At 41.0% G+C, this 121,896-nt stretch overlaps 2 protein-coding genes across 4 annotated transcripts; one reads left to right on the top strand and one right to left on the bottom strand.

Moving 5' to 3' along the window:
- Positions 1 to 451: 451 nt before the first annotated feature.
- On the bottom strand, positions 452 to 19,487 carry CCNK (cyclin K). 3 transcript variants are annotated; one of them, XM_063118025.1, is made up of 12 exons: positions 19,357 to 19,487; positions 18,262 to 18,525; positions 16,491 to 16,572; positions 13,916 to 14,047; positions 13,529 to 13,597; positions 12,050 to 12,155; positions 10,572 to 10,629; positions 8,241 to 8,410; positions 7,793 to 8,058; positions 6,267 to 6,300; positions 3,913 to 3,984; positions 452 to 1,786 (listed from the first exon to the last, which is right to left on the bottom strand). In XM_063118025.1, the coding sequence occupies exons 2-12, from the start codon at positions 18,456 to 18,458 to the stop codon at positions 1,161 to 1,163; spliced, it is 1,812 nt and encodes a 603-aa protein (XP_062974095.1). In that variant the 5' UTR covers positions 18,459 to 18,525; positions 19,357 to 19,487; the 3' UTR covers positions 452 to 1,160. The 3 variants fall into 3 exon arrangements, with proteins under 3 accessions (XP_062974095.1, XP_062974096.1, XP_062974097.1); XM_063118026.1 differs by lacking the exon at positions 13,529 to 13,597; XM_063118027.1 differs by lacking the exons at positions 16,491 to 16,572; positions 18,262 to 18,525; positions 19,357 to 19,487 and having other exon boundaries at positions 6,267 to 6,303; positions 13,529 to 13,640; positions 13,916 to 14,005.
- A 483-nt stretch (positions 19,488 to 19,970) lies between these two features.
- Positions 19,971 to 80,591, top strand: SETD3 (SET domain containing 3, actin N3(tau)-histidine methyltransferase). The gene is made up of 13 exons (XM_063118023.1): positions 19,971 to 20,118; positions 28,856 to 28,965; positions 29,393 to 29,485; positions 31,203 to 31,351; positions 33,806 to 33,878; positions 34,811 to 35,067; positions 57,542 to 57,600; positions 58,331 to 58,445; positions 74,933 to 75,007; positions 76,367 to 76,533; positions 77,320 to 77,405; positions 78,025 to 78,185; positions 79,250 to 80,591. The coding sequence occupies exons 2-13, from the start codon at positions 28,863 to 28,865 to the stop codon at positions 79,688 to 79,690; spliced, it is 1,779 nt and encodes a 592-aa protein (XP_062974093.1). The 5' UTR covers positions 19,971 to 20,118; positions 28,856 to 28,862; the 3' UTR covers positions 79,691 to 80,591.
- Positions 80,592 to 121,896: the final 41,305 nt, after the last annotated feature.

Genomic DNA, 121,896 nt, shown 5'->3' with positions numbered 1-121,896 from the left:
GTCTCTCTTAAAGGAAGTCTGTTTAACAATCCTGGCATACTTTTGACTACAATTTTAAACGACCTCCAAGTTTCCTGAAAATTTTGACACTCAATTATTCCTTTCAACTTTCCTGTACTAAATTTCTTTCTGAGAAGTTTCCCTATAAAATTAAATTGATGGTCCTGAATTTTCCACTAACAAAAGTGCCAAATCTGGAAACCTGAGGTTATGTTTCTAAGCAATGCAAAAACGTTACATCTTTCCTTATAAAGCTTCACAAATCCTTCATACTTGGTATCCCATCCATGCCAGGAAGTGGGTTCTGTTGCTATGTTCACCTGTTCCCAGTTCCTCAAAATCAGCCAGATTTTGAATAAACAAATGCTTGGGTTGTACATGATCCTGATTAGATTTACTGGGTGGCAGGAGGGCTCTACCGAGACATTTTAAAAACGATTTCTACTCTCTATAGATTTCAGAACCAGGTTTATTTGGGTACATGTCAACAAAGTCAGCCTTTAAAAAAAATCAAGTTGTAAATCACCATATGCCATTACATTCAGACTTTCACACTTAGAAAACATAGATGATTATCTACAGGAATTTGCACATAAGTGTAAACATACATTACCGGTCAAGATCCAAGTACATTCCAAAACAAAAATGGCAGAAAGGCAAACACCAACGGATGTTCATCAGCTATGGACTGCAGATGTTGTATATGTATGTATAAATATATTAAATAAAATTGGCTCTGTTACTTCAAACTAAGTGTTGCTGGAATGTTATATAATGAAAACCAGAAAAGCCTTTTTCTCTCTCAGATGGAATGATAACCTTAATCCTGATACTTAAAAAGTAGGCACTGATTTCTAGAAGCAAATTTTCTTAGCAATATAACTAAGCCAATATGGCCTTTAAAACATTTGTACTAGTGCAAAGTAATCCAGTGCTAGAATTAACTTAGAACTTGGATTTTAACTAGCTTTGCAATATTGAAACTAAAGCCTGTATTGCTCTCTGCTGACTAAACTGTAAGCAGACCAGTAAAGATTTTAAGTCACTGCCTTCTAGATTTTCATACATCAGTCTCTACATTATACAAACTATTCCACTAGTTACCGCTCAACTCCTGTTAAACAATTCCCCAAAGTTACAAAGTATTCTGTGTACAACTGCTATCTCATCCAAGTAGCACGTCCAAGTCCTGCAACAGGTGGCATGCCAGGTGGTGGTATTGGAGGTGGTACTGGTGGCTGTCCACCAGGGGGCACTGTGGGAGGGGGGTAGCTTGCAGGTGGCATTCCCAGTCCTGGAGGGGGGTGAGGGGGGACAGCATGGGAGGGAGGTAACCGTGGAGGTGGGAAATTAGGGTTGTAGGTAGGTGGTGGTGGGTATCCTGGGGTAGGGGGAGGAATAGTCGGTGGGGGAAAGGAAGTGGGCGGTGGCGGAGGAACAGGTGGAGGAGGATTAGGAGGATACACATGAGGGTGATATGGCAAGTGAGCAGGAGGTCCATAGCTGGGCGGTAGAGCTCCATAGGTTGGTGCTTCTGTCTTCATCATTGATTGAAGGCTCTGATATCCTTCTCCTGACATGTAGGAATTGGTAGTGGACATGCCGGTTATGTAACTAGATGGTGGGGGTGGAGGTGGGGGACGGTGAGGCATAGGTGGCGGCTGATGTACAGGAGCCGGATGAGATGGAGGCGCAATCTGGACTTTTGCCATGTCTACGGAATCAACTGGAGTAGTAGCCTGATCACCTCCCATAGAAACTGCAGTTGTCAGAGGAGGCTTATGCTCTGAAAAGCAGAACCACAACACACACAAAAAACACGTTAGTCAACTGCATATGCCAATGAGAGAGAGTGATGAACAACACTGAATATACTTTCTCAGGTTCTATTCCCTGAGAAGAAGTGGACCTTTGAAAAGGAACTGCTGACCGTTTTAACAAGCAACAAAGAATAAGCCAGAGAATGGTAACCCGGAGGGATCTGAAGATAAAACCAAGCTTTGATTCCTATTTTAGCTTCTGTGAGTGAATGAGTGCAGGGGAAATACACAAAAGGTTGCAGAACAGAACATTGTGTTGGTCATGAAAGCAAGTCACTTGAAATCATTAGAAAATGAGACACTAAGTTGTTAAAATCCCCCCTGCCCCAATACATAGGGGGAAATGATGTGTCCATGAAAAGCTACTGCAATGGGTATTTTAGGTTTATTTAGATGGGGATATAAATGGGTAGTTCTTCCAAATCCCCTGACACAGGATGACACACTAGATGTAACCCAAATCTGTATTGGGTCTGAAGCAGCTGACAAAAGGGACAGGACCAGGCTGTTTGGAGTTTTTTCCGCACTATGTGAACTGAAAGATCCAATTATATAAATGACGGACAATGTGAGGAGTCCTGATGAATGAGTAGCCAATCATGAAGTCACATATTCTGACAGCTTCAATCATACTGTTTGCCTAAAACCTGTCTGCAAATGAACTATAGAAATCATTGAACTTGGTAGAAGAGCAGGAAAAAGCCCAGTTTCTTTCCTCCTTCTGTAATACGTTCAGGGAAGTTATAACTATTTCAAGGTCATAAAAGGTGGAGCTGGAAAAATACTGATTTCTTAATCAGATACTGTTGTCTAACAATTGTGACATTTTGCTAGCACTGATTATAGATTAAAAACATGATAAAGAATTGGGGAAATCGTCTTAAATAAACATTAGCAGTCTGTGTTTCAGCAAGAAATTCTACGAATTCCAGACATAATGAACACATTTGAAGAGGAGGAAATGTAAAGTGTTGCTACACACAGTTTATATATAGGTATTACATCTACATTGCATCTATCCTTTATGTTGGGCGGAGGGGGAAGTAGGTTATGTTTTAGAACTAAAAACATTAAGTTAGCAAGGTCTGCATTGTATTTCCTTGTGTTTTTGTTCCGAAACAAAGAACATACTGAGAATGCAAAGCTTACTGTTGGAAGTCTCTTTCAGCCCCATTTCATCAGTTAATATTAAGATTATGCAGTTGTACCATAAATTATTTAAGTCCTATCTCAGGGTCAGGAGAAGGACAGCTAACGTGTCAAAGGAATGGAAAGATGTTGAACAGCTGCAAGTCCTATTTGACAAAGGCAAAGTTCCTGCTTAAGGCAATCAAACTCTGAATAGGGAAAAAAAAAACCCTGAATTGCTGTTTAAGTGTTTGTATTTGCAGGACTGGCCCAAGACATTTTGCTAACCAAAGGAGAAAAACAAGGTGACTTCACCGCCTTTCCCCAATATTCCACATGGTAGCTGAATCTTAGTTTAACACAGAGCTCTGCCCTCCAACACCTCACCACTAGTCACTGCTCCACCTAGTGCTCTTCCTGCCACTCAAAAAGGTGCTGCAACATTTCCCAATCCCCATGTATGTATTTATCACAGAGAAGTGGCTGAAATGTCCTACCAGCACATGAATACTTAACCGCGTGAAATGCCCAATCCCTGCATGTATTTTGTGGCAACAGCCATCTGGATCTGGGGCTCCCAGAGGATGTATTGGGGTGGTGCACTAGATGATCCACCCAACCCAATGCCCTGTAAGCCAAATGACATCTGATCCCCAGCCAGTGCTTCAGATAGGGACCGGCTTCTCACTGGAAAGGACGTGGGGCACGCATAGCTACTGCGACTAAGGCACTGGCCGGAAATTCCTTGGCTGGGGTGGGTCTGCCGACCTTGTGCCTCCCCTACAGGCCGATTCCCGTTCTCTCTGATTAGAGAGAACAGCAGGGTTTCTCCTCCCCGGTAGCCTTCAGGGGGAAGGACTTCAGGGATGCTTACAAGAATATATTTATAGTTTCAGAGAAAACCACATTAAACTGAAGGCTACAATCAATTAGATTATATTTTCTATCTCACAATGGAACTCACCAGGTGGTGGATGCACAGGGGGTGCTGGTGGATGAGAAGCCTCAGTTTTAGCAATCTTAGTAGGGGGTGCCTCTGAAAATAGAAAAAAAAATTAAGAGGTAGTGTTGCGATTAACAGAACAAAAAAAGTAGCAGCAATCAAATAAAGTGATCTGTAAAAGACAGAGGAAAGAAATGGTGGTTCAACTGCTTAATGAGGATGGCAAATTGATAACAGATGACAAAGAAAAGGCTGAAATGCTCAATTCCTACTTTGCCTCGGTCTTCTCCCAAAAGCGGGTCTATGACCCCCCTGGAAAAAGTGAAGCAGAAGTTGAGGGGGCAGGATTGCAGTTTGAGATTGATAAACAAATGGTCAAAGAACACCTAATTTCCTTGAATGAGTTTAAATCTCCAGGGCCCGATGAACTGCATCCTAGAGTAATGAAGGAGCTAGCGGAAGAACTCTCAGAACCTTTGTCTATTATCTTTGCAAAATCATGGAAGATGGGTGAGGTGCCGGATGACTGGAGGAGGGCTAACGTTGTCCCTATCTTCAAAAAGGGCAAAAAGGAGGAACCTGGGAACTACAGACCAGTCAGTCTGACATCCATCCCTGGGAAAATTCTGGAGCAGATTATAAAGAAGTCAATCTGTAAACACCTTGAAATCAATGCGGTGATCACTAGAAGCCAACATGGATTTGTCAAGAACAAGTCCTGTCAGACTAATTTGATCTCATTTTTTGATAAGGTAACCTCCCTTGTGGACCGTGGGAATGCTGTGGACGTCATATATCTTGACTTCAGCAAAGCTTTTGACAAAGTACCACATGATATTCTGATTAACAAACTAGCTAAAAGTGGGCTAGATGGAACAACTATTAGGTGGATTCACAGTTGGCTACAGAATCGGACTCAAAGAGTACTTATCAATGGAACCTTCTCAAACTGGGGAGAGGCAACGAGTGGGGTACTGCAGGGCTCAGTCCTGGGCCCAGTGCTCTTCAACATTTTTATTAATGATTTGGACGAGGAGGTGCAGGGAACGCTGATCAAATTTGCAGATGACACCAAATTGGGTGGGATAGCTAATACCCTGGAAGACAGAAACAAACTTCAAAGTGATCTTGATAGGCTGGAGTGCTGGGCTGAAAACAACAGAATGAAATTTAATAGGGATAAATGCCAAGTTCTACATTTAGGAAATAGAAACCAAAGGCACAGTTACAAGATGGGGGATACTTGGCTCAGCAATACTACAAATGAGAAGGATCTTGGAATTGTTGTAGATTGCAAGCTGAATATGAGCCAACAGTGCGATATGGCTGCAAGAAAGGCCAATGCTATTTTGGGCTGCATTAATAGAAGTATAGCTTCCAAATCACGTGAGGTACTGGTTCCTCTCTATTCGGCCCTGGTTAGGCCTCATCTAGAGTATTGCGTCCAGTTCTGGGCTCCACAATTCAAGAAGGACGCAGACAAGCTGGAGCGGGTTCAGAGGAAGGCAACCAGGATGATCAGGGGTCTGGAAACAAAGCCCTATGAAGAGAGACTGAAAGAACTGGGCATGTTTAGCCTGGAGAAGAGAAGATTGAGGAGAGATATGATAGCACTCTTCAAATACTTAAAAGGTTGTCACACAAAAGAGGGCCAGGATCTCTTCTCGATCCTCCCAGAGTGCAGGACACGGAATAAAGGGCTCAAGTTAAAGGAAGCCAGATTCCAGCTGGACATCACGAAAAACTTCCTGACTGTTAGAGCAGTGCGACAATGGAGTCAGTTGCCTGCGGAGGTTGTGGGCTCTCCCACACTGGAGGCATTCAAGAGGCAGCTGGTCAACCGTCTGTCAGGGATGCTTTAGGGTGGATTCCTGCACTGAGCAGGCGGTTGGACTCGATGGCCTTGTAGGCCCCTTCCAACTCTGCTATTCTATGATTCTAAGTTACTTCAGACTAAAAGTAACAATACAATTGTAGAGTTTAAGGCTGAGTGGGACTTGCTTCTGATTAGATATGCATGAAGTGCATTGCAAACAACTCTCATCTGCCCTGTGGGAAGGAAGGAGAGAGAAAGGAGCAGGCAAAGGGGAAATCAGGGCTTGCTCCAATTGGTCTGTCCCTCCACCAGCCCTGCTGAAATTCTACTTGATTTTTTCCTCTTCCCCCCCATTTGCTTTTCCTTGTGTGTCATGTCTATTTTAGATTGTGAGCTTGCAGGCAGGGACTTGTCTCGAGTGTCTCATGTGCTGACTGATTTTAAACTGCTCCAGGAACATTTTCTGAGGTGAGGAACAGGATAAAAATACTTTAAATAAAGTATACTTTTATTCTTATAAAATAAATCATTACAAAACAAAAGAAAAAAAGTATCTTACCTGCAGTTTTGGTTTCATCCTTTGGTGATACAGCCTGTTAAAGAGGGGGAAAGTGTGCAAATCAGTCAAATCACACTAGTAGCAGGATCTACATGCTTGAAATAAATGATAATTCAGCAGTTCCAACACTCTTCATAAGACTTCAATATTGCCAATAAAAATTGTGAGGTAGTCAAGAGCTTCAAGCTTTTCATTCTGACCACAGATTCATTCATTTATTTCATGCCTATTTCATAGCCTGCAGACAATTTTAAGGCAATGGTCATATCAGATATCTCACAGAGGCCTAGCTAACAAGGCTGCCAGAAACAAAGTTTCATTTTGACTTATTATTGGCAGGAAGCTTGACCTGAGAAAAAGAGAACATTATGAGGAAAAAAGTTGTTTGATATGCTTCATGTTCCCAGACAGGTCAGATAACAAGTTGGGGCATCGCTATTAAACTTGCTATCGAACTATGGTGACATTTACACATATGAATAAATATGAAGAGGCAGGATTAAGAATCAAAGTACAGTAAGCGATCATATCACACATCGAATGTTCAAAAGTAAACGGAAGATACTGGCTGGGTTTGCTGCCAACAAACTGCCAATAAATAAATAAACAAACAAACAGGCGATAACCTCTGCTAGCCGAAAGCTGTGTTGGCCGTGTATGTTCTATACCAGGGGTCCTCAACCTTTTTGGACCCATGGACACATTTGGGAATTTGAGAAACTGTTGTGGGCACTGTCACAAAATGGCTCCCAAGGAGGATGCAGCTAGTCATAAAATGGCTGCCATGGAGGCCTGGGCAGTGAGAAGTGAGCTAAAGACATGGGGCAGGGAGAGAAATAATGAGCCCAAAGGCTGAGAGGGAGGGGGAAACAGCAAGGCAAAGAGGTAGAAGGAGAGAAAGACTAGAGGCAGGAAAGGGAGACAGAAGACTACCCTCACATTTTCCAAGGTTTTTATTTTTAAAAAAATTCAAAGGGTGCAGTGGAGAGCACTGAAGGTGCCTGCAGGTAGCAAGGCACTCATCGCTGCCATGTTGGGGGCCCTTGTTTTATACTTTGTCTTGACCTTCTTTTCTGATTTCCTTTAGGGTATGTGGTGAGCGTAAGTATGATATTGTCCTTCTCATTAATGGAAAGCAACGGGAACTCCTTCTAACCTATCCAGTTACTTGTGGTTTAGTATTTCCCAATGCCAAAGTCAAGCCATGTCCTAGGACGTTAAGCTAGACATATCAGGTAGGAACTCTAGGATAGCTTCTTAATTGGGAAAGGGACTGGCCGATGATCCTTTTAAAATAAATAACATTACCAATTGGGCAAGGAAACTAGCGCCCTTTACACTATTCCCATATATCCTTCTTTTCCTACCCCAGAAATCTTTTCTACCTTAGGAATATCTTGCACCGCCCAACAGCCACAGCTCTTGGGGCAGTTCACAAAAATTAAAACATCAAATAAATAGTAAAAGTATGGGTTAAAATATCTGCTGTGCTTTGCAGGGTAAGATATTATTTCTATTATCCTTACCGCTGGTCGTTTTGCCTGCCGGGGAGGACTGGACTGAGGCGAGGGCTTTTTGGACTGTTGAGCTTGTGGCTGCTGTTGCTGCTGTCCTGCTGGTTGAGACTCTTTTGGCTGTTGTGGTTGTGACTGCTCTGAACTTTGAGATTGCTGGGGTGGCGGCACCGGAGGTGTGGACTGAAGCGAAGGAGGCTGCGGCAGCTGATGTGGGGTATGATGAGGCATTTGCTGCTTCCCTTGCGAGTACAGATCTAAGATCTGATGACAGATGTCTTTAAAAAGAAAGACAATGTTAAGCATAGAAATGAACAGCTAAAGAACGAGAATTGTTTGAAAGTTGTGTTCAAAGTGGTACCAATGCATTTTCAAGAAGTCAACAAGTTCAAAACTACTGCATTGTATTCTCAGTTTTGCATTAGACCACTTTCTGAGCGCCAGCAAATCTTTCCAGTACCTTCCAGGACATCAACAGGTACATCTTGCACAAACTGCTCCCACCATCTTCTGTACATTGGCTTTGATGTCCACTCCTGAATCTCGAACTTGCACAAACGGCCAGCCAGATACATCACTGCAACTGCTATAATCTCAGGCTCCCATTGCAGGGACAATGTAGTGCACAGACTAGAAAAACAAACCAGAATCCACATCAGGAGAGTCTCACCAGACATCTGCATGTTATTATTTAGCAGTTATTACGAATGATATAGTAATGATTTAACAGAAAAGTGGCATAATGATGTAATAAATAAATTAACTCAATATATGACCCAAACAGATCAAACGTCCTCATACCAAAATTGTATCAGGCTGATTAGTGGTTATGAGCAACCTTATTTTCATTAATCTATTAAATTATGGCAGCAATACAAAACTCACATTTTGCATTCTTTGTGTCATATTAGAGATACAAAACAGATTGAATAATCTGCTCCTGTTAAAAAATTTAGACGTAATCTCGGCAACACTCAAAGTCAGTGGGGATGCTCCATTGTGGTATGGAATTATAATCGCTGAAGTTTTCTTCAGTGTCTCAAGAAAAAGCTTTATTGGCATCAGCATGAAACATTTCAGAGTGTTGCCAACGGGCAGGCAGGTTGAACTCATCCTGATCCTTTCTAGCAGTGTTCTACTACAGCTTATTTATGACAATTAAGGTTCACCATAATGTTGAATTGCAATGATCCCCAGAAAGATCTAAAGGTACTTCTTTTGTCTTCCTTTCATTTCCAGGTACTGCAAAATGAGACTCAGCAGCACAAAGGCTTCTGATTTAGCACGAAGCAATGACCATGCACACATTAAATATTGACATTGCACAACCATATTCTGAACCATATATAGAACCTTCTGGCAGCTTTCAAAGGCAGCCTGATGTACATCACATTGCAACGACTCCAGAATAGTTGTTTTAAATGGATATTGTTTTTATGCTTTTGATGGTTTTAAATTTTTGTATATTTGTTTTTAATGTTCACTGTTTTTAACCTTTGTAACCCCCCCAGAGAACTTCAGCTATGGGGCGGTATATAAATGTAGAAAAAGGAAAGGAACCTCTCGTGCAAGCACTGAGTCATTACTAACTCTTGGAGGGACGCCAGCTTTCGCTGACATTTTCTTGGCAGGCCTTAAAGCGGGGTGGTTTGCCGTTGCCTTCCCCAGCCATTATTACCTTTCCCCCAGCTCACTGGGTACTCATTTTACCGACCTCGGGAGGATGGAAGGCTGAGTTGACCTGAGCCGGCTGCCTGACACCAGCTTCCGCTGGGCTCGAACTCAGGCCATGGGGAGAGTTTCAGCTGCAGAAACTGCTGCTTTACCGTTCTGCAGCACAAGAGGCTCTTATAAATGTAATTTATAATATAAATTAATATTATTAATTTATAATTTATAATGTAATAATAATTTATAATGTAATATAAATGTAATAAATAAATAAAATATTCCAAATGAGAAGTTAACATGCCATGATAATGGCTATCCCTGTCCATGTAGGTCATAGCTGGTCTACTAGTCTTAGTTGGTAAAAGGCATTCTGTGCCCCCAGCAACAAAGATAAAAACCTGAGAGTGCGCCTTCTCCCTTACCAACCTGCCCAATCAGTGAGGCTCACAGGGCAGGCTCCTGGTGGTTCCACATGGACTTATAGCCTGACTGCAGTCCACCAAGAGAGCAGTCAGTGTGGCAGCTTCCTTCTTATGGAACTCCTGCCTCTGGAGGTCATGTAGGTGCTAACATTGCACTGTTTTTGGCATCTCCTGAAAACAGCTCTTTTCCAGCAAGCTTTCTTTGGTTGACTATTTTTTTTTAAGAATAATTTTTATAGCATGTTTATTCTTTTTATCTTCTATTCATTTTATCTCTTGTTGGTCACCACTCCGCAACCTGTCTAGGTGGCGAGTGGTATACAAATGTTATAAATAAATTATGACCTCCAGGCTATGAACTTGATCCAAGCCTAACAGGATGAACCACATAGTAATGATACCTTCATCTTGTCTAGATTGAAGTTAAGTTTATTTCCTTCTTCTCGTCCATTACTCCAGGCATTGATTTGAGCACTCCTGTTTCATGTTCCTCTTCCATACACTGCACACTTTAATATGCAATTGTAGCCACACTCCAAAGCACTTAATCAAATTTTGGCCAAGGATGTAAGGTAGGGTGCAAATGAATCTGAATAATGATTTTTAAAAAAAATTCCTTTTGAAATACTGCAGACAAAAAAGTGACCAGAATCTCAAATATAAAACAAAACAGAACTTTTTTAGCAGATAATTTTTACCTGTCATTTACAAATGTCCACGCCATTTGAACCAGTTTTTGAATTTTGTTCTTATCACCTATTGAGACGGTCAAAAACAAATTACTCTATTAGGACAATAAACAGCTTTGTAGTTATCAGATGTGTAACACAATTCTATGCATGCTTATTCACAAGACCCACCAAGTTCAACAGGCACACTTCAATAAATTTGCTAGCCATGGTGAAGTAGGCAATTCTCACTGGCAAGTCTGACGAGTAGTCAGGCTTCCTCCCTACTTTGAAGCTGAAGAGGTGGGCGGAGACCATCTGGGCTGTTTCGCAGCCCTCTTTCCAGCTCCAAAATTTGGGAAGAAGGCTGGGCATTGTTTGGCATCTGCAAAATCAAGAAGAGCCTCAGCAACACAGGGCCAAACTGGCAGCCCAGCTCCTCACTGGCCTTTCCCACTCGGGAGCAAGAAAGGCAGCCTGCAGGGATTGGAGCTCCACTCTTTCCCTCGGGGAAAATCAGGCAGGCAGAAGCACCTTTGGGCTCTGCTGCCAATAGGTGCTTCATGTGCCTTTATGGGGCAGAACCCAATAGAGGGCACTTTTTTCTCCTCACCTGGCGTTTCCCAAGGGAAAGGCTGGTGGAGAGGGCTTGACCAGCAGGGTGCTGGCAACTACAATCTTTGATTTGGTCAAAAAGGTCCGTCAAGCATTCCAGTCCTCTCTCAATGGGATTTACGCAGAAGCATGCACTGGATTGCAGCCTTACAAATTGCATGCATCTTTGTAAGATACAGACTCAGTAGTCTATAAGCTTTACATGAAAACTACACATGTATCTCCAATGGGATGGGCAACTGTTTGCTGAAGTATATGCATCTAGCTTTTGATTCTACCGATTGTGTATTCAAAGCCCCTCTGAAATTATTGCAGTCAATCAGCTGATCAGAAGTGAATGGATTCAGAGCCCTGCTTCTTCTCCACCAAACAGCTACCCTGCAGGTTTAACCTTTTTGACAAGAGCTTTACACAAACTGCCTCAGCTGCTACTTTGAATTGGAGGTGAGTCAGACTAAAAGCTAAATAATAATAATAATGCAAGACATTACTTCATCCAAGCAGAATTACATTCCTCCTTCTTGGAAGTCAGCGCACACAAAAAAGACATGTGTGCGATTAATCACATGTGATGACCTACACAGTTTTCATGCTTTTTCCTACGCAGTTTTTACATATGTGTAGGCACAAAGACAACTGAGTGAATTTAAGTTCATCTCCCTTGTAAAACAAACTGCATAAATGAAATCACACAAAGAATGCAACAAATCTAGACTTCATATCTGTCTCATACCCTAAACTTTATATACAAGTGCAAACTATGCTAAATGGCTTACAAATATTTCATTTTTTCATTTCCATAAGATCTTCTAAAACTCTGGCAGATGAAACAGTGACAAAAATGGATAATCAAATACATACATACTAACATTCAGTAACGCAACTTTCCATACCTTTGAGTTGCTTAGCATATTTAAGCAGGAATTGGTAAGGGTGCTCCACTTGTAAGTCAAATTTTATTGTCTGCAGTAAGATCCTCTCTAAAACCATAACTTCTTCCTAAATATCAAAAGGGAGCAAAGACTATATCACTCCAAAATGTCAGCTAATTAATTTTTCATGTCACAAAAGTTCCAGATGACATTAAACAATAACGCCAAGGGATGCTGTATCTACGGTTATCTACTTCTGGAATATTAGGCTTCTGTGACGTAACCTCAACTATATAGTTTTTAAAAAACTGGCACTTCTCTTACCATCTAAATAAAGGACCTGTATTTTTGTGGTTGTGCAACATATTCAGCAAGAGCAATTTCCTCCTAGCTCACCAGTGGATGTTCAGAACCCTTCAGGTTTCTCTCCATATCCTACACTTGGTGTCTCTGTGGCCTAAAAAGCTAGTAGGAAGAAGAAGTAGTAGGAGCGTACAAGGAACTATAGTTATAGTCAAGTCTGATGCGTCTCTAGCTTTCCCTGCTGGGAAAAAAGCCTCTTGGACTACTGGGGAAATATCAACAAGGGCAAAATATGGGGAGAGTAGAGAGGTGAGGTTATGGGCTACAAATTCTGTGGGCACTGAGGCGGTTGCTTTCCTGGCAACCTAATGCACTGGCCTTCACTACCTCCACAATATGACCCAATGGCAAATCCAATTGCTTATACCTGCTGTACAACCATATTCTGGGGTGGGGAATACGTAATACTGCTGCCGGTTCTGGGGAAAGAGCGAAACTACACAGATGTGCAGTCAAATGCTAATTTCTAGGAAAGAAATAGAGCTGTTTGCTTTCAGTTATTTCAAGAATGACTTCCAACAGCTCAAGAAAAATCTCCATGATAAAAGCATAATTTGGATGTTGATAAAGGCTACTTTATTTTTTCCTGCAAGCTTATCTGGGCAGGTTCTTTCAGTTTGTCATTACTTGGAGTACTACTCCAACACACTAACAGAAGCGTCTTCGCTGATAACTAATTCCAGTGGACTTGGATGGAACATATCCTCAGGAGTCACCATCTCACCAAAATGGGTCAAGGACATAACTTTAATCTTCTCATGCTGGTTATCTGAATGCATAAAGGCTAGCTAAAGCTTTGGGTCTACAGCAATTTTCACAAGAATAGACAACCACAATAATCTTGCTAGGGAACTACTCACAAAGTGTTCAGATGCTCCCAGAGCTGCTGACAGACAATGTGGCAGAACAGCCTAGTGACACATATACTCTGACTTATATGCTGAAACAAGCCAATGAAATATTTGGTCCATGTTAACCTGCATGGCTTTCTAGGATATGTTAATTTTGTAAAGATTACCTTTTGTAAAGAGTACCTTTGTGACTAAGTTGTCTGAAGACTTTGAGGATAAGAAAATGCCTATAATTACTATAACAAAGAAATAAGTGACAAAAGTTTATTTTTTCCAATTTGCTTACTGTATGCATATGGCTGCACTCTGTGTGGCCAGTTTCACTGCTTCCCCTGTGCAGTGGATTATTTCTTTGCTGAAAAGACAGGCAAATGCAACAGGAGAACAACACACAAGCACTGCAATATACATTGCCTTTCAAAACAACATATGGTGAAAATACTATCTAAATGAACCCAACCACTGAAATGTCTTTCAGTTGTTAAATACTGAAATAACTTGTCAATATTTATAAAAAAACAATTCAAGTCTTCTAGTTTAGGCTTACTGCTAGTTTAAGCTGTTTTATACCAAGACCACCACTGATATCATGTGCTAATCGTCTGCAGACAATAATATTAGGGTTGTGCCATGACAATTTAAGTGCAATAAACATTAGCACATGTCAGTTTACCTTTGGATCATCTCCAAACTGCCCAAACTGCACATCATTTAATAAATTACGAGCTGTTTTGATGATATCTTTACATTTTTTGGGTGTTTCTTCAACTTTCCCTGCTAGGAAGAGACAGCAAGCACCAGTCACCTATCAAAAAACACACAAGAAAAATGGCTTTAGAAAGTTCTCTAGCTATACAATTCAAAGAAAAGAACATTTCACTTATGTTAAGAAAAACAAGTTATCCCATTCATAAAAATAAAAGTATACATATCTGACATATGCAGACACCTACTTCGCTAAAAAATGTTAATCACCAGCAGTATATTGGAAAGCTCTAAAATAATAATAATACTTCAGCCAGATCATAAGAGGAGCCCTGCTGGATCAGACCAAGGGTTCACCTTGTCAGGGTGGATAAAAATCAATGTTTTTTTTTAAATTAAAAAAAACAAAACAGATTTTTTAAAATTTAAATTGGATTTTTTTTATTTAAATCAGATTTTTTAAATTTAAATTGGACGTTTTTAATAAAATGCTTTTTGAGGAAAAGTCTATCTAAAGATAGTTTTCTATTTAAGATACATTATAGTCCAAAGGTTAGTCATTATGAAATAAGGATTAGTTTTTAATTATGTAGCATGAAGCTTTTTAAATTTTTTGGTAAATGAATTCCATTAATCCATTCACAATGTCATGCTCTTCCAGAGGTTTCTGTAAGATTATTTTTCTTCTTCCAATAAAGTACAGCAGAAAAGTTGTCCAAATATGAAAGATTAACCTATTAAACAGGAGATATCCTATTTCTTCGATTCTAAGACACACTTTTCCCCCCCTATAAACATCTCTAAAAATGGGGTGCATCTTAGAATCGCGGGTGTGTCTTAGGATTTTTTTTTCTGTTGGTGGTACTGAAATTAGTGTGCGTGTTACAATCGAAGAAATACGGTAGTTCACCTCGCATTAATTTCAAAACTATCTATCTATAATGTGTTTCTAATAGTATAACTAAGTCAGTATTATTATTATTTTGATATAACTGTAAAACTAATCTGAAAAGTTGCTATTCTAAAAATGAAACCTTCACCTAGTTGTAAATATTAAGATTATACCAGCAAGAATGAATCTTTGGGGAGGGGGGGCAAAGTAACATGATTAAATTGAGTCTTTCTGAGTAGTGATTTAAATCATGATTTAAATCATATCCACCCTGCATCTAGTCCAGCATTTTGTTCACAATGGTCAATCAGCTGTTGACCAGGAGCCCACAATCAGAACATGACTTCAATAGCACCCTCCCAACCATGTTCCCCAGCAACTGGTGTATGTAGGCTTTATACCTCTGCTACTGGAGGTAGCACATAGCTATCAGGACTAGTAGCTATTGATAGCCTTCTCCTCCAGGAATTTATCTAACCCCTTTTTAAAACCATCAAAATTGATGGCCATCACTACATCTTATGGTAGTGAAGTACACACTCTGTTAACTGTGTGCTTTGTTGAATCAGACCAAAATTCCATCTAGATCAACACTGTTTTTCTAAAAGCCAGAACTTGCCAAGATACTTGCTTCTCAGCCTATAGAAATCTCTTTGCCCCACCTACTGGCATCTGAGTGAAACAACTGCCAGTTTACGATACTCAAATTTTTCCTACTGTTTGATTTGAGATCCTGTTTTATTGTGTTTTTATTGCTCTTTATTGCTTTTAATACTGTATCTTTTTATGTGTTGTTGTTTCACAGGTTGGGAGAGCTTCTGCCCTGAAAGGCGGGCAAGAAATATTTTAAATAAGTAAGTAAATAACTGGTAAACATTTAATTTGCACAATAATACAGCATATTACGACACAATCACAGCAAGAACACATTGACCACTTTTCGATGCCTGAGTAAGAATTCTAGAGAATCCTGATTTATTCTAAAAGAGCTGTGTTTTGGTGCTTATAATTCATTTGCTCCCACTTGCCTCTTCCTTGCCAACAGGACATACTAAGGTAAGCAAGAATCAAAGGCTTAGCATGTCACCCAGCCCAGGATTCTTGGCTTGTTGTACCAAGGAGTATTCTTGGTTAACAAATCCTGGCTTGTTTGGAAGCAATAAGCCAGGAGCCCCGGTTTGAACAATATAGTAACTTTTGATTCCTGGTTTGTTTAGCTGCTCCTGCAGGCAACAGGAGCCAATTAAGGAGGAGCTAAATGGGCTGCATACACTAGCACGTTCATAGTAAGTGAGGATTCTTCAGAATTTTGGCTTAACATGGCATCTGAATGCAGCCATTGCCTGAATTTGCAATAGGAAACTGAAATACTTTAAAACATCCCAAATTCAAAGTTTTCTGTGAAGCTTTTGGCACGTCAGACTTATCCTACTGCAACAAATCCTAAGAATATATAACTACAATAATTGCATATTCTTTCCCTATTTCCCTATTATAGCTTGTCATGTCTATTTCTAGATTTTAATCCTCTTGGCACAGGGACATATGTTTTATTCTTTGTCAAACATCATGTAGATGGATGGCACAGTATCATCATCATAATCAAAATAATAAATGACTTTTTAAAGAAAAGAAACAGATTTATACTTACATATCTTGGGAACTGTTTAAAGGAATGGAACATATAAAATCGATGAAAGTATATTATTCCAGTTGCCAGCGTATCATAATGTCTGGATCATAGGTTAAGAATGTAAACAAAACTTAGCTCAAACTCAAGTATAAATTTTAATCTCAAATGAATCTGAATAATGTATCAAAATTCATATGATGGTGGTTTAGTTTTAAGTTTTTATTGTTATATATTGTATTTTAAAGTTGTATTTGTTTGTGAGCCACCCAGAGAACTTTATAGTATGGTTACATATAATAATAAAATTAATGAACAAAGAACATACATCACTAAAATACTAAAACACTGGTACAGACACTAACATTACATGTTGGTTTGACAATAAATGAACTCAGCAGACCATTTTTCAACATAATGACACAATCAGGCTATAAGTGACTTGCAATGTACAACAGGATTTTTTACATGGTTAAAGGCTGAGTTTGCTTTTCAACCCCCAAGAGTTTTGGATGACAAACCCAGGCGTGCCATTCAACAAGCTATTCTGAAACAAAGCAAATCCCATGCTCGGATACAGACACCATTTTTCAACTAAGAATCTAGTGCCTAAATTTGCTACCCTCCCACTCTTTCCCCCTGCCAATACCCTTTCCTTTTGTGTCATGTTTTTTAGATTGTAAGCCTGAGGGCAGGGACTCTCTCAAGAAGTATTTTTGTAAGCCACCTTGAGAGCCATTTTGGCTAAAGGGTGGGTTAAAAATGCTATAACAAATAAATTTTATTTTATTTAAATTACTGCGTTCACATTTATATAGGGCAATCATTGACCATCTCCAGTTCAATGCATTTACATTACCTGTGTGTAGAATAGACTCAAGAATTAACTACACTTCCGCCTTATGCTGCTGCATTTTACACTGGTAGTATTGACTGTTTCTTGCAACAGCACCAATACATGTGAACCTACCTTGTGCTACAGTGAAATTAGTAACTGAAAATTAATATGAATATTAGGAATGAGGAACACAGAGACCTAGTTTGAATTATCACAATGGGGGAAGGAACCATTGTGGTTCCCCTCACGCCCACCATCTGCATAATCTCCCACAATGTAGCAGAGGGTGGGGTGGCGTGCGAACCTGGTATTGGGTGCAGCGGCAGTTGCTTCACACCAGGCTAGCATGACACGACAAACCCTGCTCCATCACGGGAGATTATGCAAATACCCTATTTCTTCGATGCTAAGACACACTTTTCCCCTCATATAAACATCTCTAAAAATGGGGTGCGTCTTAGAATCGCGGGTGTGTCTTAGGGTTTTTTTTTCTGTTGGTGGTACTGAAATTAGTGTGCGTCTTACAATCGAAGAAATACGGTAGTGATTGCATGCACAACATGCGCAATTCTTTTCCCTGCTGTCATTGTCTGAACACAACCAGAATCTCTGAAAAACAGGCGAAACTAAGTTGACACTTCATCAGTCAAGTGTTCTGCAAAATATTACACTAGTGTTTTCAAATAACCTACTCTGAAATATTTATCACTATAATCCTTTTTTAGAAATTACAAGGCAAGTGTAAGAAGTTGATTCAAATAGTTCAATTTCTGGTTTAAAATCAAGGAGGAAAAAATAGAAGTAGATGACCTGATAGTTACTAGCTATTAAACTTTTAAGCACAATTAAAGGGTAATCTGAAAACACTGCTCGGATGTAGGTATTAAGCAAGAACAATCTTAACTCAACTGTCAAGTGCAAGAAATCCAAGCAACACACGAACTCAAAGGATACAGTCCTAAGCGGGTTCCGACATCAAATATGAACCGGGCACCTTCTCTACGGTATCTTGCCTCGGTTGCTGGATCAAGTCCTTCTAATTGCGATGGTGTATGAGCCAAGTCTTTCTTATCCCAGTACCAGCATGGTTTTGTGTGGTCTAGGTTTGCCAAAGCCGCAGAAGGACTGGAATTTTCTTTGTTTTCCTTCATTTATTGATGTAGAAAAAAATCCTGTTTGACAGGTGATCAAGGAGTTTTCATGCAATCACTTTAGAACCTTTGAAGAAAAAAAAGTTGGTTGATACACACAATGTTACATACAGCAATACACGCTAACCCTGAATAAAGAAAAAAAAACATTTTATTATTTTCTCAGCTCAGCTCTGTCCTGCCAGAAAGGATGATGGCATTACAAGGGGTGGGGGAAAGACCTGCTGTTCACATGACCCAAAACCACAGGAGCGCTTTGCAGCCCAAATGCATATTTTCAGGCAGTTGGTGCATCGGCAACTAATTTCTAGCACCCTGGAAGCCAGATATTAGTAATCTTTCCTGCCCTAATCCCATCTCTCCTGTATTGATTGATTTATTGTAAATTTTACATCTCGCCCTTCTGAAGTATTCACATCACTTAAAGGAAGCTAACAAATAATTGTTTTTCTGGAGACCTGCTATTTCCAAACAAAGCAACAATTCTTTCTAAGGCATCTGAGCCTACTCACAGCTGGCCCCTTTGGCTCCCATATAAACAACAATCACGGAGCATTCTGCTGTGGGTTGCGCCAACTGCCAGTTGATGATTTAAAGAACTGCCATCCTTTGCCACCAACAGCCGCACGCACGAAACAAACAAGCAACCTCCCAACAAGACGGAACACGTAACATGTGAAGGAACTCTGAGTCACCTCACATCCACCCGCCACACAGCGCATTAGTTACTTTCTACCTCACATTTCAGACATAGTAGAGAAATCCCCTCAACCCCTACTCCGCACCACCACTAATACATAAAGCTGCCGCCAGTGCCACGGGCTAAGCAGCGGCCTCCCCATCTTTCACCCCATAGGATTCCTCAGACTTTGGGGGTAACAAGGACTTCTTCACCTACTCACTCACTCCTTCCCGGAGCCACTCACAGAAAACAGCGCACGACGGAGCCCCAAACGCGTCAAGCCACTAACGACACCCCCTGCGCGGCGCCATCTTGGGAAAGCCTGGGCAAAGCCGTTGCTGACGTCGTTGCGTCGGTAGGAGCGCGAGAGAGCGGATAGACACCGCCCCACGAATCCGACCTCAGCCTTGACTCTTAGCCCCGCCTCCTTCACGCGCGCGCGTGAGAAGGCTGGTTGAGTCACTTATGCACTCTCCTTCTGCCTCAAAAGCGATTTCGATGCCGCCGGCCAATCGGAAGGACATAACAGAGGAACGAAGGCAGGCACTCCAGCCAATGAGCTCTCCGAAGGCAGGAGAGGTAGGCGGGTAGAGATTAATATCCCCTTGCCAATCAAAATTCACGACACCTCCTCTCTGCTGCGTTCCCTGTGCCGCTTCTTCCCTCCCGCTCACACGCCTCGCCATAGGTGAGAGAGGCGAGCGAGGATTGGCCAGCTCTGCCATTGCCAGAACTGGGAACCAATGGTAGTCCGGGGTCCGTGCAGGGTGGGTGGGGAGACAGGCGGACCGGGGCAAGCGCGGAGTACCCCAGCAGGGGACTGAGTTTGTGTGCCCGTACGCGCGCGCGCGGTGGCGGGGCTGTGGTTGGCTTCGCGGCGGCCGCCACCGCCTCTCCCCTCCCCCTCTCCCCCCTCCATACCCCGGGCAGCGCCGTCCGGTGAGAGGATTTTGCGCCCCGTGTTGTCGTCGCTTAAAGGTAACGGGGAGGCCTATTCTGTTCCCCTCACACGCACTTAGGTATATGGCGTATGAGGGGGCCCTGGCTCCTTCCTCTTCCTCCCCGCCCCCCTCCATGTGCTGGGCCCCCTCAGAGTCCGCGAGGTCGTCGCCTGCGCGCTTCGGATAGCTTAAACGACACGCGTCCTCGAGGAGGTCGCCTCGTCAGCCTTTCTCCCTTCCCGCCTACCCTTGTTCACACGATCACGCCTACGAAACTCCGTGTTAGTTAACCCGTGTTAATACCAACCGCCCCCCGCGCTTTGGTTGTCATCTCTGGCGGCATTGAGCCCAGTAGCCCTCCTCCGTGGAATAGCGGGTGGAGGGGCCCTACTTCCCCAGTGCTCGCGCAGCGCCATCCCGTGCCCTTAGAAATGCTCCATTGCCCAAGTCAAACGCGCGTAGGATTTGCAGCCTTGACGGTGTGGGACGAGCTCATCAGGTTCAGCTCAGCTTGAATGTGAGCCCTGTGCGTTGTTTACTTTTCGGCCGGCCCTTTATAGTTCGGCAAGACTTTTCCCCAAATAATTTTTGCATAAGGTTGCAGCCCTCGGTGCCTTAAACCTCCACACCCATTTCTCAAGGCTTTTGCTGCATGCCGTATCCGTGTCTTGGCATAGGCTTCCCTGCCCCACGCCCCATTTTCTGTTTCTGCCTCTTGCTGTCTATTCCTTCTACTTCTCAGTTCCCAGCCTCCCACCCTTTCCCCTCATATGATAGTAGTCACACAATTTCTTGACTTCGAATACTGTTTCTTATCACGGCTTGCCCTTCATCTCACTGTCTTTTAGTATTTATGGGTTCCAAATAACCCCTGCAGTTTGTCATAACGTGGCCTAACTGCCACTGTGTCATCTTGATACCCCCATCTACTTACTTACCCTTATCTTTCGAATCTACCCTTGTTTGTAGTTTTTCCCAGTCTCTTTGACAACTTCATATATAGTTATTCTATGATTCTCATAATTCCCTCTGCTTAATCTTTCCTTTTACTTCAGTGCTGTTACTACTTTGTAGTTAACATAGACCTGTCATTAGCATTCCCATACCAATTCAGGTTTCTATGTATTGGCTTCTTACTTACCTCATGGTAGCATCAGTTCTCCTTGACCTTAGTGCCAACTCTATTTCTCTCACAGTCATTATAATGTTTATTTATTTTATTTATTAGTAATATCTATAATAAAATAGTCCCTATGTATTGGCTTCTTACTTTCCTAATGGTAGCATCAGTTCTCCTTGACCTTAGTGCCAACTCTATTTCTCTCACAGTCTTTATAATGTTTATTTTATTTATTAGTAATATCTATAATGAAATAGTCCCTATGTATTGGCTTCTTATTTTCCTCATGGTAGCATCAATTCTCCTTGACCTTAGTGCCAACTCTATTTCTCTCACATTCATTATAATGTTTATTTATTTTATTAGTAATATCTATAATAAAATAGTTCCTATGCATTGGCTTCCATGAATGGCTCTTACTTTCCTCATGGTAGCATCAATTCTCCTTGGCCTTAGTGCCAACTCTATTTCTCTCACAGTCATAATATTTATTTATTTATTTTATTAGTAATATCTATAATAAAATATTGACAGTAACTAGGCTTTCCCTTGTTTTTTTAATAGTACTCAGCATATAACTTTACCAGAATCTACTCCCACAACTAAGGCACTCCTCCTTTCCCATAAGTGTCTGTCTTGTTTGTGCAGATAATGCTTTTATTTCTGTGTCTACATCCTAGCTAGGGCAAAGCTGTCACTTTTCAACTCTTCTCTCTTCTTGATTCTGATTTCAGCTTCTTCTGGTTCTGTACTGGGCACTTGCTTGCTCTGTATAAACTCTTAAGAGCCATTTCAGACCTCCTTGTCTGCCAAACCAACTTACAGTTCCTCTTTTCAGCATTAACTTGCTCATAACCAAATATTTCTTGGGGATTGACTACATCTGCTTCCATCTTCATTCATTCTCATTCACTATATTATCAATTTTTATTTTGTGGAAATTATGATTTGCCCTTCCTCATACTCTTTTGTAATTGGTTCATCAATGTACTACTGCATTTATCCACCCACACACTTTATACTGTCTTATTAGCAGTGACATAGGTGCTAGTGAGTGGTATATGGATAATGGTGTGATATTTTTCTTGCCTGGGTCACTTGCATATGTGTTTCTGTTCTTATCTTTCAATGAGGAAGGAAGTTGTGATATATCAATCTACTCACAGCTGTGATTATAGATATGCATGTATAGCTGTAGTCCTCATTTGTCAACTTTTGTCATACATGCTTTTTTTGTACATTTCTTGAAATCTCATTTTTCTTACTATCTTTCAACCCAACATCATACAACCCTTTCCACTGAGCACCAGCAAAGAAGGGTAATAAGAACAGAAAGAAATAAGACAAAATTGTTATGCTTCAGCACTCCTTTGGGATTCATTTTCTTTTATTAAAATGGCTGGCTGATTTAAGCCATCTGTTCTTGATTTACTAAACTTATTTCTTGTTCTGTGGGTACCTGCAGCATGATATATCCTCACTGCTTATGGCAGACCAATATGTTAGTGATTTGATTTTGTTGAAGGCCTTTGGATTAGATTACTTCTAGAGATCATTTCTATGACAAAGGTTTTGTGTCTTAAAACATGATAGGCAATAACCTATACTTTTAATTCCTGGATGTTTTTTCTATGTTGTAGTATCTGAGAGCCTTTGTATGATAAAATAGCAAAAGGTTGGTGGATATGCTTGTGTTAACTTCTGCTGTATCCTACATGGAAACTGGAAAAGTACAGTCAATTTTAGATAGTTACTACAGAATTGATATTCTTGTTCTTTTAATTGATATGGACCCCATTCAGAAGATACCTTAAACCATGGCTTTAACCACAGTGGTTAAGCCAGAATCCGGGCCATGTTCAAAAAGCCTTATTCACCATGGTTAAAGCCATGGTTTAAGGTGTCTTCTGAATGGGGTCATGCATTCAGTAGGTATATTTTTGTATTAGCATACAATGGTTGCAGTTTGCTTGCTATCAGGATGTAGATTATTGAGGAAAACCCTATAACATACAAAGCATGATAACTCAGATATAAAAACATAAGCAGAGCCGCGCTACATCAGACTAAGAGTCCATTTAGTCCAGACAGCAGGTTTATGCTATAATTAAATTCAGTAAGTTGGCATACTTTTCCTATACTGTGGGCTTAATATGAGAAAAACCAATTCCTTGCTATGCAAATCTGATGAAACCAAATTTATCTGTTATTTGACATCGGGGTAGACAGCCTGGTCCCCTCCAGATGTTTCTGACATCTACAACTGATGGGAGTTGTAGTCCAAAACACGTAGAGGGCACTACATTGCCTACTAATGGTTTTAAGGTTTTAAGAAGAACTAGTTTGATTCACAAACAAAACTGTCATGTACCATTCTATTGTGACAACTACGAAAAGTAAAATTCATTTTTGTAAAATGGAGTTTCTAGTTCAGTCAGTCTGCACTTTGTGAAAGGAAGTTGAAAGAACAGCTTCACTACTATATCAGTTACATCAGTCCAAGTACTAATTTGGGGACATTGCAAAACATATGAGCTACTGCTTATGGCCTAAGTTCCTGGAATGTTCTGCAACTGTAGCACCCTAAGCAATATACAAAATAATAAACAATAAAATATAATTATAATTGCATAAAGGTCATGCTTCTATTAACTGCATAATATAAAATTGGAATTCAGAAGACGGTAACCTCTAATTATTAGAAGCTGGGGATAACCATGCTTGTGGACTTTCCTGAAATATGAATGGCTTCTACTGAGTGCTAGGTTAAAAAGACTTCTGGTCCAATGGTGAAGCAGTTACATTCTCAAGAAGTGCCGTATTTTGGAAGTTAGGCCTTTTGGTTAAAAGAAGGACTTCTCTTAGAAATTACCTTGGTTACCCAGCTGACTTCTTGTTTTTGAAAGCTTGGAACTTGAAGGCTTCCGAGATTCTTATGCCACGGTGGGCTGAAGCTGGCAGGTTGGGAGGAGCAGTAGAAGCAATCCTAACTTCCCTTTTCTCCATGTTTGCTGATTTTGGGAGACAGGCTTTTTGGAAAGGGAGCGAAAGAGGCTGGAGGAGGCTCAGGTCAATTTTATGGTCCCTGGGATACAGAACTCTCTCCCAGGGACCATATAGTTTATATCTTAGGGGATTATTCTGTATGTTTCAAACTCTTATTCCTAACTATAAGCAACTCAGGATTCAAAGCCCAGCTTGAATTATATTGCTTTCCACTTTCAGCAGTATATGCAAAATATGAGCCTATTTAAGCTTTTCTGCAGTGAAAACCTAGCACATTTTTTTCAAATGAGCTTGGCAGTGCTAAAAATTACTTTTTTCTTTCTGAAATTATTACCTTGTTTGCATCTTGTGCTTAATAGATAATTAATTTTCTACTAGTTTGGACTTTGAAAGAAGTCAGAAATGTGTTGAAAAATTGTTAGGTTTTTAGTTGGCCATATCCTGAGGCTCAGAAGAGTTACAAATATTTGTTCTTGAGTATTTGTCTTATTTCCAGACAGATGTCATCTTACTTCAGTCTTGATAGTGGTAGAATTTAGGGTGCAATCCTATGCATGTTTATAAAGAAAAAAAGTCCAGAAATTCCCAGGGTTCCCTTGCCAGCATTGTAGGACTTTTTTATAGGAGTTTTTCATTCTAAAGAAAGATACACCCTTAGGACGGATTTGGACATCATTTTGATCCATGATGGTTCAATAAACGGCACACAGTAGCTTATTTTTTAAATAATCCCCATGATGCCCCACCATACAAATGGGCTAATAAGCTACTGTGTGTAGCTTATTACAGCTATTGTTTGTGATTTGACTTGTCCCCTGTCAGGGTGGATTTGATTTAAATCAATTTAAATCAATTTTAAATCACGATTTAATCACTACTCAGAAAAACTTGATTTAATCATTTATTTATTTATTTATTTATTACATTTTTATACCGCCCAATAGCCGAAGCTCTCTGGGCGGTTCACAAAAATTAAAACCACAGTAAAACACCCAACAGGTTAAAACACAATTTAAGGTTAAAGTCACAATCATGTGACTCCCCCCCCCCCAAAAGTGCACTCTTCCTTGCTATATTTTACACAACTCAGAGTTATCAAAGACTCATTCTTAATATTTACAACCAGATGAAGGTTTCATTTTTAGAATAGCAACTTTTCAGATTAGTTTTACAGATATATATATATATATATATATATATATATAAATATTGATTTGGTTATACTATTAGAAATACATCATAGATAGATAATTATGAAATTATTGCGAGGTGAACTATCTCCAGTTTAATAGGTTAATCTTTCATATTTGGACAACTTTTCTGCTGTACTTTATTGGAAGGAGAAAAATAATCTTACAGAAACCTCTGGAAGAGCATGACTTTGTGAATGGATTAATAAAATTCATTTACAAAAAAAATTAAACAGTCTCATGCTACATAATTAAAAACTAATCCTTATTTCATGATGAATAATCTTTGGACTATAATGTATCTTAAATAGAAAACTATCTTTAGATAGATTTTTCCTCAGAAAGCATTTTATTAAAAAAAAATCCAATTTAAAAAAAGAATCATTTTTTTAAAAAAAACATTGATTTTTATCCACCCTGTCCTGCTGCATTCCTTCTGCCTGAGCGCACTGGTATCTCATATGCGTCTATGGTTTTTAAGCCTTTTTAAACCTCCGACCCAAGAGCACAGTAGCTGTTCCCAAAACTGAAATAGCCCTATTTCGCTCATTTTCTAACGTGCAATTGCACATTTCACCCATTGACGCTACCACAATAACCAGTTTCAGCTGTTCCCAGTACCGCTCTTTCCGTTACATCCATGAAGAATAAAGCGGTGACAGTGATCTGGACCGCTCTTGCCATGCAACTCCGTAGGTGAGCAAATTAACTCACGGTGCCTGAGAGACAACATGATAACCCACAGTGGGTTAATAACCCATTCTAAAAAAATCCCAACAAACGACACGGCAACCTACAATAATCATGGTTTATTTAACCTGTTGTGGGTTATAGTGTCATCTGAACCCAGTCAATTTTCTAGTCTTAAAAGGCAAATATGTGTTTGGGTACTTATAACTGCTAGTCTATGGCATATATTCTTAATACATCATATTAAAGACAGGGACAGTCTATGAGGAGATAAGCTATAAGCCTAGGCATGTGTAATTGAAACAACTGCATATTTCTCTTTTTACCCTTCCTTTCCTATCTCTGTCACCTGTGTTGAATTTTAGTTTGTAAGGACCTGTCCTCTGTAAAAACAACATGCAAATTGATGGCTCAATATAAATACATAATATGAGGGTTATAAGATGGAGTACCACAGAATTTCACCTTAGAGGGGGTTGGCTCCACTAACTTTATGTAGGGCTGTATTTACTTAAAAGTGGAACTCCTGCAACACTTCCTTTCTTTTGCCTGGATCTTGGTATTATACAGGCAGCTCTGTTTAAGATGTCAAGCTGTGGCTTTGGGTACCTCAAGTGATGAAAAACATGTGTGCAATGAATTAGCCTTCTGAATAATAATATGGTCTGCCTTTAAGCAAAGAAGTGAGGTCTCTTATTGTTCTTTTGGTGCATTTGACAGTAAGGACTGTCTGTTTTGCCAACATGCTTTTTATGCCTTTCATTGAAGTACTCGATGTTAACCAGGCAAAGTTGAAATTTGAACTTATGCACTGGAACTTTTCATTCCTGTTATATTTGGAAGTTGCATCCCTAAGCTAGTTACTGTGGAAAAGTTTTAAAGATTGGCCTGGATCAAAGTAAATTATTTCTTTTTAAAAAAATCAGGGTTTTTTTTATTTAAGAAGATTGTTTCAAAAGTTTCATCAAGAGTTATTTAAAACTGGTTTAAAATTCAATCTGAACTTAATGGAAACCTGTAGGTTTGTATCCTAAGAATGGGCGTCCAAGGGTGGGGGGGTTCCACTAACCCGCTTATATGATTGCTTCTGTAGTGAGAAGCTGTGTGGTGTTGTGGCTAAAGTGTTGGGCTGGGAGTCGGGAGATCTGTGTTCTAGTCCCCACTCAGCCATGGAAACCCACTGGGTGACTTTGGGTCAGTTACAGACTCTCAGCCCAAACTGCCTTACAGGGTTGTTGTTGTGAGGCTAAAATGGAGAGGAGGAGGATTATGTACGCTGTCCTTGGAGGAAAAAGACGGGATATAAATGCAATAAATAAATACTAGTGAGAAGCTATAAGTGGTGAAATTCCTATGGCATGGTAACATTTCCTTTCTGTCTGTATTACCAATTTTGGCAAGACACTTAAATTTGTTCTTGTATTGTGCATTTAGATTTCTATCCTCTCCTTTAGTAGTTTTTTAATTTGGACCTGTCCTTTCATTCTTTGTAAAGTGCCCATATGTGGTTAGTACTATATAAGTAACAATGCTGTATGTGGTATTATAATATCCTAAATTTCAAAGTTTATGTTTAATTGAGATGTCATAAAATGAGAGGTCTGATGAAAATAACTTGTAAATTCTTCTTAGACTTGGCTACACTATGATAATTCTTTCATCTGTCTGATAAGGTCTTTGGGATAATTAAAACTTGTTTGAATATAGTGGGTTGAGCAGCAGTTGAGTCCTGAAGCATTTTATTAATGGCAGCATGTTTGAGTATGTCTAATCTCACCATCTTTCTAAGGGGTCATGGTGTAATAAATAAGATTGCAAAATCTTACATTGTAAGACTTGCACTATTTAACCTCTTCTGTGTTTAAACATTCATTTAATGCAAAGTGAATGTCTTTTGAGGGGAAAGTATTGAGTGCACGATTTTTTTAATTATTGTGTAAAACTGATGTGAGGGAAGGAAAAGAATATATTTGTATCTCATCAAGGAAGGATTTTTGATGGAACAGAAGTTCAAAGCTGAACACAATTTAAACTCTTGCCCAGCTTGATTTAGATTGTGAATTTGGTTAAACTCTTGCTGCTGCTTTTCTTACATGCTTCTTCATGCCAAGGTAGTTGGATCCTCTATATTTGGATTTGCACTTTTGTTGCATGAACCCGAGCATGCAGCAAAAGTGTTGACAGTTTTTTTTTTCTGTAGAGAAGGTCTCTGTACATACATCTATACCGAGATTTATGTTTTGAGTACACTAAGAAGCAGAATAAAACATTTTAAGCCTTGACTGTTTGTGCAGGTAGGCGCTACTTATCTTAGTTCAACATTACAGCCCTGATTACATGAATGTAAATCCTACTGAAATCAATGGGTCTTCTGAGTTCACAGTTTGCTGTTTTCTGTTGATGGATTGCAAGTCAAATATTTTATTGCTGCTGATTATTTTTATGCTGCTAATGACTATCTGTCTTAGGATCAAATCCAATATATGCAGCATTTAAAAATGTAACATTTATTTATTCTGGCAACTTGCACGGTAGGCTATCATTGCTTTTCCTAATATATATGGATGCTTCAATTATAAATGTTACCGGTGAGCTTTTAAAAAAATACACAATGTGACATATATTTTTCTTAGAAGACTTCCAAATATTTGTTCACCCCCCCCCAAGTATTCTCTCTGTGGTAAGAGGGAATCTGATAACTCTTCCCTGCTCCCCAGTTTATATCTTAACACAAAACCCTTTCTTATTTTGCTACTGTTCTCTTAAAGTTGAAAGATGGGGAAGAAAAGCAGAGTGAAAACTCAGAAGTCAGGTACAGGAGCTACAGCAGTAGTTTCTCCGAAAGAGATGTTGAATCTAATTAGTGAATTATTACAGAGTAAGTATATCATCCTTAACTTCTGGGGTATGGAGGGAGGGGATGAGCATGTATATAAGTTCATATGAAAAGGAGGCAATGAGGAATTAATATTAATTCAATATTCAAATCTGGAAATGAAAGCTGTCATTACTAGAAGCCACCCAAATAACATTTTGTAAATAAATAATACGTGTCAAAGTCTGTCCAAGTTCTAGCATTGAGACCTGAAATATAGAAGTTTATGACTTTTGTAAACTTATATTTTTAGTATTGGTGCTCAACTTGAGTTCATTTATTTATTTACAGTATTCATATACTGTCTAATAATGACTGTTCTCGGATGAAATTAAACATAGAGATCCATATGTGATGCTTGCTCTCTTGATGTTTAGAAGGAGGGGAGCTAAATTAAAGTGAACAAACATTATTTTGTTTATCCTTTCAGAATGCAGCAGTCCAACTCCAGGTCCTGGAAAGGAATGGGAAGAATATCAGCAGATTCGAGCTCTTGTTGAGAGAATCCGTAAAAAACAGAAAGGTAAACAAGAAAAGGGATTTCTAATTGTTTGTAATCGGAAGTAATATTGGAACTTCTGTGTTTTTTTTTTTAAAAAACACAAGTAAATTTCAAGCACAAGCTGACAGTCAAAAATATCACATGGATTAATGTCCTGTCCAGAAAAGTTTGAAAAAGACCAACCTTGTGGTAGGATGGGGAAGAGTGCCTCACTGTTTAACTTTCAGGTACCACTTTACATACTTTAAATATTTGTGCTTCAATATTGAAGTTTCAGATACTACTTCCAGTATTCTGAATATTCACCTGCTAAACCTAGAACTGTTTTGAATTGTTCTGTAATATTGGTTTAATCCAAATATAGGTGCATGCAACTGAGCTTCCAAAAGCGGATTTCCCTGCCCCATCCTCCCCACAGCAGCACTTCTATCCCCCTTAAAATGTTGCAGTGAGGGTCAGGGCATTCTACTGAACGAAAATTGGGTGGGTGCATCTTCCGTGAGTGGTGGCCTTCTGTCCACACAAGGCAACTCCTGGATCCAACCTTACATTTCTAAGCACTTCCTCCTCTAAAACCTAGAATGGCTTCATTCAGCACTTGCTACCAAAAGTATAGTCTACAATTGTTGAATGGTTCCATGCTTTAGTATGCTCACTAATTGGGCAGTGTCTGCAAGAATTTTTGGTATCAGAGCAATCATTATTTGTTTTATAATCCCAGAGGTTAGTTTGGCAACGTCTTAAACAAGTAACTAGAAATATTTCCAGTGACAATCATTCAGTGCTTAAATTGATACAGAACCTTGAACAATTCCATTTCATAGGAGTTGCTCACAGCAGTGAACTCAACTTTTTGTTTCTGGGGTCAATCCTTGTATTTTTTTTTCTTTCTTCCTCTTATTTGAGGCATCACAATTTAAAAAAATAATCAGAATACATTTTGAATATGGGGAATTCCAATGATCAAACTGTGGGAAGTAATGTGTTTTCATTTTGTTCAATGAAAAAAAATATTCTGTCTTAAACTCTTCACTGAAGAATTTCACATGCATATTTATTTTTTAAAAGGAGAGTGGGAAAACAGAATTGCTGCTTTGGAGACACATTCCCCCCCCCCCCCGTTACACAAGAAAAGATTTTCTTGGTATTAAAGAAAACATTACAATGTAATAATGTAAATAAATAAAGTAATACATGATGTTAAAAGTTTAACCTGTTTATATTTATCATTTTAATAATTTACAATAAAAAGTTCTCTGTCATTTTGCAGCCTTCTTTCACTCTGATGTAATTATGTTTGGTGACAGGGCTGTAATGATTTATAATATTACTAAATATTACTAAAGTGGGGCCTCCATAATCAAAGGCAAAATAATTTCATGTCATCCCTAGTCCACGAAAAGGGAATTAAGTCAAATAGCGTTTCAAGTTGCCAGTCATCATATTACGTTGATTGTCAGTTGGTATTTCACTTTCTGGCCCAGTGATACAAGTAATGAATTTGGAAGTTGCTAGTGCTCACAGTTTTTATTGGCGAGGATCTTTTATTCTGAGAATGATTGATCCCGGTTAACTAAAACTGAATATCACTTTCCACATTTTAAAGCTACTATGCACAAGTTCTACGTTAACATTTTCAAGGGAATAGTCCAGAAGAATAATGATGAATGCTCTCTGTATGCTAATTAGCTTTGGTGCTTCACCATATGTTTTTCTCTGCTATTAAATATGCACATAGGTTTGTCTATTGTATTTGATGGGAAAAGAGAAGATTATTTCACAGAACTAATAAAGTGGGCCAGAGAGAATGGTGCATCCACAGAGGGTTTTGAAGTGGCTAACTTTGGAGAAGAGGGTTTTGGTTTGAAAGCCACAAGAGAAATAAAAGTGAGTATAAGGTAACTTTGGTAAGTGTATTATAAAAAAAGTCACTTGATCAATCTCCCTGCTTTGTGCACTATGTTTGGAAAACTAAATTGGCAACAAGTTAGAGATGCAGCAGAGATTACTTAGTTGCTGCTTTTGTCCAAATTGCTTCTGAGATCCAGAGATCCTTTTGTGTAGTAGAAGGATCCAAAAGACAGTGGTATTGTAAAATCTCGCTATGCTAATTATTTCATTGGAAGGAGAATAGTGGTTGGATTTAGTCTCCCCATCCTCCTCCAGTTGGTTTGTACTTTCAGCAGTGCCAATTTTATTTATAACATATCTCACCTTCCTTTTAGACAAGGCTTTGAGACAAATAAATAAAACCTTTTGAGGGCTGAAGGTGATTTCCCATCCAGGTACAGGTTTATTTCGTTGCAGCAAATTGCTATATCATAGTACCTTCAGACGAAAATCTTGGCCCCTTTACTTTGTGTATGGGGTTCAGGAGCACTGTTGGATGCACAGGAGAGTACATGCACGACATTCTTTAATAATTGCAGGTCCAGTTATGGAAAAGCGATTCATGGGAGGAAACGTGTAAAACCTAAAGTTTAGTCTTTAATACTAGCCTAAGAATGCCTTCTTTTTCAGTTGCCTGTCCGCTACCAATCCGCTTTCTTTCTGATTTTCTCTTTAACTAGTCACTTGGTTAGCAACTCCCTCTCTGCCAGAAAGGCAGAGAAGAAAAAGGCAGAGGCTTGCTGCTGCTAGATGTTTCCTGCTGGATAGCATGGCATAATATCCTCTGCTTTTGCCTTTCGGTTGCTTTGAGAGAAGGACTGGGAGAAATGGATTTCCAAAAGGCTTTTGACAAAGCCCCTCACCAAAGACTCCTGAGTAAACTTAGCAGTCATGGAATAAGAGGAGAGGTCCTCTTATGGATCAGTAACTGGTTAAAGAACAGAAAGCAGAGAATAGGAATGAATGATAATTCTCCCAATGGAAGGATGTGAACAATAAGGTCCCATAGATATCTATATTGTGGCCATGCTTTTCAACTTGTTCATAAATGACCTGGAATTAAGAGTGAGCGCCAAGTTATTTAGGGTGTTTAAAACAAAAAGGGCTTGCGAAGATCTCCAAAGGGATCTCTCCAAACTGGAAGAATGGGCATCTAAATGGCAAATACAGTTCAATGTAAGGAAGTGTAAAGTGATGCACGTTGGTGGTGGTGGGGAGTAAATCCCAAATACACATATATGCCAATGGGATTGGATGAAAAAGTCAACCCAGTGGGTGGCTGCTGTGAAAAAAATTCCGTGTTAGGCACAGTTAGGAAAAGAATTGAGAATAAAACCGCCAAGATCGTACAAATCTATGGTGCGACCACACTTGGAATATTGTGTACAGTTCTGGTCAGCGCACTGAAAAAATGGATATTGTGCAGTTGGAAAAAGGGCAGCGAAAATGCTCAGGGGCCTGGAGCAACTCCCCTGTAAGGAAAGGTTATAATACCTGGGACTGTTAAGCTTAGAAAAAAGGCAAGTAAGGGGAAACATTTTAGATGTATACAAAATTAAGCATAGTGTGGAGAAAGTGGATAGGGAGACATTTTTCTCCCTCTTCCACAACACTAGAATCTGGGACCATTCCATGAAGCTGATTGATGGGAGATTCAGGACAGATAAAAGGAAGTACATCTTCACACAGAGCATAGTTAAACTCTGGAATTCACTACCACAAGATGTAGTGATGACCACCAATTTGGATGGCTTTAAAAGAGAATTAGACAAATTCATGGAGGATAAGGCTATCACTAGCTACTAGTCTTGCATGCTACCTCCGCTATCAAAGGCACTATGCCAATGTACACTAGTTGCTGGGGATCATGGGTGTGTGTGTTACACTCATATTCTGCTTGTGAGTTTCCCTTGGGCAGCTGGTTGGCCACAGTGTAAACAGTGTTAGGCTAGATGGACCTTGGTGTCAGTCAACACAGCTGTTCTTAAGTTCTCCAATTCTTTTGAGGAAGTAATGACCAGTTGCTCCAGAATTCTGTTGCCTTTTCTAGAATGTGGTCATTGAGCAGCTGCTAACTGGGATTAGATGTCATCCTTTGAAGCTATGTGGCTGTCTTTTAAAGTTGGTACTAGCCCTTAAGGTAAGAGAGGAGAGAGAACGGGAGATGTATAATCAGTGCCTGTTCTCTTGAGTTGTGCACAGGCAAACAGCCATACTTGGCAAACAGTTCTTGTGGAATGTTCACCGAAAAGCAATTGCTACTCATCTTGGGCAAGTGACACTCCACAGGTATTGTATATGTTATGCTTAAGATAAACAGACTTGTAGAAGGTACCTACCTTCCGCTATTGCTATTATTGAGATCAATTATAAATACTATATGTTTTCCAGGCCTGCATAAAATTGTGTACTTTTTTTTTTTTAAAAAAAAATACTTCTTTGTTTTTCTAGGCAGAAGAGCTTTTTCTCTGGGTTCCCAGAAAATTGCTGATGACTGTTGAGTCAGCTAAAAATTCAATCTTGGGTAAGAGAAGATTTTTAGTGTGGTTTGAGATATGCCCATAACATATTGATGGGAATATATTCCACTGGTACAATATTGTAAATTGTCAGATAGAAATAGCTAGTGCAGGGGTCAGTAGGGATCTATTGGTAAATTTCTGGTTAATCTGCAAGAGTTTCTAGCTTCCAGCTGTTTGACAATAGCAACAATGGAAAATCTCTTGGTGCTAAAATTAAGAAAGCTTGGTTGTGGTGGTGGGAATCAAGAGTGGATTTTTGTGTGAAAAGGCTGAGAGCTCACTTCTGGTAATGAAAGCAACATTCCTGGGCTGTTCATGGGCAGTATCCAGCTCTACCACTCTGCTTACATCATTGACATGCTGCTAGTGTAAACTTCCTCTAGCACAATGACAATAGTGTATGTTGGTGCAACAGGTTTCCCAGTTCTAGTTGGTGTATCTTGGGGATCTAGTAAAAAGAAATCTAGATCCCACAAGCCTGAAATCTCTCCCCCTCTAGACTAGTGGATTTATAGCTATGCTTGAAGCATGGCAGACTTGGGAACAATCTGTATCCTAAATATTTCCTTTCTTTCTCTTGATATCGACTTGTAGAAGATTCTTACCTTCTGCTATTACCATTAAAGAGATCAATTTCGTCCTTCTATCAATGTCGCACTAATATCTGTGAGAAGTCAGGGTACTGAATTGTAGCCAAGCTATGCTGAAATCCATAAAACACTTTGTAAAAGGTTTTGGGCAGTGACTTTTAGATATTGTTTAAAAGTTACACAAATGTCTTTAATAGTGTATAAACATTTCATGCAAATTACTGCAATACTGACATCTTTTTTCTTAAGAGATTTCTTTTTTTAAAAAAATAAGCATTTAATATGCACTTTGGTTTTTTATTTCTTGGAGAGACTAAGATATCCTTATGCATTACTTTTTTTAGGATCTTTGTATTCTCAAGACCGAATTCTCCAAGCCATGGGCAACATCACACTAGCATTCCACCTTCTTTGTGAACGATGCAACCCTAGTTCTTTCTGGCTGCCTTACATCCAGACTCTCCCAAATGAATACAATACCCCTCTTTACTTCGAAGAAGATGAAGTTCAATATCTTCAGTCAACTCAAGCCATACATGATGTTTTCAGCCAATATAAAAACACTGCTCGACAGTATGCTTATTTCTACAAAGTTATTCAGGTAAGAGTCAAAAACAGAAGCTGGAGTATATGTGGCTCATAGAAAAGTAAAACTATGGCATTAAAAAAACTCTCTTTGTTCAGCAGCCTAAAGTTCTGAGTGCTGCAGAAATGTTTTTGCATTACCCTAAACAGATTTTCTTAACATTCATCCTTATCACTTATGCTAGAAAAATGGTTTCATTGTGATGCTTGGTGTGTGAGTGTGATTGTGTGTAGGACTCCTAGTAAGAATGCAAGTTAGAGATGGTATGATATAGTTGCTAGTAGTTTTTAATCTTTGTAAATCACCCAGAGAGCTTCAGCTATGAGGTGGCATATAAATGTAATAAATAACAATAAGTAATAGTGCATTGGACTGGGACTCAGGAGATCCAGGTCCTGGTCCTCACTCAGCCATGAAGCTCACTGGGTGACTTTTAGACTGTCACTGACTCTCAGCCTAATCTCATCTCACAGGGTTGTTGTGAGGATGAAGTGGAGAGTAGGAGGACCATGTAAGCTGCCTTGAGTTTCTTGCAAGAGGAAAAAAGACCAGCTATAAATATTAATAAATAATGTATCCATATTATGTATGCACATTGCACCCATCTTGAGATCTTTGATGTTTGAACTATTTCATGTTTTTGGAAGAGGTTAGGGTGGATACTGCCATAACTAACTTTGACCCCAAATACAGCACTTTATTTTCTCTCAAGGGGGATATCTGACCTTTTCTTTTCTTTTGCTTCTGTGGGGAAAAATACAGGGGTGTGTTGAGGAATATTTCTTGGTTAGTGGTTAAATCTGCTCCTTGCACCTGGTGACCCTACGTTTGAAAATCTGCACAACCCATCCTGGGTTGTCCGTTGGTCATACTAGAGTGATGGAATGTTATTTCTGTACAACAGTAGATGCTGTATAACGATTGGGAACAGTTCTTGTCTTGCTTTTATTCACACGTACAAAAATCTTGTTTCAAAAGATATGAGGTTCAAAAATTTTGAACCCGGTTCAGGCATACGTTAATGAAAATCTATGTTCATTTTTAGAGGGGAAATCTTCTAGTCGCTATGTTTACTCAAGTATTTGAGATGGTAGATTGTGTGCTGGCAAGAACCCAATTGTTCAGAAAGTGGGTTCCTTCCCCTGTGGGCTTATGAGATATTCCTTGTTTGTAGCCACTATGCTCTTCCCATCCCTATGCATACCTAATGTCTTTAAGTAACATATATATTTCTTCTTAAGAAAAGGCTCAGTGACAGAGTCCATGCTTTCCATGCAGGTTCAGCTCCTGGAATTTCCATGTAGAGCTAGGGCAAGAGCCCTGTTTGAAAGGGGTGTTTGTAATGGTACTTGGGAATGGGGTCTCCAAGAGAAAAGAAGCCTTGTAGCTGTGGATTGCCAGCTAGCTCCTTGGGCAAAAATACCATAGCTACTGCTGTGATGCCACTATGCCAATGGGCTCATCTGGGCAGAGTGCCTCTGCCCATTAACATTGATGCCTTGGTCTTTTTGCCTGACATTTCTGTAGAGCTAGCAAGCCCATGGAGTCTTTTGAGATAGGCAGGTTTGAGGGTGGGATGAAGCAATGGGAGGATGAGTATACTTTCGATGCCAAAAATGGCAGTAGTTACTTGTACCATATCATCACCCATTCTTAATCCATGTACATTTGTCTTCTAAGTGCATCTGCCTTCCGACCATTTCTTCTCCATGTTGTCCTTAGCTTTTCAGAGTAACAACGTTAGCTTGCCTGTGAGTAACCAAGGCCTTATATTGTTAAAAAATAAACACTATTCAGGTAAAATGTACTGGCAGACTTCATTTTGTGACTCCTAGCAAATCAAGCAAAAACATCTTAGGTAGCTATTCAGCCTTCATCAATCCTTTATTGCGAAGGATGTCTCCAATATAGAGACGGATGTACCATGCAGCAGCATGTCTCAGACATTGCTGTTTAATGGGACAAAATCTCAGTTGAAACATAATCTACTTCCTGCATGTCTTTATTGAATTGTAATGTCTTATTTACAATTATTTAGAACATTTTTTAATATTTTAAAATGAAAATTTTATACCTAATGTTGTCATAAAAACACTTCGAAAACTAGGTTAGAGAAAATAGTCCCAGTTTGCCTTTAAAGCTACTTGAGGTTTGTTTGTTTGTTTGATATGAAAAATATCAGTGCTATGTTTCCATAGTATTAATGGAGATCTCCTGAGCATAAACCCTTCTTTCATTTCAATCTCTTATGTTTATACGAAGACTATCTTATTTCTTTGCTTCAGGAGTCTATGTTGCTCTAAAGTTGCAGCAGTACCACTAGGTGGTATTTAGAGTTTGGGCAGTTCAAATCATGTCTGGACAAATCTAAAAGATTGCAATAAACTATGAAGGGCTGGAAGATTCATATTTTTCTCTTTTGGAACAGAAGGTGCTATATTAATGAGATGCCAATGTCACAGATAAGCTCCAGCATTTAAAAAAAGAAAACTGGCAACACTAGGCGTCTAATGTTGTTCTAACTGATGGGTTAACTAATCTTCATGCCTGCCATATGTTATCCTAGTGCAAAGTTAGTAAAGTTTACCACCGAATGACATGATATCTAGATTATAACTTGTGTGTAATACTGACATTCGAGAGTAGACAAGTGTGATCGTCTGCTTGCCAGCTTTCCCAAGTGAGAGATGTACTTGGTAGGAACAATGGAGTGCCTGTCTATGTTCTTTGAGATGAACCTTTTAAAATGCATATTGTACTTAAAATTAATGTTGTATTAAGCCATAGGCTATGTCTTGCTCTTGCCTGAATTGCAGCAGTATTTCTTTTCAGATATTTTGGGATCCAGATCAGGTTCAACTATTCCTATGCTTGTGCTATATGGCCTAGCTGCCACTGATCCATGAAACCCTTCAGTTTACTTACTTACCCACCAGGGGTCAGGTTCAGTTGTATATCACTTCCTCTGATAGTAAACCCAGGTGGTGAATACCAAGAGAAATAGAGCAAAATGGGGCCACCAAGAAAGAGGGGAGTTACCAGGCTCTGAGGAACACGGAGGTTTTCGGAAATTGAAACATTAAAAAAAAAAGCTTGAAGTTGCAAAAGGAAACCCTGAAACAGTCCAGTGAGGATTGAGCATGCTCAGTAGCCACAACGTGGAGTGTCAAAGGAAAAATAAACGCGGGTTTGGGTAGGGGGATGAAATTTTGTGCTGGAGAGGAAGACATGGCTGCCTGGTTGGCGTTCTGAACAGGAATACTTTGTAGTGGCAAAGAGGCAAGTCAAGAAGTCCCTGGTTTGAACTTGTCTCTACTATGAGTTCACTGGATGGCCTTAGGCAAGCTGTTATTTCTCTCCTTCAGTCTCCCCCCCATCCCATCTGCAATATGCCCCCCCTAAAAATTCTGATTTTACAGTATTTTTGTGAAAATTACTAGATACTGCACGTGACGTCCTTTGAATATTTGAAAGCATTATATATGTTAAATAAGCCATGAATGATGTCTTAATCTAGTTGGGAACTGAAGGAACTATAAGAGAGGTAGCTAGATCTAAAAATAAAGTTACATCCATATGCTCTCCTTCATCTAAAGAGTACATGGCAACCTATCCCTTTTTATCCTCAGAAAAACCCTGTAAAATTGGTCAGCTTGAGAGATAATGACTGGTCAAAGGTTACCCATGTTTGAGCTAAGACCTGTACTCTGGTCTCCTTAGTCCAGTACTCTCTTTCTTGCACCACCACATTGTCTTTCTGATTGGTTGCCTTAACAAGTAAAGTGGTTTACAGACATTAAGGTAGGTATTATTTTGAGGCATGTTTAGATTCATATGTCTGGTAGCTGGTATTTGCTGCTTCATTAAAGCAGTGGCAGAATGGGCCAAATTTGCAAAAGTGTCCTTCTAAGGCTAGTTCTAAGAATTTCTTGTTGCAACTAGCCTGGATATACATGAAGACTGAAGAGACCTCTTCCTTTTACAGCTGAATATTAGTCTGGGTTGACAACTAAAAGCAGGTGCAAGGTTGAGCAGACAAAAATAGCACCTTGCATCAAAGCCCCACACTGACACTATTTAAATATATGTAATTTGATGCCTAAGATCTAAATGAGGGTGGCTGTGTCTCCGAAGATTGTACTTCAATAAAAGCAGGAAATGGTTATTAGTCTTATTCTTAACATTATTTCAAGATGTACATTTATATACCTCCTTTAGATGTGTGTATGTTGCTACCAGTAGCATTTTAATGTGCACAGCAGAGTGAAAAGAACCTGAATGTTTATTGCATAGTGTTGGATTCTTTGTGCACTGAAATGTGGTGTAATATGCACAAGAGGGAGCCATATAGTTTACAGACATTCAGAGTGAGATTCCTTGCTCTTTGAAGATAGATGCTTTAGTTTGCCTCTGTAAAAGAATATGCAGTGCTTTTCTGTTTTAACTCCCCCCCCCCCAGCTTTGCATGTGCATGTTTGTAGCCTTCTGTAAAGAATAATTGTTACTTAGATTACTGCGGAACAGTGCTCCTCGACCCATAAAAAGCACAGTAGTTCTCTCCCAGCTGTACCTGTTCTTTGCCAGATTGGGAAGGGAGAGAGGGAGGAAAAAGTAAATGATGGAACTTCTTCATCTTCTTAGTAACAAAACATTTCAATACAAGTATTGTTTTCTAAATTGTGTTACGTTTTTACTGCCAGCTATAACACCCTTAGAAAAGTAACGTTCCAGAGTAAATTAGAATAACTTCAGCGTCATTTAAATTGCTACCAGGACGACCCACCAAAGGGTTAGGGAATACTTTATAAACATTAATTATTCTTCTGAAAGTCCATTTCCATAATTCCACAATGGTTTTTCAAAAATACTTTTCTAAATGTTTCAAAAACTGGGAAAGAGAATGCTTTCATCCATGCATGCATACACCTGCCTGCACCCTTTTGATTTTGTACAGTCAAGAATGTCTTTTCCTATATTTGTCCTGGAGTAACAAGGCCAGATCACAGTACAGGTAGCTCTTTCCTTGTCTTATACATGCCAAAGGAAAGGTGCCCACTTTGTGGGAAATTCCCATGTCAGCAAAAGGGTCTCTTGAAAACAGACACGGTCTGTTTCAGAAGCCCCCTCCCACTGTATTGAGGGGTATGGAGCAAAGTGTATTGGTTCTGCTTCTTTCTTATGGTCTGGTGGTGATGCAGTATGTATTAGCCTGGGTGATCAGAAGGCCATACTCAGCAGAGCCAGGACTTAGACTCTCATAATATTTTCCCTATTCACTATTTTTGTATCCCACTTTTCTTCCACTTCTGGAACAACACCAAGATCATAACGCAGCCATCAAAAACAGGATCACAACACTAAATACCATAAAGCAGCAGTGATGAGCGTTGCCAGGACCGCACCTAATATACTTTACATCAAGATCCAAATTTATGTACAAATAAAACTGACTTCAGCCTTCGTTTAAACAGCTGGACTGTGGGGGAAGACCTAATGTCACCTGGGGATGAATTTCCTAATTGAGGTGCCAGCACAGAGAATGCCCTGTCTCATGTTACCACTTAACTAGCCACTGCTATTGGTGGGGCAAGGAGCAAGGCATACCCTGCCGATGGTAAGGCTCAGGTCAGTTGGTGAGGAAGAAGATGGTCTATCAAGTACTTGTGTTCCAAATCGTTTAGAGCTTTATATGCCAGTAGCAATAGACTTAATTGGGGTTGGAAACTCAACAGCAATCAGTGTACTGCCTACAACTGGGCTGTAGCATTCTGCGCCAGCTGCAGCTTCTGAACTGTCTTCAAGGATAGCCCCATGTAGAGTATGTTGAGTAATCTATCTGGAATGTTATTAGAGCATGAATCACCAAGCCAGGCTATCTTAATCTAGGAATAATAGCTGGTGAACCAGCCAAAGCTGAGCATAGTGCCACTGGGACCTGTTGAGACAGTTTGGAATCAAGGAGCATACTTAAGCCATTCACCAGCTCTTTTAGGGGGAGTGCTACCCAATCTAGAGTAGGGCACCTCTCTAGTCACTTGACCTGGCAACCACCAACCCACAGAACCTCCATCTTCTTGGGATTTAGCTTCAGTTTATTGGCTCTCATCCAGCTCATCATTGCTGCCAGATCCAGCACTTGCAATGGGGTTAAAGTCAAGTCATCCCTGTCCATCTGGAGCACTGTCTACTTTTCAGACTCCAATAGTAGAAGGCCTCCTTCTCCCACGGTTCCTTAGGAAGAAAGATTTTCCCTTGAAACCAAGCTAGTCAGCTTGAGAGCATCTCAAATGGCCTTGATGAAATTTCAGATAATATTCTAGAAAGGTTAGTGGATGAAGAGAAGGAAATGCTCTACATTCTCGTTTTCTCCATCCTCATCCAAGAAACAGTTACATCTCAGTATAGGTGCACATAACAAAATAGATACATATGTGATTTTGCATATGGTGGTCCCTCCAAATAGAGGTGTGATCTGTGTATAAACCTTGTCCTGTTTTGAAACAGTCCTGTGTTCTGTATTAAAGGCGTCAATTTCTGGATCCTGTGTGGAAGTCCATTTAACAATCAGGTTTGTTGTTTCTCTGTCCTTCAGTGATGTGAGTAGTACTTTGGTGTTCGCTTACTTTGTGTTGTGGAGTATCGACCAGGAACATGAAGGAGAATGCAGTTTTGTACTTAACCTTTCTGTGTGTGCCTGGTTAAGCCTTCTCTATAACTTCTACAGCAAAGACTGAGACATAAAGAATAGGAATTCACAAATTATGGCTGGGTTTAAAAGCCAGTAATTATTTTGACTAGCCAGAAAAATGCCTCAGAACACATCCACCTTGCCCCTCCCACAAAATGAAGGAATGGGACTAATAGCACTGAGAAGATTGTTCCCTATAAGCTTGTGTCCTTGCTGTCTCTTTCTGTAAAATTAAACCTTGCCTCCTGCTTCACTGGCAAACCCCAGCATAGCAGAGCAAGCATTTGTTTTCAAACCCAGGATTGAAAAGGCTGGTTTTTCCCTCTCCCAAAGAAATCAGCGATTTGCCAGGGTACAGTGGGAGAGAGAGTTGCTTCCACTTTACATCCAGCTTTGTTCCTGGATGGTTGTTGTGACATGCAAACCTAGCACTCTCGGTTGTTTAGGGTTAAATAATCCAGATTTTTAACCCAAGAACAAACCATTGATTATTGTTGGGTTAAAAATCTGAGTTGTTTAACTCTAAACCTCACAGAATTCTAGGTTTACACTTCATGACAGCAGCCCAGGATTTATTTACAAAGCCGTATTGGAAGTGACAAGTGCTCAGGAGGCAGCTCATTCCAGTGCAGCCATGACTAATTGTAGGTTGTTTAATAGTTGTGATGTGCAAACCAGGTCTATATGGCCTCCAATCTTAATTTGTTAAGAGTTAAATTACACAAGCTTGTCATCTATCCTTTGGTAACTGGATTGTCTTTTTTTCCTTTAAGATAGTCACAGTATGTTCCAAGTGAGCATAAAGTTGGTAGTGTGTGGTAAAGTGTGCTTTCCCCATTAAAACAGGTTTCACAAGAAATAGTTAACAGTTTTCATATGGTCAGAGTGATGGCTAGAGGCATTTGGGAGTGACTTCGACACCTAAACATAAAATGTAGTGTAGGCATTTCTTACACTGAATGAGAAATAGAACAAGTACAACAGTTGAACCTTTCTCAGTAGGGGTGCCTCTTGTCTCTCACATGTATTTTATCAAAGTTCTGAAGTTATAGTTTGCAGTGCAGTTACAACTCAGATTTCATTTTCCATTTCCATGAAAAACAGTCGCAGTATGTTAAAAAACATGGCAGAAAGGCCATGAGATTTAAGGCATAACATCAGTCTTGAACTATTGAAATATTTAGAGAGCACCTACATCACGTGATTACAAATGGGGGGGAGGCATAAAGGATCCCCCCAAAGCTCACAATGTAAAAGAAAAGGTACAGATTGGGAGAGAGGATTCAAATGTCAGCCAAAGAGGTTAGCAATTAAAGGGGCGAAATCAATTGGAGCATCTGAGGAAAAAAAAGAGAGTCTTAAGTTGTTTGAGTAGAGACAAAAAAGTAGGTGAACAAATGCAAGTAGGAAGATAATTCCAGGGATAAGGATCAATAACAGAGAGAGCAAGTGTGGTTTTACAAACAGACACGTACAAGAAGAATGAAGAGAACAGATGGGAATGTATACCTAAAGTGGAGATGAAAGATAAGGAGGTGCAAGTAAGTGAAGTGGTTTAAAGATGACAAGTGGAATTTATATTTAATATGCAAGTTAGTGGAAGCCAATGAAGTTCACAAAACCAAAGGAATAACATTGTGAAAGCGATAAGAACTGAAATGGGACATGCATTAGTAACAAGACTGTGGAGGAAGGCCAGTGAGAAAAACAGGAAGGGATTCTCACCACCTTGAAAGAGTTCTAAACTTAAAGGTGGCCTAAAAACCATTTTAAACAAATTGCAGTAATCAAGATGAGGCCATTAAAAAGTGTTTTAATAGTGTCAGGAGTAAGAAAGGAATGAATCTTAGAAATATTAATATGAAAACAGCAAGATCTGGCAAGAGCGCAAACATGAGAAGAAAAAGATAAAGCGGAATCAAAAGATAAAACAAAAGTGCCTCAGAAAAATCTAGGGTGCCCTTTCCTTTTCCACCCTGCAAGTAGCAGTTTGCCTCTCCCACAGAATTAGAATTAGAGAATGGGGCTAAACACAAACAAGACTGTGGAGATAAAGGAAGGCCAGTAAGAAAAACATGAGGGGATTCTTGCCACCTCGAAAGAGTTCTACACTTAAAGGTGGCCTAAAAATTATTTTAAACAAATTACAGTAATCAAGATGAGACATTATAAGGTGTTTTAGTAATGTCAAGAGGAAGAAAGGAATGAATCTTAGAAATATTAAGCTGATGGAAACAACACGAGAAGAAAAAGATAAAATAGAATCAAAAGGAACACCTAGAATGGTGCAAGGCTAAGAAAAACAGAAGGAGAAAGAAAAACATGTAAAGAAAAGATTCGGCAAAACCAAATTCTTCGATTTCGTGTGATACACAGAGTCATCCAAGAAATGATAGCAGAAAGAATTGGTGAAAATTCCCGAAAAAAAGAGGAACAATTGGGCATTGTGAAAAGGGTTTCTTGAAGAGGCAGTAAAGGACTACTTACGACTACTTAGGATAGTCTGCGGGAATGTGAAGGACATTGATGCGGCTGGAACATTCAGACAAAATAAAAAATCTGCACGAAATTTACATTACCAGTGTATACATTGGTCTGCTACAGATGTAATACTAAACCTCAGGCTCGCGTACTCAATAATAATAATAATAATAATAATAATAATAATAATAATATATTTCTTACCCGCCTCTCCACTTGGATCGAGGCGGGGAACAACAGTGAATATAAAACACATTAAAAACTGATTAAAAACATAGCATACATCCTTAAAACATTCTAAAATTTCACTGGGTAGGCCTGCTGGAATAGATCAGTCCTTATTGCTTTTTTAAATTCTCAACTACTTTTCTCTGCTGGATCAGTCCGGAGAAGATACGGATTTTCTGCTTCCATTTTAGATTCACCACAGTTTGGTGCATCACCCAAACCTTAAACTGTGGTTAATATTAGCTATCTTTAGCAGACATAAGCCAGCTTTATAAAACCCATGTTTGATGTTGGCATGTTTTCTCTAACCATTGCTGCTAAACCATAGTTTCTTTGGTTTGGAGGTGGAAATCTCCAAACTCCTCCTTGCAGGTGCAGGGATGGGGATGGGAATGCATGAGCCAAACCTTGCTGTGACTCTCTTTTAGAAAAGCTAAACTGGTTTAATTTTATGTCTGAACCAGCCCAGTTGTCTATGTTACACGTACATATATGCACCTCAGAAGTTGGATTTAAGCTGAATTTAGTGTTCTGATTTTCCTCTTGATCATAAGTGCATGAAACACCAAGCATCATGAGTCTCTCCAGATAGGGTTTCCTTCCCCTCTTCCCTCCACCCCCTCACATCATCTCATTGAGATAGGGTCTGGGTCTGGCTGTCACATTTCCTCCCCGCTTCTCACAGACTTGGATTGTTTAAGGCATTATGAGCTGTACAGCATGCCAGGTAAGATTTGAATATGCAACCCCTAATCTGGGTTTGTCATATTGTGCAAATGTTGCCATCGGGTTATGCAGTGGTTAAACAACAACAAGCTGAGGTTAACCCTCAATAGCCAGGTTGATGGCAACCCGACAATTGATAGTTGCATATTCAAAATGGTGGCTGGCATTGGCCCTGGGTCATCAGGGGTTAAATAAGCCATTATGGATTGTCGTGACATGCAAACTGGCCCATAGTGTGTAAAAGGATACTCAAGCCAAGATACCCTGTGTTTGCTTGAACATAGGCGCTTCCCTGTCCAACAATATAGAACTGACTTTGCTATCTCTTCTAGCAGATTCCTTATTGCAGGGTCAGGATCCCAGCGAGCCAACCAAAGGAATGTAGCAGTGTGTGTCCCTCTGCCTCACCATGTCACACAGGATTTGGATGCTAATCTTTTCAAGACCGTGAATCTGTTTCTATTTCTCTAAGTCCCGTTTCTCTAACAGTAGGAAAAATGGGAGGCTGAGTGAGAACTTTCCATTTTGAAAACAGTTAAACTTCTCATTTGGGAAACAGTTATCTTCTGTATTTTGGACCCTGCTTGCCAACATAACTACTTTTAATTTATTTCTGCTCCTCTGAATGGCTTACGATCCCATTAAAATAGTCTCCCCAAACACTCTATCTGAAAATGCTGTGCTTCAAAACCATATATGCCAATATTAGATGAAATTGTTTCTGCACATTTTTAAGCCACGCTTGGGAGAAATATTATGTTGGCTAGAAAATACAGAGGTCTGTGGAGACTTTTAGTTTAGAAGATGAGGTTTTTAACCCCTCTCCTGGCCACGAATTCAGATGAGCAGTTGTTTCTGCAGCTACAACAGTACGGCCGCTTATTTCCCTTAGAATGTGTTGCACTTCCAGAGAGCAACTACTTTCATCCCCAGGGGTGTTATCTGTGTTCTGGGACTCCATGCCTCAATAGTTAATCATATTTTTTCACAGATACATAGGCTTTATTGTTAGGATTTAATACTTTTTTTCTTGATGTAACTGCAGTTATGAATGTTCAATAAAAATCAAAGCACAGAAGAAAGCTGATGTATCTAGAGTAAAACACTCAGAGGAGATATATATTCTAAGCTCTATTAAACTGTTTAAATTTGTTGGAATTAGTAATTTAACTAAATTAGAAAATGGATTATCTTCTACACTTTTTGGTCTGTGTGATCTGCCTTGATATAGAAAGCTAGAATGGTTCTAAGTGGAACTTATTTCTTTTATTATCACAATAAAATTGAGCATAACTGCTTCATCCATTTCACATGTCTGTCCTAGAATGCTGTCCAAAATTGTAAGTTTAAGACATTTAAAAGACCTATCCCTGTTGCTTACTTATGTACACTGTGATTGCCGTGTGAAGAGGCATCTAAGTTTACAAGCACTATCAGATCAGATCATTTCAGTGGCTTTTCAAAATGTACTCTGGTGAAAACAGCATACTCCTTGGCATGCTGACTAGTGCCTAAAACTAGGCATGTGCTCCGCTCCGATTAGAAGCACAGAAGCAGGAGCGAATTGGCCTGCTCCGCCTTGCCCAGAGGCGGAGTAGAAGCGGACTGCGGACCCCTAGAAGCAAGGCGAAGAGAAGCGCCCATTTTCGGAGCGCTCCGGTTTCCGCGTTCCGCTTCTATCGCCATCTTGAAACATTTCGCCCATAGGATTGCATTGCGTAAAAGAAAGGGGAATAACTGTGTTGTTTTTGAAGCTATCTTTCTAAAAATTCTTGTGCTTGTAGAGTCGTGGATGGGGGTCATTTTGAGACTACTCTCAGCTCTCTGCGTGGTGCGGGTCGCGTGCTAGAATTTTTTAAAAAACCGGCAGGAAATACCTTTTTCGAAGGGCTGAGGGGCAGAGTCAACTCCCGGTCATGATCCCAAAGTTGGAGGAGGGGATAGGCAAAACGGGTAACTTGGGATTCTGGGAAACTTCTCTTTCTTAGTCTGAACGGACTTTTCCCAGTGTTTTTTAAAACAGTAGCCCCACCAAATGCACAAACACAACCTGTGAAATCATATACTAAGCCAATAATAAGAGATAGAAACACAGCACTGCTACCCACCCTAACTTTGGGGAACAACTGAAAAGATGTGGTGCAAGGGGATGAGCTCCCCTAGGGCATCCCATGTGGACGTGCCCCCACTCTCTCCTGTACTTGGAGGGCCATTAGAGCCTTCCAAAGAGAGTAACCCGGTGGAGCAATGCCTATCATGAGTTGAAGTAAGAGTTCCACTTTTCAGAGCTCTCGTGGTGGAGCAATGGCTTTCATGAGTTGAACTGACTGCCTTGCTTCTTAAAAGACTGGTTGACCAGTCAAATTGGCAGCTGCTGCTTCCCCCTCCCCTGGGCACGTCCCCCTATTGCTGGTAAAAGACAGATATAGCCTTTTTAAAAAAGTTCTTCTTGTTGTTTATTCAGCAACACTGCTGCTTTTAATTCCACCCCTCCTTTGTTTATTTATTTATTTATTCCATTTTATATGCATTACTGGCTTATCCTTGGCTCACTTCCTTATGCCCCCAGAAATGTCTGCTGCCTGCCTGCCTGCCTTCCCTCTCTCCTCCCCTGCCCGCCTCGCAGGGATGTTGTGTGTGTCTGGCTTTGACTCAGGGGAGAAGTCCTTCCTGCGCTCACTTGGAGTTTTGGAAGTTCCAAATCCATTTTTCAAGTGTGGAAGAAGATTCATACTCCCCAATTCATGGCATGTTGGGATTTCCTTTGAAATGGCCCCATTGAGATGTCTGCAGGTTTAAACCCCGCCAAAAAACAGGAGATGATGGGACTGCCTTGAGTCTGGGCATGCGTGTGTATCCCTGGATAAGCTATCATGGTTGTGAGTTTGAGGTTTCTAACGTGCAAATTGACGGAGCTATCGAAAGGGGTGTGAATGGGGTGTTGGATTTTCATAAATTCCCCAAAAATCAGGGGATAATGGGACTGCCTTGAGTCTTGGCGTGCATCTGTATCCCTGGATAAGCTATCATGGTGGCGAGTTTGAGATTTTTAACGTGCAAATTGACGGAGCTATCGAAAGGGGTGTGAATGGGGTGCCTGATTTTCATAAATTCCCCAAAAATCAGGGGATGATGGGACTGCCTTGAGTCTTGGCGTGCATCTGTATCCCTGGATAAGCTATCATGGTGGCGAGTTTGAGATTTCTAACGTGCAAATTGACGGGGCTATCGAAAGGGGTGTGAATGGGGTGCCCGATTTTCATAAATTCCCCAAAATTCAGGGGATGATGGGATTGCCTTGAGTCTTGGCGTGCGTGTGTATACCTCCATGAGGTGTCATGGTGCCAAACGTGAGGTTTCTAACTTTCACAGAAAAAAAGTTGTATACTTTTTTAGCTTAAAGCAAGCCTATGGGGGGGGGGAAACGGAGCTCCGATCTGGATCCGGAGCTCCGCAGCGGGGCGGAGCAAAGTGGCCCGCTCCGAAAATCGCGGATCTGGAAGTGAAGTGGAGCGGGGGGGTCCGTGCACACCCCTACCTAAAACTAATAAATTCAACCATTAAATTAAATTGTACATTATAAAGCTTGTTGTAGCTATTGTATTATTGATTATATTGGATACTGTATTAAATGCAAATATATAAGCCTTCAAAATGTTCATTCCGGGTATAGCATTATCATATGTTTTTGCATATCTTGGGTCATCTCACCTCTGCTAAAAGCTTTGTTTCTAAACTGCCTAGTGCTCAGTTCCCTCCCCTAACTTCACCTCCCTCTTATGTTGTCCACAATAAACTTCAAAGCACTTTGTGATCTTGCCCAGTTATGTCCCATGTCTTATTTTGTCTCTGTGATCCTTTCAGAATAGTTTTGTCCATTAGAGCAAACAAGTCTTGTTTTGTGAACCGTCCAAGGGGCTTCAACTCTTGGGTGGTGGAGAAAAGTAATAAATAAAAATTAATTAATGGTAACCGCCAATATAAGCACTTAAGAGTATGCAGAGTTTTGCTTCAGTAGGTGCAGTTTGGCCAAATGGGTCAAGTGATACTCACAGCCACCATAACATTGCTCTGCATGTTAAGATTCAAATCATTGCTGTACTTGTGGCAAAGCTAAAGAGAGAGCCATGCAATCTTATGTAGGTTTACTCAAAAGCTAGTAATTCGCATGGTGTGCAATAGGAGTTACTCCCTGGTAAATGTGCATGGGATTGCACCCTCAGACAGGATTCTGCTCATTGTAGGCAAGATGGAAGATGACATGGATATATAAATAAATGTGAAATATTAGAATATGTGATTTCCCCTACTGTTGATCTAATGGATGTTGGTCCTTCCATGTGATTGATCTTGCTTGTCCCAGAAAGCTGTGTGTGTTTCCTAAGGGTACATCTTTTAAGTGTGCACTTCTACATAATGTAAGCTGACAAGATTTGCGGTTGGAAGAATTATGAAGAAATGTGCATGGAAGACATTGAGTTGTTGGCAAGCAGAGTATGTGCTGGTAGAACAGTGGGAAGTTGATTGGTGCACATTTGACACTAGGCTGTGACGGATTAAAATGTGGGTGGTAAAGTAGTTGGTTTGTTAAATTAGTTATAAATTTAATTTTAATAATGTTTTTTTAAAAATCAGTACTTAGTGCTTTGTCAGTCATCCTGGCCCGATTATTGGGTGCCAGTTGCAGAGAAATTGGATAGAATTCTGCTGCCATATTTTTCCTTAATGGTCTCCATAAGTAAAAAAAAAAAAAAATGCTAGAGCCTTGAATTTTAAAAAGAAAAAAGTATAAAATTCAGGGAAGACTTCCTGGATCTATGCCCTGACTCACCACGTTTTCCAGTTGGGATAGAGACGCTGACATGCTGTGATAGCCTCTCTCAGCTTTGAAAAGCCAGAGAGACTGTTGCAGTCAGACAAAAGGCACATCAGACCACTATAATAGTGTAGTATCACAGCTGTTTAAGCCCTAATTACCTGAGGGGGAAAGGAACACTACACTACCAATCAGGTTGGGCTGTTTCTGTTGTGATTGATGCAAACTCTTACCCAGTGTACACTTTTTTCAAGTCGGGGTACAAAATGTCTCTCATTTTGAAATCCAGCACTAAGGTTGTAACTTTCTCATTTAATGTCACTGAAACTCTGGTGACATGATTCCTTCTCTTTCCCCTCTCTGTTTCTCTGGGTTACCAGTGCTAGTGAAACTAAAGGTTTAAATAAGCATTTCATTATTAAACTTGCTTTGAAGATACAACTAATATTTCCCGCTATTTATATGGTTCACAAAGTCACAAATAGTGCTGCAGTTATAGGTTTTGATACAATGTATTTCTAATTATTGGGAATAATTTAGCATATCCATTGGCACATCTCTTTCAGTGCAGTCCTGTACATCTCTTACCAAACCACAGTTGAATAATCAAGTTTATCCCTGCAGGTGCGCATACTCCCTCCTCTACTTTTTGGTTTATGCTAACTATAGCTTGCAATGATGTTTGAATTGGCAAACTGTGGTTACTGCCTTGATTCTGTTTGTACATTTCGGGTTTGTAGGCAAGGACTAAATTTACTTTGCCAGTTTGGATATCATAGCAGAGGCCAGTGTGATGTAGTGGTCGGAGTGTTAGACTGGGACTCGAGAGATCTGGGTTTTAATCCCTACTTGGCCATGAAGCTCACTGGGTGAGTTTGGGCCTGTCATAGACTCTCAGTCTAACCTGTCTCACAGGATAAAATTGAGAGGAGGAAGATCATGTACACTGCCTTGGGTTCCTTGCAAGAGAAAGAAAAGGTGGGTTATAAATGTAATAAATATTTTTTTTAAAAAAATGTAATAAATAGCGAACTCTGGTTTCCCAAAACCAGGAAATGGAGGAGGGAACCTGCATGCAAAAGTGGGGGGAAGCGCATGAGTCACTGGGGCCCACTCACAATGGCCAAACTGTGGTTTGATTATGGCATTTGAAGTCAGCTTGAGAGAACACAATTTTGCTATTTTGCAAATGACTACAGACGTAAATACTGATTCTGGAGAAACATATGCCTATGTTGTTGTTGTAATAATAATAATAATAATAATACATTACCCATCTCTCCCTCTGGATCGAGGTGGGGAACAATATGAAATACAAAATATTATAAAATACATTAAACTAATAATAAATATATAAAAACTAATACATTATTAAAATAACAGCCAGACACCTTAAAATTCGGCTGTGTAGGCCTGCTGGAAGAGATCAGTGTTTATTGCTTTTTTATATTCAGTAAGACTATTGAGTTGGCAGATCTCTCCGGGCAGGCTGGGAGCAACAGCAGAGAAGATCTTCTGGGTAACAGTTGTTAATCTAGTTTTTGCTGGCTGAAGTACATTCTTCCCAGAGGACCTGAGAGTGAGGGACGGATTGTATGAGAGAAGGTGATCCCGCAGGTAACCTGGACCCAAACCATGTAGTGCTTTAAAGGTAATAACCAACACTTTATACTTCACCCGGAAACTAATCGGCAGCCAGTGTAATGATTTTAAAACTGGTGTAATATGGTCACCCCTAGATGTACCGGTGACCAACTTGGCTGCCATATTTTGCACTAGTTGAAGTTTCCAGACTAGGCACAAAGGTAGCCCTATAGATAGTTATAGATTGGAGTCATCATCATAATGAAGACAAAAAAGGCAGCAACTACAATAGAACAGGGTAAGCAAATGGCAGGGTAAGGAAAAAGGTGTTGAGCTGATGTTGAAACAATTGCATTTTTGGTACCAATTGCACCTCCATGGAAGAATATTCCATAGCTGGGGTGCCGCAACCAGGAAGGCTATCCTACTTGTTGATAGAGTATCCAAGGTATTTGGAGAAGATTTTCTTCTGACGGTTTTAAGTGTAGTGCATGCTTGGTTTCTGAACACCTGTCCATTGGCTTGAAACTATCATGTAGCATCTAGTTTGGCAGTTAATGAGATCTCTTCTCCCCCTTCCATGAAGGGAGAGGTGCAGAGGAAGAGATCTCATTAGGATAACTACTAAGAATGAGGCAGCAAAACATCATTCTTGGTCAATAGAAAAAAAAGCATTGCATTCTGTATTCCAAGACATGCAGCAACAATGTAGAAGCCTAATCCTCTAAGTACCTCGAATTCCCCTTAACGCTCATCCACACTGAGATGACTTGAAGAAAAGATCCTCATGTCAATGCTATCTAGAGCTTCTATGTGGCTATAGGAACGAAGATAGAAATTAATGTATGAATTCTTTTCATTGTGCTAGGTAAGCAGTTGAAGATGTGGTCTTCTAAATAGACCATATGAAGATGTGGTCTTCTGTGGTCTGGCAGTCAACATGTTCTATAGCACACATCTTGGCAGTTAACGTTAGCTGGGCAAACGTCATGGTTATATGTTGTGAAAATCCAATGCATGCATAAGAGAATAAAGCAGAAATAAACTTAACCACAATTCTGCATTGCCATTACCCATTGCAGGAAAACTAGTTTTTTTAAATGCCCATACAATGAATAAAGCAATAATATAAAGGACAGTTGGATCTTAAATGTAAGCACCTTTCTTCAGTAGTGTACTTGTTCTCTCCTCCTAGTTTCTCTCTACACAAATATATTTGTAAAATCTGAATAATTAAAAGCAAGACTTTCATTGACAGGAGGAGATAATATATTTTCCAAGGTAACATGTGACCTCTTCATGATGTGTTATGTGAAATTGCCTAATTCCATGTTAAAGCCTTTGTCCAGAATCTAACCTGTTTCCTCTGCCAATAGAAGCTTCCCTTAGTGGAACAGGAGGGGGTGGTTCAGTGATTCCACCCTCTCTACAGTCCCTTGTGCCCTCCAAATCTATTCCAGAGGGTTGTGGGACCTTCCAGAGCAGAATTTGGTGTTTCGGGGGACTGCAAGGGGAGAGGTAACTGCTGGAAATCACATTCCATCCTTGTTCTGCTGATGGAAGCCTTTTGTTGATGGAGGTGAACTAGTTGGATTCTGTTCTTCAGTTATCATCTGGATAAAGTATTGAGCAAATGGCTGTGCCCATTTTCTAGGTGACTGACAAAACAGGAGTATCCATTTTATTTATTGATTGATTGATTATTGTATTTATATACCGCCTTTTTCCCCTCTTAAGGAACCCAAGGCAGCATGCATAATCCTCCTCTCCATTTTATCCTCACAACAACAACCCTGTGAGGTAGGTTGGGCTGAGAGTCTGTGACTGGCCCCAAGTCACCCACTGGGTTTCCATGGCCGAGTGGGGACTAGAACCCGATTCCCAGTCCAACACTTTAGCCACTACACCACACTTTTGAACATACTATGTTTCTAAGGCTGTAATCCTATACAACAGCCTTCCTCAACCTGGTGCCCTCCAGGTACTTTAGACTACAGCTCCCAGAATTCCTGACCATTGACTACGTCTGCTAGGGCTTATGAGAGTTGAAGTCCAAAACATCTGGAGGGCAACAGGTTTGGAAAGGCTGCTGTAAACTGTTACCTTAAAGTCCTGTTGAACTTACTGGGATTTACATGTCTAGGGTTCGCCATCTTGATTAAATTATTAGAGTTAGATCTCTCAACTCCAAACCATTTTTGTTTACAAACATCCATATAAATAGTCATATTACTACTCCAATAAAATGAGTATTTGCTTTTTAATTAAACATTTGTCTTAATGTTCCCATTTGCTGTTTAAAACAACACACACTATTGTTTATTCAGAGTTTTATGTAATACTGTTTATAAAGCTAAGGGTGCATGAACTTAAGTTATCTGATTTTTGCCATTTATCAACGGGTTGCTTCATTTGAATAAGTGTCTATCTCTTTTTGATCAACCTGAAAAATTTGCATGCTGTGCAGCAGCCATATTCTATACTTTATTAAATATCTGTCAATTATAAATATCAAGGTTTTACATTAATGTCAAGATAGTACATCAAAAATTCATGGAATATGTGACTTTTTCCAAGGGTATTTAATACTTAATGCATTTGTGTCATTTTTCTTTCTAGATATATTGACAGGTTTTATTAAGTGTTTGTTAGGGAGATTTCATTTTTACCGAGGGACTGTAAAGAGAAGCTGCATGCTAAATCAATTTTTTAATCAGAGTATTCTTCTCTTGGTCACTTCAGCTGAGATATGCTAACATATGTTAAAACACTGGAAAGCATTCTCAGAAATACAGCACTTAATTTCTTTGTAACATTATTCTCTAATGTATATCTTTTGCTGTGAGACACTATCATTTTGCATTATAATTCAATATTATTTCCTGTGCTCTATTAAAGGGGAAAACTTGATTTTCTAGAAATATACAAATAGCTCTTAGGATTTCCCCCCCCCTGCAAATAGCTTTCTTGAAAGGTACAGATGGCTTTCAAAACTATTTTATAAAGCTGTGTAATTTTATTTTTCATGACTATTTTTAAATATCCACTATTTAATTATTAATCACCAGTAGTGTTAAGATCTGGATGTATACATTTTTTTGGTACTACTTTAGCATTAACAACACAGATTGACAAAACTACAGAGGAGGGTAGAAGAATATCTGTGCAAAAAACCCACATTCTATCAAAATGCAAAATCAAAGTGGGCTTTGATAATGATGTAACTCCCCCACCCCCCATGTACTTGTAATGTTTGGGATATTATCATTATAGAAAATATTGAAGGAATCAGGTTAATAATTGTCAAGAAATACTTTTGTAAGCCGCCATGAGAGCCTTTTTTGGCTGAATGGCGGCATAAAAATACTTAAATAAATAAAATAAATAAATAAATAACTGAGGGTAATGTAAACGTAGCCTTCATACATTGATCACTTATTCACCGTGGGGGCTGTTTGTACGTTTGTAATGACAACCGTTTGGCAGATTATGATTTGGACCCAAGATACTTTAAGAAATGCCTACTGTGATAGAAACTTCACTGTTGTCATGGCTAGGCTTCCTGGTTCCATTTCTCCTCCATCAACGAAGTAAGATCTTATAGGGTGCAAAGCGGAGCCTTTTTAGTGGTGGTACTTTTTTTATGGAACAGTCTTCCCACAAAAGTAATTTGCTCCTTTTTTCCATCAAGTTAAGTCTGCTCTATTCACTCCAAGGTTTTATTTGAAGTGACTATATATGGCTTTTTAAATGACTGTTTTAAATGACTGTTAAATGACTTAACAAATCTAATATATATATATATATATATTTTGGAGTAAATTGCCCTGGCTATTCTTATTGTATTAGAAAAGTGACTTATAAACATGATTATTAAAAACAATGCCTTGTGTGCTGTCATCTATGAAAAAGTCAAAACGTTTCCATTCTGTGGTGAAATAGTCTGAATGGCTGGCTCTCTCAACTGATAATGTTGCATCTTGGAGAAGACAGCCCTGCATGTTTTTAAGACAGAAGTTCTAAAGTTGCCTTCTGTTTTACGTGTATTCTACTCTGAGGCCAGTAGGTGGAGTTAGAGCCTTACTAGCTGTTTTTGCTTCTGAGAAATCCCAATATGTCTGTTAATGGGAAGACTCGTTTTCTCAGTTGAATGTTACACAAGAATTAAATACAATAATGGCTTTTACTACTGTATAAGGTTATTTTATGGTGTGTATGGGCCTTTAAAAAAGGAGCTTGTCCATAGCAAGCTGTAGGCTACGTTTTTCTCCACAGCTTAAGGCATTGGCAATAACTAGCTACCTGTGAACTTCGTGTTCTTGTTTCAGCCAACTTTTACCAGAATCAAACCATACGCATAGTTTACCAAAAGTTAAGCTTAAGATTGGTTTTGTTTTCTTGGTATTAATGATAACTGACATAGATTCCACCCCCACCCCCCTGTATTTCAGGCTTTGCTTGAAATATTTTCAGTTGATTTATTTATAATGTGACTAGTGAGATGTTTCACCTAAATTGTGACTTCTGTGGCACTATATCGAGAGATGGCGTGTATACAAAAACGCTGAACTTCACACGAATTATTTTTAAAATGCCCAACCAAACTAGAGAAATCTGAAATGAGATTTTGTATGAAAACCAAGTTGCTTATTCATTTATTTATTAGTTGAGAGAGCCCTAGTTTTCAGAACTAGTCCACACATGGCTAATTTAAGGGGTTGTAGAGAGCAGACACCTGGGACATAACACCCAATTGGCAGCCTTTTGTAGTATATAATTTGCCTAAAATTGTGCACTGAGCACAAGCTTTTGTTTTCTAATTGATTTATGGTTTGAGCCACTTTTACCTCATCCCCTACTGTCCTGCACACAGTGCCAGCAAGTACATTACTGTGAGAGATGATAAATTACCATGCACTTGTGATGCTAATGCATCAAGAGTACAAAAAACCCTGAGCACACTACACAGAGCTCCTTGCTTTAACAATGTTGCAAAGATACATCCAAGCAAAACTCATTTGTATCAGTAGAAATAACCATTAATTTGATCACTTACTGAAACCTGCCTATTGAATTGTAATTGAAATGGAATATTAAAATGATACTGTTAATGGTTCTCAATCTCTTAAGAGGAGAAAAGTTTTTGAAGCATTTTTAAAAGTCTATGATTCTTTTTAGCTTTTGTATTTAAATGTGTATAAGACAAAGTGGCCTTGAAGTACTTTAATAAGTCAGATGGCCAGAATTGAGGAACAAGTTCTATGTAATTAAAATTTCTTTTAAATCATTCTTATTTCCTCATAATAATTAAGGTCACTTTCCTTGCTCCTCTCGTCAGACGTGTAATGTGACCAAGATCTCACTGAAAGAAATCAAATTGCCTCATTAGTTTTGTTCAATAATTGCTGTGGCACAGTCCATCTAACCTATGCATGTCACCATAACTGCTTCAACATTTTAATCTATATAGCTATCACTTTGGAAATACGTGTAACCTCTGCATTTTGCAAAAAAAAAAGGGGGGGATTGGATGCAAGGAAAGGCAAAGATGCCTAAAATATATTTTATTCCCCCCCCCCCCGAAAGAGGATGACTAAGAGATAGATTTAAAATTCCAGGGTAAAAGAAAAGAACCGAGGCAATCTCCTTTTTAAGTCAAGTTTTCATGTGTGGCATGGAGATGGGGGTCCACCTTAAATCCTTGTGTGTGTTGTCTGTGGGTTCTAGTCTTTGAAATATGAAGAAACAGATTTATGGCGGCTGCTGGGCACAACAAATTAAGTTGACAGTGATGTATGAGAGCATAATAGCGTGATGATCCCTCTGTAGCGCGGCTGGACGCCTCCTGCTTCATTTGGCTCTTGTTAGGATCTGTTAGGCAGCTAAATAATGAAATTCTGCTGACTGATTTCTTTTTGTTTTTTGTTTTTCCTTTTCACCTCTCTTCCAAATCCCCTATTTCTCAGACCCATCCTAATGCCAGCAAACTGCCATTAAAGGATTCTTTCACTTACGACGATTACAGGTTTGTTTCCGTTTTTATATAAAAAGTGAGTTGTTAAAGCTTTAAAATGCTTCTCAAGTTATTAATCTTGAATCCTTGGTCAGGTTACAGTAGATATATTAAAGATTACAGATTCAAATATTTTAGTCAGTTAGATTTTAACCACACAAAGTTTGTTAGCTAACTAATCAGCATTAGTTTATGGTTGCTTCTAAATTATATTTTGTTATATTCCTTCCCAATATCTCATTTGAATTGTTTTTTGTATCAATAAGTTCAGCACTTGCTATTTGATACTCTGTAAAATGGCTAAAATAGAAGTAAAATGGTCTTCAAAGATGCTAGGGCCTAGTTTATAACAGAAGAAATAAAAATAATACATAGGATTTTTGTATTACATATTAATGATCTCTCAATCTCAGAGAGAATATCTTAATTTTCTGGTTTCTCCTTAGTGGTGCTACAGAGCTGTGAATTTGAACCTATGTGCTTATCAAAATCTGATAACGTGTGGGTTTTTTGAGTTTTTTGAAAGGCTGTCCCATTTGCCTTTTGGTTTTCAGAAGTTAGGGTGCTGCAGGTGATTGACATTAATAACCTGTAAAATTCTGGTACAACAATAAACATAAAGGTAAGAGCAAGATGTTATCTGCTGTTGGTAGGAAGCAGGGAAGAATTGTTATAAAATGTGTAATCTGAATTTGGAACTTTTTCTGTTACCATCATTAAACTGAGTATTTTTGGCTTGTAGGTGGGCAGTTTCTTCTGTCATGACACGACAAAACCAGATTCCTGCTGAGGATGGCTCCCGGGTTACTTTAGCTCTGATTCCTTTATGGGATATGTGTAATCACACCAATGGGCTGGTAAGGATATTGCTTTTTTATGGCTCTATTTAGGAACTTTTTCTGTAGGCAGGAGTTCTATTTTTTTTATACTTCAAATGTAATAAATTCGTTCATAATTTAATGTCTGGGTTGAATTAGAGGTCTTGTGTTGCATTGAAGGCATTGCACTGACTTCCTAGACAGGTTTAAGGTGCTTGTGTTAACATATAAAGCCCTATTCAGCTTTGGAACGCCTTCTCCTATATACTAGTGTAAAACCGATGTTTCCAATTTTGTCCTGCATCAGCTTCTCTTCAATGAGCACCCCAATAAAACAACCTCTTCCCAGTACATTAAAGCAAACCTCCCCCAGTACATGCTTCCAACCCACCTCCTCCCTCTCATTTACCCACACAATTAAACTTCTTCCTTCCTGTAAGAACCCCCTCCCATTATATGAAAGCATAGACAGTCCCACCCCTCTTCTGTTGCAGGGAAAGGGGGTATTTCAGACCCCACCTAAGAAGCCCCACTTTCACCTGGGGCCTTTATCTCACCTGCCCTGAGCAAGAGCCATCCAATAAAGTTTACTTAAAAGTTTAACTTTTAACTTTTGTAAACCGCCCAGAGAGCTTCAGCTATGGGGTGGTATATAAATTTAATAAATAAATAAATATGGTGCCAGTTTTGTGCCCTTCCCACTCCTGTCATGTTGCCCTGCATACTGCACCCCCCATCTCTTACACACACACACACACACACACACACACACAGATGTGCAAACCCAACCCTCACGCAGGGCATCATGGGAGGAGCAGTTCCTCTTTCCTCGCTCTCTGCTTCGTCCCATTAGAAACAATACAATCCGGGGGGGTGGGGGAAGCATGGCCGTTGCCCCTAGCCACCGCCTGAGGCCTAGCAGCACCCTGTGAAGCCTGCCTGTTTGACTTGTTCTGTTTATAAAAGATCATTTAGCATTCACTGCCCCAGAAATGAAATAAATACATTTCAGGCTGAGAATGTGATGTCAGACTAGGCACTGTTTGGTGCAGAGCAAATAAGCTGGCACTGAACTGTAGAGCAATAGGAGATTGGTGTGGTCGGAGCAAATAAAAAAATATGTTTTGCTATTAAAGCTCAATCTTTGAACTTTTTTGAAGTTTCACAATTTTCTGCGTATCTACACTGCTCAAGCTTCAGTTTAAAAAACAAACGAGCAAAATAGGTCTGGTAGTTCTCTTAAGAAAAAGCCTTACACTGCCATATTCTTACATAAGACACCTCATCAAAATGCTGTCTTGATGGTGCTGCATTTGCCTGGGATTCAACATGCAGCAACCCGAGAGAAGGCAAAGAATGAGTGGTGTTTAAAACCCCTGCATTGTGCCAGTGCTCATTTCTGTTGAGAAAATAGAGATATTCTTTAACATATTCAGAACTCTGTAATAGGAATCTTAACTGTCGGCTGATTTAGTCAATGGTTTATGCTGCTACACCACATAAGAAACTTACAGCTTATCTGATCAGTTGCAAGTAGGGTAGAGTGAGATCCGTCTGTCTCGTACCAAAGAAACCTCCACATGTAGAAGTGCAGGGCCAGGGGATCATGGTCGGTCTTGATTTTTGAAGGGGATCTTTTGGCAAACTCCTTCATTTCTCAGCTCACCTAGTCCTGCTCCAGTGCATGCATCACCTAACTGCAAGTTTATATTGTGACCTCCTCTGAGGTGAATTGCTGATGTCCCCAGTCCCCACTGCCTGAACACTTCTGGACTGGAAGAAGAATAGAATGGCCCCAAATAATGCAAGAGTAAGCTTCTCCTCACCCAGTGAGGTTATATTAAACTATACAGAACACACACAAAAAGCCCTCCTCTCAATTTCAAACACAAGGTTAATCTGATAAAGTCCAACATCTCCACTTTCTCTCAGTTTCCTTTGACAGGAGGCTGGTCTAATTATCCATTCAGAGCTTACACCTCACTCATGAGTATCTTAAACCCAGACATAAGATACAATAAGATTCTTATTGACCTCATAAGTGAGGTCAATAAGAATAAAAAATGTATATTTCAACAAAAAATTATTATGAGTAAAACTATAAAAAGCATTTTTAAAAAAATCATTAGCAATGTACGTATATCTCTTGTCTGAAACTTTCTTATGCTGGTTGATTACAATGGAACCTGAAATATGATTTGTATTAAAATATCCTTCATAGTTAAAAGGTTAAATATTACAGATAATCCTTTAGAAGGACTCTCTTGCCCGTCACTTAAATTTACTCAGTAATTTGCTAGTTCTATGTACTTATCACTTCTGTGGAAGTTAAATACCTTAAGAAATAAATGTGAATTTTACATAATATTAAAGGCCAAGTCAAAATAAAAAAAGAAAAGTTACGAAATACAGGGTATTCCTCCCTGAAATCATGGAATAGATCTCTATTGAAGCTGTAAGAAAGCTACTACCTTTGCACTCCCTCAGAATTACATAATGGTACTAATCCTGCATAGCTCAATACAGTTCTTTGCAAGAGTAAATGAAATTATTCAACACCAACTTTGCATTTAATCCTGATGGCTGGAACAAAATCCAAAACTTGTTTGGCTGTAATAAGAGTATATTTTTGTGACTGTACTTGTTCCACCACAAAAATTCTTGTAAAAATATTGCTACTTCTGGGTAAAAGGACTGCTAAGAACTTCTGTTTTTCATTCTACCAATCTTTTGAATTTACTTGTTTTCTAGAAGTCATAAAAGTATATGTAAGTATAATACTGTGTATAATCTGTACAGCACCATGTACATTGATGGTGCTATATAAATAAATAAATAATAATAATAATAATAATAATAATAATAATAATAATAATAATAATGCAAGAATTGTATGGAGTCCCATTCAATGTAATTTATTCCCAGGTAAGTGTCTGTAGGATTATAGCCTTAGTCTTCTTGGTCTGGAATCCCAAATGCTTATACTGAAGTAGTAGTAGTATTGTCTATATAGCACTTTAAAGAGGCTAAAAGCAGTTCACATCATATTCTCAGTGCACCAGTTCTGTAAGGTAGGCTAGTATTATCCCTAGACTGTAGATTAAGACTGTGGATTGGGGTGGAGGAAAAGTTGAGAGCTAATTGGTTGCCCAAGGCAACTTAGTGAGTTTTTGATTTAGGTAAGTGTTAAAACAGGGATGTCCCAGCTCATGAGCTCTCAGGTCTTACTCATCTCAGTGGAACATCTCCCTGTGAATTTAGGAGCACAGTCTTGGCCTCTGTTTCCATATTAATGGTCCAGGAAATCCAGGCTTATTGCATGAAAGCTGGAAGATAGGTGGCGTTGCCTACTCTGAAGTCTGTCGCAAAGTTGGTGCTGAGATGTTTCTCCAGTCAGTCAGTTATAATGCATCTCTATTCTTGCTCTACCCCACGGGCCCTTTTTCTTCCACAAGCTAAATAATAAAAGGCTCTTTTGGTTTTAGTTGGAACTATGTCCATCCTGCTTTTTCTTGCTTCTGACACTACTAATTAGATCATCCTGCTCTAAGAACTCTGTCAAGAATACTGTCTTCATGCATTTCTCATTGTTATTTTTTAGCAGCATTGTGACTTGACAGTCAAATTGGGTTTTGAGCCCACTGGGCAGGGAATATAATCATTTAAAGACCAGGCAAAAGAGTCCAGTAACATTTGTATTAAAATAATAGAACAGCAGAATTAGAAGAGGTTCATGGGTCAAAAAATCTGCCCACTATATAGTTGGTACTAAGCACCATAGCTAGAGGAAAGAGGAAACATGTTTCTATTTTCCTGGGCAATTTCTGTACAATATCATTCCCCCACCCCCCACCAACAGTCCTCCCCCCCCCACCAGCCAAATTTATATTTTATTTATTTTTATTTATTTGATTTGTACTTCACCTTTGTCCCAAGAAAAATTACACTCAAGGTAGCTTGATATTTATTACTTAGTTCCACGACCATCTATCGCTTAGTTTCACAAACATCTATGGTGCTTCTCATAGTTGATGCCGAGTTCTGTGATGTCTCCCTAATATTTTTCACTATCATTGGGTTTGATAAAACAGACTTACAAGGTGGTGTGGAGGGGTATGGCCGTTTTGGTTTGTTTGCTTATTTATATAAAGCATTTTTATCCTGCTCTTCATCTAAAAAGGCTCACAGAGTGGCTTATATGCCATCAATAAAAACAAGACAATGAAGGAGAAACTGATGCAGAGGGGAGAGGAAAACAGGCTACCTTGGGCACCAATTCCTAAAGTTACATAATAGTTTTAATGAAAAACTGGAAGGGAAACAGTTCAGGAGAGGAAGAGCCATATGTAGTTGGTGTCTCAGCAGAGCTGATGGAGTGGCCAGCCTTCCCATCTCTCTGCTTTAACCTGATGGAATAGCTGCTGTAGTCTTTATTTGAAATGTAATTGGAAACAAAATGTGAAACCTAATAATAATAATACTTACTTGCCTGTCCCTCTGGATCGAGGCAGGTAAACATGCTTTGTTCACTGTAATTTAAAGACATAGGCGGCCATGAATTCTGAAAAAGTGATATGTATGTTGGGGAGGGGGTTTAAGCTTATCTGTGAGAAATTATAAATTCTGAAGTACCTTTCCGTAATTAAATACAATAAGCCTTGTTCAGATCTTCCACATCCAGTTCATGATCAAACTAGAGCTTTTTCTCCCTGATCTGGGGATTTTTAAGCAGTGAATTGGATTCTTTCAGCAGAGTTGATTACAATGAACATATTTCCAATGAATTTGTTTAATTTATTGATCGCTTTGAATTTCATTATGGCTTAGAGCAGGAACTTGCAAACTATACCCCCTGCCCCACAAAGGGTGATGTGGGTTCCTGACTTCAAACTATGTGTTGTTACTGTACACCTGGTTCATATGGCTTATATCTAATTGGTGGGTTCGCACTTACGGAATATGCTACCACTTGCACAAGATGGGGCACCCAATTTTTAACACTCTCAGCTACCTACTCCAGTCCTCTGTACAGTATTCCATACTGTTCTAGAGGGCTTTAAACTGAATTCTATGTGGGTGGGAGATGTAAACTTCGAGGCAACAATGGATGAAGGCCCATGCACCACAGTACAGAGAACAGCTCCAATAGTGCCCAAAAAGAGCGTCTACAACAATGTAAGAATGAAGCCTGGCTATGGTCTTCAATGTCTATATACTAATGCCCAGACTATGGGAAACAAACAGAACAAACTTGAACTCTTTAATATATGAAGGCAAATACGACTTGATAGGTATAACTGAAACTTGTGGGATGACTCCCATGACTGGAATATAGCAATTGAGGGATATAACTTGTTCAAAAAGTACAGAAAAAAATAGAAAGGGAGGTGGAGTTGCACTATATGTTAAAAATACTTACCCCTGCACAGAAATACAGGAGGATGAGCCTGGAAGACCCATCGAGAGCATCTGGATTAAAATAAATGGGGCAAGGAATAAAAGGAGCATGATAGTCAGAGTCTACTACCGACCACCCGATCAAGGAAAGATGAGGATGAAACTTTTGAAAAGCAAATTGCTAGTGTTTCAAGGAAATATGATGTAGTAGGGATGGGGGACTTCAATTACCCCAATATCTCTTGGGGGACAAATTCTGCCAAAACTGGTCCTTCCAAGAAATTCCTGATGTGTGGCTGATAACTTTCTCCTACAGAAAGTGGAGGAAGGAACTAGAGGATTGGCTATCCTTGACTTGATGCTGAGCAATAGAAAAGACTTAGTGGATAAAGTGACAGTTACGGGAACTCTGGGGGAAAGTCACCATGTCATACCTGAATTCTTCATTTTAAAGGAAGCAAAAAATGAGTGTAGCCGTGCACGTACTCTGAATTTTAAGAAAGCTGATTTTAATAAACTCAGAACTATGATAAGTAAGGTACCATGGCAAGTAGCTTAATGAGAAAAGGAGTCCATGATGGGTGGGAGTTATAAAAAAAGGAAATTTTAAAGGCACAATTACAAACAATTCCAACAAGGAAAAAAGATAGAAGACAACAGAAGAAACCAATCTGGCTTCACAAAAAGCTTAGAGATGACCTGAAAACAAACAAGGATACATATAGGAAGTGGAAGCAAGGCCAGGCCACAAAAGAAGAGTACAGGCAGGTAGCACAGAAGTGCTGAAATGGTGTTAGGAAGGCTAAAGCTGAAAATGAGCTGAGATTAGTAAGGGATGCAAAAAGCAATAAAAAGGCTTTCTTCAGATACGTGAGTAGTAAAAGAGAGAGGAAAGAAATGGTGGCTCAACTGCTTAATGAGGACGGCAAATTGATAACAGATGATAAAGAAAAGGCTGAAGTGTTCAATTTCTACTTTGGCTCAGTTTTCTCCAAAAAGAGGGTCTATAACCCACCTGGACATAGTGAAGCAAAAATTGAGGGAGCAGAATTGCAGTTTGAGATTGAAATTAGGAACACCTAATTTCAATTGAGATTGAAATTGGGAACACCTAATTTCTTTGAATGAGTTCAAATCTCCAGGGCCCGATGAACTGCATCCTAGAGTAATGAAGGGGCTAGCAGAAGAACTCTCAGAACCACTGTCTATTATCTTTGCAAAATCATGGAAGATGGGTGAGGTGCCAGACGACTGGAGGAGGGCTAACGTCCCTATCTTCAAAAAGGAGGAACCTGGGAACTACAGACCAGTCAGTCTGACATCCATCCCTGGGAAAATTTTGGAGCAGATTATAAAGAAGTCAGTTTGGAAGCACCTTGAAAACAATGCAGTGATTACTAGAAGCCAGCATGGATTTGTCAAGAACAAATCCTGTCAGACTAATCTGATCTCATGTTTTGATCATGTAACCTCCCTTGTGGACTGTGGGAATGCTGTGGATATAATATATCTGGACTTCAGCAAAGCTTTTGTCAAAGTGCCCCATGATATTCTGATTAACAAACTAGCTAGAAGTGGGCTAGATGGAATAACTATTAGGTGGATCCACAGTTGGCTACAGAATCGTACTCAAAGAGTGTTAGTCAATGGTACTGTCTCAAACTGGGGGAGGTAACAAGTGGGGTACCGCAGGGCTCAGTCCTGGTCCCAGTGCTCTTCAACATTTTTATTAAAGATTTGTATGAAGAGGTGCGGGGAACGCTTATCAGATTTACAGATGACACAAAATTGGGTGGCATAGCTAATACCCTGGAAGACAGAAACAAACTTCAAAGTGATCTTGATAGGCTGGAGCGCTGGGATGAAAATAACAGGGATAAATGCCAAGTTAAATGCCTAGGAAAAAGAAACTAAATGCACATTATTATTATTATTATTATTATTATTATTATTATTATTATTATTATTATTATTTATATAGCACCATCAATGTACATGGTGCTGTACAGATTACACAGTAAATAGCAAGACCCTGCCGCATAGGCTTACAATCTAATAAAGTTGTAGTAAACAATAAGGAGGGAAAGAGAATGCAAACAGGCACAGGGAAGTGTAAACAGGCACTGGGTAGGGTGAGGCTAACAGTATAGAGTCAGAACAAACTCAACATTTAAAAGCTATAGGGAAAAGAAAAGTTTTTAGCTGAGTTTTAAAAGCTGTGATTGAGTTGGTAGTTCTCAAGTGTTCTGGAAGAGCGTTCCAGGCGTAAGGGGCAGCAGAAGAAAAAGGATGAAGCTGAGTAAGGGAAGTGGAGGTCCTTGGGCAGGTGAGAAGCATGGCATCAGAGGAGCGGAGAGCACGAGCGGGGCAATAGTGTGAGATGAGAGAGGAGAGATAGACAGGAGCTAGACCGTGAAAAGCTTTGAAGGTCAGCAGGAGAAGTTTATATTGGATTCTGGAGTGAATTGGAAGCCAATGAAGAGATTTCAGAAGTGGAGTGACATGGTCAGAGCAGCGGGCCAAGAAGATGATCTTAGCAGCAGAGTGGTGGACAGAGACCAGCGGACTGATGTGAGACGAGGGAAGGCCAGAGAGAAGAAGGTTGCAGTAGTCCAACCGAGAGATAACCAGTGCGTGAACGAGAGTCTTGGCAGAAGAGACAGACAAAAATGGTCGAATCCTGGCAATATTATACAGGAAGAAACGACAGGATTTAGCTACTGCCTCGATATGAGGAATAAAGGAGAGCGAGGAATCAAATATAAAGCCAAGACTACGAGCTTCCTTGACCGGAGTAAGCGTGACATCGTTAACAGTAAGAGAGAATGAGAGGTGAGGAGAAGGTTTAGGAGGAAAAACAAGCAGTTCGGTTTTTGCCATATTAAGTTTCAAACGACGGTGAAGCAGCCAGGCTGAGATATCTGAAAGACATGCCGAGATACGATCGTGGACATCAGGAGAAAGTTCCGGAGATGAGAGATATAATTGTGTATCGTCGGCATACAGGTGATATTGGAGGCCGTGAGATTGGATAAGCTTACCCAAGGGCAGCATGTATAGAGAGAACAACAACGGGCCAAGCACCGAGCCTTGCGGAACCCCAACTGAAAGGGGAAAAGAGGAGGACGAGCTGCCGTTAGCCGACACGCTGAAAGAGCGACCCTCTAGATAGGAGGCGAACCAGTTATAGACAGAGCCACAGAGTCCAAGGTCATGGATGGGGGATACTTGGCTCAGCAATACTACAAACGAGAAGGATCTTGGAATTGTTGTAGATTGCAAGCTGAATATGAGCCAACAGTGATGTGGCTGGAAAATAAGTAAATGCTATTTTGGGAAGCATTAATAGAAGTACAGCTTCCAAATTGTGTGAGGTACTAGTTCCCCTTTATTTGGCACTTGTTAGGCCTCATCTTGAGTATTGCGTCCAGTTCTGGGCACCACACTTCAAGAAGGATGCAGACAAGCTGCAGCATGTTCAGAGGAGGGCAGCGAGGATGATCAGGGGTCTGGAAACAAAGCCCTATGAGGAGAGACTGAAAGAAGAGACTGGAGCAGAGAAGATTGAGGGGAGGCATGATAGCACTCTTGAAATACTTGAAAAGTTGTCCCACAGAGGAGGGCCAAGATCTCTGCTTGATCATCCCAGAGTGCAGGACATGGAATAATGGGCTCAAGTTACAGGCAGCCAGATTCTGGCTGGACTTCAGAAAAAACTTCCTGACTGTTAGAGCAATATGACAATGTAACCAATTGCCTAAGGAGGTCATGGGCTCTCTCATACTAGAGGCATTCAAGAAGCAGCTGGACAGCCATCTGTCAGGGATGCTTTAAGGTAGATTCCTGCAATAAGCAGGGGGGTTGGACTTGATGGCCTTATAGGCCCTGTCCAACTCCACTGTTCTATGATCCTATGATTATCAACCCCCAGGAGCAGCTTTTTAGGAGGTGCTAGAAACTGCACTGGGTAGGCGGATTTGATGAAAATAAGGTGACCTGCTGTGCACAAACGGAGAGGCTTTCCTCTAGTGCAAGGCCATTGTTGGATACCACCCTTTATGTTCGCTCATTGGTTGCTGCAGAAAGGCCAGCTAACCTCAAACCATATTTTTACCAGTAAGTCTTTTAAAATAAAAGTCTTAAGTTGCAAAAAAAAAAAATACGTTTTCCAGTGCAAATTCAGGTGAAGCAGTAGAAGTGTTCTACTGGTGTCTGGAGTTCAGTAAAATTTGGGCTGAGGACCAATAAACTGAAATTAAGTCTTGATAAAAATGGGCATTTTGCTGGTAGGTGGTTTGTGTGACAGGTATGTTGGTGTTCAACCTGTTCTGGGTGGGGTTACACTCCCTCTAAGGCAGTAGCAAGCAACCTGTGGCCCTCCAGAAGTTTTGCCCTACAACTCCCATCACCCCTCACTAAGGCTGATGGGACTCTGGAGGGCCACAAGTTGCTCGCCCTTGTTCTAAAGTATCAGTTTATAGTCTGGGGTGCTTTGTTACTGGAGGCCAAAGTGGCATCTGGGGTATGCAGTGTTTCTCATAACGAAAGCTGTTGTACTAGCTGCAACATCTCCTGTACAGAAATATCCTGGCCACAGTTGTCCACGTTCTGGTAACCTCCACATTAATGACTGCAATCCAATGTATATGTGGGGCTGCCTTTGATGACTACTCAGAAATTTTGGTTAATCCAAATTGCAGCAGCTAAGGTGTTAAGTTGGACCAGCCAAAAGGAACATATTCCACCAGCTATGTGGAAGCTAAGCTGAGGATGAAGCAAAAAGTTTGCATTTTAATTAAATATTTCTTCCTAATGTATCATTTTGATCATACCCTCATATATTTTTCTGTTCTAACTTGGTTATTAGTTACTTGTCGCTTCCCCATAATGTAGAAGGGAATGTTTCTCTGGAGCTTAATGAATGTTGAGAGCAATAGGAAGTGTGCTTATGGCTTTGAAGAAATGCAGGTCTGAACTCACAGTCAGAACTGTCCATTAACTCTTTGGATTTTCCCATGGTTCAGAGCCCTTGGCTTTGGCATTCTCTTTCCTCACCTCTTTCCTCCCTGTTGCATTTTCCCTGAGTGTCTGTGCTGGGGATTAACTAAGACTATGCTGCCAGTCCCTATAGGGGCAACAACCTGTGGCAGGAAAAGGAAAATCAGATTTGTAGAACTTTAAAAATCTAATATGCTTACATTTCAAGTTTTGCTCTTATTCAGTAATAGTTTAAATAAATCAAACAATGTGAAGAAAAGAATCACAAGAAGCCTTGAAGAGGGGAAACATTTCCACCATTGCAAGTGGGGGTGGAAAGGAGAGAGAAATAGGTTTATTGCAGGGTTTTTTTAAAATTCAGCATGGACTTCCAGTAGTTATCAGCCTTACAGGGCATTCATCCTCAGCACTGGCAAGAATGGCCATCCAGCAACCACATACTTTAAAAGACCCTGCAGCACATCTAAATATGAAGGTTGGCATCTAGTTATTCTGGCACATGAGGCAGAAAATCCCACAAGCAACTCTCTCATCTTTGACAATAAAACTACAATAGTAACACATTAAGTAACTAACAGTGTGCTGGCGCTGCCCTTCCATGACAGCCCAAATCTGCAGCCTGAGGCTGCTGCTTCACTCTGCTTAATAGTAGGGCTGTTCCTGTCCCCAAGAGCCAGTTATATGCTAGGGAGAACAGGAAATTGGGGGTGATCTTTGGTAAAATACAGTTGAAGGATATAGATAGCAAGTTTATGACACTGAAGATGCATTTGGGAGCACCATGCATGCAATGGGTAAAATGAGGGTGGGGGGTGAGTAGGAATTCTCAGTCACTGGGATTGTTCACATGACACAACAGCCCACCGTGGATTATTTTGAATATGCAATCCCCACTTGGTGTTTCTTCGCATTGTGTGAACTTGGTGAGCTTGGGTTATTAGGAGGTTAAACAACCTATTGTCTGTTTTAGGGTTATGCAAGGATTGTTTAACTCTCACATACCCCACACTCACCGGGTTTACATGAGATGACAACCCCCAAGCAGGGGTTGAACTTGCTGCCTGTGTGCACCGTGGCTCGTCATAGGTTAAATAACCCACGACAAGCCATGATGTGATGTCCAAACCTGGTCATTGTACGGAGATGCCCTAAGTGTTATTGTGGAAATGGAACTGCATTAAGACAGCAATCCAATGCTTGTCAAGCCTCCGCTGATCAGACATCCAAGATTGGAGCAGCTGACATTTTCAAAGCCCTGCCAGGTTCTCATTGGCAGGGCAGAAGTAATGGCAGAGCTGATTTTGACATTCCATTTCCCCCTCTGCAGGACTTCCCCACCCCTTGACTTAGATGACCTCCAGAGCTGGTCTTGATGTTCTCCATCTTATGGGTGTTGTTATGGGCTAGGAAGGCTGTAGATCTGGAAGATCCACTACCCTCACCAAGCTTAGAGTGCCAACCTCAGGGAGGAGGCTACTGTAGAGGTTTCATGGTGGTTTGGAGAGGAAGTACGTGCTCATATTTTCCTCTCTCAAGTCAGAGCCATCTACAGTGTTGGAGAGGAAAATTCACACAATCCTGTGGCCCCTGGGAGATCCTCCCCAAGACTATAGGATTGCCCTCTAAATGATTTGAAAGCCCTACAGAAAAATAACAGACTTCAGAGAGCTATCTAGGGAAAATAAATCAAGACTGAAAAATGTGTAGTGGGGGGAAAAGTAAAAATGAAGGCGCACAGGCAAGTTACACACGCCATAAAACCAGCCAGAAATATATAATATGCACATACATATTAAGCTTTTCATAATTTGCCCAGGGAACGTCTGTTACTGGGTGTATTAAAAATATAATAAGCTCACAAAGAACATTGAAGCACCTAAAAATAGGACTGTCACCCAATTAAAAAAGTTTTCGTTGATAAATCAATGAGTTAATCATTTAAATCTGCATATGAAAAATATGAAGCATACAAGTGGTGAGAAAAAGTTTGTGAACCCTAATGATAATTACGGATATTCCATAATTTTACCATGATAGCTTTCATCAATCAAAACCAGACTTTTTTCTAAATCCAGTAGAGTTTATATTAACCAATTTTGTGTCTTGTGAAATAAAATGATGTATACATTAGGCAAACAATGACTACTTATGAATCAGGGTATGTCCAAAAGTAAGTGAACTCCTGGTTGCATCAGCTCAGATAAAGTGAATAATTCGTATCAGGTGTTTTAAGTAATTAGGTAAAATTTCAGCAGTGAGTTTGGGAGGTCACACCCTATTAAAAAATCAGAAACTTGGTGAGTTTGGACTTCACCTTGTGGTGTGGAAAAATGTCATGCCACAATCAAAAGATTTCTTTGGATCTCATAAAAGCAGCTGTTGCTGCTTATCTGTGTAGAAAGGGTTACAAAACCATTCCTAAGTATTTGGGGCTCCACCAATTCAATGTCAGACAGATAGTTTACAAATGGAGACAGTTCAAGATCACAATCACTCTACCTAGGAGCGGTTGTCCTACCAAAATCTTTCCAAGAACAAGCCAGGAAAACAAAAAGAACCCCAAGTAATGTCCAAGGATCTGCAGGTGACTCTTCCCTTGTCTAATGTGAGTGTTCATGACCCAACAATCAGAAAAAGATTGAACAAGAATGGGAGGATAGCCAGGGAAAAAACCACTGCTCTCTGAGAAAAAAGAATACTGCTGCCTGTCGGAAGTTCGCTAAAGATCCCATAGATGAATCCCAGGACTTCTGAAACAATATTTTTTGCACAGAGGAGTCAAAGTTAGAACATTTTGGCCTCAATGGGAAACGTTATTTTTGGCAAAACAAACACTTGAGTTCGAACAGAAGAACTTCAAGCATGGCGGTGGGAATGTGATGGTTTGGGCCTTCTTTGCTGTCTCAGGACCTGGGGGTTTGCGGTCAGTGAGTTTCTGGAGGATAATGTCAGGCTCTCCGTTCTTGAGCTGAACCTGAACTGAAAGTGAGTCATGCAAGAAGACAATGATGCTAAACATACAAGCAGATCTACAAAAGAATGACTGCGGAAGAAGAAACTCAATGTTTTAGAATGGCCTAGTCAAAGTCCAGACCTAAGCCCCATCAAAATGTTGCAGCAGGACCTGAAGTGAACTGTTCATGCAAGGAAGCCCCCAAATGTCACTGACTTGAAGTAGTTCTGTAAGAAGGAATGGGCCCAAATTCCTCAAAACTGAAGTGAGAATCTGGGTAACAGTTACAGGAAACAATTACTTGAAGTTGTTGCTGCTCAAGGGGGTGCTACCAGGTGCTGAATCTAAAGGCCCATGTACTTTTTCCATACATGAATATTCTCTGTTGAATCACTTGTAAGTACATGAATGTTGGGAAAGCATCATGTTTGTATGTCATTTGTTTAATCAGGTTATCTATTGTTCTTTATCTAGGATTATGGGGTTAGATTAAGATCTAGTAACATTTTAGGTTGGAAATATATGACAATCCTAAGGGGTTCACAATACTGTATTCCCTTTGTATGTAGATGGTGATACATGTGGGGACAGAAAAAAGGGGAGAAACAGGTTCTCAGGATGCTTAAAATACTTTATTTCAAAGTCCAACACGTTTTGGTTTGTGTTCTTTCAAAGGCCTTCCTCGGGGGCAGGGTTGATAAGAGATGTCAGTTGCCATCGATTATCAAAGGAGATGATCACCTTGCTAGGAGTATTTCTGCAGACATCTCTTATCAACCCCGAGGAAGGCGTTGGGCTTTGAATAAAGGATTTTAAGCATCCTGAGAACCTGTTTCTCCCCTTTTTCCTGTCCTGACCTGGATGATCTCCTCTTTTTGGTTTTTTGATGATGATACATGTGCCACAGCAAGCAAAGTCTAAGAAGAGGCATTCTCTACTCTGTGAGATAGAAGTGGTGCCTCTTAGGAACATAGGATGCTGCCTTATACTGAGTCAGACCATTGGTCCACTTAGCTAACTATTCTTGACACTGAATGGCAGTTTTTCAAGTACTTAAAAATAATTTATAAAAAAACCTCCTTTACCTGATTAATCAAATATTTAAAATCCTAGGCTCAACAGAGGCCCATTTTACCTCTTCACTTAAAAACTTTCTGGAAGTTGGTGAAGACCTTCCTTTTAAGGAAGGTAATTTTTAGTGGGTAAATTTACTTGCTGTTTTGACTAGTCTACGACTGGGTTCACACAACATGGTAACACACCCAGTATGGTTTGTTGTTGAACCATTGGATATCATGTTACTTGAACACAGCCCATCTTCTGCAGGATGTTTTATTGTGTAGTCTGAACACAGAATGTTTTCTGCAGGGTTGCTAGTTACCCATGCAGTGTGGCTTGTTAACCACCCTGAACAACAAGCCATGGGGTCTCCAGGTGGCTTGTTCAGGAAAAAATAAACCACACTGCATGGTTAACAAGCCACCTTGCCGAAAAAGTGCTGTGTTCAGGCAACACAATAACCCACCTTGCAGAAAACATTCTGCTTTCTAACAACACAATAACTCACCCTGCGGAAAACGTGCTTCATTCAGACAACATGATAATCCATTGTGGGTTAGTGTGTTGTATGACTCTAGCCTGTTTTTGTAATATATATTTTGAATACTTTTCATTGCTGTGTGTTGTGTCTTTCCACTGCTGTTTTGTGTTTTATGTTCTAAAGGCATGTTTTTAATGTTTAAATTTTCTTTTTCTTTTTTTGTGAACTTCCTAGAAGTCTTTGGAGACTAGGGTGGATATAAACGTTTTGAAATAAATATATTTAATATTGACTAAACATTGCAGCCCAATTGAAAGCGCTTCTAGCATTTGGTTTCACCTTACAGTTCCATGACACTACTGTGTCTGAATAATATGCTTTTACTTGTTGGTATGTTTTCTGTGTTGCATAACATGATTGTTCAAGAACATTGCAATTTTATGAAAATCGCATTGTGGGATTTCTCATGTTAATGTGAGTCTCTTTAGCCTTCATGATTTTTAAAAGAAATATGGTTAAGTGGCAACTCCTTCCTCTTTGACTGTTCCTACAATAAAATCCCTTCAGAATCTAAGAATAATTATCTAAATTTCAAATAAAGGGATTATTTGCAAGTTAATTGGAGTACTCTGAAGAGAGGATCCCCCAAAGATTCACAGTTATCCACCCCTCCTTTTGATTTAGAGAGATGAAAAATGCATTGAGAGTTGAAGTTTGTGGCAAAGAATCTAGTTCTTTTAGTGCAATGCTGAAGAGTGCCTCATGGGAGAGACTAGAAACTTAACGACACATTACTTCCTTCGTATTTAGATGATAATGCACATGTCATAGCAGGCAACATCTGAGAAGAGGCCTTCCCTGCTCTGTACCAGTATGGGTTAGCTAAGGATCAGCAAGAAGTGGTCTAAAAGGGCACAGCTTTCTGAACAAACCTCAAGTAGACTTTCCCCATCATTTGTAATGCAGAGGTTTAAAGTTAATTAGGACTCATTCCCACATTACCCGTTCTAATGCGGGAACATGTGTAATCAAACTTCCTTTTGCCTATATATTATGTAGGTGACAGAAACTGAAGAATGCTTCCTAGCATAAGTGTTTGCCCTGTGCTCTACCGAGTACGCTGGGCATGGAGAACATCTTCGTTAGAGCCATCATTGCTCACTCACCCTCTGCTAATGCTGCTTTCCTCTGAGTTAATGGATTGTAGCTCCTGGTCAGGAGCTTCCCACAAGCTGTGGAAGTAGGAGTGTCAGTCCATTTGCAGTGGGGAAAGGAGCCACGGAAGGAAAGCAAGTGAGCAACAATGGCTCTAGCAGAGATGCTCTCCATGCCCAGAGTACAAGCTAAGGCAAGAGGAGAGTGAGCATGCTGGTAAATGCTCTCTAGCTGCTGCTTTCTTATTAGTCATTGAGGAAAGGACCATGTTTTCTTCTTCTGGGGGTTAATAAAAATAGAGAGGCGCTTGGTTTGTTTGCTTTGTCGAAGGATAGTATGTGTGCACCCTTAGAAACTGCTTCTGATTTTTAAAAAGTTTTAGATTATGGTCCTTTTGAAGGAAAAGCAGGTTCCTGAAAATAAGGTAAACCATAAATGCTAAGAACGTTGTTTCTCCCCCCCCCCTCTCTCTCTCTTTACTAGATTACTACAGGCTACAACTTAGAAGATGACCGTTGTGAGTGTGTAGCACTTCAAGATTTTAAGCCTGATGAACAGGTAATCTCGAGAAGTGTGTGTGTGTCATTTACTATTTGAAACTCTGTATGTAGAGGCCCTGCATGTATAGCTGCTTTAAAGAAATGTGGTTTCTACAGTTGCCTGGCTACTTAGTAAATATAAACAATTTTAATTTAGCTTCATGAGTATTGCTAACTTGCACTAGAATTTTCCTTTGAGACCTCCCTTACAAATAGGTTGTTAAAAACATAGAAGCATTTTCTAAGTCATAATAGAAACTACATTTGTCAGTGCAAAGGAAGAAGAATGGTCTTTCTCCATCTAAAGCAGCCTTACCCTTTCGCCATAAGTAACGCAACCATTTTATGCTGTGAATGATAGTAGATTGGTAGAAAGGTACATGTATCTTGGGTGAGACCTGACCTGAACATCATCAGTTGGACAATCATTGTTTGTTCAGCATCTTGGTATTTGACATTATTTTATTCTCATTCCACAACTTCCTGACTTCTTACCACTTACCTGTCCAGAAAATAAAAGATGATGTCACTAACCAATTCAGCTGTCAGAATCCATTTTCCAAGGGATATATAGCTGCTTTTAACAGCTATCAATATCTGTCTTCAGCATTCCGTTCTAATATCTCCGAGACACATGTCCGGTATTGCATGTTGACCGTTAATTTCTGGAGACACCAGCTATGGAGTATAAAGAACTGTTTGTTCTGCTGCTGATACTCTATGCTGTCACAAGAATGTGAAGTGGGCAGTTCACATAAGTTTACAATGGGCTGGTTTGCACAAAATGCTAAAACAATGTTTAGCCCTCTGTGGATAAGCCTAAATTAACCTGAGCAAAGCGTTGTGCTTGCACACTCACCTCCCTTTTCCTCATCACTTGCAGCCAGGATAAGGTGACAGAATTTCCAGCTGGCTTATTACATATGAACCAGAAATCATGGCTTAAAATTGTTCTCTCTTATTTGTTTAGAATTGATCACAACAAACCTTACTCTCTTGGTAAAGCCACTCTGCTCAGTTCATGGTACTGGACTGCACTTGTGTCTGAACTCCGTTGCTCTCGGATTCTGGTGCTGTGTGCTGTTCTGAAGGCAGCCAATAGAAGAGCGTTAGACACATGCAGATAGAGGTCTAAATGTGCTAGTCCAGAACAGAAATCTATTGAGGCTTTGACCAGTGTCAAAAGTCTAAGCAAAAGCACTTTTGTGGGGTTAAAATTTGCATTGTGTATTGTTTAAAGGTAGCGTTTTCACAAGCATTGTGTTTTGCAGTGCTATAGTATTGGGGGGTGGGGTTTGGTCTAATGTGCAATTTGTCATTCCAAGAGTTGATCCTAAGCTATTTTTCTGTCCCTTCACTTCTCTTTTCATCCTCCTAGATTTACATTTTTTATGGCACTCGGTCAAATGCTGAATTTGTGATCCACAGTGGGTTTTTCTTTGATAATAATTCACATGACAGAGTGAAAATAAAGCTTGGAGTGAGTAAAAGTGACAGGCTGTATGCTATGAAGGCAGAGGTCTTAGCTCGCGCTGGCATCCCAACGTAAGTCAAACTGAAAGAGACTGCTTTTATCTTGAAATATTTCAAGCTTTAAAGTCCAGTAGAACATTATAGCATAACTGTTGTTCAGTAATGTAGGTGAAGTCTAATATCTCCCTCCTATATATTTTTCTTAAATTGCTGCTATAAAACATGTTTACCTGTTATAAAGCATGTTTGCAAGCATCCTTAAAATCACTTAATTATCTATTTGGGGAGGGGGCCAGTTTGCTATTTTTACTCTCTGCTTCCCTTCATTATAGAAGTGCTGTCGTGGTCTATTTGTGACCTTTACTGCTTCCAACATCCTTCATTTTTGAACCATAAATTCAAATACATTGTGTTACTTTTGAGCCATAATCCTTTTAATTCAAGCTATTTTATGATATGCAGTCGCTGTTTTGGGGCTGGATTGCCGGCCCTCTTACTAAATTGAATAGGATTTCTTCTAATGAATTTTTCAATAATTACTGACACTCAGTATGTCCTAGGAGCACTGCTCACAGTTTGAAGTTTGGAAATGAGATTTGTGTAGGTTTTACACGGTGACAACTGAAGGCATGCACACATTTTAATAGTAATATTTTAGTGGCCTATTATAGAGGAGAAATTGTTCGACTTTTATCTTGGAGATGTTGGAATAGCTTCAGTTTAATGCACAGAAATTGGATTGACCCTTTATATCTCCACGACAAGAATAACTATTATAAATTAAGGCTTTTCATATTAGATGATCAAGCTACTATAGATTGACTTCTCATTCCTCCCCCCCCCCTTTTTTTTTTTTAGTTCCAGTGTTTTTGCCTTGCACTCAACGGAGCCTCCGATCTCTGCTCAGCTTCTGGCTTTCCTTAGAGTATTTTGTATGACTGAAGGTAAAAACAAACAAAATAGATTTGTATCTGATTTGTTATATTGTTTTGAGGTCCAAATTATGAAATGGGGCTGTGGGAATTTCAGTCTTACAGACAAATCCAAAAAAGTTACTGGTCCACAAAAAAAAAAATCAGTTTATGGCATACTTTGCAAAAGTTCCCCTTCCTGACTGTCTAGTGGAAAGTATTTCTTGCCAGAGTGAGTAGCTGTTTACAAGCCTAGTTTAGAAACTAAAATATATCCTGCATGGTTTTTATTCAACTTTTCCAGCCTCAAAGAGATGCTGTAATGAGAAGGAAGGTAAATTGTGAAGATAAGTGCAATAGTGAACCAGCTGTTCACCTCTCTGTCAGTGGTGAGACCTTCTTGGGCAGCAGTCTGGGAGTAAGTCTCTTTGAACTAGTGGCTCCTACTTCAGAACAAACGTAGATCATGATGTTTGCCTTATTGGTGAACAAAATAAATGGTACAATTACTGGGTGTACTGCAGTATAGTTTGGAGCTTTTTCTTTGAACAACAGGAAGTTTGGAAGGGAAAAACACTATTCACACTATTTAGCTGTGTCAGTAGCTAGAATAAATGGAATAATTGCTGATTGTACTTTCTCCTCCTGGCAGATGAGCTGAAGGAACACTTGATAGGAGAGCATGCAATTGACCGAATCTTCACTCTTGGCAATTCTGAATTTCCAGTGAGCTGGGACAATGAGGTGAAACTTTGGACATTCCTGGAAGCCAGAGCATCTCTCCTATTGAAAACCTACAAGACAACTGTTTCAGTAAGAGTTCTAAAAGCATGCACTTTCACATACTAATAAGCTTCACTTTTCCTGATCTAATCTCCCGAATACTAGTAATGAGTTACCCTTCCTGTGATTACTCTGGCCTCTCTTCCTCTGCCTAAGAGATGTTTAAAGATGTACAAACTCATTACCTTACTGCGACACTGTAGGTTGTATTTAGCCTTTGATTTCGAAAGTGGATCTGAGTTGGTCATGGGCCATAATTCTGAGAACACATGCTGGGTTTCATGCTTTGTTTTCCTGACAGCAGCCTTGAGCCACTTTATAACCATATTTGAAACTTGGGAGTTGTAAAAACAATTTCTTACTGCTTCTTTGCATAGTTGGGGAGGGGGAAGAAGATAAGGTTTGTTTATGCTTACTTTTGATTTATAAGCACTTCTCAGACAATCTTAGGGTAACTACTCTGAAGTATCACCATGGACATGGAAACTCTTGCGTATTCTTAAAGAGATTCTTTGAATTTCAAACATCTCCTTTGCTAGTCCTCCACTAACTCCATGATTCTGAGACCATCTCATGCTGAATGTTACCTGCTGTCTGTTCTCCCTTGCTGCCACTCATGCCTGTAGTATCTTCATAATCCCACCTTTCTCCCTTCATAGTACACCTCAACAGCCACTTCTTTAATGAAATCCTTAGCTCGTTCCCCCATTGTTCATTTCCAACTGCAGCAAAGTCTAAAATACATACAGCTTTGTCAAGTTTTGGATCAGAAGCTCCTTGAGGCAGGGACCAGCTTTTTCTTCATGCTGTGTATATCATCTTTCCCTGACCTGCTGCCCTCTAGATATTTTTTACGACAATTCCTCAGCATTCCTGATAATTGGCCATGCTGGCTGGAGTGCTGTGAGTTGAAGTCCAAACATCTGGAGAGCATCAGGTTGGGGAAGGCTGATGTACATGATGGCAGTGATGTTATGATCAATACATCATAATATAAATCTGATGGCATATGCCACTTACAGATGTACAGCCGAAGTCATGCTTAAATTTTGATAAATGCATTGTGTTTTATTCCCCCTCCTTTGCCCTTTTAGGAGGACAAATCCTTTTTAGACACACACGACCTTGCCTGTAATGCCACAATGGCTATTAAATTGCGTTTAGGCGAGAAAGAAATTTTGGAGAAAGCAGTCACGAGTGCAGCTGCCAACAGAGAATACTACAGTAAACAAATGGCAGAAGGAGCTCTCCTCCCAAAGTATGAAGAGAGCAATATCGCCTTGCTGGAGAACACTGTGGCAGACTCAAGACTCCCAATTGTCTTGAGAAACTTGGAGGAAGAGACAGAGGAGCAAGAGGACTTAAAGATTGAGGAAACCATTGGTGGAGAAGCAAATGGATTTGTGAATGGTGACAATTCTTTGCTTAATGGGACCAAATCAGAAAATGAAAACCTAAATCAAGAGGAAAGCAACAGAGAGACTGAAGATGCCAAAGAATCTTCTTCAGACAGTACTGATGAGGTTAAAGAATAGCTCTAAAATAGTTTTGACTTTATTGTGAAATTGAAAACTAGCAGGTGTTCTTTTCTCCTTCTTCTTTGAACAGTGATTTACATTGGTGTTTCCTAACAGTTCTTTCTGCAGAGGAAAATGTTTTTTGCTGCTTTATAATAAAAAACACAGATTTTTAAGTTATTTAAAAGATTTAGCATCCCTTTTCTATTAAGATTGCCATCTTGCTTTTGGAAGACAGGGGGTGGGTCAGAAAAAAATGAAAAAAGATGCCTTTGCCCCCCCTTGGTTGGGACTATATGTTTACTTCCTAGGTAAGAGTTCAGCTTTATCTGCTGTCTTTCTGTTCTGTTTACTCTGACTTCTAAAATTCAAAGCTTGTTTTCTGCAATTTGCCCAAGGAGGTGGCAAGACTTGACTATTTGTTATAAGCAGAAAACAGAACAGCACAAGGAGTGGATAGAAAAGTTGGGAGAGACTGAGCTGCGTACAGCCAGGTACACTGCTCCCTAAAAAGGTAAGGTGGCAACCTTATTTTCCTTAGGTTTCAAAGGTTGATAAAGAATACAAATTATATTCTAATTACAGTGGTTTTCTAAGAATTTTGGTTTATTTCATGGTTTGGTTTACTGTACAAGAAACTTTATTCCCGTTTTCTCCTCCTTAAAATCAAAGTGCAAAGCTACGGTACATCCATTAATACTTTTTTTAAGCTTGCCTTCTTTTTCCTCCTGTTTTTTTTTAAATGGCACTGTTTTATTTGGTGAAGAAGAGATTGGAAACATATCAGCCAGACTACAGCTTTAAAAAGTGTTGTTCAAAGTGAGGTTGCTCCCCAGCTTTTTCAGATTTCACAAATAGCTAGAGGTTTTCAAAGCTACACTTTTGACTAAGAAAATTATTAAAAGTAAAACTTTATTAATTTGTGTCTGTTACTTTTCATTAATGTTGCATGGCCATAAGCATTGAACGTGTTTACTTGAAAACAAACTTTACATTTCAGCTTCAGAGCATTCAAGGCAGTTGGTGTAGTAATGGTAAGCAACAGTATATTTTGGGTCATGGATACTTAAAGCATGTTTATTTGGGCCACAATCCAGAGAAAGTCCGTGTCCCATTCACATCAGCAGGTTATTAGTGGTTAATTGCTGAACTGAAACACTGCCTTTTAGTTACCTTTCTGTTACTGTCAAAAAGCAGGCTGCTCTGAAGTGGTCCGATGGTGAACACTCCTGAAGATTTTAGATTCAGAGGAACACAGTCAGTGTGTCTCCAAAAATTACTAAATTTCTCTGCATGCTCTCCATATAAGGAAAACACCAGGGTCAGGGAGAGAGGAGGTAGTTTTGTGACTGGCAGCTCTAGCTTCTAATCACAGTGTATGGTTTACTGACCCCAGTGTTTTGGGGGAGGGATGTTGAAGTAATATTATCACAGGACTGATCTAGTGTTCCGTGCACTTTCCTAGGTTTTTCTCCCAGGAGCAGGGTCATCTGAAAAAGATTTGATGGCATATGTGGGCCCTGGGACTATGCAGTTCTTTCTGCCTCTGCCATTATATGCTCCATGTCCATCCCTGTCCTATTACACATGAGCAGAAAACAAAAGTAGCCTTAAACTCTTTTTCATTCATCATAAGCCACTGCACCTATCCTAAATTTTTGCAGGTTTCTTTCCTAGGGACACCTCTGTGACATAAGCCATTTTCATGCAAATTATGAAAACAAAACCCCACATGGGTTTTGAATTATGGGAAGTAATTCACTTACTTCCCCCCGCCTCAAATTTGAACACTCCCTTCCACCAAAAAACATTGCCCCATCTTTCTGTAATTTTGCGGGTTTCTTAACTAGAACCTCCTCTATGTGGTATGTCATTTTCCTAACAATTGCCTGCAAAAAGCATAGGGGGAGAATCATCATCATCATCAACATCAACATCTTCATCATCATCCCAAAGTCTAAAGATTTTTTTTGCACAAAGCTATTTGTGGCCTATTTATTTCAAACTTGGCAGATTTGATATCCTCTGAAGTGGCAACCATCCTTGCAAATGTTATCCAGTTTTGCTAAGAAATAAAAAATAATGCTATTGACGGTTTCCTTTTAAAAAAGAAAACGACAAAAAATATATTTAAGAGCATGTAGCACAAAAGGCCTTGCACCTATTTGTCTGAGATCACGCCCAGGTCCCAATCTGGTCTTCCAAGTTTCCCTTTGCCCTTTCTCACAAGTATTTATCGTTTGGAGGTTCCCCAGCTTTTGTGCAATCCCCCACCCCCATTCTAAAAGGTTGAAATGCCTTTCCTAAGTCCTGGTAATAAGAGGTTTAAACTATAATAGGCTATTTTTTTTAAAAAATGGCCCTGTCCCTTTTGCCTTTGGACCTGGACACCACTGGAATGCAGCCCCCAAGGGTTTCTTTGAAATTGAATTTGGTCCTTGGGCTGAAAGAGGTTCCCCACCCCTGCTCTAGCCTGTGTGATTATTGGCAGAGCTAGGGTGGCCTTGTTACAAACCAGAAGGGCTTACAGAATTATAATGGGAGTTACTTTCTTTGGAGTGAGAAAGACGGTCAGTAGAATTTCTAGTGTTCATGGTGGGTCTCCAGTATAACTGGATAACTCCATATCCCTCTCTACAATTACCAGAAGCAAAATAAGCAAATCTATGCAAATCTATTACTTTGCACAAATCATCATGTAGGAACGGTTTTTTGAATCATCTTGCAGAAACTTTTGACAAACTATTTTATTGTAAAGTTTCTCTCTTTATAATTTTTTTTAAAAAAAAAAATACTCCGCTGCGATTCTGCTTTGGTACTTTGTGGTATACAGAATAAACATTAAAAAAAATGTGGATCTTAAACCAGTACAGTAAAATAAAACAAACAAACAAAAATGAATCAGAGGTTTCACTGAAAACTACAATAGTACTTGCTGCATTTTCCAGCAAAGGTCTTAGGTGTTAAAAGCTTAAAAAACTTACAGCCTACATTTATACCCTATGGTGTGGCCTGGCAAGCATCCTGGGGAGACTTCTTTAACAACTGCTCACATTCAGAAAAAAGATGGCATTATTAGTCAGCTTCTACATACAAAAAGGGTGCTTCTAGAATATCCTCTCCCAGACAATTTGGGGTTTAATGACAATCTTGAATCAGATGCAGGAGCCAGTGGAGCTGAGCAAGAGCAGATCAGCAGGTGTACCAGAACATTCTCTGGGTTAGCTGCATAGAATCAAGAGTAGAGCTGGAAGGGGCCTATAAGGCCATTGAGTCCAACCCCCTGCTCAATGCAGGAATCCACCTTAGAGCATCCCTGACAGATGGTTGCCCAGCTGCTTCTTGAAGGTCTCTAGTGTGGGAGAGCTCACAACCTCCCTAGGTAACTGGTTCCATTGCCATACTGCTCTAACAATCAGGAAGTTTCCCCTGATTTCCAGCCGGAATCTGGCTTCCTGTAACTTGAGCCCGTTATTCCATGTCCTGGACTCTGGGATGATCAAGAAGAGATCCTGGTCCTCCTCTGTGTGGCGACCTTTCAAGTACTTGAAGAGTGCTATCATGTCTCCCCTCAATCTTCTTTTCTCCAGGCTAAACATGCCCAGTTCTTTCAGTCTCCTCATAAGGCTTTGTTTCCAGCCCCCTGATCATCTGCCTTGTCTTTCTCTGAACACTCTCCAGCTTGACTGTCTGCATCCTTCTTGAAGTGTGGTGCCTAGATACTGACAGTCCGCATGGGGCACATTACAATAATCTATTTGCTAAATTAGCAGGGCAGGGACAGTAGCTGGCATCTTTTTTGAAGACAGGTTATAGCTGTCATGTCATATGACTAAAGTTTTTCCTGAACCACAGCCCCCACCTGACATACAAGAGTTTGTTCAGGCTAGGTGAATCAACCCAAGGCCACACAGACCACCAACTTCTGTCTTGTCTAGATTTAATTTCAGTCTATTAAAAAAAAAAAGTAAAAGATGACACTAGGAATCAGCCCTCTTTTTCAGTCGGTTGCCCCTCCTCCAATATGGAACAGCATCCAGATGATGGAAGCCATGCTGCTCTTAGATATGACAAAAATAGCTGGGCATTGTTGTCATACTGATCACACAGCGCAGTGAATGACCCCACACTCACCTTGCTCCTGCAGAAGCTGTACCGAAACATGAACAGAGTAAGATACAACCTGGTGGTATCTTCCCTTTTTACCCCAGTTACTTCCCAGGGTATGGAGCAGCCATCACTTTATCAAGTAGGTACAGAATTATTAGTGTCTAGTAGTCCTTGAGTTCCCTGTCCTTCTAAAATCATCCAGAATGATCTGATGATTAAATGTATGAAAAGCTGTGGCATGGTCTGGAACAATCAAGAGGGTCATGCTCCCCATCCACCTCCAGAAACAGTGGATTATTAAAGCAGTTTCTGTCTTAGACTTTGGATGCTGAAAATTGGTTTCCTCTAAACAACACTTGAAGCTGATCTACAACTAAGCACTCAACGTCTGAAAAAGGTATGCATAAGGATATTTGATTCGAAAGTGGGCTTTTCAAACAACAGCTTCCTTTTGATATTACAGGATGTATCCCTTCCTCAAGGAGGCACTCATCACAGGTATTGCAAATGACATTCATCTCTTCTGGCTTGATTTCAGGAGCCAAGATGGTCAAGAGTCATGCACGCAGCATTTTGGCTGAATCACACCAAGCCTTTCGGTTTCAACCACATCATTGGCAACATCAACAAATTCATCCAAACGTTAGCTAAATCTTGGCTTGGAACTAGACATTACAGGATAATGCACAGGTGTAGGATGAGGCAAAACCTGACTTGGCAGCTGTAAAGGAACTCGGGGTCGCACTTAATCCCAAGCTGGACATGAGTCAGGTGCGTGATGCAGTTTCTAAAAGGGCTAATGAGATTTTAGGCTGCATTAATAGAACCATAGTTTTCAAGTCATGGGAAGTAATAGTTCCACTTCGTTCTGCTCTAGTCAGGCCAAGTGTAGAGCACAGGGCCCACTTTTGGACACTACACTCTAAGAAGGATATAAATAAATTTAAATGGGTTCAGTGGAGGGCAATGGAGATAGAGGTATGGAGAACAGGTCATCATGTGGAGAAAGCTTGAAGGAACAGGGTGTATTTAGCCAGGAGAAGACATTGAGGGAGCATAAGAGGACTCGAACGAGAAGAGGGCAAAAGCTTTTGCTCTGCTGCCCAAGAAGGCAGAAGTTGTGAACCGCCCAGGGAGCTTCGGCTATTGCGCGGTATAAAAGTGAACTAAATAAATAAAATCTGGATCTAATAGGCTTAAGTTACAAGGAAAGTAGAGTTTGGTTGAACCCAAGAGAAACTTACAAATGTTAAAAGCACTTCAACAAGGGAGACAATTTCCCTATGGGGGCAGTGTCCCCTTCCCTAGATGCTCTAACTATGGGTTCCCTGCACTGAGTAGAGGACTGCACTAAAGGGCCTGCAACCCACCCTCCAACTCTTATGATTGCTGATGAGAACAGCAGCTTTGTACTGTCTCTCTGCACCAATACGGTCTAGTACTTTTAAATGCTTGACATAACATAACGAGAACATACTATGACTTTCTCCAACCCCACAAGCATCCACTAATGCAGTAGGGAGTGACGAGCTCAGAGTGAGGTCAAATCCTGCCAATTGTGTTATGTTTTCCAACATTACTTGGAGGAGATGCAGGGCTTTGGTTTTCGGTGGCACCCATGAGCAGCCCCTCACCCCTGCTGCAAGCTGGTGTGCTCCAGAAGTTTTGAACAGCAACTCCCATCAGCAGAGCCAGCACAGCTGATCATTGGATGATGGAAATTGTATTCCAAAACATCTGGAGCACACCAGCTTGGAGAATGCCATTGTAATATCACATTCCAATGTACTCCACTGCCTTAAAGTAGGTGACCTGGTAAGAATGGATGTGAGTGAAGCAATGTATTGGCAAAGTGCACTGCAAACATGTCAGCTTCCATAACGTTTTCACAGCCACAGAAACTAAATCGTGATGTCCTCTTACAGTATAAAACACTTGCATTTTCAGCGTAACCATACAGTAGTGCCACTGAGCCTGTGCAGAGCTCCTTTCAACAATTCCTGTCCAGAAACAAATGGATGGTTTCCAGGCAGGGCTGAGCTCAGGGGAATTCTGAAATGAGAATCAGAATGCAGAGCTTATTTTGTTCCTCTTGTATTCGTTTGGAGACTTACTTTGCCCTTTGTTATTAATGATATTTATGGGACAGTTACTGACATTCCTATTCCTGATTGATATTTAACTAGTGTTATGCAAATGTTACATTTTTTTCTGGCATGATATTAATTAATGCCCCACCTTTTAACAAAAAGGACACAGACTAGCTTTTACATGAAATCAGTACAACACAAAAGGTAAAATATAGCCTGAAAACCTAAAACACAAAGTCAACAACTGTTAAAAACAGTCTGAAAAAGCCGCAGAATACACAAAATCATTTTTAAGGGCCACTTACAGAATACTTTAGCATATAAGTTTCATTTATTCAGCAGCCACTCCAGACATTTCCTCCATGGGAACAAATTTCTTGTAGGAAAGGGTGAGGAGTTTAAATTCAGTATAGACATACAGTGACACACACTTCCACTGTGCGTCTGTACTGAATATAGTTTTTATGCTTTTGCTTATGCAGAAACCTTTCGGTGTGAGAAAACGTTGAAGCAGCCCTAAGTTTAGAGAGAACACGTTACATTGTGTTGCTCCATACGTGGCCATAGATTAAATGCTTTGGGTTTTGTTTTATAAAAAGCAGTGTGTTAAGAAATAGGGCAATATCCAATACTGCCTGCCTGCTACTAGGACCTACTGCTAGGGCCAATAGGAACTTAGCAGTTCCGGAAGCAATAAAAAATGAGTAGAAACATTCATTTCCAGAATGGTGCAGCTCACAGAAAGGAACGTTATTGACTTATACCATTCTGGAAACCAGTGTTGCTGCTTACCCTGTCCCCCGGGTTGATTTAGAAGTATTAGTTCCTGTTGCACTCATGGTGGGTCCCACAAGTGTAGTGGAACCAGCAGAGGTACAGCGGTAATATTGGATACTGCCCATGGTAATCTGTATCCACAGCCATTTGGTTATTTCTCTGCTTCTGGTTGTATTAAAAATTGTATTAACCATTTTATTAAACCTTTTCAGTGCCTTATTTGGGCACCCCATCCCTAATAAATGTGTGTGGAATAGATTTCTGTATTGGGCAATGCACTTGAAAAATGAATGCCATCCAAAACCTAGCTTCTAGGCTGCTAGGAGTCTTGAGAATAATTCTAATATCTAAAGTAGAGCCAGGGTGTCTTACAGCAATTAATTTAAGTGATTGGATGCTGGGGATGGTTTAGTATAATTGCACACAGGTAGTAATTTATTAAGGTGGCTGTTTCTTTTGGCATATGTCAAGAAGGTCAGAGTTTATACTTTTTTTTTGGACATTAACCTAGTCTTCTGAAACTCAGAAATTCTACTTTTTGGTCATTAATTTCATACATGCTGTGATGGTGACAATTAACCCACTTAATAAAGGTCAAGTTTCAATTTTTTCCAATTTCTGGAACACTTAACTTTATTCCTTCTTGAAAATGGGCAGATTACTGGATGATAAATAGCTATTAAATGAGTTCAGGAATGTGCCTCTGCTGTCAGGATAGCTGCCGAAGAGTTGGCAACGAAAGGAGCAGAATTACTGTATCCAATAGGCCGAAGAAAGACAGAAATGGGCCTTCCTTTCATGGTTCTACTATAAAACAAAATACCGTAATTAACACAAAGCAAACTGGCCTCAGTTTTAGACAAAATTAGGAGTGGCTACAGATGGCCATTTTGATGCACATCACCTAATGTGAGTAAAGTTCTAGTTGGCAGCAATATATAGATGTATGGGTTCTCTACTGTGGTTCAGAGGCAGTCCTAAAGAAGTGAATAGAATTCTTTAAAGTCTTTTAGATTAGAATATGCATGTACACCAAGAAGTAGACATGCATTTTCCACGCATGTCCCAGACCATCACCTGGTCTTATGTTGACAATTAGAGGGCAGTATCCTAAGCTGCTAGTGCAACAGGAACTAACCATGAACCAACTGGAAATGAGCTCTGCTGACCTGTCCTGGGTCCTTTCAGGACCTGCTAGTTGCTGTTGTGGTAGCAGTGTGTCTCAGTGCCACAACAGAACTAGTGGAGGCCAGCGGCAGCAACAGTTGTTCCAGTTGCTAAAGTTGCTGAAAATAACATCTCCAAGGCCAGTAACATAGAATCATAGAATAGCAGAGTTGGAAGGGGCTTATAAGGCCATCGAATCCAACACCCTGCTCAATGCAGGAATCCACCTTAAAGCATACCTGACACGTGGCTGTCCAGCTGCCTCTTGAAGGCCTCTAGCGTGGGAGAACCCACGACCTCCCTAGGTAACTGGTTCCATTGTTGTACTGCTCTAACAGTCAGGAAGTTTTTCCTGATGTCCAGCCAGAATCTAGTTTCCTGTAACTTGAGCCCATTATTCCGAGTCTTGCATACAGAAGCCCATAACACATAGGAGCCATAATATGTAGGAGTCCATAACATACAGCCATAGACATAAAAGTTGTAAGGAGTCCGGTTATGGATTGGAGCCATCATCTTGCAGGTCTCTGCATTCCTAATCCACTTTTCCATGGGCTGTTGAGAAGTGTATAGGAGGATGTGCACCATGATGTATACTCTTGAACTGCGACAGCCAAGACAGGGACGATAAGGCAGTTTTGAACAACATTCTTGTGTTAACATTTGCTCCAGCATTAAATATCTAAAAGACTACTTGAACATTAGTTAAGGAGGCACAACATGACTCACTTCAAGTGTAATTATAAATGGGGAGTCATAGATCCCAAACGTGATATCTGGAAGCCTTTGCTAAACACATGTCAACAACTTCTAAGACTGGAAGAAGTAAATAGTGGTGACAGTTTAATATACATCTTTCAATTTAGGACCTCTCCATGTTTGAAAACAGTCTGAGGTGGCCCTGTGGCATGTTTATAGAATATGCTGTAGAATCATAGAATAGTAGAGTTGGAAAAGGCCTATAAGGCCATTGAGTCCAACCCCCTGCTCAATGCAGGAATCCACCCTAAAGCATACCGGACAGATGGTTGTCCAGCTGCCTCTTGAAGGCCTCTAGTGTGGGATTGCCCACGACCTCCCTAGGTAACTGGTTCCATTGTCATACTGCTCTAACAGTCAGGAAGTTTTTCCTGATGTCCAGCTGGAATCTGGCTTCCTGTAACTTGAGCCTGTTATTCTGTGTCCTGCACTCTGGGATGATCGAGAAGAGATCCTGGTCCTCCTCTGTGTGACAATCTTTTAAGTATTTGAAGAGTGCTATCATGTCTCCCTTTAGTACAGCAGGGCATTTGCTGTGTTACCTCCACATTTAGTTTCTCCTTGTGTCTTCTGGTCTTACGTTTAGAATTCTGAGCATCAAGTGAAAACTTATTTATTTTGCTTGGCTTTCCAATTTCTCTTTAATCCCTTGTTTTAATTCATAAAATGTTTTATTATTATTTTACCATTTCCGTTTCCATTATTTTGGCTTGAAGTTCATTGTGTAGGAATTTTAACTACTCCCACTCTTCAATATGTCTGTAGAGCTCCTTTTAATTAAGTTAATAATGTATAGGTATTGTATGTTCAGTTGCTGTTTTTTCTCCTTGTGCCTTGTCTTGAACAGTTTGAAAAGGCAGTATAGAAATCTTAACAAAAACTTAAATGGTACGGAGGCAAAGGGGGTTGCAAAGCCAGACTCCGGCAGGATGAACAGAGTAAAGCAAAAAGGATTGTATCCAACTGTGTCTTTCTGCCAGTGGAGCAGCCAAGCTGGCAGATTAAATCCCCCTCTTTCCACGTGTCCCGCCCCAAACTGCTCCAGTAGGTTGGGGGACCCTCCGGAGCAGATTTAGGTGCATACAGGAGGCTGCAAGGAAGGAGGAAAACTCCTGTTGTGCAAGTATAGTGTTGAATTTAACCCAACAGATCAAAATGCATTTAAAAGAGTAAAAGAACTGGACTAGAAGCCCTCTTTCTTTCCACCTCCTTGCTTTATTCTCAAATGCAAATTTCATATCACAAACAAATCTTACATTTCCAAGCACTTGCTCTGCTTTTAAAGCAAGAGAAATGGAGTTCTATCTTTCATACACCTCAATCTGCTCTTCGGCACTAACTATAGGCAACAAAAATGTTGGGTGGTGTTAATTGTAAAAATGGCTATCTCTAGAATAGGATCTTGTGTGGCGCAGAGAGGTAAAGCAGCAGTTTCTGCAGCTGAAACTCTCCCCACGGCTTGAGTTCGATCCCAGCAGAAGCTGGTTTCAGGCAGCCGGCTCGGGTCGACTCAGCCTTCCATCCTCCCGAGGGCGGTAAAATGAGTACCCAGTTAGCTGAGGGAAAAGTAATAATGTCTGGGGAAGGCAACAGCAAACCACCCTGCTATAAGGCCTGCCAAGAAAATGTCAGTGAAAGCTGGCATCCCTCCAAGAGTCAGTAATGACTCAGTGCTTGCACGAGAGGTTCCTTTCCTTTCCTTCTATGAAGCTCATGCCATGATAAACATAGGAAGCACAGGGATATGGGAAGATGCTTTTGTGAATAATCCATAGCAGACAACATCCACATGCAGTCACCCATCCCGCTGCAGGCCAAAGCCTTTCCAGCTGAGCAAATATGGCATGACATGCTAGCTGCTGCACATATTAAATCAGGCAGCAAATGGTAGATCTCTAGGTGATTTGAAGAAGATCTGCAAAGGTTTCTGACCTTCAGTGGTTGAGCAATACTAAGTAAACATGAAATATTTATAAACATTCTCTTGTATGACTGACCCTTTGCTGCTCACGTTTTTCTCAGCCTCAGTGTTCCTAACCTGTAAAACGGGACTATTACTCGATTGCATTGACCCAGCCTTTGTGCAGCTCTGCTGGCTGATGTCAGACTTTTGTGTAGCATTCATGATCTGTAGTAACTCAGCTGTAGATTTGCACTTGTATATGCAAGTCATTCCAATGTGTGGTTCGTGGAATGCAGGAGGTAATTGGCTCCACCCCAATCCACTTTTTGCATTTGGCTCTGTCCTATCAGAGCCACTATTTTGAATCTGGCCCTTCTGGTTGGTGGACCGCAGTGTAAGAAACCAAAGTAGATCTGTAAACTTGATGTTTGCACTGATATGACAAGTGCTCTCCAGAGTCTCAGACAGGAGTCTTTCCTAGGCATACCTGGAGATGCCAAGATTGAACCTAGGATCTTCCACAATGCAACCATGTGCTCTGCCACTGACTTGTAGCCCTTTGGAATTTGCCTGGGTTCAGACAACACAATAATTAACGGAGGTTTAAATAGTCAGTGGTTGGTTATGGGTAATTGTGTTGTGTAGAGGGAGTTTTGGTGTTTTTTCAAAACAGCTGTTGGCTATTTGACTGAAATAACCAACACTAATAACGAAAACTGTGTAGAGTTGGCTATTTCAACCACCGTTGCTAAGTTCGTCAGCCACAGAGTTGCAAGGCAAGAGCAGTCAAAGCAGTGGCTGCCGCTCTAGCCCAGCAGGATAGGCGTTTTTTGTTTTGTTTTTTTACAGTAATGGCTGATGGGATACTAGCGGGAGGATTGGGGGGGGAGGGTTGAGTGATTCAACTTAGGATTTAGCTAGAACTAAGGTTTATCCCGGGATCATCTCTGTTCATGTAAATGACACGCAGGATATCCCGGGAGCAGGCAGAGATGACCCTGGGACGATCCCGGGATAAACCTTAGGTCTAGCTAAGGCCTTAGTGTGGAGTAATAATCACTGATCCTAATCCACACCATGGTTGGTTATTATATTGTGTGGCGAGTACCCCCTAGATAAACAACTGTTGGGTTGATTATTACCCCACTGTTGACTATTGTGCTGTCTGAACACAGCCTTTTGAGTTGTCACAAAGCTCTTAACAGTACATATTCCTTTCCATAGGCTCCCATGCTATATTCTCCCGTTGTCAAAATCTGACCAGATCTCACTTTTCAGCAGCTGGTCCCGTTTCTACTGTACCTTCTTAATTCTCTCACCATCCTTGCAACGTGCTTATCTCACTTCAGAGTGTGATTTTTTTCAGTTCATTATGTTCCGAACTATTATTTAATTGAAGCTTTGGATGGCAAGTCAGTAGGTAGGGCATTGGGGAGAGAGACATTTAAAATGCTCCAGCAGCGTGCACTTTTAAAAAGAAATGATTCCGTTGAAAATTGGGTAAAGACTTCTTGCTCTTGGCAACAGTTTCAAATTGCCTTGCAACCAAGCCCAGTGCTCAAACTGTCTTTAAAACTGTTGGCGCACATATGTACGTTCTTTGGGGTCATGCAAAGCCTCGACTGTCTTCATTGTGGGTGGGTGGGGGATATATTTGACATATTTGCATCTATATCCCATCCAATCTGGCCATAGCAGGCCCTCAAGGCAATATGCCCTAAAATCTGTATTAAACAAAATGCATTCTGAAAGCCCATCAAATAATAAAAATGAGCAGAGAATTTAGAGAATCAAACTGTATACAAGAAAGTAAATAAGTTGATAGCTTTGAAAGGCCTTTGACATAGCGGGGGAAAGAGGCTTCTACCACTCTCTGAAATATCTCAGAACAAGCTGGACAAAGCCCTGCTAGGAAGAAAATTCCGGAGAGGGTGCCAGGTCTGAAAAGAACACGTGAGAGAGTTTCGCCTGATGGGCGACATAGTTATATAATAAATATAGAAGACCATGCCCTTTTGCTCAAAGCAGAAAGTAGGGAAGGAGCAACTGGCAAGCTAGAGCTTATTAAGGCTCTCAGAATTCCACCTTCCTCACTCCCGGTCCTAAATGTGAGCTATTTATTTATTTTTACATTTCTTTCCTGCTTTTTGTTTCCTCTTGTAACAACCCTGTGAGGTAGGTTGGGCTGAGAGTCTGTGACTGGCTCAAAGTCACCCAGTGAACTTCATGGTCGAGTGGGGACTAGAACCCGGATCTCCCAAGTCCCAGTCCAACACTCTAAATGCTACGCCATGCTCTTGTTCGAATGGGGAAAGTGCACATTTTTAAAAGCACACACCAAAACGCATACTTCCCTCCGAACCACCCCATTGGCTAAAGTTTACTATCTCACCACCACCACCACCACCACCACCTGCATTTTAAAAGTTCTCATCTTTCTAACAAACACGTTTTGCAAATGTAATCGCAAGCTTAAGGGATACGCAAACTTTGCCTGAAAAATGTGTTTGTGTTTGGGGGTGTGAACAGAGTAAATTCGGATGTGTAATGAATTAAAACGGAACTACTGCACATCCCTAGTAGGGGCTGAACATGGACCAAATGCTGGCCGACGCTGGGGCCTCCTGAGCCCCTCATCCTTCTGAGCCAGCACCTCAGCAGCGGTAACATTTGCTTGTTGCTTGGCTGAGCTGACTTGCCCTAGGAACTTTCTCTCAATGTGATAAAGGTCCATTGCAGTTGGGAAAGTCTCCTGACCAAGGGCACGAGCCAAAGGTACTCCTACACAAAGCGGACACACTGAAGTGAATGGCTATAGTCTGGGGAGCATTAAAGTTGGACACTGCCCCAAGGCAGGCAGGCAAAGTCACACATTCTGGCAGCCATTGGGTGTGGGTGCAGCCATTGGGGTGGACTGCAGTGGTGAAGGGGAGTAACGATTCCAGGGGGGGTGGTCTTGTCAGTCAGCCCTGACCACGCCCACCATTGACTCCGCCCGCGTGTGTGTGTGTGGGAGAGGGGGGGGAACCACACATCTCTACAATCTGACTTTCTAAACCTGCAAAGGGCTTGTTCCCATGTTACTTTTCTCTGTTTTTATCTATCAGGCATTATTGGGGGACTTGATGGCGTATGTACATTGCCTGATACTTATTAAAACTTTGAAGGAAAGAAAAGGAAGAGTAAAAATGTAATCTACACTAATAATAATAATAATAATAATAATAATAATAATAATAATAATAATAATTTATTTGTTACCCGCCTCTCCCTCTGGATCGAGGTGGGGTACAACACAAATACAAACACTATAAAATACATATAACTAATTAAAACATATAAAACTAATCCATTATTAAATGCAAATCAGCCTTCAATTCCCAACAGGGGAAAGTAATGTGTCAATGTGCATTATGAAGGCATCAGACTTAAGGGTTTCATTTCCCCCCCCCCGCCCCCGAAAAGGAAAGTTCAGTTTTAAAATGTTGGTGTTGTGTTCTCTCTTCTTCTTCTTTTTGGTTGTAAGAACGTCACCCCCAGCCCCCCCACATTGAATCCTTCTGTTTGAAGATGGGGAGACGCCTCAATGGCATGATCAGCTCTCAAAATGTAGCGATGCGGTTTTGGATTAAGTCTACAAGCTGCTGCTTCGGTCCTTTCGGCTTCAGTGGAAAAAGCTGCTTCGTAATCTCTAGTAATGACCCGTTCTAACTAAAGAACAAGCGCTTGTTAAAGGTCATTTTAGCTGAGCGGAGAATACGGGTTCCTTTCCCGAGCGCTGTCATCTTTCACTTTAATTAATCTCCAAAGTGTAGGCTGATGGCACTGGCTTCAAATACCATAACACTGGGAGACTGGACTTCCAGTGACATTTTTATTGAAAAAATGTAAATCATATTTTGCTAGTGCGGTAATATAGGTGTTCATTAGCGAGAGCTAAATTGCTGCAGAGCACCTGTGGAAATGCAGCTGGTGCCTCCTGAATCTCAAACGAGGCGGTGATAATCAGCAGTTTTGGAGGAAGCATCCCAGCCCAAGCGAGCTTCTGTCAGGAGGAGGCAGGAAGGCAGGCATGAGAGAATGCTGTTCTACTGCGGCAGGCCGGCCTACTATTCGGACCACTCAGAAGACACCTTAAAGCATGGCTTTTAAGGTGTCTTCTGAACGGGGTCATTGTCTACTCCAGGGGCCTCCAGTGCGATGCCTGCAGAGACCTCCAGTGATGCCCACAAAACTCTTCCCTTCTGTGCCCTCTTCAAAACAATTGGTTTAAGAAAAACCCTAGAAAACGTTAGGGCTGTCTTCTTTCGCCTTTCTAGCCTTGCTCTTTCTCTCCCTCTTCCTGGTTTGCTTTGCTGTTTCACATACGCTCCCAGCTTCTAGCTACATCTCCCCCCACTCTCCCTATGCATGCTCACTTTTGATTAGCCAGGCCCTCACGGCAGCCATTATATGACTAGCCACATCCAGAATGGGAGCCATTTTGTGGTGGTTTCTCAAATTTCCAAAGGTGCCCATGGATCCAAAACGGTTGGGTCCCCGGCCTACTCTATCTGGTGCTGGTTCTCCAAAGCCACAGGCAAAGGTCTATGCCAGGGAGAGATGGAGTTCACAGTGAGGGTCATACGATGGTTTCATTTAGAACACAGCTGACATGTCAACTGGAAACTAAGTCCTGATGTGATGGTTATTATAGAAAACTTGAATTGGTTCCTTGCGATCTCCAGAAGAAAGAGGTCATCCTATCATGAAACCCTTTTAAGGTGCAATCCTATGCATGTTTAGACAGAAAAAGTCCTACAACTCCCAGAATTCTCCAGCCAGCCACGCATAGGATTGTGCCATTAATTGTTAATGCTAGGAATTGTACTATAGACATGCGAAGCACATATTCTACCACTAAGCTTATAACCCAGGGGTGGGAGACCTGTGGTCCTCCAGGTGTTGTTAGACGACAACTCCCATCACTTTGGCCAGACTTTCTGGGGCTGGTGAGAATCAGAGCGCAATATACATCTGGGGGCCCCACAGATTCCCCACTCCTGCTATAATATCCTCAGTTGTTTTCTGCAGGATGAACAAAAGAAATATAAATGGATAGTTCTTGTAATATCAGACTTCTAAGATGCAGTAAGAAAATGCAGCATTTTCTCTCCTGTCCCTGTAACTAGAACTATGCAAAATAATTTTTTAAATCCCCAAATTGCCTCTTATATTTGCATGATATATTTAGTTTGGCTCCTTGGAAAGAAATGTGGATATTTATTTAGCTTGTAGAACATACATTGATATCAAAGGTAACTAAAGGGTGCAGTTCTCTCGATTGCACCCTTGGTGACTGGAAACTCCCAAACTCGGAGGTGCCCAATCATCCGGTTCAGGATGTGATCTTCGCCTCTCCTTTCTCTTGCTCTGCAGATTTAGCTAGAGGGTACTTTGGAGGGTGAGAAAAGGAAGCTGGAGGAGGCTCAAGATGAATCATATCCTGGCCTCTTGGGTCTCCTCCCCACCCTGCCCCTCTCCGATGTTGCTTTTCTGACCTTTGAGTTCAGCCAGTGCAGTTGTTTCCATGCTGGCTGCAAGGGAGGAAGGTCGGATCTCCGAGTGGCCCTTCCAAGGGTGGGGTGCGGTCTCTAACCTCAGAAGGGGATATCCAAAGAATATTATGGTCCCTGGGACCCTAGAATTGCTCTCTTAAGTGCAACTAGCTTCCTCTGGATTCAACCCCAAATCACAACTGGTTGCCCTACAAGTGGATGCCCTTCCCCATTGGCCTCAAAAGTTGCGTCCGGGCAGATGCACATGAACATCCTAACTGGGGTGCTCATCCAGATCCAGATCCTCCGGGGCAGCACATGGAAGGCTGCGCAAGCAGGCAGATGTGTCTTGCTGGGTTCAGGACTATGTATTATAAAATGTATTATTGCATTTATTTTATTATTGCATTTATATCCCGTCTTCTTTCCTCCAAGGAACCCAAGGCAACGTGTACATAATCCTCCTCTCCATTTTATCCTCACAACAACAACCCTGTGAGGTAGGTTGGGCTGAGAGTCTGTGATTGGCCCAGCGTCACCCAGTCAGCTTCCATGGCTGACTGGGGACTAGAACCCAAATCTCCCAACTCCCAGTCCAATACTTTAGCCACTACACCACACTGAGAAATATATAAAATATTACCCTTTTATATTTCTCAGTGCTGTTACCTACTTCTGAGAACAGGGCAGGTTAAATGTCTAATTAAAGGGAATATTGGCTCAATACTTAAGGTTTTTTTTTAAGATGATTAATTGCAAAAACCTAAATCCAGATCTATATTCTTGCCACCCCCATGTTGGCAAGTCTGTGGAAATATCCCGCTGATATATATATATATATATATATATATATATATATATATATATAATCTAGGGGACAGCAGTTGATATCTGGCCCAAATGCCGCGGATGAAAGCAGGTTTCTATGTATTGTGGCTAAAGGTACAATTAAAGAAGAAATACTAGCAAGTTCTTTGAACTGTGACATATCTGCAGAGCCTTCAATTAGAGACACTGTTAGTTCTGCTTTCACGCGGCTTAAATCATCAGCCTTTGAACTGATTTATGCAGAGAAAAAAAGTTGCACTAAAATAATCATTTTTTCTGCAGAGAGCGATGAGCCTTCCTGGCTGGAGAGGTGTAAAATTCATTTGAAAGATATATTGTCTGGACATTCTCAGGTTTCCAAATATGCGGCGTCAATAAACCTGTGTGGTCACAGGGCATTTAGAGAGGGCTTAAGTACCATCTGTGAAGGCTTCAGCTCTGCAGCAAATGAAGTTATTTTAGGCAATTCAAAGCCGTTTCGATGGCAGGAAGGGGGAGGCAGCAGTGGTCACAGTGCCACAGTTGCTAACTCTTTCGATGGATCCCCAAAGACGGGGAAAAGACGATTCTGTCAAAACTTTATTGAGAAGAGCAGTAGCTCATTGCATGAATGCACGGTTTTGCATGTAGAAAGGCCCTGCCTGAAGCCCTAGGGAGCAGCTGTCAATCAATGTCAACTAGATAGAGCAATAATTTGACTGTGTCTAAGGTGGCTTCCTAACTTGTGATGTGGTTAATTGAGGTAGGCCTGCTTCCCTGGGTGACACGGAGCTAATCTTTGGCAACTTGATCGTAAGTATGGGCTAAATCCAAAGTTCCATAAGTAGAGTTATTCTTCCCCTCTGCAGCCCCCCACCCCACCCCGAAAATCTGCTCTGGAGAGTTGGGGGACCCTCTGGAGCAGATATGGGTTGTGTGGTCCAGAGGGTCTCCCAACTCTCTGGAGAAGATTTGGGGAGGGGAAATTCGATCCTCAAGCGGTATCTCCTGACACCATGGGATAACAGTTGCTCCAATCCAGAGACGGTTTCTCACAGCTGTTGCATGCAACGGGTACCCCAAGACAGTGGCTAGGGAAGGTGTACAATTGTGTGCATGTTGCAAGATAGATCGGCACATGTAGCCCAGCCTGCCTCCAGAGGTGTTGGACCACAGGTCCGAGCTTCCCCTAGCCAGCATTGCACACCACTGGAGTGCACTCAGTTGGGGGAAGGCTGATATATTTACATCTACATACAGCACTGCAGCTGGAATTTAGAGTGGATGTCTGGTATCCAGATGTGCATCCCAATGCAAATGAACATCTGTGTATCTGGATCTTCAGTATGGTTCCTTGACCTGCAGGAGTATCTGAACTGCCCCAAACTTGCTGGTTTTGGCTTCCAGCTCCCATCAGTTGAGTTGGAAAAAGGAGGATAAGGAAAGACATAGAGGTGTGCAAAGTTATGCATGTTGCAGAGAATGTGTATAGAGAGACATTTTTCTCCCTTCGCCATAAATACTAGAACCTAAACTGGTCATCCCATGAAGCTGATTGGTGGGGGATTCAGGGCAGATAAAAGGAAAGACTTCTTCACACAGTGCATAGTCAAACTATGGAACTTGGTACCACAAGATATAGTGATGGCTATCAATTTGGATGGCTTAGCATGGAATTAGACAAATTTATGCAGGATAAAACTATCAATAGCTACTAGTCCCGATGGCTACGTGCTGCCTCCAGTATCAGAGGCAGTAAGCCTATGCACACCAGTTGCTGGGGACCATGGGTGGGAGGGTGCTGTTGCACCTGTGTCCTGCTTGTGGTTCCCCGGTTGTCAGCTGGTTGGCCACTGTGTGAACTAGATGGGCCCTTGCTCTGATCCAGCAGGGCTCTTCTTATGTTCTTATGTACTTAGGTTCAATGGTGAGAGATCATGGGAGTTGTAGGCCAAAACATCTGGAGAGCCGCAAGTTACCCACCCCTGCCATAAGGCTTTTTATACAAATATTATTGATCTTTACAGTTTTGTTATGGGAGTAGCTCTTGAAAGCCACTATTTTAAAACCACTGAAACAAAATAATGTTTTCGTCTTTCAAGTGCAAAATGTAAATGCCCTAAACGGCATATAAAGACAACTGAAGGTACTTAGTATTACTTATACCCAAACTGCAATTGCTTCAGCTGAAACAAAAGTGGCTCAGAGGAACTCTTGACTTCCTGCATTTCTGCTCTGTGGTCTCCATTACGGAGACAAGTTTTATGTAGGAATGGTGTGTCTTTAATCATTTAATTCCGTTAATTTAAAACTCTGTATGCATAATTTATTTACAGAGAGGTAAAGCCTTCTAATTCCTGCATTTATTATTATAATGCACAGTATTAGTATATTTTTATCGCTGCTCTCGAGCACTGTCTCACTATGTTAGCAATGTACGCATCATGCAGAAACAGCTGTGCTGGTGTAGGTCTGAGATTCCCCTCCACATGAAGTTCCACATAAATAATGTACATAGCTTCCATTTCTGAGTGTCAAGAATTTTTTTAATGCAAATTAATTTACATTGCTGAGCACTAGCCCGTGTACCTCATTTTCAATACCTGTATGCTATACCCTTCAGACTGTATGGTCGGGAGGATTTTCAGGTATGATCTGATTTAGGGAATACTGAAACATTGCCCTAGAATTGACAAGGCTGCCAGTGAAAGGCTAGAGACAGATGACCACCTTCTTCTTCTTCTTCTTCTTCTTCTTCTTCTTCTTCTTCTTCTTCTTCTTCTTCTTCTTCTTCTTCTTGAGAGAAAGGCACTTTGAAAAGAAAGATCTAAGGTCTAAGATCTAATGTCTAACCTCATTTGACTTTTGCCTCTGGTCAAACAGCCTTTGTGATGCAAACTGCCCTCAAGTCCCTTTGGGTCAGCTGAACGGGATTTGGGCCATATCAACCCACTTCGGCTCAGAATTGGGGTTTGGGACTGAGACGAAACACACCCCTGGATTTTATAGTTTTAAAAACAAATGAATCAAAGTTTATTTAATACAAGAGAAGTTATATCTGGAGGTCAGGCAGGCGCCAACTTTGTATTCCTTTCGGTGCCTCCTGAAAACGTCATTGTTCCAGGAAGCCTTTCCTTAATGACCACCTGCGGTTCACAGTTCACTGTACATTTTGCTTCTTTTAAAAATCTATTTTAAGGTGTTTTTTATTCTGTTTTTATTTAATTTTATCTTGCACACTGCTCTGAAATTTTGAATGGGGAGCGGTATATAAGTATTGAAAATAAATAAATAATAAATATCATATAATTAATCATATGGTTCTTTAGCTTACCCTGTCTCCTCTACCTCTTCTAACTTCCACTAACTAGATGTAGTTTCATCGATCCCTAATGCCCTATCTCCCTTACAAATTGTCTGCTCTCCCCGTATATAAATTTAGTCTCTTGGCAAACAGGAGAAGGCGGGGTGGCAGCTTCTTCCGCCGAGCTCTCCGACCCGGTGACTTTTTCGCCGGCAGCAGGAGGCCAGCGGGGAGGTGGGCGGCGGCGGCAAGGACTCCCCAGCGAAGCCGCCGAGCCTGGAAACTTTTTGCCCTGTCCCCGCGAGGGGCGATGCGGGGCCGCCTCCTCCTCCGCCTCTTCTGGCCAGGTAGGGCAGGATCTACAGAATGAGTTTCGGGGCGCACTGGAGGCGCATGCAAGTGCCTTCACGACGCTGTGTAGATCCACCCCTGGCCTCCAATATCATCTGTATGCCGATGATACACAATTATATCTTTCATCTCCGGAACTTTCTCCTGATGTTCATGATCATATCTCGGCATGTCTTTCAGATATCTCAGCTTGGCTGCTTCATCGTCGTTTGAAACTTAAGATGGCAAAGACTGAATTGCTTGTTTTTCCTCCTAAACCTTCTCATCTCTCATTCTCTCTTACTGTCAATGATGTTACACTTACTCCAGTCAAGGAAGCTCGTAGTCTTGGCTTTATATTTGACTCCTCGCTCTCCTTTATTCCTCATATTGAGGCAGTAGCTAAATCCTGTCGTTTTTTCCTGTATAATATTGCCAGGATTCGATCATTTTTGTCTGTCTCTTCTGCCAAGACTCTTGTTCATGCATTGGTTATTTCTCGGTTGGACTACTTCAACCTTCTTCTCACTGGCCTTCCTTCTTCTCACATCAGTTCGTTGGTTTCTGTTCACCACTCTGCTGCTAAGGCTCGCCGCTCTGACCATGGGGGGATCTACACTACTGCTTTTAAAGCGCTTTAAAGCACTTTGAAAACGTTTTGAAACCTGTATATGCAGTGTGTCCTGGGCCCCAACAGTTGTCAAAACTGTTGTAAAGCGCTTTAAAGCAGTAGTGTAGATCCCCCCCATGTTACTCCACTTCTGAAATATCTTCATTGGCTTCCAATTCACTCCAGAATCCAATATAAACTTCTCCTGTTGACCTACAAAGCTTTTCACTGTCTAGCTCCTTCCTATCTTTCCTCTCATCTCACACTATTGCCCCGCTCGTGCTCTTCGCTCCTCTGATGCCATGTTTCTCACCTGCCCAAGGGTCTCTACTTCCCTTGCTCGGCTTCGTCCATTTTCTTCCGCTGACCCTTACGCCTGGAATGCTCTTCCAGAACATTTGCGAACTACAAGTTCAATCACAGTTTTTAAAGCTCAGCTAAAATCTTTTCTTTTTTCTTTTAAAACTTGATTTTGATCTTACTTTTATACTGTTATAAAAGTGTGTGTGCCTGTTTGGTGCATTCTCTTCCCCTTCTTATTGTTTTATTATGATTCTATTAGAACGTAAGCCTACGCGGCAGGGTTTTGCTATTTTATTGTTTTACTCTGTACAGCACCATGTACACTGATGGTGCTAAATAAATAAATAAATAACCCCCCGCTCGATGCAGGAATCTACCTTAAAGCATCCCTGACAGATGGCTGTCCAGCTGCCTCTTGAAGGCCTCTAGTGTGGGAGAGCCCACGACCTCCCTAGGTAATTGGTTCCTTTGTCGTACTGCTCTAACAGTCAGGAAGTTTTTCCTGATGTCCAGCCAGAATCTGGCTTCCTGTAACTTGAGCCCATTATTCCATGTCTTGCACTCTGGGATGATCGAGAAGAGATCCTGGCCCTCCTCCATGTGACAACCTTTCAAGTATTTGAAGAGTGCTATCATGTCTCCCCTCAATCTTCTCTTATCCAGGCTTGCTTCTGCTGCCCTGTTGCTAAACACATTTACTTGGGAATAAGCATTATTTTGTAGTTGAAAGGGATAGCATTTTTTAAAGTAAAAACAATAAAACTAGCACATGTAACCTGGCTGCCTGCCTCCTGAGTATAAAATGTTTTTTAAAAGAAGGAAGGAAAGTTGATGCAGTGATGTCCATCAGCTCCAATGGCTCCCAACATGCTGGGCTAATTTTACTGACCATAATCTGCCATTATTTTTGGGTGGATCATGGACTGAGCGTTCAATCCTAAATGAACTGCTGCTCCCCCAACCCTTTCTGCTAAGTACATCACAGCTCTGGTTTTATGGCAGGACATTAAAAAAAAAACTGGGGTTTTAATGATAACTCCTGTTCCTGAGTCACAGGTTTTTACTCCAGTCTGAAATTGACCTGATTTTGCCTTGCGCTGTGTTGGATATTTCTGCCCGTTCCTTGCTTCTGTGACCCATACTGCACATTGAAGAGACGTCTTCATCAAGCTGTCCATGGTGATGCCTTGTGCTGCTAATTCCCAGCCCCGTGGTGTGTAGAAAGAGTTTAAATTATTCCTTGTAATGTGCATTAGCTGGCACTTATCTACGCTGGATTTCATCTGCTGTCCTGTTACCCAGATGTAGTTGGGTCAGATCTTTCAGAAATGCTTTTCCAGTCCCCATTGTCTTGACTGCCCTACATCATGGTGTCATCAGGACATTTTTACATCCTTTGCTCCCAGGTCACCAAGGAACTTCACTTAATGAGAATTCTAAGACGTTCCATGGAAGGGAGGGGAGCGAATAATAGATTCCTCTGCAATGAAATAGTGATGAGCTGAGTTTCTTTTTGCAATTTATTTGTGAGAAGAGGCTAACTATTCTGTATGGCAGCCAACTCCAAACTGGTGCCCTTCCAGGTGTTTCAGGCAATAACTATTGGTCATGTTGGCTGGGGCTGATGAGAGCTGTAGTCCAAAACATCTGGGGGGCACCAGGTTGGGGGATGTTGCTTTATGGTAACAAAGCATTTCTAACTCAAACTTGGACCTTCTTCTGCATAAACCCCATGGAAAAGAATGACCAAGGTCAAATTTCAGGTATTTCCTGACAAATAAATAAATAGGAAGGGTGTAACCAGAAACAAAGAGGAGGTGATGGACAGGGTCTCTGTACAGCTATTAACTCAATAGAAAGAGGGAGCAGGTGTAGCTTTTTCTCATTCCTGCATGTCACATATTATCTATGAAAGCAGTGTCGATTCCAGGTTTTGGAGGATCCCTGGGCAATGATGACCAACATGAAATTTGCTTGGAGTAGGGCAACTGGGAATAATTTGTCCTGGACCCTCTGCCAAGCAAAGGGCCTCCTGCCTCCACTTCTTTGCACACAGCTAGACCTTCCTGGAGGGGAAGGCTATCAATGGCTACTAGCCCTGATGATGGTGTGCTATCTCCAGTATTTGAGGCAGTAAGCCTATATACACCAGTTGCTGGGGAACATGGATGGGAGGGTGCTGTTGCACCATGTCCTGCTTTGCTGGTCCCTGGCCGACAGCCACTGTACGAACAGCGTGCTGGACAAGATGTACCCTTGGTCTGATCCAGCATGTCACTTCTTATGTTCTGATCCTCCCACATTGCTCATCAGAGCTCCCATATCCATGGGTCCTTATAGGGGGCAGCAGCAGGGTCTCACCAATTCCCTGGGAAGTCCTGCACCTCTGTCGGAAAGCCCTGCCCTCATCGCGTGCGCCTGAAAGAAAGCAGCAAATGAAAAACAAGCAAAAAACAAATCCAAAGTCCGTAGGGTAGCTAGGCTGTATCATATGAAGGGTGTAGTCATATCCAGACGCCCGTCAACCTCCAAACACAGAAGCGGATGGGCATCCTATGCAGAGTGGGAAGAGCACCTCCATCCTTCACCCACTCAGTATTTTTGCTAGACCGGTGTTATCTAGTTAGGGGCAGGGAAGGAGCCTGGGGAGGGCTGAGGATAGCTCATATGCCTGCTTTCTCAGTCCCCTCCTCTCCCACAGGACCATCCTCTTTCCCTTCTCTCTGAGGCTGCATTTGCGAGATCGGAGAGGCAGCCAGCACCGTTCTCTTCTTGCGGGGTAGTAAGGGACAGTGGGGAGGGGAGGGGAGCTCCGCCTCCTGGGTCCGAGGTCCGACTCCAACTCTGTTTAGGGGCTATAGGATTGCTCTTCTAAGCTAAAAATAGCCCCTGTGGGTGTAGACAAAGATTAGTTGGCTGGACACATTCAAGCCTCTGCAAGAACATTACAAAGACAAAACAGCCGTATTTTGCTTGGCTCATGGGCCCTAATGTCTGTTCCAAGAGGGGACATTTCTCCCTTGACATTTTCACAGCTCTGATGGAATAGGAGGAATTGATGACTCCCATCTCAGCACAGACAAAGAGGTGATTCTGCCCCAGTGGGCTTTGATAAACCTTGGCATCCAGCCACCACTTGTACTTACAGTCCCTTCTACTCCCACATATCTACAAGAAAGCACTAGAATGTTTAATGCCTCAGATCCATATTAAAGCATGCATACTTTTTTTTTTTTTAAAAAAAGTGTCATTTTGCCCTGAAAGTCTTTGTGTAATTAGAACAATTATCCACCATTGTGTTATTTTTCTGCCAAAAAGAGAGTGGGGTACATCTGATGAAGAAGAGAAAATATGCACCTATTATTATTATTATTATTATTATTATTATTATTATTATTTTGAAAACGTGTAAGTATTCAATGTTTCTTTTCATATCATGCAATGCCTCACAAGCTTTGCCAAGTTATGTCAACACGAAAAGATCAATCAATGCGATACAATGATAATTTCTGTTCATATTGTTTCCCACGTTCTGTTCTAATTGCCCTGAAATATAGACAGACGGCTTCAGTGAAGCTGGTGTTGCAACCTAAAGTTTTACACTGCTTTTGTTCCAAGTGTGTGTGTATGATTTGGGGGGGGGGGGAGGCTGCAGCAGGGAAATGAAGTGAAATTTAGAACTGAGGAACCTTTGAGTTGAAAAAGGTCTGTAGGTCATGCCTTCCTCTGCAGTGTCCACATATACGTGAATATGTATGACGGTTTGCCCTTGAATGCTAGTTTACCCTTTCTTTGCAACCTATTTTATTCCTGCTCGCTGCTCCCCATAATGTCATATTGTACTCCTAATGGGCACAGTTGATTTCAACCCAGGATCAAAATAATGCATAAAACCCACAAGAAGAATTTAATGTTTAAATCCAATTTCCTGGCCTTCAGCAGCAGCATTCCATGAAAAATCCATCTTCCTACTTGAATTCTCACCAGTCCCATTTGCACAGCCATTCCTTCCCAATAATCAGTTGTCCGTTTCATGCTCAGGTGTTTATACCAAGGGGTTCTATTGGATATAGAATCATAGAAAAGTAGAGTTGGAAGGGGGCCTAAAAAGCCATCGAGCATGAGCTGCATCGTGGGTTTTTAAATGATGTAAACAAATGCATTTCCCTTGCAGTTGCTCTGTATCATGGGTTTCATAGTGTTAACCATCTGCAAACACTTTCTTATTCTCATGGGGATTTGACAAGATTACAAAAGGTGGTGTTGTAGGAAAAGGCTAATATTTTGTGAAGCTAAGGATATTGCAAGAATACAGATTATTCTTGCTATGGCACTGAAAACAACAACAAAGAACTTATATTTTCTGAATGGATGTAAGCTGTATGGGTTTGACTAAAAATTGTGGATTCAGAGGTAGGAGTAAGTCTTCTTGTTATTTCAGAGCACTCTTCTACTTGATTAAAACTGCAGAATCAATTGCAGTCTTACTTGAATGCACCTACAATGGACGAAAGCCACCCAAAATCTTACCAATGTGGCAGGGCAGAAAATGACAGTCTGTTTCTCTTGATGAACCATTTGCCGAACCAACTGGTTCAGCGTGAGGAAAGCAGCAGGAGCCTGGATTGAATACAAGTCAGTCTTTACATGGTCTCCACACCACCTTAACTGGTCCTTAATCAAAGAAATGAGGATCCGTGGTATGTGTACCAGGCTGCCGGGTGTGCCTGCAGCTGGAGAAGAAGCCGGCAGTGTGGCCATCTTTACATATAGTGTAATTTTGCATGAATTATTGAGCGGGCTCTGTGATCGGAGGTGGGCTTAGCCTCTCCCATGCTGGAGGTCATCCGAAGTCTAGCCGCCTGCTCCGTCCCCAAAAGCATTAGGCAGCTTTCCCAAAGCCCCTATCTTTGCATGACTGCTTCCACATCCCAACACATAGCCATGTAGCCCCTATAATGGACAAGCACATGTATTATTAAGCAGCTGAAAGCACTTGTACAAGGCTGACGGCACACATGACTTATTTACGCTGACCTAAAATAGCTGCACTTTAAGTGATACAAACACAGAAGACTTTAAAGTGCTCCGCCGAGAATTGTAAATAAAAAGAGAAGCCGTTGGCTAATTCTTTGGAAAAACAACAACATTCGTTTTCTTATCGAAATGAATGCGGTATCTCAAAAACAGCAGCAACAACACCCACCCACCCTCCTGAACTGGCTTCTTATTTTTACCTGAAGTGACATTAACTTCATTTGTTCCAGGCGGTCTTGAACGTTGCCATTTATTTAAAAGCATTCTAACCCTACCTTTTAGTTTCAGTATCACCATGTAATTTCCTATATTCCCATTTCCCTCATTTGGTGGGGTGTTTGCTTGTTTTAAAAAAACAACCACTTGTTTTTCATGTTTTTTTTAATATAATGAGCCAACCCCACTGTTCTATGGGGGAAAGGGTTTGATGACCTGGATTGAGCCTCTCCTATGGATCATGACTACATAAGGCAGAGGCCGTTTGGTTCCATTATCGCTTGCTTGGCAATGAGGTCGTAGCTACTAAAGAACCACCTTACTCTAGAGAGCGGTTGTGCCTCTGAATCAAAACAGAGGTCATTGCCGGGGCACTTTGGGAAAAGATTTCATTATCTATAGTCTGCATTCAGCGGATACAGAAAGGGCAGAGAATTATGTGCACATGCAAACATTTTAATCTTGGGTGGGTTGGTTTTTTATTTATAAAGAAACCTTTAAAGATTACTTAACAATTTCAATATAAAAGTCTAACTTACATGAAATTGAATTTAATGTATTTTTACACCAGCAGCTGTCAGTTCAAAGAATAACAACACAGTAGCCATCTGTCCTTAATTTCATCAATCTACTATAGGCTGTCACATGACAGTGCAACTTGGACAAAAACTTGTCACGTGACCAGCTCCAGCCACTTTTAAGCCATACTGTCATATGCAGTCAGATTTAACGGCATCCGTGCAGGCAAGAAGCCCATCGCAAGAAGCGGCAGCAACCGGCCATGAACTGAAGCTGGGGTCAAAATAACCGGAATCCGAGCTCCTTTCCACTCTCTTTTCTTTTAATCTGAAGAATAAATGTTTTCAATATTTAATTTGGACCTATAAACCGATCCAAAAATTTAAGTGCTTGCCGTGCAAAATCTCCTTTTCCCCCTGATTTTATGTTGTCAAGGGAAATCCATCGTGCTGCGGCAATATGGGGCACAGGGTTGTAAAAAATAGATATGCGTGTCGTTTCCCAGATGTTCTCTGGCCCTCGTCTTAAAAGACTGCCCCCTGTTCCGAAATGCGTAACTCAGTAAAATACAGTTCCACAAATTCGTGGAAGCTAGATTTATTATTATGTTATTTCTGTTGGGTTGTATCCAACGCTAGCCATCCGCCAGTGGAATAGAAACCACTGGTGGAATAGATTTCCCCTTCCCCTGCAACTCCCATATCTGCTCCAGAGGGTTGCCCGTTGGAGCAGATTTGGGAGGACGTGCAAGGAGGCAGCAGGAAGGAGGACAGCAAGGGGAAGGCTTGTTGTACTACTTTCAATTTAACCCATGGTATACCACCCTTCTTCCAAGTTGCGCAAAGTGGTGTCCCTTCCCCCAGCCCACCACTTTCATAGAATCATAGAACAGTAGAGTTGGAAAGGGCCTGTAAAGCCATTGAGTCCAACCTCTTGCTTTATCCTACCTTTCTGAGATGCAGTGTGTTGCTCAGTGGGCATTTCAACATAGGTGTCCTTCCAGTATCTGCTACACCACTGAATTTCAACTAGTTGGTCATCAGCATGGTGGCGAACGTCACCATCAGATTCTTTTTGCTCAATGTTTTGAGAGAGAGGAAAGGGGAATAGAAGATGGGAAAAGGAAAGGAGAGAATGAAGGAGGAAAAAAGGATGAGAGAGGATGACATTATACATTACAAGGGACAAAAGAATATGGCCAAACCTGTTCTTCCTCCTTTTCCAAACATAACAGACACCATCTGTTTTTTCCTCTTTTTGCATCAACAAAACTAAGGATATGGAGTGGAGGGATAGGGAAAATGCACAGCGTGATGATATTACAATCTAGGAAAGTATTCCTTCACAATGATGGGTTGGATCACAACTGGGATGGTAAAGCCCCCCTCTTCTTTCTCCTTCTCCTTCAGCATCAGCCCCTTTGGCTCCCTAGGAATGCTACACAGAGGGTCAGGAGGCTGCAAAAAATAGCTATCAACGATCCTGTTCAGGCGACATGGTAATCCACAATGGTTAAGCTCTTTGAGATAAACATTACGACTTCGCATGTCGTGTGAACCATGATTTAGTGTGTCATGTGAACCATGGTGGCTACATAACCACTAACAATTTGCTGGAAAAGAGTTACTGGCCTAACCATGGCTTAGTGTGTTGTCTGAACAGGCCCAATGTAACATTGAGATTATTGTGTGATGCAGAGGTATTCCAGGCAAGATTTCCATCTTGTGTAGTGTTTACATTTGTTTTCAGTCAGTGTGCTTACTAATTGTTCGTTTGTTACCTCCAAAGGTTTATGCATGTAGGGTGAAAGACAAATGCCATGACTGATGCATTGAGCAGGGGTGGGGGGAGGTTGGACTCGATGACCTTATAGGCCCCTTCCAACTCTACTATTCTATGATTCTATGAATGAGGCAAGCTGAGTATGGTTCCACTCAGTTGTTCTCATGATGCATGTTGGTAGTTGGCTTTTGTGCCTAAAAATGCTGAAGATGACTACATCGCATCACACTGGCTTCCATAGCGATCCCAGGTTTATCAGTGCCTGTTAGCCATGTTTGCTGCAAGGAACCTCCACGTGGAAAGGCAGGTTACCTACAAATACTAGAAGCTTGGGACAAACTGCAGGGGAGGTCTTTCATGCCATATTGTGAACTTCCCAGAAGCGTCTAGCTGCGCACTGTTAGACACACCATGCTAGGCTGCATTTCAATCAGAACCAGCCAGAACTCTGAAGAAGCTATCCAAGATGCTGAAGCCTAGAATGGTTTCAACACCTTGGATAGCTCCTTTAGAGTTCTGGCTGGTTCTGACTAAAACCCGGAATGGATTCACAGCCCTACCGAAAGTGGAGCCACCAGCCTCCACTGGCTGGACTAGACGTGCCCTTTGTTTGGCTCTTATCATGCCCTCTAATTCTGATGTTTAGGCTGAGTGCCGTTGCTTTTGTAGGCAAAATGGCACCATCCATGCACAAGAGGGAGGCATTTGCAGAATTGGGAGAAGCTGAGGAGGAGGAATAATATTGAGGGGGGGCCAACACGGTTGAACCCCTAAGACAACCCAAGAAAAAGCTCAGTGACCATGGAATGCTGACTGAATGGGGGTGTTTGGGTGGGTGGGGAGGCTGAAAACAAAGGGAAAGTAATGGAATAGAGTGTCCTGAATGGGTGCATTCCACAGTGTAATGTTTTGCTACAATTCCCACTTGTACTCTCTTAAAGCCACCGAACAAAGCACTTTGGAACATTCTCAATTCTGCAAAAGTCGATCTGGTACCCTGACCTGTGAAATAACCACAGAAATGTCACATTTCATGAAGACAAGGTCTTTCCATTGCTTTGCAGCTAAAAGGAATGGAGTTGGATTGAAAGCCTCTTCACCACACGGTGGGCAGATGGAATGGGGAAAAGAAGCTGAAAGACTACCCAAAGTATTCTTTAGGGGCCAATGGAGGGAGTCACAGCTTTATTTGCATAGCCCAATCCTTCACTGTGCAAGAAAGTGCAAGAGAGATTCAGGCAGAAGAGGGTTGTAATTAAAATACAGATCAAAAAGTCACATTTTTCAATTTGCCACGTTAAAAAAATAACAATCATCCTGTCATATTCTCTTTAAATAACAGATGGTCAAGCGTGACTAATAGATTGCTGACTGATGGAAATATGCAAAGTCTTTTTCATTTAGAGAGGTTTTTTTTAAAAATTAGCTTAAGCAACACAGCAATGCCAAATATTCAATAGGAATGTCAAGGCAAATGTCTTTATTTAATGTTGTAAAAATCTTGCCAGTCACCCACATCTGGCCATGGGAAGAGTGTGTATACCTAGCTGGGTTTGGCATCCACATGTGTGTTGAAAAGATGGCAGTGGCAACTGATTTGTATTTGCATAGCAGAACCATAAATAAAAGTATCTGTGCTCTTCCCCCACCTCCACCCCCCATTGCACTAAATCACAAAGAGAGAGATGTCTCTAAGGGTGGATAACTTCCTCTTTCCACCTACAGAAACATCCATGGTAGGTGAAGACCATTCAAACTCAAGTGGGGAGTCATAAAACATGGGGTTCGTATCATCCTCTGTATTTTGAAGCATGGGATGAATACCAAAGACACACTCCTGCTTTGGGAATCTGGCAGAAAGTTTGAAAACTTCTAGCTCAAAGGGTGCAAAATCATACAATAAACTGGCTTCAATCGTCTATGCTCTGGTAACCTTCAAGTTAGATTACTGCAATGTGCTTTACGAGGGGCTGCCTTTGAAGATGTCTCAGAAGCTGCAGCTATTCCAAAATGCGGCTACCAGATTGAAAACAGGGACAAGAACGTCTGAACATATAACACCAACTCTGGCCCACTTGCACTGGCTGTCTGTATGTTTCTGAGCCTGATTCAAGGTGCTGTTTTTGACCTATAAAGCCTTGCATGGCTCAGGACTGCAATACCTAAGGGAGTGCCTCTCCCAGCATGAGCCTACCCATACACTATACTCATAATTTAAGGCCCTCATTCAGATGCCTTCTCTGAGGGAGGGTCAGAAAATAGCAAAAAAGTGAGAGGGCCTCCTCGATGGTGGCCCCCCAATTGTGGAACACTCTCCTCAATGAGGCCCACCTGGTGTCACAATTGTTATCTTTTCAGGACCAATATAAGACCTTCCTTTTCTCTCAGGCATTTGGCAGGATATGATGGGGGTTTGATCAGGTTCTGGATTTGTCTTATTGTTGATGGTTTAAAACGGGTTAGATACATATGTACGTATTGATGTATGTGTGCTGTCTGTTTATATGTTTTCATGTAAGTGTTTTTTATGCTATTTATAATATTGTATATTAAAGGTTTGTAATCGTTGTAAACCATCAAAGACCTTTGGCTTTGGGCGGTATAGTAATAAATGTGAACCGCCCAGAGAGCTCCGGCTATTGGGCGGTATAGAAATGCGATAAATAAAATAAATAAATAATGAAATTAAATGAACTTTACAATAAATAAATGGACCTGCAAGAAAATATCACACTATGGAATGCTCCGATGCAGGATACTCCCTTGCACTCCCCCTTTTTCCCTTTCCTTTCTCTAACGGACATGCAACATTTTGCATCTAATTAGCACAGTCCTTATTCTTTGGGCTCCCCCCTCCTTTGAGACTGTACACATACACACACAAACACACACACACACACAAATGAAAGAGCAGATAACAACAAATTTAAACTAAAACGATTTGTAGTACCATCCTCGGCACACAACCTAGTCACCAGCTATCTATCAGGTGATTAAACACAAGCATAGCTAGATCATCCACACACATATGTTTGGGTCACGGAATACTCATGGTTACACTTAGTCACGGCTCTCTTGGCATGAAAACATTAGATTACTTTTAGCAGGGGAGACAAAACGAAGGACTTCTTCACACAGTGCATAATTAAACTATGGAATTTGCTACCACAACATGTAGTGATGGCCACCAATTTGGATGTCTTTAAAAGGGGGTTAGAGAAATTCGTGGAGAGATAAGGCTGTCGATGGCTCTATGCAGCTGCCTCTGGATGTCTTGAAAAGGCAGCAAATGGTTATTTTCTGATTATTGCATGTTTATTGCTAGCAAGAGGGGAGGTAGTTGTGTGTGGGGGTGGTGGCTGACCTCAGGTGCCAAAGAAATGTGACTGACCTTGAGTACACTAAGTCTCAGGGGTGCTCAGCCCTGACTGCTCAATATGCGGCTCCTGAAACTGGCAGGACACTACCCACTTTCCTCCACAGCCCATCTGATCAGCTGTGCTGAAGCTGGTAGCACAGGCTTCCCAAATTACTGTTCTCCCACTGCTAGTAGTGGTGGAGAAACAGCAGGTGATTGCTGGGAGATGGGAGAGACTTTACCTCTCCACCACTCAAGCAATCCTTGCATCTCAATGGGCAGCAAAGGGAGACTTGTAAATGTGTGTGTGTTGGGTGTGTGTGTGTTTGCATGTATGCACATGCGTGACCCCCAGACGACACCGTGGCCAAACAGTTGTGCACCAATGATGTATCTTAACTTGGGTAGGGGGCTATTTACTCTGCTTCAGGCAGTAAAATGTCTTAGGCCCTGCATTCACGGCACTGTGTTGCTACCTCTTTACCACTAAACCCTACGGTTTCACTGCTGCAGGGTAGTGGCGAGTAATCTAAAATGCAGGAGACCTTTTGGCTCGCTGGGCCCATCCCCTGCCCTCTGTCCCAGGTCACCATCTGCCCTGGGATGCCCCTGGTTTGGTGCTAGAGCAAGGTCACACAGCAGAAGGGCCTGTTTACCCTACCCTGTGCCTGTTTGCATTCTCTTCCCCTCCTTATTGTTTTATTATGATTTTATTAGAATGTAAGCCTACGCGGCAGGGTCTTGTACAGCACCATGTACATTGATGGTGCTATATAAATAAATAATAATAATAATAATAATGAAAAGTCGGAGTAAGTCCCCAGCTTTTCTAATGTGTAGCTTAGAATAACTGATGCAGTGCCCAATTCACAGCCACCGTGGGGCAAGGTAGACATATAGATAACCCCTTACACAGGTCTTGGTTCAACTGATCTGCATGATTTTGCAACACACACACACACACACACACACACACACACACACACAGAAACTAACAACAGAGTATTTTAAAACATATATTTTGAGCTAAATGTTTTGGCTTCCATCCCCATCAGTATGTCTGTCAGAGTAAATACTCTCTTGCTCGTCTTTCTATCTTAAATATTTTACCTCACAACTAACTGCATAAATGGATCCAGGGCCTCCTTGTTGCTTTGTTGTGATGCTTTATACATCTCTCTATATAGCTGGGGTGGGTTGGAGGGAGAATGAATTTATGGTTTTCTGTTGTGAGGAAAGTCGACCCATTTCCCACCTTTTAATAAAAGCATTATTTTGAAACAACAATTTGGGCTTGCAAGCAGGGAAGCAATTGCCTTGTGACCATCAGAAGTCACCAAGATCCATTCTTTCTTGAAGGTCGAGACCCAGCGGAAGAGTTACACTCACAATACCTCACGAAAAGTCTGTTCACACATTCTTCTGTGAGTCATTAAGTGTTGAGTAATAAAATGATGAGATAAGTGATGTATATGCAGGTGAATCAGCCCTCACTAAAATGCCTCTTTTGAAAGTGTTGAGTGACTTTTTATTCAGTCTGGCTTTCAGTAACTGGAGCTAAACTGGAACAAGGAAGGGTTTTAAAAACATGTTATATTCACTGAGTTGTAATTACTGTTTATTGTATATATTTGAAGCTAATTCTTGTCCCAAAGTCTCAGAATTCAATACGGATGTTGAAGGTGTTAGTTTCAAAATGTTTGACATGATTAATATTTGTATGAGAAAAAGTTACATAAGAAGAGTCATGCTGAATCAGACCAAGGGTCCAACTAGTCCAGCATTCTGTTCACACAGCCAACCAGCTGTCAACCAGGAATCCACAAACAGGGCTCAGGTGTAACAGCACCCTCCCACTCATATTCCCCAGCAACTGGTGTATATCGACTTATTGCCTCTGCTACTGGAGGTAGCACGCAGGCATCAGCACTAGTCACCATTAATAGCCTTCTCCTCCAGGAATTTTTCCAACCCCCTTTTAAAGCCATCCAAATTGGTGGCCATCACCACATCTTGTGGTAGTGAATTCCATAGTTGAACTATGCGCTGTTTGAAGAAGTCCTTCCTGGTGTTTTCAGAAATTGAAGAAATAGTGGGAATGAAAATAGAACAAACACCAAAAATAGCATTGCTGTCACTATTTGAAGATATAAAGTGTGGAAAAGGAACTATAGAGCTGATATCGAGTTTGTTGGTTGCAGCACGATTGATGATAGCTAGGAACTGGAAGATCCAAGGGGAATATTCTATTGAGGAATGGTATAAAGAAGTCTGGGACATAGCCATTAATGATAAACTGACATGTAATATTAAGTGGAGAAAAGGCGTAACTAAAATAAATGAGTTCGAAGGAATCTGGAAACAGTTCCTAGTGTTCGTGTTTACTAAGGGAAGTGGGAAACCACCAGCAGAAGAAATGATTAGATTTTGGACTCAAGAATGATCCCGAGGTGGGGGGTGCACATTTATGTTAAGAATGAAGATGTTGTAGAGTGATAAGGCATATGTAATAGTTTTTGATATTTGTACTCAACAATTATTCAATATGTATGCAGCAGATATTTGATGTATTTTTTTTTCTTATTGTGTTAGTTTCAGTTATATTTTGGAAATGTTTATCTATGTTTATATAGTGTTGAAAATGAATAAAAAAAAAAAAAAAATGAAGAAGTCCTTCCTTTTATCTGTCCTGAATCTCCCACCAATCAGCTTCATTCGTTGATACTTTTCTTGGAAGCTGCAGTTTACTCTGCTGTACTTACTGTTTGTGTACTTACCAGTTCCCCAAGCGGTGAGAACTTCCACGGACGGTGCTACTTCTGGATGAGATAAAGCATTGGAGACTTAAAATGACTTCATTATATTTGTTTCTTTACAAGTACTCAAGTGAGGGCAAACTGCAGGCACACTTATAAGCAGTGGTGAAGGTAGGGCTGGAATTTGGGTCCTGTTGGGAATATTGAGCAGGGGGTTGGACTTGATGGCCTTATAGACCCCTTCCAACTCTGCTATTCTATGATTCTATTGCAACATCTGTAAGTTACTAGAAGGAGGCAGTGCTGCAATTTGTTACTGCATGGAAATTTAAACCACAGCTAGCCTTAGGATCTCTATAGCCTACAATGTGGTTTCCTGTGATTTTGTTCTGCCCCCCTCCCCCCCCCCCATCTCTCTGATCTTCTTCTTTGCTGGGAACAGTTGTGTTTGCTCTTTCTGTCTCCCGCTACTGTTCTAGAACACAAATGTACTGAACAAACTGTTTTTGAAACTGTTCACTGTACGTGCATCTTATTTGCAAGCATATTGTGGGTAAACTATTTTACCTTTCTTCACTAAAGAAAGGTGTGGTCTCTTGTCTTTCTTTTTTTTAGCCTTCTGTGCATGTGCGACTGGTAAACATTCATTCTGTTCTGTCTTTCATTTTTCTTTGCTAACTGCCTTTCTAACAAGAGGCATCATTACTAAATAATTCCATCAGGTCCAACCACCAGGCCCTGCAGCCTACGGTTCCCCCACCCCACCCCACCGAATGCCCAGAGAACGGCAGGTGATCAATGAAGCAAACTCCATTTTAATCCTGTAGTTATAATATGGTGCGATGATTTGAGTGAGTTTAAAATGCATGTATTCTACATGTACTTGGAATAATATATATCAGGGTTGTCCAATATTTTTGTGGATATTATTCAAGTGTCTCAAGACCATAAAAGCAGTTGTAAAGCATGGTGGCTTGGGGACAAAGAGACTTTGCATCTGAAGCCATACACATGGCCACCCCACCCCCATGCAAAAGACCATTTAATTACCTATCTGCACCACTGCCTAAAGTAGACAGGTGTCCTTCTTTACAGAGGACAGTCTTCTATCTGAAAGCTTGTCAGAGGACCTTCCTCTATTTGAAGGTGTCCTCTATTTGATGTGCTACCCAGTCTAAGTCTACTCAGGGCTGAAGAACCCTAGAACCTGGACAGCAGACCGAGGAGGACCACAGGTCACCTACTTAGTTACTGGAAGGAGGCAGTGTTGCAGTTAGTTATAGCATGGGAATTTAGGCCACAGTTAGCCTGTGGTGAGATGTATTGTATTTCCATTTAAAATATAGGTGGGAATCTACACTGGTGTTATTCTAACGCTTTGAATGGGTTATTGTGACGCATAGTGTCACGTGACCCTGGGTCTCCCAGTTGTAAATGAGTCGTACTTAGAGGTTCTGTTTCTTAGTTCCAGTGTGGCTGCAGATTCATGTGCCTCCTTATACCGGTAATTCTCCTCTCGCAACCCAGAGCTGCTGAGTTTGCTCCGCCCACTTCCTGTTCTCCTTCCTTCACCCCGTTTGCTATCTTATCTGCAGATAAATCACACCAGCCTTATACTGTGCAATCACTGACAATTGTATGCAAAGGACTCAGAAGTTTTCCACCTTAGAATATGCTTTTATTGTGAAGTACTCCCATGCATCCTGCCTTAAAATTTGAATCAAATTGGGTCATCGGTTGATTTTTTATGATTTTTTTAAAAAACATTTCCCCCCTCTTTGCAAAGGAGCTGTAGCTCCCTGCAGGAAAATTAACAAGGGTCCAAAGTCCAAAACTCATGACCAGTGGGGCTTAAATGCGGCTACTGCTAAAACTGTTCAATTTGGCCTCCCATCCAAACCCTGACCAGACCCGACCCAGTTTAGCTTCAACAAAGTGGCTGGCTCCTGTGCATTCAGGCAACTCCATGGGACTTGTGTTAAGATGTTTTGGGAGGGAGAGAGTTTGTGTGTGCTTATGACTTGCCCTGCACTGCTGGCTAGGAATGAGGCAGGCAGTGGGCGGAGCAAACCCAGCAACGAAAGGATTTAACAATGTGCCTGCAGTAACGTTACAGCTACAGAGAACCGATACAGAGAACCACGTTAGAAACGGACACTAGCAACGTTATAAGACTAGTGTAGATCCGGCCTAGTTGTTATTTCTAAATTTGCACAGCATATGTAAATGCAAATTGATGCAGATTATGCAAATTGATGTCCTCTTTTTTCGTAATGCATTTCCTCTTTTTTGGCAATATGTAATTGGCTGGCCTTTCTACAAGGCAGTACATCTGATAGAAGACCCATATCAGATCTCCAGAGGGGACTCTTCAGTCAACTTACAGCTCTCTCTCTCTCTCTCTCTGCTTCTCTCTAGCTCACTTCAAGCATTGTACACATGAATGGAACCCCACATGATTAGGCAGAAGTAGTGGCCTTCCTCCTGACCCCACCCCTGAAGTCATGGGCCTCTCTGTCCCCACCTTTCCTCCAACATCTTCACATTGAGTGTAGACAACTGAAGAATGGAAGTCTGCTCATGTAGCCTTCCCCGTGATCTGGAAGAGGTTTCTTCTCTTCCTGTGTCTGGAGTCAACACAGAGACATTGGGTATAGGGCAAGGGAGGTGGATGACATCAGGGCAGGGCCAGCAGCACAGCCCCACTTCCCCTTAATCATGTGTGGAGTCCCCAAACAGCAGCCCACTGTTCCTTCACATGCAGATCTTACAATAACTGCTTCTCCACTGCGTGTACGTGTGCCATCTTCCCTGCACTCTGGCTATCTCCTTCAGAATATCCAAGAGGGTAACCATCTTCTAACAATTACCTCCCACCATCCAAATATTTTGGTCTATGAATAAGCAATATCCCCAACAAATGATTGGTTGGTTAGTAGGAAGATCTTAATGACAACAGCTCCTCTGTTGAGATCTTGACAACAACAATTCCTCTATTTAAGTAGCACTCTTTGAGTATGCTTCATATACATCAGACTTCCTCAACATGTGTTGGATGGCAAAAACCATAATTCCCAGCCAGCATGGGTACCAGGTTGGGAAAGGCTGGTGTACATTGACATACATTGTCTTAGTATTCCTTGCAACACATCTCTAAATTAGATCACTATTACCCTATTTCTTCGATTCTAAGATGCACTTTTTTCCCAATATAAACATCTCTAAAAATGGGGTGCGTCTTAGAATCGCGGGTGTGTCTTAGGGTTTTTTTTTTCTGTTGGTGGTACTGAAATTAGTGTGCTTCTTACAATCGATGGCGTCTTACAATCGAAGAAATACAGTATTCTGTATTACATGCCTAGCAGCTTGATCTTATCCTTCACATATACCAGATAGAGGATGACAGTGATATTGACTATTTAATTTATTTATTCTTGCATTTATATCCCACCTTTTTTCCCTCCAGGGAACCCAAGTCGGCATACACAATCCTCCTCTCCATTTTATCTTCACAACAACAACCCTGTGAGGTGGGTTGAGCTGAGAGTCTGTGGCCTTTGCTAGACCTACCTTAAAATTCGTGACGGAAGAGGAGAGAGCCCGCGATAGCTGCAGAGCAACTATCGCGGGCTCTCGTCCTAGTCTAGATGTCGACGTGACGAGCTGAAAGAAGGACTCGTCGCGTCCGCCATCTTTTTGTTTTCTTAAAGGGCGGCGCGCATGAATGCTTAGGAAAGTGGTTTTTAAAAAAATTAACTTAGTTTTCCCACTCCCCCCTGCGCCCCATGTGTGGCTTCTCTCGGCTACTCGTGAGTAATTGCATGTAGCCGGGAAAAGCTGCAGAATGGGCTACATGCTTGCGGTCTCGGGCTCAGCCCGAGACTGCGAGAAAAAGCAGGCCCAAAGGAGTAGGCTTTATCCCAGGGCCAGTGAGGTTTGATCCCTGTCTGAGCCTGGGATCCCCTGTGCATCATCTGGACACACAGGGGCGATCCCTGGTATCAGCCCGGGATAACCGCTGGTCTAGCAAAGGCCTGTGACTGGCTCAAAGTCACCCAGTGAGCTTCCATGGCCGAGTGAGGACTAGAACCCGGATCTCCCGACTCCCAGTCCAACACTTTAGCCACTACACCACACTGTCTATGGCCACAGTCTTATGCACACTGACACTCTATTTGTTTTTTTTATATATATAAAAGGTTCAACCTTAATTCTACAAAAATCAATAAAGTACATTCAGTTTCTGCAAATTTGTTCCCCCTTTTTCCTTTGCTATTGTTCTGATATAATGTGTTAGTTCTGTCATAATAGCAAAGTCCCATATTTCATCTAATAGGATTCTTTGCAATCCCCACTTTTTTTCACAAAGTATTCTTGCTACAGCCAAGATATAAGCCATTCATTTCTTATGTTGTTGACTAACAAATCTGTCCATATAATTAAGAAGGTAGAATAAGGTATTTTATGGTATTTCATGCCTCAATATTGTTTTGATAGTTCTATTGATCAATCTCCTATATATTTTATTTGCCAATAGGCAATCCCAGCATATACGATAAAAATCTCCTATTTGTTTCTGACGCTTCCAATGATTAATTGGGTAATTCCTATTCATTTATGTATTTTGACTGGCGATATATACCGCCTTGTCATTATTTCATTCAGATTTTCTCTAACTGACATTTTTAATGAAAAATTATGGCTCTTGTTCCACAGGTTTCCTCATATTTCCATTGGAATATTTCCCCCAATACTTTGTGCCCACTTAATCATGTTATCTTTAACCTGTTCTGATTCTGTTTCATATTTTAAAAGTAGTTTGTCGAGCCTAGATAATAAATGTTCTTTATGCTTCATTATTAACCTTTCAACATCTTTCATATCTCTTAACTGTTGATTTGATTTAACATAATCAGTGATAAGTGATTGAATTTGAAAATATTCAAACCATGGAGGAGACATACCATTTAATTTCTGTTTTATTTCCAAGTATGATGTACTCTTTTTGCTCTTTGAAGCCCTTGTATGCTAAACAGTTATTTTCCTTCCAGATTTTAGAAGGTAGGATAATCTCTGCATCTGATATTTCAGTCACTAATCTTAATGGTGATTCTAGTGGGCTTGGCAAACGTTTATCAATCCCGCACTCAGGCAGAGCAGTCTTATGGTCCCCAGAAGAACATCCCATGGGATATGTCAGATTCCCCTCTTGAGGCTGTAGATACTCCTTCAACCTCAGGAGGGGGGATTCCAACATTGGGGTGCACCTTTTCCCCCACTCTCTTGCAAGTGCTGCTGCAGCTGCTGGAGTTGCTGCAACTCCAGCAGCTGCTCAACCAAGTTTGTGACTGTGATCTCAGAAGACCTTGGAGAGGTCAAAAAGGGGCCAGGATGGAGGCTTGTGGCTCTGATGACAGTAGGGCTGTGAATCTGCTTTGGATTTCCATCAGAATCAGGTTGTTTCTACATCAGCCCAAAAATCCAGGCATTCAAATGATGCACAGGGATTCCCAGGAGGAAGGAGGGATGAGAACGGGTTTTCCCAGGGATAAGTACTCCCTGGGAAAACCCGATTCATCCCACGGTCTCGGGATCATCCGAAGACCGTGGGAGGTGTGGCTGCCCATCCGGGCTTCTTCTCTCCTCCACACTAGTAGTGGGGATCAGTAGAGGGAAGGAACTGCACCGGGAGGAATCATGGGTGGGGGGAGCGGGGTCGGGGCCTTTTTTTAAAAAAAACACTCACATTTAGTTGGAGCGCACGTGCACTCCTCTTTTAAAAAAATGAAACGGCGGCTGCAACACCCTCCTTCCTCCCTGGATGTTGCGCCCGCATGTGGACTAAGGGGAGGATCTCGCGATCAAGATACCATGAGATCCACCCCCTCCCTCCCTGTATGGTGTAGAAAGGGCCTCAGTCAGAACGCTAAAGGAGATATCCAAGGTGGTGAACCCACCTTGGATAGCTCCTCTAGTGTTCTGGGTGGTTCTGACTGGAAGCGAAAGCAGATTCAGTCCCACTGACGTTGGTGCCACCAGCCTGCACTGCAGGATGAGGAACAGGGAGGGAAGGGGAGAGATCAGGATCCACAACATCCTATGGCTTCTCCATCACCTTCCCCTCCCACCACTGGGAAGTCAGCTGGTCAGGCTCAGAGGTGCATCCCGCTGTATTTGTTCTTTTTCTGTTTTCTTTTCTTTTAAGAGGAACGGGAGGCAAAAATGCCTCTCTCACTCTTGCTGCCTTGCATGGCTCTTGCTGGGAGAGCATAGGATAGACAGAGGGTTCCGATCTCCATAGGATTGCTCTCTTCATAATGTTAAATTAATGTCTTGGGATTTTTTTTTGATTTTTTTTTATATATATATATATATATATATATATATATATATATTGCATCAGTTGCTTTGCAAATATGATTTCCCCATAACATTTCTCCCTATTCCCCGAACACTCTATTCAGAAGTAGCAACAGCATAGGCTGGTGGCTCTGATGTCAGTGGGGCTGCAAATCCACTCTGGGTTTCAGTCAGAACCAGTCAGAACTCTAAAAGATCTATCTGAAGTGCTGAAACCATTTTGCAGATTGGGTTCAGCACCTTGGACCTTTCGAGTTCTGACTGGTTCTGACTGAAGCTCAGAGCGGATTTACTGCCCTACTGAAATTGAAGTCACCAGCCTCCACTGAATAGCACTCGGCCTTGGGCTCATACTCTCCAACTAGCCCTGCCCCCTGGGGCCTGCTTGTACAGTGCAAATGCAGGGACAGAGCCTTGGCAAGTACAGCTGTAGGCAAAAGGGTTCCATGCGACCTGGAACCCTGATTGTGCAGGGTTCCAGATTGCATGGGAACCTTGT

The sequence above is a fragment of the Elgaria multicarinata genome, chromosome 2, assembly GCF_023053635.1.
Source record: "Elgaria multicarinata webbii isolate HBS135686 ecotype San Diego chromosome 2, rElgMul1.1.pri, whole genome shotgun sequence".
NCBI classification, from domain to species: Eukaryota; Metazoa; Chordata; class Lepidosauria; order Squamata; family Anguidae; genus Elgaria; species Elgaria multicarinata.
This window is presented reverse-complemented; position numbering and strand designations above follow the sequence as displayed.

Coding starts and splice junctions, on each gene's coding strand:
- CCNK (XM_063118025.1), bottom strand. CDS start 18,458: ATGAAGGAAAACAAAGAAAATTCCAGTCCTTCTGCGGCTTTGGCAAAC. Junction 14,048..16,490: donor TTAAACAGTTCCCAAGATAT/GTAAGTATAAAT, acceptor GTTTTTTGATAG/GTGACTGGTGCTTGCTGTCT. Junction 3,985..6,266: donor GGATGAAACCAAAACTGCAG/GTAAGATACTTT, acceptor TTCTATTTTCAG/AGGCACCCCCTACTAAGATT.
- SETD3 (XM_063118023.1), top strand. CDS start 28,863: ATGGGGAAGAAAAGCAGAGTGAAAACTCAGAAGTCAGGTACAGGAGCT. Junction 31,352..33,805: donor AAGCCACAAGAGAAATAAAA/GTGAGTATAAGG, acceptor TTGTTTTTCTAG/GCAGAAGAGCTTTTTCTCTG. Junction 58,446..74,932: donor GTAATCACACCAATGGGCTG/GTAAGGATATTG, acceptor TCTCTTTACTAG/ATTACTACAGGCTACAACTT.